General features: G+C 50.2%; 1 protein-coding gene across 1 annotated transcript; it reads right to left on the bottom strand.

Annotated features, from left to right (window-relative positions):
* Positions 1–24,900: 24,900 nt before the first annotated feature.
* On the bottom strand, positions 24,901–133,277 carry LOC111153162 (inositol polyphosphate-5-phosphatase D). The gene is made up of 27 exons (XM_022512016.1): positions 133,014–133,277; positions 117,758–117,821; positions 87,239–87,389; positions 84,919–85,090; positions 81,078–81,218; positions 72,029–72,116; positions 67,723–67,803; positions 67,486–67,557; positions 66,351–66,474; positions 60,921–61,027; positions 58,443–58,545; positions 56,258–56,454; positions 55,673–55,790; positions 52,125–52,221; positions 51,469–51,607; positions 50,093–50,201; positions 49,831–49,919; positions 45,991–46,072; positions 43,027–43,116; positions 40,608–40,721; positions 39,254–39,336; positions 36,633–36,720; positions 34,154–34,303; positions 32,729–32,825; positions 30,994–31,260; positions 26,793–27,393; positions 24,901–25,968 (listed from the first exon to the last, which is right to left on the bottom strand). Exons 1-27 carry the CDS (start codon positions 133,145–133,147, stop codon positions 25,966–25,968), a joined length of 3,561 nt encoding a protein of 1,186 aa, XP_022367724.1. The 5' UTR covers positions 133,148–133,277; the 3' UTR covers positions 24,901–25,965.
* Positions 133,278–142,769: the final 9,492 nt, after the last annotated feature.

The raw sequence follows: 142,769 nt of genomic DNA, 5'->3' as shown, positions 1-142,769 counted from the left end.
TCAAGCAGGCTCCCCGCTGAGCGGGGAGTCTAACACTGGGCTCGACCCCAGGACCCTGAGATCACGACCTGAGCCGAAATCAAGAGTCAGATGCTTAATCGACTGAGCCACCCAGGTGCCCGCAGAATGCTTTTAATGACAAGCAATAGAAGTGCAATTTGAGCTTCCTTAAGGGAGAGGGAGGGGATACACGGATCCAGGTGTCCCGTAGAGCTGGCAGCGGATGGGGAGATGGCTGGACGCCAGGAATCAGAGGAACCAGGATGCAAATCCCATCAGAATGCTCAGCCCTTGGCATCTACTTCCCTCCGTAAGTTGCTGCTTCTTTTTCCTATAGTTTGGCAGCTGGGCTTCTTTTGTTTCTCAGTCTTCCCACCCTGATGGTGAAGACATGGCCCCTGTAAGGGCCTGTCAGTACAGGCAAGCCACTGCTCTGGCACCTCTGAGCCCCGGTTTTAAACTCCTGGGAGAGGAAGCTGTAGGGCTAGCAGATGCCCATGTCTAACGATCTGATGGGGTGAAGGGGCAGCATCGGCCTTCCAGGATGGCTCCCCCTGGCTGGAAGAGAAGAGAATGGTTCTCAGAAGAAGGGAGACATAGGACACAGCTTCTGTTCAGACAGCCCAGCCCCTTCCCTATTCTTTTATGAGCAGATTCTGCCCTCCTGACTACATTCATGGCATTTTCCTGTCCCTCCATGCCGCAAATTAGCCCCAGGAATGAGCACAGAAACCCTTGCCGATCACTGTTCTGCACAGGAACTTTTTTTTTTTTTTTTTAAATAGAAGTTACTCAAATCTTTTTTTTAAAGATTTTATTTATTTATTTGTCAGAGAGAGTGAGCACAGGCAGACAGAGTGGCAGGCAGAGGCAGAGGGAGAAGCAGGTTCCCTGCCGAGCAGGGAGCCCGATGTGGGACTCGATCCCAGGACGCTGGGATCATGACCTGAGCCGAAGGCAGCTGCTTAACCAACTGAGCCACCCAGGTGTCCCTGCACAGGAACTTTTAAACTGGATCTGGGAGAAAGGAGCCTTTTCCTCCTTTGGGTGGGAAGTCTGAGGATATGCATCAGGTTTCATGGGTCGCCATGTGCCCTCCCATGTTTCATGAAAAGTTTAATCTGAAAAGAAAATGGGGCAATCACACAAGGAGAAGAGGAGATGAGAAACTGAGAATCTTGATGGCATTGGAGTCCCTGGTTCCAGCCATTCCTGAAACTAACCCAGTCCTATTCTTTTCCCAGTCTGGTTACTTGAACAAATACATTACTGCATTTCACCAAAGCTGGTTTACACTGTTTTGGTTTTTTGTTGTTGTTGTTTTGTTTTTTGTGGTTTGTTTTTTGTTCTTTTTTTCTTCAGAGAGAGTGAGAGAGACAGAGCACACAAGCAGGGAGGCAGAGGGAGAGGGAGAGAGAAAATCCCAAGCTGGCTCCATGCCCAGTGCAGAGCCTAATTCAAGGCTCGATCTCAGGACCCCAAGATCATGACCGGTGCCCAAATCAAGAATTGAATGCTTAACTGACTGGGCCACCCAGGCGCCCCTACATTGGGTTTTTATTTCCTCTTGCCATCCAAGAACCCTGATTAATACTTCAGACAAGCCCAAGAAAAGACTAGGGCTGTGCGGGCAAAATGGTAGGACCCCCACAGGTGGGCACGAAGTCAGAGTTGTCCCCTTGACAATCTTGACAAACACACTGCTCTTTTCACCAAGCACTTTTGGTGTTAATCAGCACCCCATTTCCAGGCTTTTGGAGAAAATTGTCTTGATCAGAAATCTCCTGAACTGGGGCACCTGGGTGGCTCAGTGGGTTAAAGCCTCCACCTTCGGCTCAGGTCGTGATCCCAGAGTCCTGGGATCAAGCCCCGCATCGGGCTCTCTGCTCAGCGGGGAGCCTGCTTCCCCCTCTCTCTCTGCCTGTCTCTCTGCCTACTTGTGATCTCTGTCTGTCAAATAAATATTTAAAAATCTTTAAAAAAGAAAAAAAAAGAAATCTCCTGAACTTCTGAGAGAGTTCATCTCTGTTCTGAATAATAATATTTGTTGGTGAGAGAAAATGTTCATAACCCAAATGTTACAATTAGAAATATCAGAATAGGGCGCCTGGGTGGCTCAGTTGGTTAAGCAACTGCCTTTTGCTCAGGTCATGATCCTGGAGTCCCGGAATCGAGTCCCACATCAGGCTCCCTGCTCAGCAGGGAGTCTGCTTCTCCTGCTGACCTCTCTCTTCTCATTCTCTGTCTCTCTCTCAAATAAATAAATAAATTCTTTAAAACAACAACAACAACAAAAAAGAAATATCAGAATAGACCTGGAATATGGGAAAATACGGTTGCCTTATGTTAGGTGTATTTTTTCTTCCCCCACAACGGAAAGTGAAGGGACACCGTTTCAAACGGCACCATTGGAGAGACTCACGGGGCATCAACAGCTGAGTAGAGTCCCTCCCCACACTGTCTTCTCATGCAATAAAGCCACAGAGAAAGCAGGCAGCGGTGGAGAAGGGTTCCGGTGAAGGAAATAAGTGAATATTGCATGTCATAAGATATGGACCTTTGCTGAGGTATCAAGTGGACTTTTCATCTTTTAAAAACACCTAAAGTCGAAATAGCAGTCCATTCTGCAAATCCCAGGGCCTGGGAACTGTCTCTGGGAGGCAGATTCTCCAAATAAGGAGGATACAGCCAGGGACACAGTGTCCAGCAGGGACAGAGTGCAGGACTAACCACTCTGTGATGTGTGACTCACATACATGCCAGCATTTTGTCCTGCACCTCTTCTTTCCAATAAGGAAATTTTTCTATCCCATGGTGTGCACGGGACCTCGGGCTCTTAAGCTTTCCCACAGTTAAATTGCAGAGCTCCCACAGTCTTGTCCAAGACTGCACGTGGACACATGGCTTCTCCAATCATCTGGGTAACCCCCGCACCGCCCTTGCTTCCCAGGCAGTGTGGGGCAGAACGATCAAGCTTGGGAAGGCCATGCAGTGTTGTGGAAAATGTTCCATTGTCCTTCTGGCAGGGTCCAGTGATCCCTCCGGCCCGTGCAGAGTCGGCCAGGAGCTGGAGATTCGGAAAGGGCTCCTCTGGTCTTTCCAGCTTGCCTCTGAGATCTCCCATGGGCCTGGACCCTGCCTTAGACCTTGGGCGTGGCACCACGTGGTCACACCCTGGTGGGCAAAGTGGCGAGTAACGGCTCGTCCACAGTCTCTTGTGTCACTCTCTCCCTCTGTCTCTTTCTCTCCCTCTCTCCGTCCAGTTTCTTTAATTCTCTTTACCCCTTTTCTCCCAAAACCCCATCTCCTTGGGATCCAACCTGACCTCCACCTCCGTGAAGGTTGTTTTTCAACCATTCTCAGCTCCATCTCACTTAGGAGTGTGTGTTGAGGCCAGAGTTAGAGACCCCTCTGCTGTGCTTGGGACTGGGGTAACAGGGAAAGATCTCACAGACAGATCTTCGAGTCTTGCTAGGGACTCTCCTATGATTTGTTAAACTCTAAGGGTATCTTTGTCCTTGCAGGTCTATTACAGAAACCCTGCCCCACTCCACACCTGCTACTTTACCCTTCAGTTACCAGTTTGTACACGCAAGAAGGCAAGTTAAGGTATGGTCTGCAGATTTGTAGGCCTGAACGTCAAGGACTAATTTACTTGAGGAATTAGAAGGACAAGCAGCCTTAAGTCAGTGCTCTGGTGTCAACCATACTAGCCTCTTACGGAAGTTAGGAGGATTTCGGCTGCAAGCAACAGAAACCTTAACCTGCAACTTAAACCAGGGATCACCCACCAATCTAGCTCCCCTTCTGTTTTGGTACAGCTTTCAAGGGGAGGAGTTTCGCATTTTTAAACTAAAGAAGGTCCTGGGTGTCTGGCCTTTGAACTCGTGCCTCTCAGCTCCCTTACTGGGGAAGAGTAATAGACTTATGACTCCAGCAGCTGTGCTCCGAATCCACCCGGACATCTGAGCTGTGCATGCCACCCTCGGACATCCCAACCAGTGACGGAGCACCACAGGTGACCTTCTGAGACATGGGAGACTCCTCTTCTGACTTTGCCTCTAGGGTGCTGTCATGGACTGAATGTGCCTTCGGGAATTTCATGTGTTAAAGCCCTACCCACCATTGTGATAGTATTTGGAGGCAGGGCCTTTGGAAGGTCATGAGGGTGGAGCCCTCATGAGCGGGATTAGTGCCCTTTCAGAAGGGACACTTGAGGGTGCACCTGGCTGGCTCAGTCAGAAGAGCATGTGACTCTTGATCTTAAGGTCATGAGTTTGAGCCCCTGGAGTTTGAGGGTATAGCAATTACTTAAATAAAACTTAAAAAAAAAATATATATATATATAAAAAGATGAGACACCTGAGAGATGATCTCTCTCTCCCCATGGCTGTCTGCAAACCCAGAAGAAGGTCCTGGCCAGACATAGAATCTTTAGAACCTTGATCTTGGACTTCTCAGCCTCCAGAGCTACAAGAAATCAATGTCTGCTATTTAAACACAGCCCCCCCCACCCCAGTCTATGGTATCCTGTTATTGCTGCCTGAGCTGATGAAGATAGACACCCCATTGGCCATGAGAGGACCAGCCTTGTCCAGCGTCCCTCCCATCTTCCCTCACAGGCATCCCCTTCAATACATTTCTCATGTCAAGTTCCCCTTGTCATGTGCTGCTCCGGGAACCAGAGGAGGAACCCCAGGACCAGGAGAAGGCTGGGGAAGGAAGGAGCTTCCAACTCTGCTGGAGACATTTGAGGGGTCCTGCCCCTCCCCAAGTCCACTTCTCTTTCCCTATGATAACATCATGGGTCTGGTGGTTAAGATCTTACCACATCACTGGGCCCTTATACCCCTCCACTCTTTGGACCAGCCATGAATGCAGACCCAAGGGGGGGTCTCATTCCATTTCCAGGGGTCTTAATATGGGGAGCTGGAGCTCAAGGTCTGGAGCAGCCATGCCAAGACAAGACGAAGCCAAGGAGGCCAGGAATGGGCCAAAGAGCCTTCTGTGGACAGGGGCAAGGACGAGGTGGGCTGAGGAAGGGTCCAGAGAAAGCAGGGCCCAGGATGGAGCTGCCCCGACAGTCCAGCGTCTGCTCTTCCTCAGCTCATTTCTCTTTTTGTAAGCAGAGAGCCTTGACTAAAATGGAACTTTAGAACTTCAGGTCAGGAAAACCCCTTAGATGTAATTCCATCACAGAGGCTACAAGCAGAAAATGCCCATCCTGTCCTGCTTGCCTTTGCCGGGATCTGAGGAAATGAGCTGCTGTATGTCCTGGAAGAAGCCAGAGTGCTACTCCTGGTCCTAGATGACAGTGAGTGTGTGGGGAGGACTCCTGGCAGAGGGAAAGGGGTCTCTCCAGGCCCTTTCTCAGGCCCTGACTCATGACTGTGGAGTTTAGAGCCCCTCATGCTGCAGTGTGGGATGTCCTCCCTGCCACACCCCACTGTGACCTCTCAGGCAAGACCAAGAGAGCAGGTCTCCTACATGGGGGTAAGTGGGTGGAGCCTTCTCTGCCCCTCCCCACAGCGATCCTGGATTCCCATTTGGGGTGATTTTACAACATCCCTAAGATTGATGCATAGGGATTTGCTTTCCCTTCCGGTGACTAAACAGCACATTTCAGTTCGTTTTTCCAAAGCAAATGAAGTTTGGGTGGATATTTTTTGGGGTAGTAAGGGAAGACCTCTGCTACAGAAGCACCACCTTCAAAAACTGGAAACGGCAAACAACCTGGTAAGCAGGGTTCCTGCTAAAAATTAAAAACAAAAAACCCATAGGGCTGGTTTCAAAAGACCTCCCTTCCTTGAATTTCAGATTATTTTGGTAGGACGGGGTCCTAGTAGAGTTCTAACTCTAGCAGGTCAAAGATGACGAAGATAGCAAAGTCTCTGGAAACAGCTGGCCACACATTTTCCATCAGCTGCCTCTGCTGTACCTTCCACATGCACTGTAGAAAGTTCTTCGTGACCACATCTTTACCAGTTTGGGTAGTACAGTAGAAAAAAAAATTCACTAGATAGATGATCATCGTATGTGACTATTGTTTTACTTAGCATTTCTTTGGTAAAATGGAACATTTTCTCATCTATTTGTGTATTTGTCATCCATTCTCTGGGTAATACATCTGTCTACGTTCTTTGCCCATTTTGTCCAGGCGAGGAGTAAAAAATTTCTTATGTGTTGTTTGCGGGGGGGAAGATGAGGAAGACTTGATTTTTTTTTAATGCTTTTCAGGATTTGTCCCAGTTGCCTTTTTTGTCAAGCAGATAGAATGTAGTTATCAATGACCTGGTCACTCGACTTCTGAGAACATGCGTTAGGAAGCGTCCTCCCAGGAAGTCGTGAAAATGCCTCACTTCCTGTTTGCGAAGCATCATGTGTCTTTGAATGAGAAGTTCTGCTAAGTAAGGGATTATCATGGGGGGGAGGGGTCACAGTTTTCCGAAGCTGAAACTCCTGAGGGGGCATACAGACCAGGTTATTTCAGAAGGGCAAATAAAATTTAAGTCCCCAGCAGAGCAGCTGTGTTGGGTGGGCGGGACACAGAGCACATTGTAATGGCGACTTTATATTCATTTGGATCCCCAAATGGTATCATCCGTGTATTCCTGGAGGTAGGGGTACCCCTCCTGTAGGCCCCAGTGGGTGTAGGCATGTAGAGGGGTCGGGCCTACATGCCTAAAGGATTGGCTGGAGCCCTTGGGGCATCATCTGCTGCTTTAGGCTCTTGACCTCTTTGCTTTGGGTCAGGACCCCTTCGAGACTTAATGAATTCAGTGAGCATTTATTAAATGCCTAATATATGCCAGGCATTATTCTAGGTGCTAAGGCTAGACCAGTGTTTCTATCCTTAAAGAGTTGCCAGTCTCATGGGGAGAGATGAGCCAAAAAGACTGGGCGTACTAAAGAAGTGAATTATGTGCATGTGTGGGCGATGAGAGCTATGGATGAAAGGAAAAAGTGGACCAGAGTGAGGGTGAGGGTGAGGGGGTTTGGGTGCAGTTCACACATCAATAGGGAGGCTGGGATGGACCTCACTGAGAAGCTGAGATTTTTAGCGAAAACCAGAAGGAGATGAGGGAGTTATCTAAGAGGTTATCGGTGGGGGCGGTGCAGGGACGGGGAGCTTTCGGGCAGAAGGTTCGGCTACAACAGGCTCTGTGGCAGGTGCAATTGGAGCTCACCCAATGCTCTGTACCATCTGGGGCACCCAGCCCCTTGTTGTAGTAGGTGTTGGCTCCTAAAGGTTCACACATGTCCCCTTCTCTGGAGGATTGCCCTAGGCCAACCTCCCTTCTTGGAGATGCCTGGGAGGTGGCCAATGACTGACTGATAGTAGGGGGCCCTAACCTTCCTTGCACAGGACTATCTCCATGATGTGGAGTTCGTTCCTTCCCAAACTCCCCGTGGGACAGGCTTAGGCTAGACTTCTTCAAAAACTGCTGTCTGCCTAACTTCTTCCTCTGACTTATCCTGATTCCCTCACCACCTCTCCTGATGCTTCCATAAATCCTTCGCATGAGAATCCCAGTCTCAGGCTCTGCTCCCAGGGAACCCAGCCCAAGGAAGCCCTAAGGCCAGAGCTTGCTTGATATGTCCGAAAACCAGCAGGGAAGCCATTGTGGCTAAAGTAAACCTCCCCAGGAAACGTACAAATACAGACACGTTGGCCCACAACTCTGCCTGAGACGCTACAGAAGCAGATTCAGAGCCATAGCATTCCTTGTGCCCTGCCTGAGGGCCGATAACCCTACACGTTGACTTCTTCATACACCATCCCTTTCTCCAAGAAAGGGTCGGAAGGGTACCTTCTCACACAGAATTTTCTGGCTTCAGTTAGGAAACCTGCCTACTTGCCTCTTTCCAAAGTTGCTTTCCAGGAAAATTACTGACTCCATTTCCTATCAACTGAATTGTGTCCCCCTCAAAATTCATGTGCTGAGTCCCTAATCCCCAGGGATTAAGGGACTGTAAGTGGAGAAGGGCTTTCAGGAGATGATTAAAGTTAAATGTGGTCCTAAGTGTGGGGGCCTTAAACCGGTAGGAATGTCGACCTTCTAAAAAGAAGAAGAGGAGAGAGACCTCTTTCCCTCTCTGCCATGCACGTGAAGACACCCAGAAAACTGTTCTCTGCAAACCAGGAAGTGGGTTCTCACCGGAAACTGAACAGTATGATATTTTCTTATGATAGCCTGAGCAGACCATCAAAACTACAAAACCACCCCCACTGCAAAAGGCAAAAGGAAATTCTAGGGTTAGGTTTGTGAGGATCATGCTTCTGATCCTTTGGGAAACAGTTCCAGCAGCGACTCTGCTCAGCTCCAGGGAGCCAAGCCAGGGGACCCTGGGCCCTTGAGAGAGGGTTTGAAAATCAGAGGCAACACAGGACTCAACCTGTTTGTCTATTTTCACACATAGCCAAAAGATGGAAGCATTGTAAAAGGTCTGGAGATAGAGAGACAGAGGAAAAGTTTTCATAGAATTTTAATCATTTCCTGTGTCACTGCTGTTCTGTGAATGCAGAGAAATCTCCTCTCGCATAGAGAATTAATTCTGAGAGGTAATTAGTTTATTTCTTATGAAAAATGTTTAACCCACCTCCACACATCCTGGCAATACAACAAAACTCCTAATAAGGAGTTGGAAAGAATGCATTTGAAGACTGAAGACATGGCTTGGAGACTCAGTTTTCTACCTTTCTTCTGTGATCTTTGCCAAGTGACCTGCCTTCCCTGAACCTCAGTTCCTTTCTCTATAAAATATGGGTAAGACTCACTCTATGGCATCATGAGGATCAAGCAAAGAACACATATAATAGTACATTTTTATTTGGCCCCAAAGGCATCTAGGATACCCTCTCTGAGCAATCCTTGAGCTAGTAACCTGCTAGATATTCATGAACTTATTCTGTGATTGGACTGTCCTGGGGTCAGGCCAAGAGAAGTCCAAGAGCTGGAAGCATCAAGAGCTGGAAGCATCCAGCCAGGGGAGGAAGCCAAGGTTGGGAGTCCGCCCATCCGGGAAAAATGGACTACTTACTTCACTAGCTATATCAGTATCACCTGGGAAGTTGATTGAAATGCATGTTTCTGTTTTCCTCTCTCCCTTGCTCTAGGGGCTACTGAATCAGATTCTCTATGGGTGGCCCAAGAGTCCACATTTTGAAGGGGTGTCCTCAGGTGTGTACCTCTAAGTTTTGGGGTTTTTTAAAAGATTTTATTTATTTGCCAAAGAGAGAGAGAGAGAGAATGCAAGAAGGGGAAGCAGCAGGCAGAGGGAGAAGCAGGCTCCCTGCTGAGCAGGGAGCCGGATGTGGAACTTGATCCCAGGACCCTAGGATCATGACCTGAGCCGAAGGCAGATCCTTAACCCACTGAGCCACCCAGGCACCCCTATGTACCCCTAAGTTTGAGAAGCATAGTTCTAGTGTTCTAGCAGACCTACTCTGGATTGTACAGTCACTAACAGGTTACTGTAGATTTCGTACCTAAGTTATAAGTGATCATTTTGAATGGCCTGCTTAGAACAGCTTGCAGTATAAATCTGTTCCCCATAATAAGCAGTATTTGTAAGCTATTTATTGACAAAAAAAAATTTGGAGCTTATCCTATATCATCAAGGATAAGTAATTAGGTTATGTAAACGATTCCTCAAGTCATATATTATTACATACTTCTGTCCAATTAGGGTGATTTAAGAGGAACAATTGAAAAACACTTTTTGCATGTATTCATGAAGGTCAATTACATAAAAGATTAGGAAAGACCCACAGTGGTACTTAGAATTGCGGCATAATCAAGACTGTTGCTTTATGAGGTCTGATTTTTGTTTTGCTGTTTGCCGGTCTGATGCCAAGATGCACAACCAATTAAATGGCAACGGGCTGTACTTTGCAATGAACGAGAGCAAAGGTTCACTTAAATTTAGCATTCTGACTTCATTAAAATTTTTTATGCCAGCACATAGAACATGCTGTGAAAACGAAATCACAGAATGACATAAAACAACCCCTCTGTCATCTGGGAGTCTATATTTAGAATCATTTCTAAATGTTTCTGCACCACTGGGACTGTGCAAAAGATTTTCCCTTTCGTGGTGTTATATTATGAACCAGAACCAAAAATTTAAGATGGCTAGTTTTAATATTTTTTGTTAACACCAGATTGTTAGATGGTGTAATGCCAGAGGCAAGAGAGAATGGGTAAAAACCTGTTGTCCATGTGCTGCAGGATGAATAATAATTTCCTGAGTGGAAACAAGGAAACGGAGCCTCGAAAACCATGGAATGTATGAAATCTACTATCTCAGGGCTGAGCTCAGTGAGTGCAGGGACGCAGGGCTGGGCGTCTGACCTGGCACACCTCGTGGATGCTGTGTCCCTGGGTCTTCTGAGCTAGGACTCCCAGAACCCAATTATGTTGAGAAAGGCTCAATCAACAAGCTTCTGGGTACAAATAGTGATAGCTACCATGTATCAGTCATGATCTTTAATTTTCATTCATCATTTCCAAGTGTACCCCTAATGACGGGGAAAGCACTTGCAAATGACGGAGAAGAAAACTGGCCTCAACTAACGGCAAAGTCAGGATTGAAGCCAGCTCTGACCCCAAACCGTTCCCTGCTTTGTTACAGCACGTTGCTTCCTTTGTGCATGACTATGCCCCGCACTTTGAGCAGCATTTTCCCCAGATGTGATGCCTTGACCAGCGGCATCACCTTGGTCTGGAATGTTTGCTGGAATTCAGATTCCCAGGCACCATCCAGACCAAGGGCACCCGGTGCTCTGGCAGGCCCAGGGACATGCATTCTCACAGCTTCTACGGACGATGCTTATCCATAGCCGTTTGAATGTTATTCTTTTCGATGAATCCAGAGGAAGCATGAGATAGAGGAGCTGCCCTTCATGCGTCTACACACCAGCTGGAGAGCGCAGCCCCCGGGGAAACCAAAGCGAAACCTTCCATTTACTTTTGCATCGTTAGCTGCAAATTGTGAAATCCCAGCCTGTCTTCCACCTGGCGCCCAGCGTGCTTTTGAGCCATCCTGCTTTGTGATCAGGTGGTATTTACTTGAGGAATCAAATCCTCATATTAACATAAGCAAAACATAATTAGAAAAATCTGTTATAAAAACCATTCTGCTTTCCAAGCCAAATATAAATTACTTTGGAGTAAGTCATGCCAAGAATCCCACTCCATTAGCTCATGTAATTAACAGCGGCTGTCATGCCAATGACTGTCAATGTCTATTTCTCTTAATTGTTTGCATATGTGGCCCCCCTCCCCATCGTTTACTCCCAGTGTATGTATAGTTTGAAAGAATTGCCATCAAAAGATGATCTAATTCATTTTTGTTATGAGTGTACTGACTTGGCTGCTTTGCCCACTCTCCTGCTCCTCCATTCTCTGCCCTTCTCAGTGCGGCCCTGGTGTGGAAGCTGACCCCTAACAGACACTGCTGTCTCCTGGGCTCCCTTGCCCTCTGGCCTCTGCTTGGTTTGGGTAATGGGAGAACTAGCAGGGGACAAAAGAGAAGGAGACAAAGGAGTTAGGGGTGCCTTTAAGCCATGCCCTTCTCCGCTGTTCCTGGTCCCTTTTATGGTCGCTGTGTTTAGCAGGGGCTCCCCTTCTGCCGCCAAATCTCACTGCCTTGGCTAACAAGGGACCGGGGAGGTGGTGGCTTCTTGCTGTGACTGGTCCCTGGGTGTCTCAACATCCTTCCCTGGTTCTCTGCAGTCTGCCTGTGCCTCTGTAAACAGGGTCTTCATTAAGCTCTCCCCTGGGTGTGCCCTCTCCCAATACATTCAGGGATTCATTCATTCACTGAATTCATACATTCCATGCTTTCATGTACATTCATGGGCTATGTGCATGCAAAGATGTCAAGTCTATCCAGAATACTGGCTCAACTCGCAAATATAATTACTGTGTGAACTCTTGGGTTTATTTTCAAATATATAAACATACCATATATACACACACACATATGTATACAGCTAACCCTTGAACAACACGGGGTTGGAGGTGCCAAACCCCCTCACGCAGTCAGAATTCCACATGTAAGGGCGCCTGGGTGGCTCAGTCAGTTAAGCGTCTGCCTTCAGCTCAGGTCATGATCCCAGGGTCCTGGGATCGAGTTCCCTATCGGGCTCCTTGCTCAGTGGGGAGCCTGCTTCTCCTTCTCCCCCATCCCTCCTCCTCCACTCGCTCTCTGTCTCTCTCTCAAATAAATAAATACATAAAATCTTGAAAAAGAAAAACCATGGGTAACTTTTGGCTCCCCCCAAACTCAACTGTGAATAGCCTATTGTTGAGCAGAAGCCTTACCAACAACATAATCAATTAACACCTATTTTGCATGTTACCTGTATTACATACTGTCTTTCTACAGTAAAGTCAGTTAGAAGGAAATATTTACAAATTGTAAGAAACAGAAAATACGTGTATAGTACTCCACTGCATTTATAAAAAGGAAATCCGTGTTTAAGTGGACCCACGCAGTTCAGGGATCAGCGTGAGAAATAGTAAAGAGTCACAACTGACCCCCTCCCACCTTCCCTGGGCGGGAAGACTTTGTTGGTTCCATTGAGGAAACTGACAATGGATGGAGCCCAGGGAAAGGGAACACATGAGCATCTAAGTGTAACTTGATGTAAAAAGGACTACGGGTGGGGCGCTTAGATGACTCAGTTGGGTGTCTGCCTTCAGCTCAGGTCATGATCCCAGGGTCCTGGGATCTAGTCCTGCATTGGGCTCCTTGCTCAGTGGGGAGCCTGTTTCTCTCTCTACCTGCCGCTTCCCCTGCTTGCGCGTTCTCTCTCTCTCTCTGACAAACAAATAAAACAAAATGTTTAAAAAAAAAAAAAAGGGACTGGAGGTGCCAGAACCAACAGAATGAGGATGACTGGGCATCTGTCTGGGCGGAGGGAACGGGAGGGTAGAGGGGAGAAGGAGGGGGAGGAGGAGAAAAAGGAGGGGGATGGGGTTGAGGAAAGGGTGAGGGAGAAGAAGAGGGGGAGGGAGAGATAAGCAGCAGGATACCCTGATCTTTGGAGAAAACTGGCAAGGAGGATGTTCAGGAAGCTTCCTGGGGCTTACACAGCCCAGTTATAAGCAACATTTCTCTTTAAGGCCACGGGGTTTTAAAACATGTCTGTGAGTTTTTTGACATTTTCCCATCAAAAGGTGGAGTCTAATTCTCTTCTCCTGGAATGGGGACTTATTTCAAACGGAACATAGCACAGTGATTCTGCAGAACTCCAGAAGCTGGGTCATAGGTGTTCCTGCCACCACTGAGGTCCCAGCTGACAGCCAGCATCCACCACCAGGCCTATGAATGGATGCTACTGCACCAGTCCCAGCCCCAGCCTGGCCTTCAAGCTCAGCCAATAGCGGTGATGGAAGTTGGGACAAGCTGTTTCCCACAAGCCCTCCCCAAATTGAGCCAAATGAGTATTGTTGTTTAAAGCCACTCAGTTTTGGGGTGGTTTGTTATGCGGCAATAGATGGCTCGCACGAAAGTTGTTTTGTTTTGCTTTGGGGTTTTTTAAAAAAAGGTTTATTTCTTTATTTGCAGGAGTGGTAAGGGGCAGAAGGAGAGACAGTTTTAAGCAGAGTCCACCCTGAGCACAGAACACAAGAAGGAGCTCAATTTTACAACCCCAAAATCATGACCTTAGCCAAACTGAGAGTCGGACACTTAACCGACTGAGCCACCCCAGCACCCGGGGGCACAGAGCATTTATGGTTAGACTTGTATGGTTTAAGCTGGCCTTTGAGTGGCCCTGCATTTATCAATGACAAGGAGATGGTACCCAGAGATACTAGAATTTTTTTTTCCCTTAATCCTCCAAGGAGCTTTTTGAAAAACCCTTCTTAGGAAGAGTTGTATACGTAACATGACAAGCCCTGGGAGCCTAACACGTAGGAGGTGCTTCAGAAATTTATATTTTGGATGAGCAAATAAGCCAGATGGGGAGTGGGATCCTAGGGGGACATTTCAGTAACCATAGCCATTAAAGGTGGGTTTTGATGCTTCGAACACACTTGTTTGGCTCAGAACCTGGATGAGTGGATGAACGCAAATTTGAGTTGGAGCTCATTTGCTTGGTATACTAGAGAAGGGAGCTGGGAGACATCTCCACGGTGTTATCTATATGTAGGAAGGAGGAGAAAATGGGTTTAAAAGCTAGTAGTGGAATTTTTCAGAGAGAAAACTATCTTTTTGTAGCAGAACATCTTGGAGGATCATGGTTATTTTGAGGAGCTGACCCCCAAGGCATGGGCAGGATGGGCTTTGAAGGAGACGCAGAACCATGTTCTGCCCAGTAGGACAAAGCGAGAAGATCGCAGAGAGTGAGAGCAAGTGTGGGGGTCAGGGGGGTCCCAGAGAAAGTAGATCAGAGAAAAATTGGCTAGGTGACTGAAGAATTACAAGAACAAACATGAATTGTTATTTGTAAGTTGTTGGCTGTGATGTTCTGTGTTGGAGAAATCATTCATTGCCCCGCATTTTCCCTGAAGTCTCTTACATGCGGACTTGTATTGGTGCTGTTTGGTGGAGTGAAAAGATCAGGGCAAGGTCCGGCATGGAACAGAAAACGGTCAAAGGGGCGTCTTGGTGGCTCAGTGGATTAAAGAGTCTGCCTTCAGCTCAGGTCATGATCTCGGGGTCCTGGGATCGAGTCCCGCATTGGGTTCTCTGTTCAGTCGGGAGCCTGCTCCCCCCACCCCCCTCTGCCTGCCTCTCTGCCTGCTTGTGATCTCTGTCTGTCAAATAAATAAACAAAATCTTAAAAAATAAATAAATAAAAAAGAAAAGGTTCAAAGGACCAGACATACAGAGGAAATACGGAGGTGGGACCAAGACCACTGGAAGAAGTTTCCCAAGAATCCCCTTCTTTGGTGGTTCCTCTAGAGCTGACAATACACATCTGTTTAGAGTGAATATTGTCCCACTCCAAGTAAAATGTCTAAAATTTGCAGTTACATTGCTGTTTCCCACCCTCTTCTATCCTTATGATTCGTGGTCATAAGTCCTTCCTCTATATCCTTTACAACCACTGCAATGGAATGTTATAACTATTGTTTTACACAGTCATATTGTTTGTTTGCTTGTTTTTGTCCCTGCTGGGCTTTATCTTAACATATAATGTATTATTTGTTTCAGGGGTACAGGCCAACACAGTCATATTTTAACGAAATTAAGAGAAAAGAAGGGTCTTTCCTACTTCTCCACTTTCAATGCTTTTCATTCCTTCCTAAAGATTTGAGTTTCTACCTATTGTCATAATCCATCAGCCTCAAGAAATTCCCTTAGCATTTTTTGCATGTCTTTATTTCACCTTAATTTTTTTTTAAAGATTTGATTTATTTATTTGAGAAAGAGAGAGAATGAGAGAGAGAGAGAACATGAGAAAGGGGAGGGTCAGAGGGAGAAGCAGACTCCCTGCCAACCAGGGAGCCTGATGTGGGACTCAATCCCGGGACTCCAGGACCATGACCTGAGCTGAAGGCAGTCGCTTAACCAGCTGAGCCACCCAGGTGCCCTTCACCTTAATTGTTGAAGGATCTTTTGACCTGGACTAGAATTCTGAGGTTGGCTTTTTAAAAATGTCTACTTCTCTGCTGAGATTATAGATAGATAGATAGATAATAGATATAGATATATAATACTCCTAAATATATATATTATATATATCTTTTTTTTAAAGATTTTATTTATTTATTTGACAGACAGAGATCACAAGTAAGCAGAGAGGCAGGCAGAGAGAGAGAGAGAGAGAGAGAGGGGGAAACAGGCTTTCTGCCGAGCAGAGAGCCTGATGCAGGGCTCGATCCCAGAACCCTGGGATCATGACCCAAGCTGAAGGCAGAGGCTTTAACCCACTGAGCCACCCAGGCGCCCATATATTATATATATCTTAAGTACATATGTATTTTATAAAGATACTAAATGAAAATATATAATACATAAAGATATATATATTCTTTTTTTTTTTAAGATTTTATTTATTTATTTGACAGAGAGAGATCACAAGCAGGCAGAGAGGCAGGTAGAGAGAGAGGAGGAAGCAGGCTCCCTGCTGAGCAGAGAGCCCGATGCGGGGCTCGATCCCAGGACCCTGAGATCATGACCTGAGCCGAAGGCAGCGGCTTAACCCACTGAGCCACCCAGGCGCCCCAAGATATATATATTCTAAAGTATTTTATATATATATACACAAACACACACACTTTAAGGGTACTTTATATCTATATCTATACACCAAGAGTATTTTTCCTTTTTTTTTTTTTTTTTGAAGATTTTATTTATTTATTTGACACAGAGAGAGACACGGTGAGAGAGGGAACACAAGCAGGGGGAGCGGGGGAGGGAGAAGCAGGCTTCCCGCCAAGCAGGGAGCCCGATGTGGGCCTCGATCCCAGGACTCTGGGATCACGACCTGAGCCGAAGGCAGCTGATTAACTGAGCCACCGAGGCACCCCAAGAGTATTTTTCTTAAGGTTCTGGGGTATGGTTTCCTAGCTACTTTAACATCTTTGCTAATTCTAACATATGGAATGGGATTGGTCTCTGTTGCTTACCTTTTCTTTTGAAATGGGTCACATGTTGCAGATTCCTTTATATAAAGCAATTTTTTTTTTATAATTTTTTTTAAACATTTTATTTATTTATTTGAGAGAAGAGAGAGACAGTGAGAGAGAGCATGAGCGAGGAGAAGGTCAGAGGGAGAAGCAGACTCCCCGTGGAGCTGGGAGCCCGATGCGGGACTCGATCCCAGGACTCCAGGATCATGACCTGAGCTGAAGGCAGTCGCTTAACCAACTGAGCCACCCAGGCGCCCTATATAAAGCAATTTTGAAAAGGGTCCTGAACATTGTGAATGATGTATCCTGGCTATTGTGAGTGATAAATTGTGGCCTCTCAGAATTCTGTTCTGTTTCTCTGAGGAGTAGGAATGTCTGGGCTAGCGAGTTTGTTGAGGGGGCAGGTGGTGTGGGTAAACTCACAGCAAATCCAGTCCCTCCTGAAGTATTGAACAGCTTGCCCAAGGTAATGCAGCTAACAGATGCTGCCTTTAGATACCTTAAGAGGGAAATATAGGGGCACCTGGGTGGCTCAGTGGTTTAAGCCTCTGCCTTCGGCTCAGGTCATGATCTCGGGGTCCTGGGATTGAGCCCCATGTTGGGCTCTCTGCTCAGCGGGGAGGCTTCTTTCACTCTCCTCCTTTCTCTCTCTCTCTCTCTCTCTGCCTGTCTCTCTGCCTACTTGTGATCTCTCTCTGTTAAATAAATAAATATTTTTTTAAAAAAAGAGTGAAATATAACTCTGACAGGGAATATTTACTTCTCTAAATTTTTTTTAAGATTTTATTTATTTTTTTATTTATTTATGAGAGAGAGAGAGAGCATAAGCAGGGGGAGCAGCAGGCTCCCCACCGAACAAGCCCAATGCAGGACTCGATCCCAAGACCTTGGGATCATGACCTGAGCCAAAGGCAGACACTTAACTGACTCAACTACCCAGGCCTCCCACTTCTCTAAATTTTCACCTAAGCTTAAAACTTCTACCCTGGGGCGTCTGGGTGGCTCAGTGGGTTAAGCCTCTGCCTTCGGCTCAGGTTATGATCTCAAGGTCCTGGGATCCAGCCCTGCATTGGGCTCTCTGCTTGGCAGGGAGCCTGCTTCCTCCTCTCTCTCTCTCTGCCTGCCTATCCACCTACTTGTAATCTCTCTCTGTCAAATAAATAAATAAAATCTTAAAACAAAACAAAACAAAAAAACTTCTACCCTGAAACAAGCACTCCCTTAGCTTCAATTTGGTTTTTTCTATTTTGACAGGAAACCAGAACTTACAGACAGGTCCACAATGAGTGTTATTCGTTATTACTGCTTTTTGATTGCTACAGGCTTGTACCTTACAGATTTGAGATACCTTCTACCCGCTGTGGGAGCGCGGTAGTCCTCCTGCTCCTGGTGGAGTCCTCACCTGGGTCCCTGAATAGACGGAGCAGCCTTACCATTGCCAGATAAAATTCAGGACACCCTGTTAAATTTTAACATCAGATTTTAAAAACTCATGCCTTTCTAGTGTAAGTTATTTGAGACAGACTCACTGCAGACATAAGTGAAGACAGAGCAAATGAGAAAAGGCAGGGCTATCTTTTCAGAGCTGATAGTGGTCACTTGCATTTTAGCAAACCCTCAGAGGCAGGCGGAGGAGTGGGGGAGCTTAGGGGGAACACAGGGAGGCTTCAGGGGTGCCCTGATGGGAGCCTGGGGAAGCATGAGGCAGGCTAACTAGAAGTGGGGTGTCCATATGACTGGGTGGGGGGGACATATCTGGCCCTCTCTGGTTGGTCCTAAGTTGGAAGCAGGGACAAAAATTAGGGAAGCTGGGGCACCTGGGTTGCTCAATCATTAAGCATCTGCCTTCGGCCCAGGTCATGATCCCAGGGTCCTGGGATAGAGCCCCACATTGGGCTCTCTGCTCCGCCCTCTCCCACTCCTCCTGCTTGGGTTGCCTCTCTTGCTGTGTCTCTCTCTGTTAAATAAATGAATAAAATCTAAAAAAAAAAAAAATTGGGGAAGCTCTCAGGTATTAGTTAAATCCTGAATGTTTGGGGCTAGTTCTTAGAGTGGTTGGCGTCTGGCTGCCTGGACAGTTGGAGGAAACAGCAGGGTGCCTTCCTGGGCCGGTTGCTGTGGATGAGGGCTTGGTTTCCTGGCAGGCTATGGGTCAGAATTCTCCTTCTATATATGGTCTGACCGCTGTCTGGATCTTCAGTCTCTCATTTTATTACTTGGGACATACTTACACTAAGTGTCTCTTCAGAGATGTTTCTCTAAGCACCCAGGAATGTTAGGCCAAAAGCGCAGAGTAAAAACAGGAGAGACCAGTGGCCGCCTGGGGGCTGGATTCTGGCACTTTGCCCTTGATGCTGACCCTACGGGCTGGTAGAGTGGGCAGGGTGGTGCCCACCCCCGTCATGTCATGCTCTCTCCGGCTGCTGGAGTTGTCTTTGCTGATGGGCCAGAAGAGCAGAGAAATTAACATGCCTGGGTTTGGGCAAGCTGGTGTGTCAGCCCCCAGCTCCCTCTTAAGCCCCAGTTGGCACCAGTGGCTACCTGCTCTTGGAGCATCCTTTATTGGCTTCCTTTTCTTCTCGTCTCAATTCCCAACTTTGTCATGGAGCCTGTTTCTGGGGAGTCCATCTAATAAGACAGTGGAGATTAGCTGACCCCAAATTGAGCTCCCTGGGAGTTTTAAACGTAGGCCATCCTGAGCGAGGGCTAGGACTATGGACCAGGCAGAGACAAGAAGCAGCAGGGTGGTGAGCATGGGGGCTGCCTCTCATGGGGCCCCAGGGCTAACCTGGACGCACATGGGGCTTGTTCCCGAACTGCAGAGGGGCTCGCTTCCTGTTCCGCAAGGAACAGCTGTGAAACTTCCTCTCTTCCCAAGCAGCTTGGTGACAGACCCCATCCCCTGAGGTGACCCCCACCTCTTTGTCCCTTGAAATGGAAGGAGCCTGACTGGCCTGGTGATATTTTTACAGACTTGCAGGGGGAGCCTCCTTCCTGGTTTCCTGCTTTTGGCTGTTGTTGGTAGGTATCACAATCAGCATCCTTATCTTCTTCAAAACGAATAACTATTTCTCAGGGGAAGTGTGCAATGACAGTTTTTCACTTGTGGGGTTGATTTCGCGCCCCCCCCCACTTTTGGCGGGTTGGGGGGTTAGGGGGTGGGGATTCCCAGCATCCAGTGGGCAGAGGTCAGGGTTGTGGCACAGGATGGCCCCACAACAAAGAAGGACTCCAAATGAGCCCCAAACTGCCCTCTGGGCGAGGAGCCTTTGTTTCTTTCTGGTTCCACATGCCTCAGTTCCCCCAGAAGGTAACCTGCAAGTGGGGGCTGGTTCGGGCCAGGGCTGTTCTTGCTTTGTCTGCGTTATCCATGGCCAAAGGGGGCTGGGGAAAGTGGAGGAGGATGGCGGTGGGGGGGGGGAGCGGGGGAGAGAACTTGAGGGGCTGGTGTGGATGGAGCCTGGAGGCCCCCCGCCACTCCTGAGAGTTTCAGGCCACTGTTCTCCTGTCCTGGGTGTCATGGGTGTGGCCCGTGGGACCCATGAGGCCAAAGTCATGTAGGTTGTTAAATCTGGATCCAAGATAGTCCCCAGGACCCCGGGAAGGAAGGAGTCACCTGGAAGAAGGCGTCGTGAGTGTCAAGGACTCAGCAGTTTCCACACAAGTAGACTCTCCAGCTGCGGAAGTTGAATGGAAACATCAACTGTGTGTTTTTTCCGGATCTTCACCGTGGCTTCCACTGACGTTTGTTGAGGGTGTGTTCATGGCCAAGGTTTTATATCCCCTGTGGGTCTTCCAGTCCTCACAAAGACCCCCTAAGGCTCATGCCAATATTCTCCTCTTTTTACAGATGGGGAAACTGAGGCAAAACCAGGTGAAGTGCTTGGCCAAAGTCATATGGTGGGTCAACAGGGCAACTGGGGGCTTATCCCAAGTGGTCTGACCCCAGACCTCAAGATCCACACTGCCACGGTTATGGACTTACTAGATGCTGTCATAAAATGTTTCCCCAGCTAACTCCTAAAGGAGATTCATGACACAGGCCTGTGGTCCACGCACCTTCTTACCCAACGGCCACATAGCCGTTAGCCAGCGTGTATGCCTCTTCTTGAAGCCAGGAGGATTACCTTATTCTTCGGGGGGCCTCACAGCCTGGCATGGAGCCTGGCCCCTTTTGGCCCCATTTCGGCCCTGTGGGCTCTGAGCTGCTCCCCATACTGAATGCGATTTTAAAATAACCGAAGCAAGACAAACCCTTTTTGGGGATACTCTCAAAACTAGACAGGAAAATTCTGTTGACATCCTGTGAACTAAAATATGACTCTACATAATCCCAAGGATGCTCTCTCCTGCCTGCCCCCCTACCCCTTCCCTCTCTTTCCCAGGGTCCCCGCCAGCGCTACCATTGGGAGCACGGCTGTCGCTCCTCCTGGCATCTAGTGGCAGTGCTCACCGCACCCGCCCCCCCCCCCCCCGCAGGCTTGGGCCAGGGAGAGGCAAGAGAGGCACAGAGGGAGGGGCGTGGGAGGGTTACGTTCAAGGTTGCAAGTTCAGATGAGCTCCTGAGGACGAATGCCCCTTACCTTTTGCTCCAGGCGCCTCACTTGTCCTACTGTATTCTTGACCTGCCTAAATACACGAGCAGCACATCACTGTCTGCTTGAGTCCCTGTCCCCCCCCACTGCCCCCTTCCCCGCCGCCCAGTGCCTGCAGAAGGAAGCAGGGGCTGTGAGTCATTTTCCTTGGTTAGGAAAGGAGGAAGAAGCCAACTGGGGAAGAAACAGAAGTGCCGGAGCGGAGTCTTACTTTGGACAGGGCGATCCAGAACTTCCTTGGGGCCCGGGCTGCTGGGTGGTGACCAGGACAGCCGAGAGGCCCCGGATGGAAAGGAGGCTGGCCAGGGCTGCCCTGGGAGCTATGGCCAGCTGTCTGCGCAAAGACTTCCTCGTGTCCCTGAGCCCTGCTCCACCGGCTTAGGCAGTCTGAGTAGCTCTGGTCCATGTAGCTAAAGCAATCCAGCTAGGTCCCTGGCCTCAGCTAATTACCCCCAGCCTCACCTAGTTCCTCTGGCCTCAACTAGTCCCTCCTCCTCCCAAACTCCACACACCCCCTGGCTCAACTAGCCATTCGTTGGCTTCATCTAGCCCAACTGGCCTCAGCCAGATCCCTGTTGGCAAGGCTTTCCCATCCGCACCTGCCCCTCGTTCCTGGCCTTGTTCAGTCATTTTCTGGCCCACAGTTGGGGGGGGTGGGGCGCTTTTTACCCACCACCTTCCAGGACATTCCTACAGTCCCAGAAGGTTCAACTCAGCACCCTCCTTCATCCAGGCCTGGACCTTTTCCCTCCAGCTTTCTCAGGGTGATCTCCCCAGGGCCCTCCCACACCCTCTGGGCTCCCAAAGAAGGGGAGAGACTCCTGCCAATGTTCAGGGAAGCCTACACCAGGCCAGGCCGAGTCTCTGCGAGCTGAGCTCATGAACCTGCTCAACCACACCACCGCACGGAAGGCGTCCTTCTCCCCATTTTAGAGACAAGGAGACCGAGGTTCAGAAAAGCTGAGTGCCCAGTATGAGAGTATATTTTTGGGACATGACAGACAAGATGTTTAACCTCCGTTTCGTCCGACCCCATAACCCAGAATAGGCCAACCCTTCCCCTTGAGGTCCCCCTTAACAAGCGTGCTGGTCCCCAAGGCCCGGCACATGCCATCAACACCTGTGTGTCTGAGGGAAGGACTGAGCTGGGCACACCCGGGGCACAAGTGCTCAGCCAAGCCCCCTGGGACTGGTCTGCAGTGACCTGAGAGAAGGGGTCAGTGTAGACCATCCACCAAATCAGCAAAGAACAGGAAACAACCTGTCAGCTCTGTTCTGGAGCAGCGTGGATTTCCCAAAATGGGACCTTTTTGGGTGGGAGATGTCCTTCTTGGATGGTGGGTGGGGGCGTCTGTGGGAGTGAGACCAGGCATTTGCATTATAAAGGTCTCTTTCCAGTGGAGTGCAGGCTGGGAGCTGCTGTTTGCTGTCTTGCAGGAAGCTTCAAGGCCCTCAGATGGCTGGATCTCCATGGAAATTCGTTTGCAGAGAGAAAGGAGCTATTTTGAGGACAAGTGAAGATGAGAACCTGTGGGCTAGGGTTAGGGAAGGTAGCTGTGGGAGAGAGCTTTTCTGAATGACTCACTAACTTCCCTCCAATAGAGATGGGGGAAAAAATGGCATGGCAAAAAATCCCGGAAACCCAGGAAAAAGAAGGAGCAGCAGGGCTGACCCCTTCCCTGGGGGAATGGAGCTGTGGCAGCACGTGTCCCCGCCCCTGGGCGCCCCCCCACCTACACCCCACGCTGGGCAGTGGGGGAAGCTGCTGGGGATGAACCGCCATTAGGGAACATCCCATCCAGGATTACACCTTCCCATCAGCATAACATCTGCTGTTTTAGCCCATGTTCCTATAACTGTGCAAAGAAGGAAAAAATTAAGGAAAAAACGACTCAGAGGGTGAGGGAATTCCTCTTTGGGGCAGGGGGCACTTCTCTAGGAAAGTGTGTTAATCAATCCGCTGCCTCCTCGTTAGGGAGCCTGGGCAGACTAGCTGAAACAAAACAGAGGAAAATTACCTAAGTGATAAAGAGGTGGGGGTTTCTGGGTCCCCATGTTGTCCCGCCATGGGGTGAGGGGGCTGTTTGGCAGGCCAGGACTGCGAGCACAGCAGACGCAGGGGAGAAAGCTGGCTGGAGTGGTCCCCAAGAGTGCTGGCAGGCTGGGGCCCAGGGAGAAGATGGTCAAGGACGTCGAGGTGGGGAAGGGGGTGTGGGGCTGAGCAGCTGAAAGGACGGTCTGCGGGAAACCCATGGCGGGGCACGACACTTGCTCAGGCAAAGTGTCACCTCAGAGCAAAAGATGATGGGGAGTCCAAGGTGCACCTCACAGTGCTACTCACTTCTGGGAACCCTCCGAAATGGTGGGGAGGGTCCGGACATCTATTCCAGGTGGGGGCCTTAGCTCCAGCTTTATACTCTTCCTGGGAGCGGGCCGCTGCTGGTAGCACCCCCTCCACACCGTCCTGGCAGCCAGTGGGTTCCCCAGGACCCCCAGGTATCATGCCCAGGTCTTCAGCCACGGAGTGATGGTTACTGGGTCGGGGTTTGACCAAAAGGCTGTCTGGGTGTTTCCAACTGTCCTTCCACCCAGCACCTGGCCTAGCGGAGTCAGCTGGCGGGTAGCTGGTGTTTCTGTGAGGAGCAGGGAGTGTGCCTGCGGGGTGTGGGGGGATCCCACCTGAGTACCGTGAGGAGGGGCAGTCGCACCGAGGCCCCTGCTGCAGGGCCGCGAATAGCTTGTTCCGTGGCTGCTAAGAACATAGCTCCCTCGAGCTCTGCCTTGAGTCCAGGCCTGGCGTCCATGAAGCCGAGCAGAAGCTGAGTGGGCTGAGGTGGTGGGGACAGCAGCCCAGGCCAAAGCGCCCTGGAGGTGGGGCCCAGCAGCCCCCACACTGGCCCTCTGGGTGTGGGCTGCTCCTGGGCCCATGGGCAGTACGAGTCGCTCTTGAATGCTGGGGGCTGGAGACCCACAACGTGGGTGTTGTTTACATGTGTTTATTGTCTCCAGAGCAAAGCAGGGAACGCTTTATAAACGCCAGGAGGAACGTGCGCTGAGGACAGCAGGTGGTGATGGTGGCGTGTGTGTGGGAGGGGCGTGATGACATCAGTGGAAGTTGGCTGGCCACACGGTGCCTTAGAGTCCACGAAGCTGTGTGGCCTTTACTGCTGTTCCGGGTCTATGCCAACTCCCTTTTTTTTTTTTTTTTTTTTTAAAGATTTTATTTATTTGGGGCACCTGGGTGGCTCAGTGAGTTAAGCCTCTGCCTGCGGCTCAGGTCATTGTCTCGGGGTCCTGGGATCAAGCCCAGGAGCCTGCCTGCCTGCTTGTGATCTCTCTCTCTGTCAAATAAATGAGTGGAATCCTTAAAAAAAAAAAAAGAAAAGAAAAAAGATTGTATTTATTTGACAGAGAGAGAAAGCAAGAGAGGGAACATAGCAGGGGGAGTGGGAGAGGGAGAAGCAGGCCTCCCACTGAGCAGGGAGCCCGACTTGGGGCTTGGTCCTGAGCCAAGGGCAAACGCTTAACGACTGAGCTACCCAGGCACCACCTATGCCAACTTCTAACTGGCCCTACAAAGTCCCCTCTAGTCAGGGGACCAATCAGCCCATCACCACCATGAACCCCAACAACCTTTTCCTCCCCTGCCTGCCTCTGCAGGCCCAACAGCCTAAGCGTCTGTGGCTGAATGTCAGGAAAAAATGCCACACATCTGGGAGCTGAGTGAGAAAGGCACATTTATTGGTCACGCAGACAGACACACACGGGGATGTGGGGTGCGTACCCATTTTCCTACACTCACACTTCTGGATTTGGTTTCCTATGCTAATTCTGTATGTCAAAAAGCTGCACTGTTCTGAGAGCTGGAACCAAGAGGCCCATCTCCCTGGCAGCCCCGCGGGAGAGCTCAGCTTTCAGGACCGACAGCAGAGACTTTTCTATGAGCACAGTAAGTGTTGGGGGGTGGGGTGGTTGGCTCCAACCGTGGCCTGGTGATGGCTGCCCACCTCGAGGAGGGCCCGGGAGCCTCTAGCATGAGTCAAAGCCGGATCTCTCCCCCGGAGCAGAAGCTGATTTTCCTTCTTCCGACTAAAGAACTGAGAAGACGGGGAGAGAGCCCTTCTCTCTGCACCAGCTCTGCTACAGCCCTGGGGCTTTAGCTAAAGCAGTTGGCGTCACTGAAGCTAGACAAGGCCAGGTTTGTTGTACCCTAAGTTAACCACTCACTCAGCTCCCTAGAGCCCGAGCCCTGTTTCACTCCAGGAAGGCACTGGCCTTCATTTTTAATGCTTTGTCCAAACCTCTCAGGACACACACGTTCTGAACTGGGCGTCCGGAAAGTGGTTTTGGTCGGCTGAAGAAGATCCAGCTTGTGTTTGTAAAGCACTTAACACAGTACCTGGCACGTGGTGAGCGTTCCAGACACATAGCAGTTATTATTATTAATATTATTATTATTATTTTATATCTCCACCTGCGAATCAGCGCTTTAGTTCCGTTCTTCAAAATGATGACCGGAACAAGGCTCATGGGTCCCAAGTACCAAGATCAAGCTAGGGGCCCAGTTTCACTTTCCCTTCCACCCTTAGCACTTGGTGCCAAATTTCGCAGTCAGGGCACTCTGTTGGCCACACAGAAGCTAGGCCCTCTCCTGAAAATTAGGAAGCCCAGCACCGGAAGCTAGGTAGGAGGAGCCAACAGGGGGTCCTAGGAGAAGGTCCGAGTGGCTTCACGCTGTTCCTCTGGGCTCCGGTCTTAGTGGCAGCTCACCAGGGTCTTTACTGTGGGACAAGAACAGAAGACCGTCAGTGCCAAATTCTCCACCAGGCCAGACTGAACTAAAGATGCCCACGTCCCTACACGTCGTGGGCTAGATCAGGCTTCCTTCCACATGGTGGCGAGAAGAGCCAACACACAGTTCTAAGTGCTTTCCATATATTTCAGTACATATGCACATACATCATATGCATATGTGGTAATTAAAGTACATGGGAGAAATAAAATATGCAATGTAAGACATAATAGTTTATATGTAGGTTATAACATAGTAATAATATATAATGAAATTTCATCCTCCCTATAGACCTATGAGGCAGATTCCATGAATAACCCCTTTTACAGATGAGTAAACCGAGGCTCAAGGCACAGAGCCAGGAGGTGGGAGAGCTAGGATTCAAACCCAAGACAGTTTGGCTCCAGTGGGAGTTTGTAAGCACTCTTAGTTTTGCTTAAAAAGATATCTATTTTATAGGAAGGAAGGGGACGGTGCATCTGAAGTCTCTAAAATATTGGGAAAATTTTAAGTATTAATGGTAATGATGATAATGCAAGGTAAATGATCTGGGCTGTTTACTTAGGGTTCCTAAGTTCCCGGAATTCCTAAAGGGCAGACACCGGAGGGCTCAGAGAGTTTACCCCAGCGCCTCATTTAAGTCTTTCAGTGTAAGAGTAGGGCCTTTGGGGACAGACAGGCGTAGGTTCAAATCCTGGGATCTGAACAGGGACCTGGCTGTCGTATCACACGCATGCATGCACCCAGTGCAAGCCCATGGGCCCGCGGGGGTCTCCCGCGCACGCACTCACACGCACGTGGCCCCCAGCGCACCTGCATGGCCGCCCGGCCGAGCGGGGTGTCCTCGGGCCTGTGCTTGCCGTGGTGGGGCAGCTCGGCGTTCTCGCGGTAGTCCCGGCCCTTGGAGTGCTGCAGGTGCAGGACCGCGGGGCTCTTGACCGGGAGGGGCGGCCGCTGCGCCGGCGGGGGCGGGGCCTGCGGGCTCAGTTCCGACCTGGAGGGCTTGATGGGCCTCTTGGCGGGCACCTGGGCGTGGAGGCTGGCGGGGGCCTTGGCTTTCCCCTGGCTCTTGTCCCCGCCCGCTGGCCGGCCCTCGGCAGAGGACGAGCAGGTGAAGGAGCGGAGCCGGGGCGTGGGGCTGAGGAAGGGCGTGGGTGTCGGTTTGCCTGTCCCCTTGGTGCCCTCCGCCTCCTGGGCTTTGGGGAGCAGGATGCTGGGCGACACGATTCCTGGGTCCGGGCAGGGCAGGGCCTCCTTCCTCAGCATTTTAGGCGATTCCTGCTCTTTCCTGGGAAGCGGCTTAGGGAAAGAACTCACGGACCCATACAGCGGGTTCTCAAACATCTCCGGCTTGGTCAGTTGCGCGTCCTCTTGAGGGGAAGGTTCCGCAGAATTCTTGCCCACGTCGCAGGACCTGAGGGTGGCAGAGGGGAGACACGGAGAAGCAGCACATTTGACGAACGGCTGCTTCATCCAGAGGGGGTTTTCTTTTGGGGTGATCAGAACGTGTGGAGCCAGAGGGAGGTGGGGGTTGCCCAACTTTGTGACTGGACCGAGTGCCACCAAACTGTTCGCTTTAAAATGGCTCCTCTTGGGGCGGGGGATGGGCCAGATGGGTGCCGGGTATTAAGGAAGGCACTTGTGTTGAGCAAGTGTTACAGGTAAGGGATGAATCACTAAATGCGACTGCCTGAAACCAATTACACTGTCAACTAACTAGAATTTAAATAAAATTTTGAAGGAAAAAAAGCATCTAACAGTGATTTTCTTGGAGTTTCATATAAGAGACTTCTTTCAATTTTGTTACAGGAATTTCACTTCAACTAAACAAAAATAAAAAATGAGAGGAGCAGGTACTGTGTGGCTGAAATGTTGATGAGCTCACAGGTAAGACCACTTCTTGCCTTGACCGTCTCCACCATAAAAACTGCTGACACCAGAGCACTAGTAAGCAAAGGGGACGTCACTGAAGATTTCACAGGAGAAAGGGGCAAAGGAGCTCACTAACGTGCCCAATACCAAAACCACCTCTTCTGTCCTTGTCAGAGAAGCCTGTCCTCCACAATCCCTGCCCCTCACGGCTGCCAAAGACCTCCTCTCCTGGACTCCCCCCTCCCTGAAGAAGGAATCCGCAGCCTCTGTGTTGTCTCTAGCAAATTCTATCCTGATTCCCAGGAGAACAGAAGCCTGCAGGGGACCAGACCCCCTCAGTGACCATCTGTGCTCTGTGAGGGCTGCAGCTCAAGGAGCCCCACTTAACAGACATGTCAGAGCCCCCCTATGTGTGAGCTGCTGCCCCTGGCACAGGAGGGGGTCACGAAGCAGACAATATCTGTGCTCAGGGGCCCCGTGCTCCCAATTCACATGGTGTTCTTCACACAGTCCTCTCCCTGGAGAGCTCCTGGGGACTGTGCTTTCCTTCCTGTCCTCACACGGACTGGGAAAGAAAAAATGATGGTCGTGCTGAAAATCCGAGGGAGCCTGGAGAGAAATGAGGCAGGACCAGGAAGAAAAGCCCGCGGCGAGCCAACGGGCCTGCCTGACGCCGGCGGCGGCGCAGGATTTCCAGGCTGCGGCTCAGAGGAGCTAAGAGCTGCTTTGTTTATGTGGTTCCGGAATTACTGCTGCTCTGATGCAAGGCGATTTCCTGCTGAGCAGATTATAACCAGGAACGGGAACACGTTTTACTTTCTGGCCAACAGCACAGTCTCCTGGGGGAGTGTTCTGGGTTCTGCTTTCTGCAGAAAAAAGGGAAGCAGGTCCCTGAGGACCCACCGCAGTGTTCGGGCAGTGACGCCTCTTACTGATGGAATGTGCGCTGAAACACTGTTGCAAGTTGCTGACCAGCCAAGGCTAATAGATTCTTCAGGGACTAGGCGTGGGCTCAGGGGACAGAGGCGTGATGTCATCCTCACCCAGGTGCCAGTGAGACGAGAGGACGTGGGTGCGGGGGAGGCGAGCCTCAGGGACATGCCAAAGGGAGCTTGACTGTAGACTTGGGTGTTTTTGCTCATTACTCTTTGGAAAGACCTAGAAGCAGCTATATAACCAGAAATGTTGGGGCCTTTGAACAAAGACTTTGGAAAGCTGTCCCTCCGCCTCAGGCCACCCTCTGCGTCCCTGTCTGGATCCTGAGAGACCTTTGCTATGAATTAGTGTAGGGAGGAAAGTGCAAGAAAGTCCAAGTAGCACTGATTAGAAGTTTCTGATGAAGAGGCAGGAAGTAGGAAAGGAAAATGCATGGCCTGATTCCTGGCAGCCCAGTGAATGAGACCAGAGGATTAGGGGCAGCGCCAGGAAGAGACCCCGCGGTACAAGCATTTTGGTGATTCCCAAGCTCCTTCTCTGGGAAAAGAGCAGGGAGATGGAAGCAAGTTATCTCTTCTGTTTGAGAGGGGAACTTTTGTCGTTCCTAGAGAGGGGAAGTCTGGTGGGGGTGGGGAAACCACACAAAATTTAAAAAGTCCCTGACCACAGGTAACAAGAAACCAAGTCCCAAAGGAGGCCCTGGCTGGGGAATGAGTGTACCAATATCCAGGACAGAGTTAAATTTTTCTGGTAAAATAGCCCCACTTCTCAGATTCCAGAGTCTTCCTTTCTAAGGCTTCGAACCCCACTCTGGGGCCTCTTGCCTAAGAATGTCCCCGTTCTGAAGCTGTCACCTGTGGAACCAGAGGGGACACATTTCCACCCAGTTCCACGCCATGTGCTTGCTGTGTGCAAGTCATTCAGCACAAAGATACACTGACTTTGGGAAGTTACAAACATTTCACTTCAAGAATCTCCTTGTTCTGGGACACCTGGGTGGCTCAGTGGGTTAAGCGTCTGCCTTCAGCTCAGATCATGATCCCAGGGTCCTGGGATCGAGTCCCACATCGGGCTCCTTGCTCAGCAAGAAGCCTGCTTCTCCCTCTGCCTGCCGTTCCCTCTGCTTGTGCTCTGTCTCTCTCTCTCTCAAATAAACAAATAAAATCTTAAAAAAAGAAAAGAAAAGAAAAGGTGCTCTTGTATATACACTCTCTCTCAAATGAATAAATTAAAAAATCTTAAAAAAAGAAAGAAAGAAAGAAAGAATGATGTTTGACAATGCTTCCTTCCCTGGCTCCTCAGACAAGACAGACACAGTGACCTCAGAGGGAAGCAAGTGACCTCACAGGAAGCAAGGTCTGGAGCAGTCCCCCTTCAGTCATTCCAAAGACAGAGACCAAGGAATGACAAAGCTAGTGATACCTGGTCCATCTCCCATCACTGTTCATTGGGACCTGCACTTTTAATTTCCCAGTTACGCGGTGCTTACTGGAAAACTCACAGGGCTCCCTATCTGGCATTTCCATGAGGTGCTCACAGATGGGTTCACTTGGGATGCGGCCCCTGTGAGAAGGGGCTGTGGCATTGGCTGCCCAGCCTACCCCCCCTACCCTCCCTGGCTCCATCCTCCTAGCCCACGCTGCCCTGACTGGTTCTAGGTACAGGTCGACTTTCTCTGGGTTCCTGGCCTTTCCCCAAGTTTCTCGGCCAAACCCCTCCTTCTGCAGGCCAGCTGCTCTCCTGCCCTTCGCACTCCCCCGTGGTGGCCGTGTTTTCTGATTGGCCCCACAAGGAGGGATGGAAGGGTTGTGGATGGGAATAGGAACCTTGCAGCTGAAAAGGCAGAGGAAGGAGGAAATCCCCACCTGTTCCTTGAGAGACTGCATTAAGTTTCACTAGTTACAGAAATGTATTTTCCAATAAATATAGTTTTTATGGGAAGCTGTTTTGTGGCGGGGGGCAGTGGGCAATATCTTTAAAATTTTATGTTTTTTAAAAAGTCTTTCAAACTTATACCAATAGGGTAGGACATGGAGATTCCCTAGGCATTTCTCGAGTGCCTGCTGTGTTCCAGGCCCTGAAGAGGATTCGATGGTCACAGTGGACACACAATCCTACTACCCTCATGTAGCTTCTAGTCTAGAGTCCGTTTCCCCGGTGGTGAAAACCCAGAGAAGGGAGAGGGCTTGATGAAGAGGACACTTACCTTGACTCCTGTGTCCTGGGGCAAGGGACCCGCGTTGCTGTTGAGGACGAAAACTTCTTTGGGGATACGGGTGGCTGGGAGGGTGGCGTTGGGGGGCTGTCTCCCCTCCCGGGCCCCAGGGAAGAGTCCTTGAGTGGCTGGTCATAGCTCCAGGCTGTGGGCTGCTGGTCAGGGGACAGGGACTGCTTCATGTGCCCAAAGGGTACCACCCCAATGTAGTTGGGGTTGATGATTTCACTGATGCTGGAGCTACCGCTTGGAGGGACCCTGGTGGGGAGAGACACCCGAAGTCACACCCCAAAGATCCCTTCCCTCCTCCAGGTCAGCACCATGAGGACAGTGTCCTCTGAGGTCCCTTGGGGCACCCCAGGCCCTCTGCTACTTCTTCACTTTTTGGACAATGGACTGATTGATTCATACAACAGAATAGTTAGTGAGTGTCTAGTAAGCAGCAGGCCTCAGGCTGGAAGGGAATATGGGCGTTACCAAGGCAGGCCTGGTCTCTGTTCTCATGGGATGCTTGATGGATAGAGGTTGGCGAGGCCAGGCTGAGTGGAAGTGGGGCGGGCAGGGCAGGGCTGGGGGTTAAATGAAGGGCTCCATCTGGGATATGTCAGCTTGCACATCTGTGTGAGCATCAGAATGGAGATGGCCATGCAGGCATATGGAAAGGTGAGTGGGAGGTCACAGAAGTCAAGGCTTGAACCTCAAATGTGGGAGGGGGTGGTTCAGCCTAACGCCGTGGAGGGGATGGCCGGTCCTGGAGGTGACAGGAGTTTGGGTGCAAGGGGTGGGGCAGGCATGAGGAAGAGGGCTGGTGGGACAGGTGGTCTGGGGACCCAAAGGAGGGGATGAAGTTGGGCTCTACACCAGTGTTAGGGATTTCGCTTCGGCCAACTGGCACCAGTTGCCCCTGGTGGCCCCTCAGCAGGCAAATTGCCATGGAGCCCGTGACCCCACCATCTGGCTTGATTCTAGGGCTTGGGACCACATCAGTGAGCCAAGGTGACCCTGCTGTTGGGGAATGCTGTCCCCTAGGCATAGAGACTTTAATGTCTGCATTATTTCCAGTGCAGGCTCTGTCAAGAGCAACCTGGGTGCATTTTCCTCAATGATTTTTTTCATTGTAACAGGATGGGGCTCCTTGACCACAGAGTCATGCCTGCTGCTGTCCCTGGTCCCCAGGAGACACGGGAGCCATTCCCTCCCTTCAGCCATTCTCTCCCTTCAGTGTCTTTCTGCTAGGCTGAGGGTGCCTAAGTCAGGGCTTCACCAACTTTGCCTCGGTTTCTCCAGAATCTGACACACATCAAGGGCTCAGCCAATGTCAGTGAACTGTTCTTTTTTTTTTTTTTTTTTTTTTAAAAGAGACAGAGAGAGCAGGGGAGGGGCAGAGGGAGAGAGAGAATCTTAAGCAGACGCCATGTCCAGCACAGAACCCTACGTGGGGCTCCATCTGTCCTCGGGATCATGACCTGAGCCGAAATCAAGAGTCAGATGCTCAACTGACTGAGCCACACCACGCGGGTGCCCCCTGAACTCCTTTCTGACATGGAAGCATCTCCCAGGCCTCGTACAGGCACACCCGCATCCCTGGAGCTGGGCATACTGGGCCTGAGCTTCCATTCCCTCTTTGTACTTGGTTTCTCTGCACTCCATTCACCCTCTCCTGGGTCCTGGGTCCGCAAAACCATGCTAGTTTGCAGGGAAACCCTGGCCGCTCCCCCTGCTCTACCTGTTGGCAGGTTCCCACTGCTTCATGGGGTCGTGGCTGGTGAGGCTCTTCAGGGACTTGGGCCCACTGGATTCATCTCGCTCAGTCTTCACAAAGTCTGCAAAGAAAGAGCCAGGAAAGAGCCCGTGAGGCCTGGTGCCTAGTTTGGGCAGGATGGCAGCCGAAGCTGGACAGTGACGAACGGCTGGCAGGGCCGTGGGCTAAGCAAGATCCTGAGGCCTCACGCTCATTCACTGATTGACTTGTTATGTCTACCGTGGTTGCAAAGGGAGGAGAGCTGGCATGTGTGACCCAGAGTTACCATTTCATGGGACATTTTCAGCTTGTTGGTGTCACAAGCGATAGGCAAATATTTCTTGGTGGATCCGAATAAAACCAAGAGAAGCAGGGGCTCCAGCAGTGCGTTTGATACCAAAGCCCACCCAGTTTAAAGGGAGGGCAAGGAATCTGGAGCGGACTCATCACAGAGCACGAAGCCTGACACGAGGCTTGATCTAATGACAACCCTGAGATCATGACCTAAGCTGCAACCAAGGATGCTTAACCGACTGTGCCCCCCCAGGCGCCCCTCAAGCTGAGAGGTTCTAAGAGATGAGGCATCTACACCTGCCTACTGGGAATCAGCAGGGTCTCCCCTGGGGACAGACAGGAGCTGACTTCCCCAAGGCTGGGATTTCACAGTGGGTAAGGAAACATCTCCAATGAGTATTTATCCCCGAGTGTGGCTGCACCAGTGTCATTTCTGAGAGCCACGACAGACACCTCCTCCCAATGGCTAGCAGAAGGAAGCAGGTGTCGTTTTGCAGGACACAGAAATTTGAGGTCAAGTCGGAAGAGGTGCTGGGGGGCCGGTTGGTGTGTTTGATGTGTGAAACAGCCTAGAAGGCCCAGAAGCCCTGGGAGGCACCATGAGGGCAAGGTGTGTACAAGTATGTACATGTGTGTGAGCTGCACAGCACATGGGCAGGAGGAAGAACAGGGGCCACATGGGAAATTCTGGAAATTCTCAATCTCGGCTGTAGCCAGCGCCTTCGCCTATAGCCTAGAAAGAGCTATTCGGGATCAGGCAGGTTTCCTGTGTCATCTTAGTCCTTCGGTGGAGGCACTAACGGAACGATTAGGCCTAAGAGCCTAATCAAAGATAAGAGAGAGGCCCTGGAACATTCACAAACTTCACATCCTAGCAGATGGAAGGTGACTAGGGTCCGGGAAGGACGATGTGCAGATTGTGGGGTGGTGTGGTTCTACAGGGAAATTCTGGAATCAACCCAGAATTGGGCCAGATCGCCTCTCATAGCCCTTCCGATGGTAGATTTCTGCTCTGAGGCCACAGCAGAGAGAATAGTCAATGGCTGGGCTGAGAGACAACTCATTTCACCCCAGCAGCACTGAAGAGGGAGCTGGGGGGTGGTCATGCCTACTTACCGTACAGCTTCTCCCTCATCTTGCCTTGGGAGGTCTGCAGCTTAATCTCCCCCCGGAAGTGGCCCGTCATCTCTCCATGGTGGGTGAGGGGTGTGTAGATGGGAAGCTGAGTTTCCGTGGCCTCTAACCGTAAAGCGATGCAGCCCTCGCCTGGGGAGGTGGGCACAAGGGTCACGTCAAGAGCCCGCCTTTTCACAGGAGAACCTGCATTCAGCCTGTAAATTTAACTCCCTCACCCCAAGACGATCCTTCGAAACAATGTCCAAGTCAGGGATTATCGTAACCTCTTGGAACAACTTTGGAAAACATTTCAAACCTTACAGTGAAATGAACTACATGTGGATTAGTTGATGTAAAAAAAAAAAAAATTAATCATAGAAAATCCAGCAGAAAAGCAGACTTAACTACTAATCTGATTGCGGGAGGGGAATGATAACTTCCCAGGGTTTGAAGTAATATAAGAAATGGCAAAACAGACTGACAGATAATAAGATAGAAAAGCTTAAAACTTCTGCACAGAGGAAAAAAGGAAAATGGGAGAGACTGACGGCTTCACAAAGAAGGTGTTTTACCTGAAGCCCATGAGGAACGTCTCAAAATCAAATCCCAGCAGATAACTGGGCACGTAACCCAAGCAGGCATTTCACACAAAAACAATTCTAGGTTGATTTCAATACATGGAAACGAATTCAGTCTTCCTAGCCATCCAAAATGCAAATGAAGGCAGCACTCAGGGACTCTCATGGATAGGAAATTAGCTAAAAGTGGATGGAAGATACCCAGCGCCACCAAGGATCTGGGGACCCCTAACCACTTGGACATGGCAAGGTCACCACGGCAGGACACAGCCTTTACGGCAATCAGTTGGATACCGAGTGTCAAGAATCACCAACCTCTTTATACCCTTTGACCTGGCACACATGGGAACTTATCCTCAAGAAACGATCCAAAAGAACTAAAGCTGTAGCTGAAGGAGGATAACAAACGCTCACAAAGATCCATCTCAGCTTTACTGATAACACGAACAGAAACAGCCAGAAGGAAGCCCATGGAATATTAGGGAGCCATTAAATGCTTCCATCATGGAGGCTGTGTGGGAGGAAGATCCTGGAAAATGTGTCTCACCCAACCTGTCTCTCACTGGGTGAGGGAAGCAGAATAGAAAACGGAATCCCTAAGATGGTTATAAATATAGAAATCTACGTATGCCCTTTGTATGAGGAAGTATTAGACCAAAATAAAAATGGTGGCTGTAAGTAGGAGAGGAGACTGTGGGTTGACCTTTTTTCTGTTATTATTAGGATATGCTGTTTATATGAACACGGGGGCAAAAAAAACAGAGGAAGAAGAGAGTTTTTGAACAAGAAAACGGAAACATCCTTCTTGTGTGCCTGTGGTCTGCCACCAAAACTTTAAACACCTTGATTCTACACAGATCTCTTCTCTGCCCGGGCACAAAGGACAGACCCTCCCCAGCCAAGGCCAGTGCAATCCCTAGGTTCTGGCCCCCCCTGCTCAGGCTCAGAGACCCTGTTCCCGGTGCTGACCAGGAGAGGGTGGAGGGCAGGATTCTGGAGCTGGGTTGCCTGGATTCCAGTCCAAGGCCACCTCAGTGGCCATATAACCTTGGCCAGGTCACTTCATTTCCTCACCTGTGCAATGAGTATAGCAACCATACTTGTATCCCAGGGCTTTTGGCAGAGGCTGAACAGTGGGCAGCCAACACACACGGGCACCTTTTGTGTCTACAGCCTCTTCCCATGTCCTGGCTTCCCTGAATCAGCATTAAGCACCTTCAAATTCTTCCACCGAAAACGAACACCCTCCCCGGACCCAGATTCACATTCTTGCCTGTCTTATGCAAGGAGCTGCTCCACCTGGCACCTGCTTCCAGCCACTCTCTGGCCACCTGCTCCTCCCACCCTTGTGTTCTAGTCACACTGAATGTAGGTGGGTAAACCTGACCCTGGGCTGGAGCCAGGGACCAGCTGAATACAATGTCACAGAAGATGATATCTCTCTAGTAGGATGGCTGGTGTCTGCCCAGTAGGGGCCCTGAGCAATGCCAGACAGACCTGGGTTCAAACTACAGCTCAGACAATTACTACTCCCTGTGGCCTTGAGCAAGTCCCTTAACCTCTAAGAGCCTCAGTTTACCCACCTACTGACTGGGAGACTAGTATCTGCTTTACAAGACCTTGTCAGGATCAAATAATCCTCAGTAAAGCACCTGGCCCAGAATCTGACACAGGAAAGACCCAATAAACAAGAGGTTTCGTGGCTGCTGGCTCTTCCTCCCAGAAGCCCGCGGGACAGGAAGGGTGACTGACTAGTATCTGTCCCTCTGGCAACGGGAGAGGAAAGGCACGAGAGCAGGACAGTGGGCTTTCCTCAATGGAGATGCCATCATCTCCCTACATCACAGGCCACCAGCTGAGAGCAGGTGCGGCGCTGACAGAGCCTGTCTGGGGACACTTACCGTAGGATTCGTCGCTGTCAGAAGACTTAATGCTAATCAGGATATGCTGGTCCAGCAGGTACTCGGGGTCAGAGATGATGGGCTTCAGCTGCACAGGGAAGGACGCGGGGTTAGAGCTGCCCGCTGGGGGACGGGAAGGGAGAGGCTGCCAGCCCAGATGAGGGGCGCGCCTGAGCAAACAGGACTGCAGGTGTGCTTAGTAATCAAATTTGAATTTCAGCTTTCCATGTCCAAGATAGTAGGAAGGAACCACACATCCACCCTCCCCAGGATGCAGGGTTCACTTCTTCCCTGTCTCCCTCCAATCATACTGCACCCCAGGAGAGAGCTGGACCCCAAGTGTGCGCCACCCCCACTACTTCCCTCTCCTCCTTTCCCCTCCCTTGCATACCCCAGCTTCATGGGGGCGGGGGCCAGGCTGACAAGAAAGAGGTAATGGGACCAGGAAGTGGGTCCGAATGCACCCCACTCCCCACCCTAGGTGGCACTGCAGGCGGTACACAAGACCTGCCCTCCATCTGGACTGCAGGGGAGCCCCCGGGGTGTCCTGCAGGCTGCTGGAGGGTGGCTCAGCAAATGGCAGGCACAGATCCCGGGTTCCAACCCTGTCCCCCTCCTCCTGCGGCAGCGAGGGACGGCTGGCTCCCAGTTGCCCTGCCGGTCTGGCTCAGGGCATGTTTGTGTCAGGTTTTGCACAGGGGAGAACCCGAACCTCAGCAGTGTAGGGCCGCACCTGTGCAAGCACAGGGAGGAGCTTCATGTGCGCGCTATCGCCTAAGGCTGGTCCTCTCACTGACAGGGATGCTGAGGAGCCTGATGAAGAGGCCATACGCTGTCCCAGGCTGGCCCTTCCTTCCCATCCAGATGCCGAGAGACGCCTTGTGCCAGCCTCTGGGTGCCTTGTTGCCAGACAGGACGGACTCTATCTCCATTCCGAAAGTTCCAGAACAAATGACTGGAAATCACTGTGGGCGCTTGCGGGCACTCTCGGGTTCCTGAGCCACAGCAAACGCTCAGTTCACTGACTTTAGTAATGACTGGCTCAAAGTTAGACCCAGGCTGGGCGCTGCAGAGGCAGGAAAGGCTGCGCTCTCAGGCAGCAACAGGAGCAGGCTGGCGGTTATCAGACCAGAGAAGGTCTGTGAGGGACGCAGTCACCATAGTGGGGGTGAGGGTAGGGGGAAGGGAGCCTTGGTGGGATTAGAGAGGGCACAGAGAGGGCGCCATCAGGAGATGGACGCGTCCCGCACATGAAGCGGGAGTGAGGAGGGGGCCTGGATGCTGAGGAGCCAGGGCTTGTTTCATGTTAACAGCTGGGAGTTGACCAGATAAAGAGGGGGATGCCAGGATCAGACCGGCATTCTAGAACGATCCATCAGGCTTCGGGATGCCTCAGCAAGAAGGCAGGCGGGATGGAGACCCCCTGGGAGAAAGCACTGGGGTGGAAAGGAAGGACAGAGGCAAGAGGAGTAGCAGGTGTAGGTAGCGGTGAGGCTGTGGGTCAGAAGTTCCTTAGAGTCCCCTGAACCAGACTGGGATACATGCACGATGTGGACAGGGAGGCTGCCATCTTTCCCAAGTTGACCCAAGGAGCAAACAAGCCATTTGGTTGCTGCGTGGGGCTGCCGAGAGAGGAGGAACAGAAGGGTTGAGAGGGTGGGTGGGTGAGGCGGGATGTCATCTTGGAGCCCAAAGCCACCAGGTTGCAGGTAACCTAAAAACAGCCCAAGGATGGGGACTTCTGACCTAGGCCCTGGCCTTGTGGAAGACCCGAATTAGAAGTGCTCCCACATTAGGAGACTCTGTGATGTGGGTATCTGCCTTCTCACGTGTGGCCCAAGCCTGGGTTCCAATCAACAGTGCCACTGTGGGTAGCCCAGCCCCCAAAACTGTCCATGTCCCACCCCAGCCTTAGTAGAGGATGGGTCCTTCTACCTGTTTAAGGCCATTTTTAAAGCTCCCCTTGGAGTTCCCCTCTGAGGGAACCTTCCAGGAGAGCCCCTGAGACCCCTGGATACATGACAGATCTGCCTGGCCATGTCCTTTCATCTGCGTACCCTTTCCTTGCTGTGTGACCGAGAAACAAGGTCCTACTCCACTGTGCACCTAGCACGAACACTCGGGGAGGCCCACCGTCAATTCAACATCACAAAAGCTGTTTGGGATCCCAGAGGGGGAACCATTTTTTCTTTTCAGCAAGAAAGATGAATGTGTTCCCACTAAGGTCTGTCTATGTGTTTTCGATTCCACCCCCTACCCTCATGGGGTCATGGACACGTCAAGTTCTTTCTAAGTCCAGTGTTTGGATAGGAGCCAGTGGACTCCCCCTTCTGCCCCTTCACTTGATCCTCCAAGCTGGGGCTGAGCAGGTAAAAGGACACTGCAAGGAGGGGAGGGGTCAGGGTCGCAGAGCCCAGGGCCTGTGTCTGTCACTGCAGCTGTGTGATGGTGAACCAGCCTCTCTGGGATCTGCCTCAGTTTCCTTCTTTGAAAAGTCACATGGTTGGACAAACCCATCTCTAGATCTCTTCCGTGATCCATTATGGGAACCGAAATGCATTTAGGAATATTGGGACCCCTGGGGCCAAGCTCTGCCTGGCTACATCCTGTTCTTGATTTACCTTTGGAAGGGTCTCGCCAAACTTCACCACCAACTCCCCTTCACTTCCTTCTTCATTTTCTCCTTCCTGACTCTTGACGAAACCTGTCAGAGGACAAGAAGGCTGGTTTTCAGAAAACAGAACAAGAGCCAAACAGAAAAGCTTCCTGGGGTCGTCTCCCCCAGACGAGTGGATATAGTCTCACTCTTCTATCTGTAGGGGCCACTCCTGTTTGGGAGTCAGGCTTGCGGGGGACTCTGTTTTGGTGCAGGGGATGGTCATTTGCCAATATGGTTGAATTATTTTTAGGATAATCTAAGAGATTCCCCTCCTTTTCAGCTCTTTTTTTTTGCAACAAACCAGGCAACAAAGAAATCATCACATCACAGGCAAAGAGATTAGGAAACATGACAGCTCGTCCCACGCCACTCAAGATAGCAGCCTTTTGAAATGCTAATTTGAGCTTCCTAATATGCTGTTTCCATAGAAATGTATGCAAATGTCTTGATAGTTTATTAAAAACACCCGCATGAAAATCCATCATTTTTGGAAGTGCCTTGCCCCTGCTTGGTGTCCGGGGCCCTAGAAACTTCATGGAAAAGGTGGGTCTGTTGCCAAGACTGAGCCCAAGCTGGGTGGGAGAAGCCAGGGGAGGGGAGGGGGCAATCCATCTGGATTTCTGGAAGCAGTCATCCCATCACAAAATACCTCCTTGGGTAGCGGTGATTTGGCCCTGCACCCCCACCTCCAGACCATCTCAGCAAAGGGAGCTGGAAACCACACAGATCTCGCCATGGAACAGCTTTAGACAATATGCCTACAAATGTCACCCAGAAAGGGTGTTTGCTAAACACAGTTTGTGCTAACTGCTGCTGGCTGGGAGGAGGCTGTCCATCTCGAGCTCGTTTGGGGACACCCCAGACAAGCTGAGAAAGCTGCCCCATCCTGTAGGAAAGAGCAGAGGACCCCAGGGGAAGAACAGACCCCCCCCCCACTGGCCTCCTCGCGCTCTGGACCTTCACCCAGGATCCTCTGGTTGGGTCAGAGCCCCAGTTGTGGCGGGAGGACCCCCAACTGGGTTACACTCTGCCCTGAGGGGCAAGGAGAGGATCCAGGGGCTCAGTCACCTAGACGGGTCCACACGACAGTGGCTGTCCCTGTCTCTGAGGCTGCAAGGGCAGCATCACGGGCCAAGGGGGGTGCCCCCTGGTAACCGAACCTCTGAGCACTCTCCCCCAGGCCCCCCATAAGCCCATCTGTAAATCCTTCCCAGAGAGATATAGAGAGAGAGAGACGTGGTGCAACGCACTGCCGATGAAAAGGCACTTACAAGAGTCCTGTCTGCCCAGCCAACGGCAGCTCAAGGCCCACTTACTCTCTAAGCAGCTCGAGTGGAACTCCAGGTAGAATTTGGTCTGGGACTTGGTCTTCAGCGTGGCGAAGCACCTGAGAAACTCAATCTGCCCTTGGCTGTCGACAGTGCCGGGGCCTGGAATGGGTGACAAAGGGATTTGGCTCCATGATGTGCCCAGACATGGAGCATTTCCAATCAGCCCTCAACACCAGGCTCCAGGGAAGGCGAGGTCTGGGTGAAGGCAAGGTGGTCCCTGAATCCCACTACCCACCCTGAGCATCCCTGATGATGGGAACGTCCAGGCCGCGGAGAGCTAGGTGGGGAGTGCGAAGTGTTCAGGGAGCCAGGAGCCCGAGTCTCAGCTTTGCTGCTGAACAGCGGGGGCTCTGGCAATGCCCTTAACCTCTGTGCCTCAGTGTCCTCATTTGTTCTGCCTGAGAGAGCTTGTATAAAGGCTCAGTGCCTCAATACCTAAATCTGCCTCGTATCTAAGTTAAGGTAGCAAGGGATACCGGCTCTTCCTTCCTCAGGCCGACTTCCCTCCACTGCTCATTTACCCCCGTTCCCACCCTTGTGTCTGGCCCGTCGTGGGATTCGCTGACAGCATGCATTGGCGAGCATGCTCAGGCTGGCCTTGAGCAAGTTCTGGCCTTCCAGGTAAACTCTGAGCACGCGACAGCCAGGACAGACGTTCCCGTCCTCTCTCCCATCCAGCCTTTCCTTCTTTCCTTTCTTCTCCTTTTTCCCAGCTTTATTGAGGAGGAGCTGGCAAATGTAATTATACATATTTAAAGTGTACAACGTGATGATTTGACACACATGTACACTGTGAAATGCTTACCAAGATCAAGATAATTAACACATCCGTCACCCACATAATTAACTGGGTTTTTTTTGCCTTTTTTTTTTTTTCTTGGTGTGGTGAGAATGCTTAAGATCTGCTCCCAGCAAATCTCAAGTGTATGATATTGTATTACTGTTATTATTACCCAGGGTCATCATATGGACTATTACCTCCACAGAACTGATTCATCTTAGAACTGAAAGTCTGTACCCTTTGACCTACATCTCCCCATTTCCGGCCCCCCTCAGCCCTTGGCAACCGCCATTCTCTCCTGTTTCTATGAAATTGGCAGTTTTTTCCAAGATTCCCCATATAAGTGATATACCATACACCTATGGTATGTTTTCTGTTTGGCTTATTTCACTCAGCTTTCCTCCATTTCCTTAAACCCCACAGCACCTAGGCCGGGTTCCGCTTAGGACGACATTCAACCAACGCTCGATCCAGGTAATGGGTGTTTGTGAGCACTGTCTGGCGCTGAGTCCCAGTGGAGGGTAGGCAAGCCTGATGTGCTGAAGGTCCTCACTGAGGGTGTGATGACATGAGCCACCCCTTTCATGCTGCAGGAGCTCAGAGAAAGGGGAGATGGATGGGAGCCCAGAGAGATAAGGTCCTAGAAAGACAGTGCCCAGAGCTAGCACCAGGTGGTGGAATAGGGGTTATGTGGAGAGGAGAGGTCACACTGCCAGAGTAGACATTAGACCCAACAGCATGGGGAAGAGTGCGCTAGAAGACAGTATTCTAGCCTCCCTTCTAACCCTCAGGGCATGAAAAAACAGCAATATAGGCTTTTCCTGCCTCCACTGCCCACCCCCCACCACTGCCCCTCAACCTTCCTCAATTAGCCTGGACTATCTGCTGAGCACAGAAGTGGGGGATGATCAGAGGAGGTGACAGCATGGCTCCCCAGTCACCTAGATCCAGGCTGGGCATGCCACAGAGAATACCAGGCCCTTGCTGGGACGAGCAGAGCCTGGTGAGCAGGGATGAGCTAGGTTATTTGAAAACATACCTACAAATCTAAGTATTATTTACTCCAGCATTTCCCAGACTCAGCCATCACATCCCATCCTTACAATGTTTACCGTCTGCACCTACCACGCATCCATACTAATACTGACTTAATATTTTCTTTAAATAGACTTTTTGAACTTAAGTAAACATATTTAAGTAAGAAAGTACATCACAAGACTAAGTGGAAAACCAGCCCTGCTCGCCTTACACAGAAGAGGCAAATGTGAAACGTATTACCAATAAATGCGTTACCGATAAAGGTTCATCCATGTCCCACCCAGAACTGCCTTTGGTGGCAGACACACCACACCCTGGACAAACACTCATTTACTCCATTTTAAAGACTGAATTAAAACCGAGGCTTAAAGGCTGACATATTTGCCAAAGAGCCCAAGAACATGCTCTGCTCTGAAATCGTGATAGGACTTAGAGGCGAGGAGGGCCCCTGGATGGAGTGTGGACGTGCCTGGAATGATGAGCCTCCATCTATCGGAGACAATGGCCTGCTGCAACAAGAAGGCGGGAGCCCAAGGCCTCCTGTCTTCATGGAGAACCAAGGGACGGATGCTGCCTGCCACTTACCATTCTTGGAGACAAACTGGGAGGTGACTCCTGCCTCAAAAGTGGCGAAAACAGGGCTGTGGTCACTGGTCATGATGTCACTGGTGCTACCTGGAGGGGAGGGAAGGCATTTCTAAGCAGGGAAGGAGAAACCCTTCTGGTCAAACCATGGATGGCAAACTCATGGCAGAAATCAACCTCTATTGATGGAAGCTTCCAGAAGTTTCACGGTTTTGCACATTCCCCTGACCTTCCACAACCCCGCTTAAGAGTCTCAGTGGAAGTGTGTGGCACTCTCTCCTCCACAGCAAAAATGTGCCTGAGCTAGTTTTTCCTAGAGACACATGGTTTTTAAATAGATCATGGGATGTGAACCATGGACACTTTTCTGGTCTCGGCACTTTGTTGCACTGATAAGCTCATGGCCCAAAGCAGGATAGAAATATAGGTCACCACAATGCCTCCCAGGACTGGGAGAGAGTAGAAGGTGAGAAAGGGTAGACATGGAGTGTAGACACCTCTTTTAAGGACCATGGGGCTTGGAGAGAAGGTAGCAGGGCATATTTGGAGGGTGTATGGAGAAGAACGTTCTAGAGATAATGAGTTCTTATAATAGAGCTTATGATGGAGCCATGTGGTTATAACAGAGCCATGTGAAGACGTCTGGCTGGGTACTCAGGGCTGGAGATTTCTCTGTGTTTGGAGTCACGATGATAGATGGAAGCAGAAAGGATGTCTGCCACAAGGATGTCTGGGCTCCCCAAGGGAGGCACACGGGATGCAAGGCCAGGCCACACTGACCAGTAAGGGCCAAAGAGAAATAGCAGAGGAGACCAAGAAGGCAGTAAGACAATTTAGATCATTTTCTATAAACCTCCTATTGATCAGCAAGAAAAAGATAAACATCCTAGACTTCAACCAATCAAAGGAGACAGGCAGAAAATTCTAAAAGGAATATAGATGGCTAAGAAACATGGGAAAAAATGCTCACTGGCTCATGACCATCAGAGAGACAACTGAAACATCGAGTCAGAATAAAGGAGAACAAGAAGAAGGAGAAAAGTGGGGGTACTGGGGGAGGAGCTGGGGCTGGAGTAGAGGGCCCTCACCCAGAGGTTAAAACAAGGTTAGCCGGGAGAGGAGGGGGAGGACATCCCTTCTCTGAGACAGGAGGGCAAAAGGTAGGAGAGGCACAAACCTAAGTCACGTTTGGATGTGGGCAGGAAGAAGTCAGGGAGGGTCCAGTGGTGCATGAAACAGGAGAGGGCTGGGGTGGAGGGAGTCTACTGAGAATGATGTGGCGATGGAAGAGAGGGAGTTCCGGTGAGAAGTTAACAGGTGGACAAGCAGGGTTTTAAATATGTTCTTAATCAGGGGCGCCTGGGTGGCTCAGTGGGTTAAAGCCTCTGCCTTCGGCTCAGGTCATGATCCCAGTGTCCTCGGATCGAGCCCCGCACTGGGCTCTCTGCTCAGCAGGGAGCGTGCTTCCTCCTCTCTCTCTGCCTGCCTCTCTGCCTACTTGTGATCTCTGTCTATCAAATAAATAAATAAATCTTTTAAAAAAAAATGTTCTTAACCATATTTTATGTCAAACATAAAGCACTAGCACTATGGTGCCTGTGCCCTAAAAACTAGGAGGGCGACAGGGACCTTGATGTAACCTCTGTAACCACAGCTTGTGGTTGTGTGTATGGGAGGGGTGTGACCCCTCCCATAGTGAGTCTGGGCCTAGCTATGTGACTTCCTTTGGCCAACAGGACATTAGCAAATATGAGGCAAGCAGAGACTCAAGAAGCTCTTCCACATATGGGATTTGCAGATGTGGGATCCCTGGGACCCGGAAGAAGCCTGGACTAGTCTGCTAGATGATGAACAACACGGCCAAGTTACTACCATCACCCCTGCTGACAGCAAGCCAACCAGCCGGCCAGCCCCTCATCTCGGGGACGGGGGTGGGGGCTCCTGGCCTGAGTGTCCCCAGTCAACAACAAGCAGAACGGAGATGAACAGACCCAAGTTCGACCCAGAGAACTATAAGATGTCAAGTTTCAGGATTATTTGTTACGCAGCCATAGGTAACTGATACATCCTATTTATGCCAATCACTGTTAAGACCCAAGCTCCTAGTTTACCCTGCTTCCTGAGCTTTGGACATTCATTCCCTTCTTTCCCAAATTTCTTGCTCACCCCCAACTCATTAAACCCTTCCACTGCATCCTCTAGTATTCAGGGAAATACCACTGGCAAAATTCCCTACATTTTCAGCTTTGCCTTCATGTGCCATACCCAGTCCTTCCTGGGAGATATTGCAGCCTCTCGAGGGAGGGCTGATTTTCTGCTCCCTCCCTCCTAGGTGGGTCGAGAGTGGGAGGGTGTGTCCTCCCTGCTCCTCATGCCACTTCCAGAGCAATCTCCCTCTGTTTTCCTAAAAACCTTCACTGGGGAGCTTTTGTGAATGCCAAGTTTTGGTTCAAAAGGCTGTAATGGTACAAGCCAGCATCTTCCCCTGAATCTCTGCAGAACGCCTGCTGCAGAAGGCATCTGGTAGAATCTTCCAGAGATGAGAACTGGCAGGACTCATGGAGTTGCAGGATGTGGGAAAGAAAAGCATCACTGAGAAATGGGATGGTTAGTGGTGGGAGGGATATGGGCCTTTGTAGGTCCTGAAGGCTGTGGCTAGGGGTTTGGGATACCTTTCCGCCTATCTAAAGGTGTGACATTTGTCTTGGGAAGTCACTTCTGGGAGAGAGAGCTCAGGTGCTAGGAGAGTGCACGTGCATGCCTTCCCAGGGCTCTCGTGCTGGTCCCTTCTGAGCAGCAGGAGGCATGCACACAAAAAAAGGAATGGATATCAGTTCAACTTGGTGGGACCATGGTCACCTCCAGGTCACCTGACTGGGATCACTGGGACTTCTCCCATTTTACAGACAAACAGACTGGAGCCCGTTAGTTCCGGGCACCGGAATCTCCCAAACTGCTCCTCACCGTAGGATTGACACACCACGTGCACCAGCGGGTAAGATTTCCAGAGGACTCGGTCACACCAGGAAGGCAGGTTGTACTTCATCTGGAAATCAAAGTCACGAGCTTTGTAAATGCCTGTTAATTCTCTGTATCTAGAAATCAGTGTAAGAAGAGGTTGACTTGTAAACCCTGTCATCCTTAAATTCATGAGCTGTTGGGTCATTAAGAGATTTGCCCCATAGGTGGCCTTCAACCCGTTTCATTTGCCTTAAGTCCTCAGTCCTGAGAGATTGGGTTGAAAGTGCAAGTTGTGGGCTTCACCTGGGTCGGTCTGCCCACCCACCCACCCACCTGCCAATCCACCATCCATCCATCCATCCACCATCCATCCATCCACTATCCATCCACCTACCAGCCCATCCACCATCCATCCATCCATCTATCATCCATCCACCTACCTGCCCATTCACCATCCATCCATCCATCCATCCACCATCCATCCAACCACCATTCATCCACTCATCTGCATATCCACCTATACCTATCCAACCACTCAAACAATATGTATTAAGACAAGCCCTCTCCAGGGGCGCCTGGGTGGCTCAGTGAGTTAAAGCCTCTGTCTTCAGCTCAGGTCATGATCTCAGGGTCCTGGGATCGAGCCCTGCATCGGGCTCTCTGCTCAGCAGGGAGCCTGCTTCCCCACCCCTTCTCTGCCTACTTGTGATCTCTGTCAAATAAATAAATAAAATCTTAAAAAAAAAAAAAAAAAAAAAAAAGACAAGCCCTCTCCGGGCTACAATGGAGAGCAAGATGCTCATTGGGGGTGATAGACAAGGCGAACTAACAATATCCTTTATCCCTTTAAGTTCTAGATCTTTCTCTTCTGCCTATAAATATAAAGGTACTCATTCTAACAGAGCCTACCCCTCCCATCTCCTGCAGTTACTTTTCTCTTTTTCCCAGTTTTCTTTCCAGAATTTCTTTCTACTTTCATTGCCTCTACTTTGGGACCACCCATTTTGTTTTTTAAACTTGAGGTGCAACTTACATATAGTAAAGAGTACTCATTTTAAGTATATAGCTCGAGGAGTTTTGATATTTGTACACGCTCATTTAACCCCAACAGAGAGAGAGAAAACTCTCCCTCACCTCAAAGGTTCCCTCGTGTTCCTGTGTCCATACTACCACCTTGCAGAGGTGAACATGATCGTGCCTAATGCCTCTCCTGACACATTCTGTCTAACCTTGAACTTACAAATGGACTCGCTTGGTATATATTGTTTGAGGTCTGGCTTCTTTCACCCATGTTGTTCCCTGAAGTTCACTCGCCATCCGGCTGTGGTTGTATTCCACTAGACATACACACCGCATTTATCTAGTCTACTGCGGATGTTAGTAGGGCTCTTCCCAGTTTTTGGATGTTGTGCACGAAGCAGCAATAAACATACTCATATCTCCCTTTTGGTGAACACAAGTACTAATGCCTCTGGGGCTCCCCCAAAGTGGAATTCCTGGGTCCCAGGGTAAGCACACACTGTTGCCATCCTGTTTCTCTTAACACTGCAGTTCTCAGCACTGGCTGCCCCAGGAAATTACGGGCGGAGCTTTGCAGATACAGAAACCACGGCCCACCCTGGGTCTCTTGCATCAGAGCCTTGGGGGATGAGGCCCGGACATCCGTATTTCTAGAAAGCTTCTCCTGGCTCACCTGCACACGCTTGGTAAAGAGCCACTCTCATCCACCCTGGGGCTGGATTTCACCCAAGACAATGCAAACGGCCCTTTTAAAGTCCACCCAACCTTCTGGACCACATATCCAGCCCCTCGTGCAGCGCTCACGCACAGGGAACATGTTCTCCTAGACTCACATTCCACACGGGCGACCGCTAATCCTGACGCTGTCTCACCCCCCGCCTCTGTGATGCCCAGCTGCCCAGTTGGTTGGTCTGCCCACTGCCCACGACAGCACTCATGGCCTGCCTCCTTTGTCGCGTCTGCCTCCTCCTCTCACCTCTGAATGGGGATGGCCCCCAAATCTGCCCACAGCCCTCCCCTTTGCCTCTTCCACTCACTTCCTGCCAATGTCACCTACGCCGGGGGGTGTCCGTGTTCTCGGCGCACACGACTCCCAAATCTATGACCCAGCCCTGTTGTCTCTCTCTAGCATCACCTAATATTTTCAATTGCCTTCTGGATGTTTCCTCTGAGGTCTTTCACCCATATTATACAGTAAGTCTGAAGACAAGCTCTACGTTCTGATTTGCGCTTTTGTCCACGGCGATCAGATCTATCAACGCATCCTGCTTTCTTTTGCTTCTGCTTTGTTTGTTCCCAGTTCTGACTCAGGCCCCAGTTTCTCAGCAGGACCCAGCACACGGCCTCCTCAGGGGTCCCCGGCACCCTCCTCACCCTCTCCACAGACGCAGACCCACCTTCTCTGCCTATCACTGCTGTGCTGCCAGCCCCCAGTAGAACTTTCAGTGGCTTCCCTGTTTTCCAGCCAACAGGTCAAAACCTTACCCTGGCATCTAGGGCCTCCTTCCCCTCAGCTCAGCCTCTATGTCCCCTGATACTCGAGTCAACCTGGACATGCTCTCAGTGTCCCCACATATCCCCATGGACCTGCCCAGATAGTGCCAGAGGACCATAGTCATACAGCAGCCTGTGGATGCCCCCCAAGCAGGTGTCTTGCCCTGGAGGTCTCTCAGTCTCCTTCCTCTACAGCAGACCTGGATCTTCTCTCCTCCTCTGTCCGGTTTTCTCTGTTAGTCCCTGCCTTGTTCTGACATCACCCCCTCGTATGGCCTGACTCTTCCTCCTGCACTTCTCCGCTTGCCCTGAGCCCTCAGGCAATGTTCTGAACTGTTTTCCATTTCCTTAGGCCTCCAGCAGCCCCAGAAGCTCATCATTCCACACCTCTAAGCCTCAGGGCTTCCTGAGAGTTCCCTAGAATTTCCTACCTCCGTATCTGTTCCAGCAGTTCTTCCAACTGGAAATGGATCAGCCCCCCTCAGCCCTCATCCTGTCCTCTTATGATAGCCAAGCTGTCCCTCACAGCACCACGAGTGGGCCCTCTTTGAGAAGACTCTCCTGATCTTTCCTTGCCCTAATGGTCATATCCTCATTAGGCTCCTCAGTGCATCTGGAGATCTCATATTCCATCTCTGATTAGTTAGCTGTGTGTTTGTCTCCTTTTTCCTTCTATGAACTCCTTGGGGCTCATCTTTGATCTCCTACCACCTAGGAGAACATCTAGCTCATCACAGGTCATCAGTAAGTACCTGTTGAACAAGAATGAATGAAAGCTTTATTGCAGCTTCCCCCCAAACACTGTTCCTTGGAACCCAAGAAACTTCATAAGGTAATAATTAGTGTTCCATGACTAACTGAGTTTGGCACAGAAATTTCCTTGTGGAGAACCATAATGCTCATAAACCTGTAAAGGCTCTGATAAGTCCTGCAGTCAGGGAGCTTGTTTAATGATGATTTACTTGGCAGATTAGCAAATAGATTTCATCACAGGACTTTAAAAAAAAAAAAAATCTTCAGAACCCAATTAAAGAAATACTTTAAATCCTCGCAGACTCTTAGACTCTCTGGACAGAAGGGAAATCCAGTATCAGAGTCTAGTGTCTGGCAGTGGGCAAGTGTGGTTGCCTACCCTCTCCTTAGAAAAGGTTTTTGCTCAGTGATGCAAATCAACACGTGATCTCTAATCCCCCTTCTTTTTTTCCTGTGGCCTAGTGGATGAAGATGCCCTTCACATCCCGTTCACCCTCATGGGGACAGACGCAAGAGGGGTGATGTGCAGGGGGCTGGAGACAGAGGGCCAAAGTGATGCCTGTGAGGCGAACTCACCCCTGTGGCCTTCTGCTTAGTGTAGGCGTACTTGTCCCGAGTCAGTCTTTCAAAACGGTAGGTGGGTGCAAACGTGATTTCTTCCTCCTCTGAAAACCAAACAAAACGCTGGTTTCTGCTTTGACTCCCCAAGCTTCACATGGGCGACATTTCCTTCTTCTTCAGGCATAGTCCTTCCCCTCTCCACTGAGGATATTCAGGGAAAAAAGGAGACAGCAGTGGCTGGAGGGGGCCCAGGAGCAGAGGGACACACAGTTCTTACCAAAATGCAGGAAGACCTTCTGCTCCTTCCTCTCCATGAGTAGCTGGTCGTGGGACAGGAGGTCTGCATACTGTTGCTGCTTGATCTTCTGGACGATGGCTTCCGCCTCCTGGAGCAAGGACACGGCCAGGCCCCCAGTGAGACCCCCCCACCCCTGCAGACATTCAAGAGGCCCATTACCACCTGCCGGCCCATCACCTGGGACCCGGAGCCCCAGAGGCTGCACCAGACGCTGGTCCCAGGGCTGCCCGGCTGGGGCGTCTTAGCACTCAACTGTTTTATAAGGAAAACCCTGCAAAAGTCATCAAACATCAAACTTATACCTGACAGTACAAGTTTTGGCTGGTCTAGATTTGCAGAGGAACCTTTTACTTTTGCTCTGACCTCTAGTATTATTCTTATGAACACCCCAGAGCAGGTAGCTATTTCTATTATTCTCTGTGGGAACGGAGGCAGCTTGCTGTGAGGCCAGGGAAGGATCTGGAATCCCAGCCCCCTGAATCCGTGGGCATCAGCAGGGAGGTGTCGGTGCCCTGGACCCCGCGGTCTGCCCTCTGCTCTGGAAAATGCCCTTGGCAGACCTCCTGCTGAGGGAACAGCCACCACAGCCCCACAGACTGTGAAAGGTTGGGATTTGTGGGGTCCCTGTCCAGCTCTCTCCCATACACTGCAGGGAGCCTCTAGTGAGGGAGGAAGTGGTGGGGAGGCAGGAGGGGCACAAATGGCCCTAAGCTCTTCCTCGGTCTCTGCATAGCAGCTGAGGCAGCAGGAGTGAGAGGCTGGCTGCTCAGGGAAACAGGAGGGAAGGGGAATGAGAAGGTCTGGGTTCCAGCCCAACTGTCCAGGATCGGCAATTGACCCCAGGCCATCCCTTAGCCTGTGTCCCAGGGTTCTTGCCCCTTGGTTTCTGCCGTCCTCCTTTCTCCCCACGCAGGACGCAGAGTGAAGGTTCTACACACCGGTTAGGGATGTACAACCTGTACAACCACACGGCTCTGCTCCCAGGCCTGTCCACCCTCCCTTCCTGGGAACCCTCTGCTCTCCCTGAGAAAGCAAGGCCATGTCTGTCACATGGGCCTTCGGACTGCTGCTCAGCAGACCATGCCTGGGCACCTGACAACAGCAACAACTTCCTTAGCTGCCCAGGGACCCTCCATCAAGACAGAAAATTGGGCTGGTCTCCTCAAGTACGTGGGGACCAAGTGTGAACAGAGGTTAACTCTAAAGGTAGGGGTTCAACAGAGTGGCATCAGGTCCCAGAGGGGGCACGGTGGCCTCGGCCCGGCTCAGTTTGGGCCCTGTGTCCCCATGTCCTGAGCTAACTTGAGGGAGCCTCTGTCCCATGCAGCCCTTGTCCTGGGTGGGTTGTCCCTTACCCAGGTGGGCAGCTCCACGCGGTAGTTCAGGTCCCCGAGCCAGAAGAGGTGGGTGAAGCGGTGAGTGATGTTGAAAGGGCTCAGCTTCTTGTCCCCCAGAGCCAGAAACCGGAGAATGCTCATGTAGTTCTGGTTTCGCCTATTTCAATGAAGAAGTAGCCACCTAGCATGGGGTGGCTGGTTCCCTACTCCGCTACCGTGGTGGGAAGGCAAAGGGAGCCAGCGGCGGGGAGAGGGGGTGGTGGAGATGTAACTCTGGGCCCCTGACACTGCAGCAGACTCCTTCTGTGTGCAGGTGGTGCAAAGGGACTTTCAGGTGGAAATGAGAGCACAGGACAGGGGCCCCCAGAGCTTCCATTCAGCAGGGAACTGGCATCACGGTTATTCTAGAAAGAGGTCTTCGTGACCAGGTGCAAGGGACTTTCATCCGTGAGCATGCCTGGAAGAGGTCTTTCCCTTTAGAAATCATCTAGCAGATCGATGACATAAGAAAGCGTGTGTCCCGTCCTCCCAACAAGATTCACCCACATGAGCGGTGGCTCTTGTGCCATAGGTGCGGATAAAGTCGTGGCTGCACGTGGCTGTGGCATTTGGGGAGGTGAGGTATCTCTGGGCAGACGAACCTGTTAATGCTCTCGGGCAGGGAGCTGCATTACCTGAGTTTCTTCTCACTTCCGGAAGTCAAGTGGCTGTTAACAAATCCCAAGGAGGTTCCGTTGAACATAAACGACACCCCCACGGCTCCCTTGTTCCCTAAAGGGAGAGGGGAGGCAAGAAGTGAGCACAACATGGGGCACCTGGGTGGCTCAGTGGGTTAAGCCTCTGCCTTTGGCTCAGGTCATGATCTCAGGGTCCTGGGATCAAGCCTACATCGGGCTCTCTGCTCAGCGGGGAGCCTGCTTCCCCCGCCCCCCTCTCTGCCTCTGCCTCTCTGCCTACTTGTGATCTCTCTCTCTCTGTCAAATAAATAAATAAAGTCTTTAAAAAAAAAAAAAAAAGAAAGAAATGAGCACAACAGGCAACCTTGGCCGGGGGGGGGAATCAAGGTGGAGCACAGTTATTCCTTAAGAGGAGATCGAGAGAAGCTCAACAGCTTCATCTGGAGTGAGACTCAGCAGTGGCAGGGACTCGGGGGGTGGGGGACATTCCTCCAGGACCAGAAGAAAATGGGGTAAATGGCCTGCATCCTTGGGAGTCCTCCACGGGGGAAGGATGGAGGCTGCTGGTCTAAGTCATCCTGTTGTCCCCCTCTTGGGGTCTCATCAGTTACCCCACAGGCCAAGCAGGCAAGACCACCAAAAGCAGCTAGAAGCCTGGGGAAGATTTAGACGAGGGAGCCCAGGGCTGGGTGGGCTAATGTCCCACCAGCTAACCGGGCTCCCGGTGGGACCAAAACCCCCACTGAGACCACCTCTCAGATTCTGAGTTCCAACCTATTCTAGACTAGTGGTTCTCCAAGTGTGTTCCCCAAACAGCCACAGCAGCACCTGGGAACGGTTGGGAGGGCAAGTTCTCAGGCCCTACCCTGGACCTGCCGAATCAGAAATTCTGGAGGCGGGGCCCAGGAATGTGGGTGACACAAGCCCTCCAGGTCAGGGGTAGGCAAACGCTGGCCCGATGCCAGCTGAAGATGATTTTTACATTTTTAAATAGTTGGGGGAAAAAAATCAAAAGAAGGTTTTGTGATACATTACAACGGTATGAAATTCAAATAGGAGCCCATAAATAACATTTTATTGGATCACAGCTACGCCCAGAGTTAAGTAGTTGCAAGAGAGGCTGCACGACCTGTAGAGCCTGAACTATTTCCTGGCTGGCCTTCTAGAGGCAAAATTTGGCAAGCCCTGCTCGAGGACATTCTGACACACACAGAAGTCTGAAAGCCTGCTCTGGTCCACAGCTTGAGCATATGCACTGGGCACTTGAAATGTGGCCGGTCCAAACAGAGGAGGGCTCTAAGCATACAGATGCACCAGAGTTATGCCTCAGTAAGGAAAACAGAACATAAAATAGTTAAAAATTTTTATAGTGAACACCTACTGAAACTGTAATCTTGAATGAATGATGTTTGATTAAATGTTAGGAAGGGACCTCAAAGATTATCCATTTTCCCTCCTCGGTCATCCACCCTCCCTCCTCAGGACTAGGGCCCCTAGCAATGATGGGTGGTCCTGCTCCCCTGTCCTGGGGCAGGGGGAGGGGGCCTCACTTTCTGGCTTTCTCCCCATCCTACAATATGACCTCAGTTTAAATCCCTGCCCACCACTTGGCCACTGGGCCTGGGACAAGTTAAGGAACATCACTGATGCCTCCAGCATCTTTCTATGAGTGGGGCCAATAATGGTCCTTGCCCTCCCACCCCCACAGGGCATTTCTAGTAAATGGGATAATCTCACAGAGCATTTAGCTCTCAGTGGTGCACATGTATGTTCTCAAGGTCTTGGCTCTTCTAGGGATAATGTCCACCAGCATGAGCCAACCAGCGTTCACTGGGCTCTGTCCCATGTTAACCATGGCTGGGAGCCATTTGGAGGGGGAAGAGGGCAGCCCCAGGGTGGGGGGAAGGGAGGAGCAGGTACATGGGATGTGAGTGGGCTGCTGTCTGCATAGTCCCTTGTTCAGTGCCTAGCACCGTGCGGGGGCTTTCGGGGGGGGGGCGAGGACACATGGTCAGCTTGGTCACAATGTCACGATGAATGAAAGCTGGGGGAGCAGCCAGAGGTGAGGTCTGGCTGTGGGGTGGTCTGTCTTGTACCGGGAGGTCTGAGTATCTTCCATGCTGTTGGCAAGGGGCTGGTAGCAGGCAGGCGGGCAGCCAGGCGGGCAGCAGCAAGGACAGAGAGAGGTTCCTGGGGAGCAGAAGGGGGTGGGCTTTGACAGGGCAGCTCCCGAGACAGGAAGGAAGGGGGCAAGTGGGTGTGGACGTGGGCAGTTTGCGGTTTGTCAGCAGAAAAGCCGAGAGAGTTCTTCACATTTGACTGCAGCAATTCTTCTGTTTCCTGTTGTCTTGGGGACTCTGTCCTATCCCTGACTCCAACCACCAGAAACCACTGGCCTCGCCGTCAACCCCGCCCACGGCCTGCGTGGTGCACCTGCCCACACACACTCAAGCCTCTCACACGTGCTCAGAGACTCACACACGTACTCACAGACAGACCTGCACTCACACACTCACATATATGCTCACAGACACCTGCACATGCACTCAGACTCACATATACGCTCAGACCTGCACACATTCTCACACACATACATGCTCAGAGACCTGCACATGCACTCAGACTCACACATGTGCTCAGACAGACCTGCACACCACTCATAGACCCACACGTGCTCACAGACCAGCACACGCACTCACACGTGCGGTCAGACATACCTGCACATGCACTCACACACATACCCACACACGTGCTCACAGGCCTGCACACACACTCACACATGCCCTTAGACAGACCTGCACACACACTCACACACAGACTTACACACGTGCTCAGACAGACCTGAACACACGCTCACACAGATGTACATGTACTCAGACTCGAACACAGACTCTCATGTGCACTCAGATGCAGAGCCACATGAGCACTCACGCCCAGACAGGCTTACACAGAGACCTGCATGTATACAGACACACATACTTGGATTTGCATATGCAGACTCACACACACACTCACAGAGTCACACATACAGACACACAAGCATTTCCACCCACACCCACACAGGCTCACACTCAAGGCACTCCAGCCGTCCTCTGCTCTGAGTTCAATTCTCAGAGGTGCCATGATGGGTCCCCCAGCTCCCCGCTAATGCTAGGATTTCCTCATCCAACCTGAGTTGCTCTCTTTCTACACCAGGGTTCCCACGGGCCAGATGGAGCCCCCACCTGTGTCTGTAAGCAAAGCTTTCTGGAACACAGCCACTCGCATTCCCGTTCATGCTCTCTGAAGTTCCTTTTGTGTCGTGGCACGTGGCCCACAAGCTTAGAATATTTACTCTGTGGCCCTTTACAGAGTGTCTGTCAACTCCTGTCCCAGGTCCTTGATTCTCCCAGTGGGGGCCTGTGGGCCAGCAGCGCTGGTGTGGACCCTGGGTGGGTTGAGGCTGGGGGAGCCCAACATCTGGGTCACCCAGGACTGAGGGGAGCCCAGGAAGTGAAACCCAGTGACGTCACAGTGCACAGGAGAGTAGCCCCCTCCCTGCTCACCCAGTGTGTTGGCGATGCCTGTCTTCACGTTGTCAGTGCAGATGTGACTGATACGGTTCTCATGCTCCGGCTTGGCCAGCACCACAATTCGGATATTCCAGAGGGTGTGGATGGCAATCTGGTGGGGTTGACGACACAGTCACCCTTGGCCAGGGCACAGTGCTTGACCACAGGGCAAGAGATCCCCCCTGCAACTCTGACCCCCAAGATGGAGGACCCCATTTGTAATCCCTAAACCAGGGGAGCTTCTAAGGATACCCCGCAGATGAAACAAAGTATCTTAAAGATAAGAGCCAGGACAGGCCACATTTCAATGAAGTAAGGGTGATCTACAAGCAGGGGCAAGGACAGTGATTTTCAGCAACGGCCACAGACCCCCATCAATTTCAGAAGCCCCAGGCGTTCCCCTCCAGCCCTGGAAGGTAGTGGTGGTGGTGCTAGGGAATGACCACAGAGCACCCTGGGCCTCTGTGGAAGGTGAGAGCTCACAGGCTGAGCCCACCCTTGCCCCTGAGATGCTCCTGGCCAGCCTCACAGAGCCCACTGTCCCCGGGGTCCCACCCAGCGCCCTGGCCAGCTGCTCACTGTTTTAAAAGTCATGCTGGTGATTTCCTGCAGGGAGTGTTTGAGTATCTCCAGCCACTCCTTCTCTCCCAGGGGGTCCTCCTGGGTGCCGATCACATAGATGTCATGGGGGATGTAATCCGCAGAGTCATCCCGTGTCTTTCCCTGCCCCTTGGAGAGAAACCAGGACGTGATCTTCTTGGGAGGGGGGGCGTTACCTTCAACAGCAAAACCCAACACGAAGTGAGTCAAAGGTACATCAGGAGAATTCAAAACACAGGTGGGGGTAAAGCGTGTGGGGCAGGAGGGCCACCCCGTCACAGAAAATCATTCAGGCCACCCCATGAAATGCCAGAGATGGAGAATTAGGTACTATTATTCCCAGGATGTCAGGAAGGGTCAGAGCACAGTTAAGTTTCTCTTTAAAGAGAACGTGAAGTTTCAGAGACTTGAAATACCCGAAGATTCCATACAGTGACTTGAACTAGCTGTGTGAGACCAAACACCATCCTAGCCTTTGCGGCTAATTGAGTGACTGAGACCCTCCTCCAGGAGTTTACAGCCCGTTGGCAAGGACGGCCCAGCAGGCTGACAGGTTTGGGAGACAACGGGGCTTCCTTGCAAAACAGAGAGATCTCAGCCGCAAACTGAGAGCCAAAGAGACAGGAGGAGTGTGGACACCTCCTCCATTTTCATTTCAAAAAATGAGTCAAAGCAGCTTAGTGAAGATAGAGTGAAGGATTTACTTCACCTCGGAACACCCCTTCAAGGTTGAGTAAACCTCTCCCCCAGAGAGAAAACCACCTTGGCCAAGAATCCAAGTAACCTGACGGCGGCCGCTCTGCTTCCCGCTATGGTTCACAGTGGGAGCGAACGCCCTAGGGGCTGGTGGTCTCTGCTTGGGGAGACTGTCCCAGCCACCCAGACAGCACCTTCCACAATGTCTTCTGTGTGAAGGGTGTCCCCTCCAGGATGGACTTCACTAGGTCCAGCCAACTCTAAGACCCCCATACTCACAGTGGGAAAAACAAGGGCAGTGTACCCCCGGGCATGAACCCCTGAGAGTGACAGCTGATAAAATCAGGTGGCCAGCAAGAAACACGAGAGGACAGAACAGGATACAGGACCCCAAGAACACCTGAGCGTGAGTGCCTGGGGAGGGCTGGTGGCTTGCGGAATCGGGCTCAGGTGCTCTGGTTGACTCTCCACAAGTAGCAAATTACGTTCTCACTTCCAGACCACTCCTTGCCCCGCCTTGAAGGGCTGCTGCTCCCCCTCTGCCTTGCTGCCAGCTGGCTATCTGCTCTGGGGGAGGGTGGGTGGGCCTGACTCTGCTCTGGACAGTGTGAGGTCAGAGGGACACCCAGTTAAAGTCAAGTTTCGGATAAACAACACACAACTATTAGAAAAGGTATGTCCCGTGCTGTATCCGTTGAACTAAAATTCAAATGAACTAGACATCCTGTATCTACTTACTTTTTTTCTAGTTGAATACTTCCATGAAATAATTATTTAGTATAATTTATATGTAGTATGATATATCTGGTATGTAAATATATATTAGTATATAAGTATACAGTATACGGTTGGTCCAATATATATTTGGTGTATATTTAGTACTTATTTCTAGCTGAATTGTTACACTATTTGCTACAACTTATATTCAGTACATTTATTAGCATAATACAGATCAGTATATAAATACATGTAGTATATATTTAGCATTATCATTTCTAGCTAGATACCAATCCTCAAAAAACTTTGCTGTTTACATGAAATTCAAATGTAATTGGGCATCATCTCTCTCTCTTTCTCTCTCAATACATCTGGCAACCCCACCCAAGGAGGGAGTTCTTTCTTCCAGGCCTGAGGCCCCTTGGAGACCTGCCTAAGGCTGGAAGGTACCCAACAGCCTCTTCACCTATATATCCAGACTATACCTAGAACTTTCCAGTTTAGACAGGCAAAGTAACCCAGCCCAGCTGCTACTGGGGTATGAGAATCCCAGAGCTCACTTCTCTTAATCATTGTCTCAGCAAAAGTATAGAATTCCCTAGAAAGGAGGCTGTGTAGATACGTTGGGAGGGGGGTGTTGGGAGGAAGACAGACACCCCCACCCACCCATTTGCAGATGTCGGAGGCAGCAAAGCAGAACCCAAGAGGTAGTGGTGGGAGGGAGTCAGGGGTGGGGCACATATGGACCTACCCATGTTCCAGGTGCCAATGAAGATGGTGATCATATCTGGCTCCGGCTGCTCCGAATGTTTATTCTTCATCTGCTGGAGAAGCTGGCAGAAGCCTTCTCTCTTCTAGGGATTGAAGGGCAGACAGACTCAGAAAGGCTTCTGCCTCCCTGCACATTACACTCTCAAAGGGCTTGGTCAGCTTCAAGAAAACTGAGAGCAGCGCAAATCAGTACGAACTTGCAGGAGCGCAATCTGGAAAGAGGGTCCGAAGTCTTAAGGAAGTGGCTTCTTTTTGACCTTGCCACTCTTCTGCAAGGATCTGAGGCTAAGAACCACCAGAAACCACACAAAGGCCCAACCATATTCATGGGGACTGTTGCATGCACTTCAATACTGAAAAATCTAGAAACAGCCTTAATGTCCAGTCCTAGGAAGCAAGTTAATAATCGTAGCACAGGTCATCCACGTGCTGGAATATTGCAGGGTTCACAAGTTTTGATTCAGAAATACCTTCTCAACAAGGACAGATGCCCAAACTATATTGTTAGGAGCAGAAAGCCAGTTGACAAAACAGTATAAATAGCATTATTGCTTTTTTATTAAAAACACAAACAAGGGGTGCACCTGGGTGGCTCAGTCAGTTAAGTGTCTGACTTTGGCTCAGGTCATGATCTTGGGGTCCTGGGATTGAGCCCCATGTTGGGCGCCCTGCTCAGCATGGAGTCTGCTTCTTCCTCTCCCTCTACCCTTCCCCTCCACTCATGCTCCCTCGCTCTCTCTCAACTAAATAAAATCTTGAAAACAAAACAAAACAAAACAAAAAACCCAATTTTTGTTTATTTGTATTTGTTACTTTTTCACCAATGAGAATAGATTACTTATTTAACTAAAGAAAATTTAGATCAAAGAAACCAAAAAGAAGAGAATACAGGGGGGTGCCTGGGTGGCTCAGGGGGTTAAGCCTCTGCCTTCGGCTCAGGTCATGATCTCAGGGTCCTGGGATCGAGCCCTGCATCACGCTCTCTGCTCAGCAGGGAGCCTGCTTCCCCCCTCCTCCCTCTGCCTTCCTCTCTGTCTACTTGTGCACTCTCTCTCTGTCAAATAAATAAAAAATAAAATCTTAAAATTAAAAAAAAAAAGAAGAGAATACATGAAGGCTGTTAGTCTCCTGAATGGTCTTCACTGGGTTGTCCTGGCTACCCGGGCATATGGGGCGGGGAGATGGGGGCTGAAGCAGAGCAGCCCTCTCTGAGATGACGGTCAAGGGCAGACTGACCGAACAAGCACCCACACATTTTAGGTTGTACCGTATGAAATTAACAGTTTTGCATCTACAGAGATGGCAATTTCATAGGCTTCAACCTAAAAACTGCAAACCTCAGTTAATCAATCCCTTCTGAAGAAACCTGCTCACAAAGATGTTACAATGACTCACTACTGACACCTGGATGGCTCAAAATGCAGTGCCTCAGTTTACTGCTGTGTCTCAATCTTTCTGAGCTGGTAGCAATGGGCAGAATTGGTTTTTGGATCTATGTCCATGTACCCAGAATGATGTCTGGCCAGAGGTTCCTTCTCTCCACCTCCCCCACCACCTGTCTGGCCCCAGCATCTTTGTTTCTCCCAGGCCCTTCTCTGTCATTCCTCCGAGTCCTGCCCACCCACACCCCTGGCCAGTTCTGGGCACCGCCTGGCCTCCTGCTGGCCTCCCAACAGCCTCCATTCCCCCACCCCTACCATATCATCCATGGTACAGGTGAAAGAAGGAAGGTTCTGGCACTTGATGGGGGCTGTCCCTGTAAGTCTGAGCTTGGAGCCCTTGTCCCTCAGCCTTGCCATGGAACCATGCCTGGCCAGCTAACACCTGATGTGATGAGAGCCCCTTGTGCACTTCTGGTGTGAGCCATTTATTAAAGGATAAAGAGTAAGGCCAAGATGGAGGGTCTTGGGCCCTGGTTGGGATGTCAGAGGGGAGTGATCAGATCACAGAGAACATAGCCTCTGGCTATACAGAGACTCAGTGCAATGTCCAAAGACCCCGAGTATTTCCATTGGCCCACACCACCTCCTGCTTCAAGAGCCACTCCTGGTGGGGCATCTCACTCCTGCAGAGTGGGGCAAAAGGTAGCCATGGAAGGAGTGCTGGCTGGTATTCAGATTTAAATCTGAGGTGCCCCAGAGGGCTTGTGTCCAGCCCAGAGAGGCTAAAAAGTCTTCCAGTGGGGATCAGGGCTGGATAAGACACAAGTGATAAAGGATGGACCTTCTCGGGGGCAGACTATGTGGCAGAGGTGGCAGAGGATGGAACCGCAGCTGTTCAAATCCCCACTGACCCGGAACGTGTCCCCTAACTTCCCTGAGACTGGTTTTCCCAGGTGGGAAATGGATGGTGAGAATTGAGCAAGACAATGGTACAGATTCCTAGGCACAAGCAAGCCTCCAAAGACATGTGTCCCTCACTCCTCTCCTGACCCATTTAAGTAGTTTTCCTCACTTACTTTGGAGTCAGCAAAAACATATTCTTTCCGCAGGGTCTTCTCCTTCTCTGTTTCCACCAAAATCACCAACTTGTTCAGGAACTTCTGAGACTTGATGAGCTGTAGGACTTAAGAGCAATGAAAGTTCATTTACTCATTCATCGACTTATCACCCAATATGTAGTCTATGCTATATTCTGGCACCTGATCAACAATCCTGACTTCCCATCCCCAGAAGACCCAATTTGTGCTGAGTATCCTAGATCCCTTTGTTCCTGGCTGTATTTCCAGAGAAGGGCTCATGCTTGGGAACAGTCGTGCCTGGAACAAGCAAGAGGTAGCCTGGCCAGAGCAGTGTGAATTTCATCTTCCTCTCTCTCTCCCTTACTTTCTTTCTCTCCTCCTCCCCCCTACCTCCATTGCTTCCTTCTTTTGCTTTGCTTTTAGTTCATATCTAAGTCAAAATTGTTTATTTCTATCAACAATCAAGACTTGGGCTGTTTTACAAGATTTTTTTTTTTTTTTACAAACAATAGTATCGCCCCAGTTCCACCTCTCTCCAATGTCCTTCTACCTACAGGCAATTACGTTTAACTCCTATCTCCCCTCTCATCATCCTCTCCTCCTACCAATATATAATTTCAATCCCTCCATCACCTTCCAGTAATAGTATCATTTTGGTCAGGTAAATATTATGGAAATGCTACTGACAGATAAGCCTCAATTGCTTCTCTTTTCCTACACAACTTTCATTTTTTCCTGGAGTGAAAAATTGCCATGCTTTTACATTGGTCCTAACTATCTTAGTTCATAACTCTTTTCTGTGTAATCAAGCACTTTCATCAGTTTTACCATCCAGAGCCTCTGGGTCCTCTCTTCTCTGGACTGGTGACCTTTAGGTCTCATGCACAGCCATTACCTTATGGCCTTCCCTCTTCTTCATTCAGGAATTCTCCTCTCTCGTACTGGATCCAATTTCTCAGATATCATGTCTTCTTTCTTGTTTAATGCCCACATTTTGGTAAAGGAACATCTCTAGTAGTTTTCCAAGAAAGGGAAATGGATAACAAATTCTGGAGGCCTTGCAGGCCTGAAAACCCTACCCATACACCTCACTGACAGTTTGAAAGAATTTTCCTCAGGACCCTTCCTTAGGAAAACTTGCCCCATCTCTACTTTTTGGCATTGCTGCTGAGAAGTTCGATGTCATTTTGATCTACCTGTCTGCATAAGAGTTAACCTGGAAAGCCTGACTGTCATCCTTGGAAAAGATGCTTGTAAGGTGGTTGTTGGTTAGCATCTGGGAATTGGATTTGGGGAGGGTCCCCAGCATCTCCTGAACTGGTAAGAGCAGCTCAATATCTCTAAAACTGTCTATATAAACAGTGTGGTTTATGTTGAACACCCACTTTCCTCCTGCAAGTCTGGAATTTCAGTATGTGCCATGCAGAGAGTCCCTATGTGACCAGTCCCCATGAAGAATGCTGGGTGCCAACTCTCTGAGCTTCCCTGGTAGACAACATTTTGCATGTGCTGTCACAGCTCACTGGGGGAGCAATTAGGCATGCCCTGTGTGACTGCACTGGGAGAGGTCTCCTGGAAGCCTGTGCTTGATTTCCCCATGGAATTCCTCCCATGGGCCTTTTCTTTTTGCTGGTTTTGCTTCGCATCCTTTCACTGTAATACATCATAGCTGCATGACTTTATGCCAAGTCCTGGGAGTTCTTGGTGAATCGCAGAAATAGTCTTGGGGAGCCCTGACAGTCTGTAATCTAGCTTTTGAAGATCTTAGGATCTTTTCTTTGACTCCAGTGTTGTAACTTTCCAGTGTTGTGTGTGCCTCACAGTGGAACAATTTTCTTCCGTCGTGCTGGGCACTTTGTGGGCCAGTTTCAACTTGGAAACTGGTGTTGGTTCTGAGTTTCTCTCATTGTTTCCATTTTCTCTTACTGCCTTATTTTGGTATTGGATGTCTTAGACTGGTCTAATTTTAAATAATCTCTTCTCTCCTATTTTCCCTCTCTTTATCCTTTTGTTGTACCATCTGGAACCCTTCCTCAACTTTATCTTGTCTCCCTTCCATTCTGTTTTTATTTTTAAAAAATTTCTGCTGTAATGTTTTAATTTCCCCTTCCCTACCTTCTTCTTCCCCTTTCTTCCTTCCTCCTTCTTCATTTTTATTTTGTTCTCTGAATGCTCCTTTTAAAATAGCATTCTGTTCTTGTTTTATGGTCCACTTTCTTTTAACCTGCATAATTTGCTCCCTCTAATTTTTTTTGTCTGTTTCTTTTTTTGCCTTGAGCCTCACTACCCCTCCCAGGCTTCCCTTCAATGTCCAGTGATCCTTGGCTATGTGTTCCAACGGTGACAGTGGGGGTCTGTCGAGCGAGGCTTCAGCCAATGGGTGGTCTCATGGGCTGACTCACAGGGAAACCCCTGGGCTGGTCACATGCTCCAGAGAAGACTTTTCCAACCTCCCGCATGCAGGGTGTAGGCCTGGCTGGCAGCATCCTAGCTGGGCAGTGATGAAGGTTATGGTATGAACCTTCAGAAGTAACCGTTATTTAGTCCTGTTTCCAGTGGGTTCCTCTGCCCTTACCAGGCCTGGTGTCCCCCCAGCCCTTTACCTTCTCCAGAAAACTAACATCCTTGAGTCTAATGAGTGAGGGGAAGTAGAGGGCAGGCTGTGAGGAGTGAGAAAGATCTGGTGGGTCTCTTTTAAAACAGATTTTTATCCAATCCTGATGTTTATAATCTCACCTTCGCCACCTCCAGGGGCCCCTGACAGTATCAATTCCTGTACCCTTTGTGGGTTCTGTGGTATGAGTCAGGTGTCTCAATTTTTCCTACTACATGCTTAACATTGGGCCTTTTGGGTTCCTTTAAGTTGGTTATCATTATCCATCTGCTTTTCAGCACCCAGAATTTTGATGCCATCTCACTCTCTTGGTTCCTGTGAGTTTTGCTTTTAGGAGGGGAACTGACAAGTGTGTATGTTCAACCGCCATCTTGACTGGAAATCTTACCCAAGGGAAATTGCGAGCGTCCTCTGTGCTCAGTAATCCCATCAGCCTTGTCAGCAGCAGTGAATAACCCATGGTGTGATTCCTACTGCTGCGAACCAGGATGCCCTGAGACTCTCCCTAGTCTGCTACTATGAGGCCATGTCTCCTTCCTTCTGAACTTCTGTTTTTTTCCTTGACCCCCATTTGTAGGATTGTGAGGCTGCTTCCAAGATGTGCTATCATGCTCGGTGAGGGTTAGTATTCTATCAGGGCTGGTTAGGGGCCCACTGGCCCCCACACCCAGCTAAATAAAACTAGAAGCTCTTTGTGGCTCTTTTTTTGGCAGGATCTGGGCATCCACGCTTCTCTTCCTAAGGGCTTGTGAGCCCCCACTATACAGTGTATCTTGACTTGAGCTGGGGTCTCTCAGGGCACCTCTTCTCCAGCTTGGCTCTTTCACCCATCCCTGATCTGATGGCAACTTTCACACTGTCCAAAATTCCACAAAGGAATATTTACCCTCCAGGGGGTCAACCCATCATCATTGCTGTCCATTCCACAGAACATCTCCAACTTTTACTTTGGCATTCCGGGCCCTGTCCACATCTGGGACCCCATGCCCTGCTGCTCCTCCCTTTAGGGCCACAAGGGACATGGGATTTCCCTAACAACTCTGCTCCAGCACAGGCCATTCTCAGTCCCAGGGCCCTCCCCTAGTTTATGCTTGGTGAACTCCTATTCACCCTTCAAAGCCCTAGACAGAGCCATCTGTGGTGTGAAGCCTCCCTACACACCCCACAACAGAGCTAATCAATCCTCCTTCCGGGCCAACCTCCCATCTGACACACAGTCTAATACATGCTCACAGGTCAACTTCTACAACACTGCACCTCTGGGGGGCTCTAACTTAGGGCTGGTCCATGGAAAATACTCCAAAGAGAAAATGTCTATTGAATTAAATTGGCAAGGGTTCACAGTGCTTCCCAGTACCCAGGAGGGATTTCTTGCAGTTCAGAAACCTTGAGCTGGTTAGAGCAGTCAGGCGCTCTGGTACTCTCTCTCCTCATCCTCGGCTTTGGTTTCCTCTTCTACCCCTTTCAGCTGTAACTCATTCTGTGTGTGACAGGTGAGAGGAAAGCGTGGCTCTAAGTGGATCACTCTCAACACACTATCTCTTGTCCCAATGCGGCAGTGGATGAGGCAGCCGTCTCAACACTGACCTCAACTATACATCAACAGGACAGCTGGTCACTCTCCAGGGTCTATGGACTTCATTCCCTGGTCCCTCCTCGCTGCTCTGTGCTGCCTTACCTTGGAAGGATCATTACAGCGATGATGGTGTTTAATTGAGCACTTACTACCTACTGTGAAGTTTATCTATTTAAGACTCAGGGCTGCCATGACAAGAGTCATCAAGACCCTTTTGTCAAGAGTACACTGAGCATGAGACATCTGGGCTCTAGACCAGGGTCACAAGCGGCCAAGCTGGGATATGAGGCTAGACTCTTTTAACTGCCTCCCTGAGCTATCTACGCTCTTCCCCTCCCTGCATGGGGCTGGTCCCCAGACTCCCTCTCCACCTGCTGCCCTGAGAGCATCCCTCGGACTCTGGGGGCCACCGCCCAGATGGGACTTGGCAACAAGAGGCTGCAAGATGGGCCAGGCCCTTGGGGCGTAGACCTCCAGTCCCTGGCCTCTGCCTGGGCACTCTGCCAGGGGTCAGTGCTGCGGCGGGACATAGAGGGGGTGCTCTCATATGCACTAGCTCATCTACTTCTCACGACAAGCCTAGGAGAAATCCATTATGATGATGATATGATTCCCATTTCACAGATGAGGAAAATGAGGCCCAGAGAGCTTAAGTAACCAGGCCAACATGATCTTGCCAGCCAGTGGCAGAGCCTACGTCTGAACTGGGCAGCCCAGCCGCTAGGGCTACCTGCACGCTTATCCCTGTCTTGTGAGGCCCCAAGCTGGCACTGAGTATCTGGTCTCCCTTCCCGCCCCTCTGGAGGTCCAGCCATACTGGACATTATTTGTAGGGCTCAGCTGTCAAGCCAGTAGCTGCCATCTGAATAGACAGCCCAGGTCTGGCGTTCCTGACGGGGTGAGGCTGGGGCATATGAATCCGGGGACTGTGGGGGTCTCCTAGTGGGGAGGCATGTAGTCACAGAGAAGAGCCCCCCAGGGCCACGCCTTTAAGCTCACTTCCCCAGGGTCTGGTGGAAGGAGGCGAAACGTATGGGAAGGCCTCAAGAAGGAGGGGTGTGTGAGGTGCGCCTCAGAGCTGGCTCGGGGTTTCACAGACAGGGTGAGGGGAGGTGGTGAGAGCCTAGTGCAGGGGTGGGTGTGGCTGGCAGGACTCCTCCTCCGGCTGTTCTGTGACAAGCCGGTCCACGAGGAGCAGCACAGCAGGATGAGAGCGCCATGGTGGCAGGGGTCTTACTCTTGTTGTGGGGGTAGAACTTGTCCTCGGAACCGTCCTTGCCCTTCTTCATTATCAGCTTCCCAGACTCAACATCGACTTTGAGCTGCAGTTTCTGAGGGATCCCCAGAGACTCCGACTTGACCTGCAAGGAAGAGCGGGGTGGGGAGATGTGGTCATCCTCGCTGTGGGCGGGCTCCGGGGTCCAGCCCAGGAGTCCCCTGCCTGTGTGGCCGGGCGGCCTCTGGCCAGTCCAGCCCTGGCATCCCAGGTGGTGCCATCGGACTTCAACCTCTGAGCATCCCTCGCCCCAGAGCCCAAGTCCACGTTTCTACAGGCAGCCCCCCCAGAACCACAAAACCGTGTGAAAGACCGCGGCTATGCCTAGTACGCCCATCACCTGTTCTGCCAACAGGTTTGGTGCAGGGAGCAGGTGAACTGCTGGAGAATAAGTCAGTCTCGCCTCCATGTGACAACACTCATTCATCTGATGTGCCATCGACTTCCCAGAAAGGATGTTAGTAACAGATTTCGGCTCCTGGGCATTGTTACAACTAACAACTGAACATTTACTGATAATAATTAGGAAAAAGACAATTGTCTAGCAGGCACACTCAGAAGCTGGGGACATAAATATAGAATTATCATCAGGGCCAGAAAGGCCTTTGGGTGGGGGGCATCTTGTCCTGTGTTTCTGAATGTGGGACCAGGGCTAGGCTGCCTACCTACACCAGGATCTCTGTGGATTATTAAGAAAAACAAATTTCTGGGCCTGAGCTAGGAGGTTCTAACTCCGTCACTCTCGGGGAATTCATGGGAATTATATATTTTTCCTACTTCTCCCTTGAGGCACTACTTTGCAGCTAGTTTCAGTGCGGGGGGGGTGAGGGGGTGCTGTCTGATGTCACTCACTGGGCCCATTTGGAGAAGGACACAGTATGTAGCGTCTTGGGCTGAGAAGCCCTTCTCTGGGGAGCCTCTCCTGAAGGTTGCACAGACCTGTCTGGGTGCCCATTCTCCACAGGTGGTTCTGCCAGCCACCACCCTCAGTGTTGGGCTCCTTGCCCTTGGACAGCTGAGCCAAGATCTGTCCTCCCACAGGGACAAGAATGGTCCCCAGCCTACAACTGTGGAATACAAGGACACAGCCACTTACCTCAAAGGTGACTGGAGGGATGAGGGAACGCCGGTGGGGAGACTCAGCTCCTTCGTGCAGCAAGGCCTTGACCTGTGGATGTAAACACACAGGGCCCTTCAGGCGGGGAGGGGCAGGGAAGGCAGATTCCTTTGGAGGACAGGGTCAAAGGGAGCCTACAGCCTGTACACTTGGGCATTATCTAAGCAAAGAGAGGGCCAAAAAGAAGCCAAGAGAAGCTGCAGGATCCCCCAGTACCTTATCTTCAATGGAGGACAGTAGACTTGTCAGTTGGCTGAGCTTGGCCACCATGTTGACTGGATTGGCCTCACCGGGCATCTGGGGAAAAGGACAAGGAAGGACAGCAGTCACAGAGTGTCAGCCATGGACAGGTGCTCTGGTGGGCCCTTTCCACACTCCAGCTCACTTCGCCCTCTCCGTACTATGATAATTCCCCTTTGCAGACAAGGAAATCAGAGCTATCTATAATCACCTCTAGATTATAATGGCCAAAAGCAAACCTTCATTTCATCTCCCCTCTTAAACCTGCTTCTCCAACTGCCATACCTCATCCACTCAGGTGCTTAAACAAAATTCTAGGATTGGCCTTGATCATGACCTTTGCTCCCCCTTACCTCAATTCCAGTGCTGCTTCTCCTCTACTTCTAAAATACAGCCGTCTCACTGCTGGAACCCACCACTGGGAGAAAATTATCCATGCTCCTTGCCCTGCCCTCTAAGACTCTGTATGATAACCCGTCATCCCCAGCCACTCCCATCCTCATCTCTGACCTACCTGTGGCCTTGACCTTACACTCCCTGAGGAATTCCTAGAGACACGGAGGTCACCTGGGGAGACCACACTAGCAAAAGTAGCCATGAGGGCATCTCTATCAAACCATCCTGCTTTGTTTCTTATCAGTCACCTTGGTCATGCATTTGCTCATTGTGCCTTCCCTGCTGGAACATGAGCCCTGTGAGAACTGGGACTGTTCTCTGAGGAGAACAGACTGAGGATGGGGTTCAGGGGTGTGACCTGGGTGCTCGGAACAGCGCCTGGCCAAGAAGGTGCTCAGTCAAGTTCAACCCATACAGGAGTCCCAGAGAGCCGAAGTTACTCGTCTGAGGACACATTGCTGGTGAACGGCAGAGCAGGACTTGAATCGGTGACTGTCTGGAGACCCAGTCCACAGTCTCAAGCATTTATTCCCGGAACCAATATTTACAAAGCATCTATTCTGTGCCAGGTGAGTGGTCACACATGTGGAACTAAGGACACCATCCCTGCCTTTCAGAAGTTAGAGGATAAAATCAGACACGTGTATGGAACAGAATGAAGGTTATCGCCAACCCTGTGAAGTCCCTTTACCCCAGCCCTTGCTTAGAAAGTCAGCCAGGCTACACTCGCTTCTGACCTCAAATTTCCACGCCTTCCCCCCACCACGTGAAAGTACTACGGGCACCAGCCCCACCGGCTACCACGGACCACCCCCAACCACCACCCATCACCCCTCGCAACTGTCCTAGCTTTGTCAACACTTCAAACACATTAGATTTGCCAACACTTTCTCCGATTATTTTGGTTTTGCCCTGCTGCTCAACAAAGCTCACAATTGGCTGTGCTTATTATCATCGCTTATCATCCAGGAGTGAAAAGCCTCGAGGTATGGAAAGGAAGGAGATATGGAATGGAGGGAGAGACACGGGTTGGGGGGATGGGGGGTGGAACAGACTGGCTGGTCAGTGGTGGGGCAATTCAGGATTCCTTTGCTTTGGGTGGTTTTTCTCATAAAGAATTGAAGAGATCACAGATTCAACCTCTTCTTTTCCCTCTCAGACACTTGGATTAGTGACCCACTTGCGACCTGGGGCAGTCACCCTACAGTTCCAGGCTGGTACCGTGCCCTCTCCTCTGAGTCTGTGTCTTATTATTAACCAAGTGTAAATGAAGTTATTGACAAACAGGGAGCCTGTTCTTGAAACAAAAGTTATTAGCATGATGGTTAAGCTTTGCCTGCCAGCCTGTCTCCCGGTGGGAAGAACATACAGAACAGGATGTGTTCCTCCATGACGCCAAGCATGTTTTAAATGCATCCATTCATCTAATCCTCTTGGGAACGGATTATTCTAATCCTTGCTTCTCGGAGGGGAAACTGAGTCAGAGTGTTGCGTCAACATGTCTAAGGTCACACAGCTACTGTAGACCTGAGACCTGAATATAAATGTAGCCCTAGGTTCTCAGCTGATGGCAACTTTGCCCACCAGAGGGCATGTGACAATGTCTGGAGACATTTCGGGTTGTCACAGCTGAGGGGATGCTAGTGGCATCTAGCCAGTAGAGACAAGGAAGTGTTAACATGCTACGACGCACAGGATAGTCCCCCACAACCAAGAATAATCTGGCCCCAAATGTCACTCAGGTCAAGGCTGAGGACATAATTCACAGCTTAGCCTAGAAGTGAGCGAACTGGCCTGAATGTATGATACCTGGGAGTTCCCATAACCGGTCCAGTTATTTTACTTTGGTTTTTAGTCGCCCTTTGAAAGGGAGGATGTGGGTTCCAAGGTTAACGACTCTTTCTCACATGGGGCAAAGCCATGTCTCCCAGCCCTTGAGGTCCGCAGTCATGGTTGAAAACGTTGCATTTGCCCCTCCCATCAGTTCTCAAATTCCACACGGGGGCCCGGGGGCCCCAGCCTGTGTCGCCGACCAGAGAGGACGGGCCACATGTCAGTGGAGTTAAGGCAGTCAATTGTCTCATACAAGCGATTTCACTCACTCTTTCACAGAACCCTGCGGTGGCAGACACGCTCTGCCCATTCCAGAGATGCGGAAAACAAGCACCAGTGGGGGGTGGGGCCATTACTGCACTCAGCTGTTTCTCATCTCGGGGACAGTGTTCCTTCCTCAACCTCAAGCAGCCTTCCCACTTCTTCTTCTATCTGGGAATTTCTGAAGGCATCAAGAATGACCTCTCTGCGTTTTTTTTATGAGTCAGGGTCTCATAAGGGAGAGTGGGAACGAGAACCCTTTCTCTCCATCCATGTCTGATGCCACCCTCCATCTCGTCCCTGCTCGGTCTTGTCACTGAAAGTAAACACCAGCTGGCGGGTTCGCTTAACTCTCTGGGGGCCTCACCCTCTTCTGATCTGTTTCAAAGATGTGGGTGTGTGGTCTTCTGTTCAAACTATTTAAATGTTACTGTCTGGCAGCGCCCCTGATTTGCCTAGATTTGCTTTTACTTTCCCAGAAATTAACGTCTCATCGTTCACTTCAAGGAAAGCAAAATTACCTTTCCAATTTCTGGGTGAATTTTTAAGTTCACAATAGCACATAGACCATTTCTCAGTTAAAAAACCTCTAGCAAACAGTCTGGTCAAGCCTGAAGTCCCTCTCGGCCTAGCCTCTTCTCCCTCATCCTAAACCTCCACGTGGTGACCAGAGGAGCCCTTTGGGTTCCAATCTTTCTGGTCCGATTTCCACACATGTATCATTTATCGACTGTTCTGCCCTTTGCTTTTTTCTGCCCCCCAGTATGCCTTGGGGAATCTGTCCACATCAGTGTGCCCACCTTAGAACAGAATTCTGTGGCATATTTTAACCAACTCCACATTTGAGTGGTTTCCAAGGTTTTTTTGTGTTTTTAGAGATAAAGCCACAAGAAACATCTCTGCCCTGTAGACAGCTGCGTACATATAGAACTGCTTGCTTGAAGGATGTGTGCGTTTAACATTACCACTGCAGGTGGACAAATGGCCTTTTAGAAAATCCCCCTTTTTTAATCCACTCCCAGCCACAGAGCAGAGTGGTGACCCTATGTGAGTCCCTGACCCCAGAACCCGAGTCATAACGTTGAACTTCTTTTCATGTATATATATTGGTCATTCCTATCCCTCTTCAGTAACACAGCCTTTCTTTATAACCTCTCCGCATTTTAAAACTTGGGTTTTTCCTTCATTATTTGGAGGAGGTTTTGTTGTTGTTAACATCTTAATCCTTTGTCCCTTATATCTGTTGCAAGTACTCTCTCTGGAGATACTGCTTTTGCCTTTTTTTACCTCTCCTGATGACAACCTTTGGATGCACACAGCTTTGCTCAGTGGATGACTTGGCCTTGGCCCCTGCCAGACTGTGAGCCTGTTGGGGGAGGGGCAGGGAGCACTTTCGCCCTGCTCTTTTTGGGGCAAGAGGTGGGATCAAGCATTTAGGCACCTCACGTTCTTCTTTCCCAATAGTTTCCCATGAGCAGTAATTTTTAAAAAAGGCCCTTCCCGGCTTCCCTATTTAGCACCTACTAGTTTCTGCTGATGGGTGCGTAATTTGAATTTTTTTTTTTCCTTAAATCAAAATCAGGCAGCGGGGAAATGCCTTACCGGAGGAACAGAGTTTTGAGACTCCCAGCCCCCCTCCCATGTTCTGGTGGTCTAGCCAACTCCAGGCAGGAGAGCACAGAAGAGGCGGGGGCTCCCTTCTGAGCCCTCGGTACTCCTGCTACCTTACCCCCCACCCCTCACCCCCACCCCCGGTTTATCAGTCTCGTCTTTTCAACCCCGAAGCCTTTACCTGAGGCCGTGGACGAAGGCCAGGGGAGAGCTGCTGGTCAAACAACCTTTGCAGAGACTCCAAGGAGGGGAGGGTCCGGAGGACTTCGCTGGGAGCAGGGGACAAGGTGAAGGTCAAGGATTAGTCAGGACCCAGATGAGGCATCGCAGGCTTTAAGCTGGAGGCACGGTCACACCCGATCTGGCAAAGGCAGAGATCCTCCCCAGAAGGACAAGCCCAGGCAAAGATCCCAGGCCTGCCAGTGCTGGCCCACCCCCCCCCCCGCCCCCCAACCCAGCCCCCCACTTCTTCCCGTTCCCCACCCCGGGCCGAACTGGAGTCGTGATGCGTAGACCTGATTTACCTCTGGTTAGCCAGACTCGGATCCTGCAGGTAACTGGAATCTAGAGTCACGAAACTACTTTGAAATCACTGAGTAAGCCATGGTTCCTGACCTTCGGTGTTTATAAGAATCGCAAACACTTCGGAGTGTTAAAAATGCAAATTTCTGGGCCCCAACCAGATTTGGTCTGGAATCTGCATTTTAAATGCGTGCCCCAGGGGCTTCCTGTGCCTGTGGTCTGAGCATTCTGGTTCAAATCCCCTGCTCACTACTGAGATGGACACCTGGAGAGATTTTTCAATGTCTAATTCATCCACGACTCCTACACCAGAGCTACCCATTCTTTGTTCCCTTCAGTCTTTCTCTATTGTTTTCACATTGGTTTATGCTAGACAGCAGACAATTTTGAGTTCTATTTCTCACTTAGGATTTCACCCAAAACTTCATGTCTTTACCTGTTTAACATTCTGTCGGTTTCCAAATATTCTATCAAGAAAATGTGCCAAAATGAATTGCTAGATATCTGGGTTATTTTGAGATCTTGGTGATTACAAATAAAGACTGCTCTGAACAGATTGTCCCTACAGCTTTTCTTATTTTCAATTACAATTTTATGATGAGTGATGGTGTCCAATCACGGGCCTCAGGTACTGTTTGAGCCTGCTCATTCGAGGTAATGTCTGCCTTCTTTCTATGATCTTCTCTCTTTTAGTGGGTTTAACAGTGCATTTCAGTATTGATACATTGACAGAATGTCTTTAATTTATTGTCTTTAAACATTTTTCTACATGGTTGGTTTCTACTATATTTCTCTTTGTATAAACTGCTAGTGTCCTTTGTCACTGTCCTGTTGGAAATTTTGTTAGAATTTTTAGACTTTGGTATAAACTCAGCACACCGCTTTGCTTTATATTTAATCTAGATGTTGTAAGGATTTTTTTTCCCATTCTGTTACTGTCATCCTAGGCAGGCTGGATCTCATTGTAAAATACCTGGTACCTTTTTATTGTTCAATTTTTCATCTTTTCCTTGGTAATTCTTTGCTTACCTTTGTTAAGAATGTATCATCAGCAATTATTTGCTCATTTTAAGTTGGTTTCTCACTTGCTTTTTTAGAGTTATATATGGGTTTTTCTTGTTGGTATTATACATTCATTCTTAATTTCTCATCTAGAATTTTTTTTTATGTATATGTAGTGGAATTAAGTTCATCTTTCTCTGTCTTGCTATTCAATCCCACTCAACAGTGCTCACTCTTTTTTCCATCATTCCCTTGGGCTAGTCCATTGCATAAGCTCTTCTTGAATATGGAAGAATGTGTTTTTAGGCTCTATACCATTCATTTAACGAAAAATCCAGAGCTCCCAGCATGCACCAGGCAACGTCACTGATTTCAGATTTAGGATGTCTCACAGCTTGGGGGGTGGGGGGATGGTGTTACAGCCTTCCGACTTTGAAGGAGGTCACACGTGGCTTTCCTTTGGGGACCAAGGATGGGGGACAGGGAGCTGACTTGCGGGGCAGGGGGAGTGTGGGGCAGACTGGGTTCTGGGTTTCCCCACCCCCGCCGCCAGAGCTCCAGCATCGGTGCACAGTGACACCCTCTTTAAACTGTCATTGTCAGAAAAGAATTCTGGGTTAAAAACAAAAAACCAAAAAATTCCAAGGCACGAATTCAGAATACACTTTAACATCAAATAGATCTCCCTCACTGTTCTCCTTTTTCAAAATGTTATCCTAAAAACACAAATAGACGTACAGAAGCTGAATCCTTAGGGCTTTCTAACAGTGACGCTGGCTTTCCTTGTATTTTTAAGCTTCGTAAACATTTGAGAAAACTGACTGGCTCCCAGAAAGATTTGTCTGTGGACGTGGAAACCATGATCAGGGTCCCTGGAAAACCTGTCCAGTATCAGGTCATCAGCTCAAAGGAAGCCAGGGGACCAAGACTGAGAAGGCTGTGGTCCTGGGGTAGGTCATACCCCAGAGACAGCTCGTTAGGGGCTCAGACCCACTGTCCCAGCCTTCCCAGAGTGAGCATCTCGTCTCTGCCCTATTCTTAGCAAGTTGGCTCATTTCCCCAAGCTTCCCATTCAGTATCCAGCCAGAACATCCAGCACGCCCCAACCCAGAACTCCAGACTCAGAAGGACTGCTCTGACTAGATGTGGTTTTCTTAACTTTTGCCTTCTCTATTCTTTGCTTCCTTTTCTCATCTTTCTTTGGCAAAAAATTTCCACACAGTGTGAAATTAGGTGATAAAGGGCATCTCTTTTTCTTTTGTTCAAATGTTTAATGGAATGACTGTATTGTTTCCCTACCAGGTGTAACTGGTTTTACATTGACATCTCCTACATTAGTAAGAAGGTATCCTTCTACCCTTTTTTTTTTTTAAGGTTTTTTAAAAATTAGAAATGACTTTTTTGGGGAGGCCCATGGATGACTCGGTCAGTTAAGCATCTGACTCTTGATCTTGATCTTGACTCAAGTCATGATCTCAGGGTGTGGGATAGAGCCCCGGCTCAGGCTCTGCGCTCAGTGGGGAGTCTGCTGGAGATTCTCCCTTTCCCTCTTCCCCTCCCTCCCTTCTCGAAAAAAACAAAAATGACTTCTTTTTTCTTTTTAAATCACACATCTGTTAGGATGCCTATGGAAATGATTCTTTCATCTTTTTTTTTTTTAAGATTTTTAAAATTTATTTATTTGACAGACAGAGATCATAAGTAGGCAGAGAGGCAGGCAGAGAGAGAGGAGGAAGCAGGCTCCCCGCTGAGCAGAGAGCCCGATGCGGGGCTCAATCTCAGGACCCTGAGATCAAGACCTGACTGAAGGCAGAAGCTTTAACCCACTGAGCCACACAGGTGCCCCAATTCTTTCATCTTTTAATCTACTAAATTATGGTGTTTTCTTTACATTGACTCTTCTTTGCAGTGAGTTCTTAGATAAAGCCTCTATTTTTCTTTCTTTTTTAAGAATGCTCCATGCCCAAGGTGGAGCCCAACACGAGGCTTTAACTCAGGACCCTGAGATCAAGCCCTGAGCGAAGATGAAGAATCAGACACTTATGGGGGACGCCTGGGTGGCTCAGTGGGTTAAAGCCTCTGCCTTCGGCTCAGGTCATGATCCCAGGGTCCTGGGATCAAGCCCTGCATTGGGCTCTCTGCTCAGCAGGGAGCCTGCTTCTCCCCCCAACTCTCTCTCCCTGCCTCTCTGCCTACTTGTGATCTCTGTCTGTCAAATAAATAAATAAATAAATAATCTTAAAAAAAAAAAAGAGTCAGACATTTATGGAACCATGGGGTGGTTAAGTGGGTTAAGTATCTGTCTTTGGATCAGGTCACGATCCTGCGGTCCTGGGATCAAGCCCTGAACGGGGCTCCCTACTCAGCAGGAAGACTCTTTCCCCTTCTCCCACTCCTCCTGCCTGTGTCTGTCAAATAAATAAATACAATCTTAAAAATAAGTAAACTAAAATTGTAATTGACTTTTTTCCTATTTCTGGTTTTATTTTTACCATCCCAACCCTCCCTCCCTGGCTCTTTTCCTTGCCAGTTGTTGTTATTGTTTATTTGCTCAACAGAGATTTCTTAAAGACTCTGTTCTGTTCACTGCTGTATCTCCAGCCCCTGGAATAGCATGGGGCGGCATGAATCCAGCACACGATCTTGGTGTGTGAACACGGAATAAACAAAATGTTTCGGATACTGTGCTGGATGTGGGAACTATCAAGGCAATGAGGACACAGCCCATGATACCGTCAAGAGACTCACAGTCTGGATTTAGGTCGTGTGTTTGACTCATTATTGTCCTCCCTTTTCCATATTGGAGCATCTCAGGCTATGGCTTTTCCTCCAAATCATGCTTTGGCTGCATTACAGAGTTCTGACAGACAGAGGTTTGATTACTCTGTGCCCCCCCCCCCCCCGCCCTCCCAAACTACCCACGTAGGCTCTCCTTGTGTCGGTTCCTCCTTTAATTCAGCTGCTATTTAGGAGGCGGTCTAAAAGCATCCAGGTGGTCGGGTGGTTGTGGCTAGTGTTCTTATTTGTTTCTATTTTCGTCACATCGTGTTCTGGGCACATAGAAATGAACACTTTCACTTTGGGTGTATTCATATCCAGCTGCTCAGGAACCTGCTGGTTTCTTCTTTTGAAAATCACCAGCACTCTAAGATTTCAGGGGAAAAAAATTCTCGGATCCTCATTCAAGTAAACCCCTGTGATTAGAACACTTCCACAATTTTTTTTTTTTTAATCTGCAAAGACTTGATGTGCTCCTGAGTGACACCCAGGTTCATTTAATTCCAGGTCCGTTGTCTTCTCCTTGGAGATACCTCCTTTGGAATTTATATCATCAGGCCGTGGGAATAACATTAAGTATTGTAATTTTTGAAAGAAATGGTGCTGTTTGTAATTATTTACTTTCTGAAGTCATCTTCCCTTGTGTTTTAGAAACTTCATCGGAAGAGATTTAGATGGTGCTATTTGGTTATTCTGCTAATTGGATCTTTATAAGTCTTCTCAGTACCTGGATTTAGGTCCTTTACAAGTCTGGGGAACTGTTTTCTTATCTATATTTCCCAACAATTCCGCATCATTTTTTCCCCTGTTTTCTTGAGAGCCCACCTGCCAGATCTTAGTTGAATCTCTATGCCCTCTTTCCAAAAACTATCTATTTTTTTTTTAGTGATACACATTCTTCACCTGTGCTTAGTTAGCTCTCCAGTGTCTTCTATAGATACCTCTCTGACATTCTGCTCTGTTTTGTGATTTAATTTTCAGATTTGATTTGAAAGCTATGGTTTGGTTTTTATGGCCTCCAATGAAGCAGTTATAATGCCAGTGAAGTATTTTTGTTTTGAGTTTATTCACCTATTAAAATCTTAACCAAGGGGCGCCTGGGTGGCTCAGTCGGTTAAGCGTCTGACTTTTGGCTTCAGCTCAGGTCATGATCTCAGGGGTCATGAAATCGAGCCTTGCACTGCCTCTGTGCTGGGTGGGGAGCCTGTTTGGGATTCTCTCTCTCCCTCGGCCCCCCATCCCTGTTGCACATGAGAGCACTGTCGGGAAAAAAATAAACTTAACCCCATTCTCATTAATAGATAAAGTATTCTCTTCCACACTTGGACATTTTACTTTAGAATTCCACCTAGGGTTCTTCTCATTTCTCCATTTCAAGGGTTACCAAATACTTCCAGACTCTGGGGACTTTGTTCTCTCTTTTTTTTTCTCTTGAAAATTCTCTGTCTGGTTCTAGAAAATACAACTCAGGTCCCAAATCTTGGTTAAGCCTTTGTGCTGCAGACATTCAGACACACACAACTGGCATGACATTTGACAGGGGAGGCTCTTGAACTGTTTCTCACCCCTCGGTTCTCTGTGACCTTCCCAACTGGGGACATTCTTGTTGGGCCAGGTGGTCTGAGTGGATGGACCCAGTCACCTCTTCCAGCTCCTCCTCCTGCACCCCACGTCAAAATGTCCAGCCTGGACCCCATCTCCTTTCGCTTTCCCCCTGTGGTGACCTCACCCCACTTGTCTCTCGGCTTGAAGTGCCAACTGCAGGCTGATGAGTCCCAAATGGAGACCCAGGCCTGAGGTCTTGGGGGCGCAAAAGTTCTAGCATAACTTCGCTGTTGGTGGTTCAGCTGCTGGGTTGCCTCAGAGCTCAGACGAAGACCTCCCCCAGCTCCACGCCCTCCCCCTCAACCTCTTATTTTTTAGTAACTGGCATCATCACCCACTCGGCTGCTTTCACCAAAACCCAGGGTTCCTCTTCCCCAGACCCTATATCCACACAGGCAGCGAGTATGGCCACTCGACCACCCACACATATGCCAGGTCACACCACTCTCAGCGCCTGCATGCCCACACGCCCTTGGGTCATCACATTTAACTAAGATCTATCAGCCACTCTCCTGTGCCAGGCATTGTCCTCAACCCCGGGACTCAGCAGGAAGCAGAACAGACACAGATCCCTGCCTTTCCTGCTCACGAACTGCCCACATGTCACAACTCCCAAGTTCAGAACTGCTCTCCCTGCATTGGGTCAGCCTCCTGAAATCCATGCTCCACTGCCAGCTTGGATCATGGCACAATTGTCTAAAATCTCTAGAGTCTTGTGAGGTATACATGTGGTGGCTCCTGCTTGACATTGCCAGATAAAACATGGGACACCTAGCTGAATTTGAATTTCAGATAAAGATGGATCATCTACTAGTATAAGTATATCCCAGCTGCACATGGGATATACTCATCCTAAAAAAACTTTTTGTGATTTATCTAAAACTCAGACTGAACTAAAATTCATCCTGGGTCTGGCCCACTCTATGCCTGCCTCTCCCCAGCCTCTGCTCCTAACACTTTCCTTCCCTCATTATGCTCCAGCCACACAGACTTTCTCTTCTTCGCAGGCTGGCCTCATTCCTGCTTCAGGACCTTTCTTCTTGACATCTGTCTGCTACAGTGCTGGATGGCTAGCTCCCCCTTGTCCCCAGGGTCCCAGCTCCAACACCACCTCAGAGAGGCCTCCTTAACCCACAGAGACACTGGGAACCTCCCACCCAATGTCTCTGTCACTTGAGCCTGTTTTATTTTGTCATAATGTTTGTTAAAATTATCTTTATTTACAGACAATCTACTGTTGTGCCCTTCACTAAGACATCTGCTCCAACAAGGTCTAAAAGAACAGAAATCTTGTGCATTGTGTTCACGACTATATCCTAGTACCCAGCACAGAGTTCAGAGGAGGCATACCTATTTGTTAAGTAAATAACTGAAGGAATGAGTGAATGAACTGAACCCCTGTTCCAAACAAAGTAGTTTGAAAACAACAAGTTCATGGTTAAGGATTGGGAGACAGAACTGCCTCTATGTCAGATTTTCTAAAATTCCAGTCCCTAGTTAACCAAGTCTCCAAGCCCGGCTATGCTTTTGCCTATAAGGGTGAGGACAGACAGGTGTGCAGGGGACATTACAGTGTCCCTAATTCTAGCTAGAAGTTAACTCTCCCATAAATAGAGATGTGGAAGAGCAACAAGACAAAGGAAGCTTTTCCCCAGAGCACAGAGAAGTAGGCCACTGGGGAAGCTGCTGTGTGCATAAAATAAGGTGTCCCGATCCAGTAGCACAGGTGGGGGGATGCAGAAGTACCCTGTGAGTGGAGGAGGCCAGTGGAGAGACCAGGAGAGATATTTCCTCCCAAACAAGGAAGCAGCAAAAACAGGACGTCCATCAGAACACAAACAGCTCATTCTGTCTTCATGAAACTGTGTCTCTTAAAAAGAAAGTGCCATGTGTGTGTGTTTTCCCTCGTGATACATGATTTATAACAACAGCATCAAATGGGAAAATAGCTCTCCAAGGAAATCTCTAAAAATGATGGCTCCAGGTCCAATTGGCTGAGACAGTGTGAGCTGAAAGCCAATTCACTGAAATGAGACCTGACTGGCCAATTCGATGAGTGCTCCATTTACCAAGGAAATTATTTGTTACATTTACCAAATGTACGGATTGTGCTTTTAAAGGAGGAAAGTTCAATTGGATTACTGATGATGAAAGATTTGTTTTTGCGTATTAACTAAGCCAAAATGGATACGGCCGCAGAGAAACTGACAAGAGAGTTCTGAGGCTGCTGTACATTAATAATAAAATACAAAACTTTATATAGTCTGAGAGAGTCTCACCCACAGAAAATGCTATTTTTCCAACCAAAATGTTGACCCTTCATTTATGATGGGATTCTTTCGGCTCCTTAGGATTTCTCTCAGATGCCTTTTGAATGGGGTTTTCTATTTCCAAGCATTTTTTAAAAAAATATCCTTTATTATTTATTTATTTATTTATATTTTTAAAGATTTTGTTTATTTGAGAAAGAGAGAGACACAGCGAGAAAGAGAAAGAGAGAAACACAGTGAGGGATCACAAACAAGGGAAGTGAGAGAGGGAGAGGCAGACTCCCCACTGAGCAGGTAGCCTGATGCTGGGCTCAATCCCAGGACCCTGAGATCGTGACCTAAGCCGAAGGCAGACAGTTAACCGACTGAGCCACCCAGGCGCCCATTTTTCAAGCATTTCCAATAGCCTTCTGTCAGTTCTTCGGATAGCACTGCAGCCTTAATTTTGCCCTTTTTACAATTAAAATGTAAATAAACTTGAAGTTAATCTTAGCTTTCAATAAGGTAAAACGAAAAATTCTAAAAATCTAAAAGACATCGGAACTTCTACCAATTGGTCATTCAGTAAATTCGGTGTCGGAAATCGAAAGTTTGGGTGCATTAGCTTGCTCTACCAAACTGCCATCACCGGCATCAGCCTCCCAGGCAGAACGTCGGCTGCCTTCAATTTATTTCCTCTGGGAGCGCTCATGGACTTGTCCAATGTACCAGCTGCAGCAAGAAGGCAGACTTACTGCTGGATCTTGAGCAAGTGTAAAAGGGCCAGCCGTGTCCTCCTACTCACCCCCTCCCACAGCAACTGGCCTCAAATTAACTTTAGTTAAAAAAAAAAAAAGAAAGAAAGCCACAGCTCGAATACCATGAAAACAAAACCTTGCAACCACCACAAAGATTTCTAACCCTGCCAACTGCCCAATTATTCTGAGGACATCAGAGGCATCTGGAGAGCCAGGCAGAGGGCAGGGGTCACTCTAATGAGCTGCTTCTCTCGTTGGGGACCGTGCCCCCAACCCCCCACATCCCCGGGAGCTGCCTGACCCACAGAGCCATTACCCATAAAGCTCCTTGCACAGGAGCGTGGTCAGTTTCTTCAGATGAGGGAGGCTGCTAGAGCCCGTCTTCACAAAGTCAGAATCCAGGGCGAGCTGAGTGCTTAAATAATCTTGGATGGCTTTAAGATGCTCTTCTGGAAGTCTGAAAATAAAAGAAAGAGAAACATGCCTCTTCTGTGCCTTTGGCCACAAACACCAACCGTGAAAGAGGAAATTTTCATTGTCAGTGTCTCTGGCTGAGACACTGTCCTTCAGGAGAACATGGGCACGCTCCCAGATGGCACCCCTGGTCTCACCGAGGGCTAGAGAATCAGTCCGAGCAAGGTTAAATAAAGGATGGGGGAGGGAGGATGCCTCTTCACCCACCCATAAAGGCTTTTTCCCAAGCCCATACTTGGAAGGAAGGGATACTGGCTAGAAATGCTTATCTTTTTTTTAAAGATTTTATTTATTTATTTGACAGACAGAGATCACAAGTAGGCAGAGAGGCAGGTAGAGAGAGAGGGGGAAACAAGCTCCTTGCTGAGCAGGGAGCCCAATGTGGGGCTCTATCCCAAGACCCTGGGATCATGACCTGAGCCGAAGGCAGAGGCTTTAACCCACTGAGCCACCCAGGCGACCCTAGAAATGCTTATCCTTTATGAAGGAGACAAAGCAACTTGAGAAACGGTCAGCAGACTTGTTTCCCTACCTCATTTACTTCTAAAGACAGCATCAGGGGGCCGAGGGATGCTTAGTGGAGAGATGGCAAATGGCTCTAGGTCACATACCAACTCCAAAGTCATGGCCGAAGGCCACCTGGAGCTCTGTGCTGAGGACGTTCTGAGCTGTCCTGGGGTCCATGGGGAAGTCTGTGTGGTGGGTGATGGGCTGGGAATATGGTAGTGGGCCCAGGTGCCCTGTCCTCCCTCTTGGGGCTCTGGCCCAGCCCCTTCGGTTCCTGGGTGGGTGAGGCACACACAGGCAGGGCAAGCTCACTGCACACAGTGGCCCCCGGGGAGGCAGAGCCCAAGCTGGATGGCACTAGGGCTATCTCGGAGGTCTGATGGTCCCTCTACGTTCTCTTGCCCAGCACCATTGTTTGTTCCAGGTAACTGTGAGTGAGTCTTTGTTCCTGTAGTGACTGCAGTCAGAGTCACAGCAACTATTTCCTGGGCATAACCCTACACTTACTCTGCCTAGCACCTCGTGCCCATTTCCCCTTGGGTCCCCAAACCAACGTTAGGACACAGCTGTTATGATCCTTCCTATTTTACAGACGAGCAAACTGAGGAGAAGGTTGTAGATCTACCTGGGTGAAAAAACTATTACAAGCTTTAAAAATCTTTGCTCTAGCCTTGACATTTAATCAAGCTGGAGCTGGAGGACACGGGTTTTCCCCCTAGAGGATCTCTGAAAGAATGAAAAGCTCCTGCTCTCCAGACTGGAAGGGCCATTGGCCATTTTGACTTCTTTAGACTGAAAACGATTTACATGCCCATCGCCTTCCTAAAACTGAATGTTAATCTACATTCATTCTGGGTTTTGATGGTCTAAAAATCCAGTTTCTGCCCAAGTCTATTTCTGAAAAGGACAAAGTCGCTCCCATGGTATTAACATATGTATTTTAACAGTTCTAATGACTATTGACTCTTAAATCTGAGACCACGAGTGCTTGCTGCAGGAAGCTGTCTTTGTTAAGACGTTCATTGTAGGAGAGCGGTGACATAAAGATGTGAACTCTGTTCATCAGAGAAGTTTGATTTCCTCCAGCAATCTTGCCATAACTATTAACTACAACCTAACTGATTAGATGTAATCAACTTGCACAAAAGACCGGGCAGGTTATCTTACAATTAAGAAGAATAATCTAGGGGCCCCTGGGTGGCTTAGTCAGTTAAGCATTTGCCTTCAGCTCAGATCATGATCCCAGGGTCCTGGGATGGACAACTCCCCCCCGCCCCCCCCAAGCTTCCTGCTCAGTGGGGAGTCTGCTTCTCCCTCTGCCCCTCCCCACTTGTGCAAGTGCACGCACATTCTCTTTTGTCTCTCTCTCTCTCTCTCTCACTTGCTTACTCTCTCTCTTCAAACACAAGGCAGAATCTGGGTTTGTCAGGACCCAGAGGAGCACTGAGGACAAGCACTGTGTCGCTGCTACCCTTATCCCCTGTCACCATGCTCCATTTACTTATGCCAAGCTCTTGCCAGAGGTTTTAGGAGGTTTCCACTGCTGTATATGACATGAGGAGCCGGAACAGGGAGAGCACACAAGCCCCCAATTGCCCCTGCCCCTCTCATGAGGCTGCACAGAGGCTTGGCTGCCTATCTCGTCCTGCCCCCACTGAGCCTGGAGGCCCCAGAGAACCCCCGTCCCTAGAGAGGAGGGATGGAGGGGAGGCAGAAGGAGGCGTCAGATCGGGGCACCAACTGAGCGTCCTTGCTTATTTCCTTTGCTCACGCTCTAGAGCACCTACCCCTGGAGAGAGGTGGAAACTCAAGGGAACTCAACAATGGGAAGAGTTGAATAAGGGGTTGTTATTTACATATGTCTATAGGGTAATCATGGCAACACACCCATGTCATCAAAACATTGGCTACTTAGCTATTTGATAAATAACCCAAGTATTGCAAGGAGTGTGCATAGAAAAGGACCTGGTGGGCCTAGAGAAGAATCAAAGGATATTCAAAGAGGAATTATAAAAACAGCAGGTATCTTAGCAACCAGCTGGCTTGTGTGTACTTTCAGGCATTTCCTTTGCATTTTGCCAAACTGGATGGTAGGAGAGAAGCCCTAAGCTGGAGATGTTGCATTAACCACCCCCACCAACCCGTTAGGATATTCTTGGTGGGGGGTGGGGTGGGGGGGTTGCTTTTTCTCACAAAGAAACAACAACAAAAAAACTTTTTAAATTTTTAATGCACGGAAGTCACCGCATACTAACTTATTAAGTCATGCAACACACATCGGGAGGGGGCCTACTCCGTGCCAGGCAATGTGCGGGGCGTGGGGACACAGCCCTGCTCACGGAGCTCCCTTCCGGTTGCAGCCATCCCCCTGCCCCATCTCGCTTTCAGGGCCTGTGGTGTGCAAGGCAACTAACACCCCTTCCAGGTGACAGTCCCATGCGCCCCTCTTGGGCCTGATCGGAGAGAAACAGGAGTACACAGCAAGAAGCTGCCAGACCCCCCGGGCATGGACCAGCAGGAGCCAGGGTGGGCCTACCTACGGGAGGAGATCCGGAGAGTTCCGGATCAGAGCGAGGAAAACCTAAAGTAGCAGAATGACTGCGTCTCCCATGAAAAAAGGAGCGTGTTGCGGTGTAGACAATAGTCTATACTACACACGGAAATACTGCTCCGGCCTATTTCTGGTGACAAGGAAGGTGGCTCCCCTGGCAGAGATCCCAGAGCAGGACAGGGCTGAGTGGCAGGTCCAGGCTATAGTGTAAACCCCTCCTGGCCTCGGGCCATCTGCCTCAGTAGACCCCATGGCAGTAGAGCTATCCGTAATGGGGAAGGATGACATATGGAGTTCTCAGCAAGCCCCAGGAAGGGGATCCCAGCAGAGGCCCCTTAGCCCCGAAGCAGGGCCACATCTCTGCAGCTGAGAACTCTAGGTCATTCCAGAACCAGCTCCTGCCAGGCAGAGCAGTTGAGCCGAGCACCCTGTGCCCAGGCAGCAGAGGAGTGACCCAGGCCTCCTCAGAGCTAACGTTGGGAGCCCGGGGGCAGGTGGGCAGGTGCTCCAGGACAAGCTGTCCTAGCAAGGAGGTGGCACCCTGGGGAGCGAGCACAGAGGGAGCTGCCCAGGGGCTGTGGCACCGAAGGTCAGCCTTGGAGAGGCCCGCCAGGTGGGAACTCACCCACTGGTGTCCATGCTCTGCAGCCGCTGGAACAGTGTTTCCGAAAGGCTTGGCTTGCTGACCTCGGTGGCTCTCACATTCTCGCTGGAGAGAGGGACGTCTTTGGCCTCACATGGCCCAGCAAATAAAGGGATGTTCCTTGGTGGCAGCTCGGGTGGAGACAGGACACCTTCTACCCAAGGGAAGAGCAATGATGCCATTTGGTCTAAGCACTAGCTTCTCTCAGAATCCCCCACCTACCGAGGGCTCCCTGGTGGAGGGACCCCTCCCCGACCTGCGAGGTCCATCCAGGCCACTGTGCCCAGTCACAGACCCCGTCTGTGCCTGCGCTGTCCCTCACGTCTGCTTTCCTTGACCAGATGGGAAGCCGGCTGATGGCAGGAACCTCGTCTTAGTGGTCTTTGGCCCTGGGGTTTTGTTTGTCCCATGGAGGTGCTCAGAAAACACGGGCCAGCTGGGCTATTGGCCTTGGACAGGTGGAGCCAGTGGCCCCAGAAGGATGTCCAGATTTCAGGCTGGTGCAGGGGCCCTGGAGGGGGCAGAGGCCCAGTTCCTGAGATGGGGGAGCAAGGGTGGGGAGCAGGCAGGCCGCAGGCACGCTGCTCCCCTCTCTCCCACCCTGACCTCCCTTTCCTCTGCTTTCCCTCCAGCCTCTGCTGTTCCTTCTCTCCCTCCCAGACCTAGGAGACAAATAAAGGAAAGTGAGGGGTCCCCCCTTCACGCAGAGAACTGAGATAGAAAACAACTTGAATTCGGCCCTGGAGAAGGGACTCCTGCCCACTTGCCTTCAGACTTCTGTCCTGCACACATGACCAGTGGCAAGGGTGCAGAGCCTCTTGGGTCCACAACCTCCTGCCCCAGCCTCTTGCCACCCCAAATGGCCATGCCAGGGCCCCCACCACAGGGCCGCCTGGGGACATCCTCTTTAGAGGACAAGCTCTTCACGTCCCCCCTGGCCTGAGGTTCTTGCGATGGTGTGAGTGTGTTTTGAGACCTGTGGGGGCCGGCAGTGCCTTGAGAAGACATGAGCCAAATCAGACCCCTTGGACCAAGGGGCAGGGTGGGGGTGACAGTCAAACTGGTCGAGTTAAAGCCGACAGCAGCACCTCCTTTGGGAAGTGGAGCCAGTAGTCACAAGACTGGGCTTCTCTTCCTGGCCCTTAGGGAAAGTTCGGGGGCTTTCTCCAGATGCCTTCCAGAAAGGCAGCATAGCCAGGCCAGCAGGGGTGAGGGAGGGGAGGGCATCTCTGCAGGACAGCTTCTTGGCTCCAAGACCAAGGCTTGGGCACCTGGGGACAGCTGGGGGACAGGTGGCCACAGCACAGAGCCAGTGAGCGACCCAGGCCCCCACGGCCACACATCAGCTCTGGCTATTTCGGAGCAGGGATGAGAAGAGGCAGGGGCTGCTTGGGTCCCTCTCAGCCTCCACGGAGCTGTGGTCCTTTTGAATCTCTCTGCCTGGCCCTCACGTCCTCCACACAGAAGCCGGGCCCTCAGCGTTCGCCCTCTGCCCAAGCAGCCACTGGGCTTCGCATCCACTCAGAAGGGGTCTCTGGGAAGGCGGGAGGAAGGTACACCGGGCTGGAGCGGCCCGCAAGGAAGGGAAGGGCAGGCACCAGCCCACGAGGACCTCGGCGTGTCTGGGGGCGACCCTGGAGCAGGGGACCTGTTTCCAGGCCCTGGAATTTAGGAAAAACCCTGACCAGGTGAGGGGCTCAGTTACATATCTCAGGGTTTCTGTTAGGAAGGGAACTTCTGAGGGGAGAAGGCCGCCATCCAGGGGGGTCCGGCTACCGTGCTCTCCTCTGCTGGCCTCTTGTTTAGTTGCTCTGTGGCCCCCACTGTTTAAGGAGAGGCTTGACCCTCATATATTTTCTAGGGGCCTCTCTTCCCCTTCCAGTTAGGTACAAGCATTTCCTCCTTCATTCTCTTTACAGCGAAACGCAGCTGATGACTTTGGTGAGGACATAGCCGCATTTATTGAGCGCTTCTTGTGTGCGAGGCTCTGGGCTCTACATTCGGTGCCTCCCGGGACGAAACCTTGAGAGGTAGGTATTGTGTTTAGTGTCTCTTTAAGAGAAGTCTGTGATTCAGAGGGGTGAAGCAATTTACCTAAGGTCACACAGCTAAGAAGCTAGGGAACAGGAAGTCCGACCCAGGTCTGTCTGACCCCAGAGCCGGCTTTCTTGGTCACCATGTCACCCTCTCTCCCTCTGATAATCAGACCCACTTAATCTACAAGCACTTGTGCTGAAACACCGCAGGACTCCCCTCCCCAACCCCGTGCCCCCCTCCTGCCTTCCCTTCCATCTCTTCCTACCCGTCTCCTCCTCTGGCTCGTCACCGGCTTCCTCCTCCTCCAGGGGCACGGGGTACTGCAGGTGGGTCACCAGCCCCATGTTTTCTTTCTTGTAGAACTCGATGAGCTGGTCCAGCTTGGTGAAGAACCTCATGGGGACCCCTTCGGATGCCTGAGGACAGAACCCCAGACTGAAGTACATTTCAACTGGCTGGGACATCACCTAACCACAGAGGCCATCTGCAGCAGAGACCAACAAAGCTGAGAGAGTGACCTTGATCCAGAAAAAGCCCTGGGCTCCTACGCAGTGTCTGTCCACCACACCCACACCCTCCCGTCCTGTAGCCAGCAGCCCAAGGCCAGTCTGCAAAAGGCACAAACAGTTTTAAAAATTCTTTCCCTTTCTTTCTTTCTTTCTTTTTTTTTTTTTTTAAAAACTCTTATTTTATTTTTACTTATTTAAAGATTTTTATTTGTTTATTTGAGATAGAGCAAGAGAGTGCATGCAGGCACAGGCAGGAGCAGCAGTAGAGGGAGAGGGAAAAGCCGACTCCCTGCTGAGCAGAGAGCCTGATGCGGGGATCGATCCCAGGACCCTGAGATCATGACCTGAGCAGAAGGCAGAGGCTTTAACCCACTGAGCCACCCAGGCACCCCCTCTTTTTTTTTTTTTTTTAAGATTTTATTCATTTACTTGAGAGAGAGAGCACGCACAAGCGGTGGGGAGGGGTAGCAGGAGAGCGAAAAGCAGATTCCCTGCTGAGCAGGGAGCCCAATGTGATGTGGGACGCCATCCAGGGCCCTGGGCTGAAGGCAGACACTTCAGACGCCTAACTGACTAAGCCACCCAGGCTCCCCTCCAGCAAGAAATTCAAGGTGGGTCCTGGCAGCCAGCCCCACCTCACTGGGGCTCCACCCACTGAGGCCCTGCCCAATGGAGACCCCGCCCACACCAGGGGGGTATCAAGCTGCAGGGCAGGTTGGGAGAACTGCAAGGACGAGACTCCCCTCACAGATGATGTACCCTCCAGCTCTTAACCCAACATGCTCCAGAGCCCTGTCTGTCCTCCCTGTCCAGTACCTCGCCTGCTTCTCCTTGTGTTCCCTGTCTCAAGGAATGATACCATCATCTCCCTACTGGCCTTCGCAGAAACCCAGGAGCATCTTGGATCCCCTTGGAGGGATCCCTCTGGCACAGAGGGCAAAGTGGACAGTGTGGCAGGTGTTCTGCCTCACAGAAGAGGCTGAGTGGGGTGGCAGCCCTGGGTGGAGGAGGAAGTTGTAGCTGGGCTCCAGGGAGGAGCAGTGAGCCTGGGGCAGCTAGATAGGAGAAAAGGATCAGGCTGTTGGTGGGTACAGGGATGGGACAAAAGGACCCCCCCTCCTGGGTAGGGCTTCCCTGGCCTCCGAGGCCAGCGGTCCTGGTCCTCCCACTAAATGCCTGATTGACCTGCATTATCATCACAGCCATCTCATCAATGGCAGTTGTACAATTTTATTTTTTCTTGTTTTTTTTAAAGGGATATCTACACCCCACTTGGGGCTCGAACTCACAACACCAAGATCAAGAATCTCATGCTCTACCAACTAAGCCAGCTAGGTGCCCTGGCAGTCATATAATTTTAAAACGAGTTGAGAAGGTGCCATCATTAGAGCTGGAAGCCAGAAGTCCAACTGCTCCCCTGGGGGCTGCCAGGTGCCTTCTTGCTGAAGGGGCTGGGACGATCACATGTGGGAAAGAAGGCCAACAGGCAAAGAGGATGGGGGTTGGACAGTCCACCAGGTTGGTGAACACACAGGGTCTGGGTTTAGTGTGGCTATACCGTCCTGACTTGCCCACCTTCAAGTCAGACACCTGTTGCTCCAGTGTGGTTAGGACTGACGTGAGAGGCTAGGATAGTGCCTTGATCTGGGGGTCTTCAGGGCTCCAGGTAAGTGGGACTGGGACAGCAAAAGAGGCAGGATGACCCAGGCTGGGACAGACCCAGACATGTGCAAAAGGACCAGGATTCAGACCTGTCCCTGAGCCCCTGTTCCTGGTGGTTAACCCCAAGTTGTAGCGAGGATGCATTTGCCTTCGGAGAGTCCACCTGACTTTCACCTTGACACAGGGCTCTCCGCTTGGCCTCTCTGTCTCTCCAAGTGTGTTTGTGTGTGCATACTCACAGCACACATGTAAATCTCTACATGAGGCTACATATGTGTGTTTGACTCTGTGGTTTAAGCTATTAGGTAAATGTATAGAGTTTAACAACTTTTTAAAAAAAATTCTTTCCAATAAATTCCCTGTTGTCACAAAGCCCCATGTTAAGCAATCTCTTTCAAGTATTATTGAACCAGAAATATTTGAGCAGCAGCGGCCAGGCCTTTTAAAAAGTAACCAGAATAGGTTCAAACCCAAAAGTGAGGAGAATAACAAAAATAATTTGACATGACCCAAGATCGATGAATTTGATTGCATTAAAGCAGCTGTGATAAGTATCATCTTTGTCAACGAATTTATAGCTCATGGATGACAAGCCATTAGGCATATGGGAAAAGGATATGAAACCATCGAAGAAAGTCAAAGTGAAACAGCTCATGTGTGGGTCTGAAAGAGAGTTCCCAGCCGGGAATGTGTGTTTGAGGCAGCCCATGGGATGTGGGAATTTAAGATACACAGAAACTAAGACCCACGTTATTACATGTGACCTGAAAGGCTAAAACAGAACTAGGACATGCCATTCGGTGTGGACACCTTTTATTTCGGAGATGTTGAGTGTGAAAAAAGCAGCATCTTGGACTTGATGAAATATGCGGTGTCTTAAGCTTGCAGAGGAACAGGACCCCTGACCATGAATCTAATCCCTACAGATCCAGCAAGCTAGGAGGTGGGTCGGGGGTACCTGGGAGTCAGCAGCAGGTGCTGGGCACTGTTGGTGAGACAAAGCTGCTGGACCCTGTTTGTGCTTGGACTGTTCACAGAGGCCAGGGAATCAGGGCCTGGACAACCAAGGTTGCTTCTAGGGTCCCCAGGTCCCAGGAAGGTAGATGGTGAGGGCTGAGTCCAAACCTCAAGAATGGTGGGGCAGCCTGTCTTGGGGGAACAGGCGGGCAAGCCAGTGCCATGGCCAGCTACTGAAAGGCACTGCTTGGGGAGGAGTGCCTTCCTGAACCTCCCCCACTGCTCACAAGAGGGCCGCACCCAGGAAATGATGGGCCACTCTCCAGAAGGCAGGGTCTACATGTGTAGGTCCCACCTGGAATGAAGACTCACTGTACACACGGGGCTCAACAGGCAGCATGAACAGAAGCAAAGGAAATGCGGAAGGCAGGGTACCAATTAGACAAACTTAGGGTCTCTTTGACCCTAACTTTGAGGAGCTCTTCTCATCAGTATTTGCTCTTGGAACTAAGATTTGAAGGGGTTTGCAGAGATGCCTTTAAGAGCTTATGTTCAAAGCACATTCTAGAATAGAAACAGGAAGAGTAAAAGGTCAGGGTGCCCAGGGTTATATAAGTTCTTGAGGTGGCCTAGGCATGGGGTAGAGTGAGGGGGTGACGGGGTAAAGGAGTGAGAGGGTGATGGGGTAAGCAGTGTTTGGACGGGCAGGGAGAGGTCCCACCCGGCCAGGAGAGAAAGGAGAAGCCCGGCGGTGGTGTTCTCATTCCTAAGCTAGACCAAGAAAGGCTCTCTGTTAAGGTGGGGTGGCCAAAGGGGCAGGGTGGGGGGCCAGCAAGGGTGTAGGGCTGCTCAAAGGGCAGCCACACTTGGGGGAGACCTCACAAACCCGGCCAAGTCAATGCTAGGAGTAGGGTTTGGGTGTCGGGGCTTCCAAGGAAATGGGGCCTTGACCGTGGCCAGCAAGAACTCCGAGGGCCTTTGGGGTAGGTGTCTGGTCAAGCCCACGTCCACATTACTATGTACCCTGTGGTCAGGGGCCAGGTCTGCTTAGTGCTTTACCCCCGAACGGGGCTGTAGGGTATGACAATTGGAGGGTCTCAGCAAGTGTGACTGGATGGACTCATGGGGAGTCAGTATGGGAGTCAGGGGAGATGGTCAGAGAGGACCCTATGTAGGTCTGGGACAGGTGATGCAAAGAAATGGTGTGGATGGGTACTGGCAGCCGGGGACTACCCTTCCCATGACCCTGGACCCCAGCCCTCACGGTGCCTTTTGAACAACTTCCAAATGCAAAATGTTGACAAGAAGATTGTTGTATGTATCAGTCAGGTCCTGGCAGGAGCCAGATGTCATGTTACACCAGGGGATCTGGGGATCACGTCATGAACAGGGTGTAGGGATACCAGTAAGAGGGGAGCAGCATTCCAGAACCAGCAGCAGCAGAGAGTTACCAGCCTGGGAGCAGCACAGCAGAAGGGCAGACCCTGGAACCCCAGGAGGGCTGTCTGGCAGGAGCTGGGGCCTTCTGTGGCTGCTGGGAGGGGGAACTGGCCACGCTTCCGGGGAAGGGGGGCTGCCCTTCATCCTTAACTGTTGGGGCCTCCAGACATTGTTCCTCATTCCGTGGCCACTGCCTTCCTGAAGAGATTCATCAAGTCATTTTGAAACAGAGAAACCCTGCAGCCCCACGTTACACTTGCACCGTGAACGTGAGCCCCATGCACTTAGAGACCCCACCCACGGTAGGGCCTGCGGACAGCTGGATTTCTGCTCTGCAGCTACTCTCCGACCATCAGGAATGAGCTCCTCTCTTTAGCGGATACCTAAAGCACATCACAGACAGCTCGGTTTTAAAAAAGCAAGGAGCAGCATTTCCTCTGTTAAGTCTGCCTGTCGACTTACGATACATGGGCCCAGAACAATTGGCCTTTTGGGATTTGTGGAATCGACATGAAATTAGGTTCGTCACCAAAAGTCACACAGAAAAAACATGGTAGGGCTTAGTTCAGATTGTGAAACAAGAGACCTTTCTCTTCTCCTATCTGCATCAAGATCTCCAGGTGTATGGAAAGGTTAAGGCGCTTTCCAGCACTAGCATTTCCACAAAGCCTTTCCCCACCACTCCCAGGGGTGCCTGCCTTCCCACAAGTTTCCAAGTCCCAGAAGGAAAGGGATCCTGCTTGGCTTTGCCTCATACAGTCCTTGAAGCCCCTTCAAGGGCAGTGACTTGCCCCACCACCGCTCTGGGAGACGTGGACAGTACATAGGCCTCACATCAGAAGAATTGAAGGAAGGGCCCTTTCTCTCTATCATGTGGCACCTGCGTTCACCCAGGGACAGAACTCCTGGGGAAGGTCAGAGTGAGGGAAGACGGCTGGCCCCAGTCCCAGACCCAGGGCTCCAGAAGATACCACCACCAAGGTCTTCACGACAAAGGGCAGCTGAGCATCTGGTCTGTTAGAGGCTCAGGGCTGTGCGCTCTGAGAAATGGGGGTGTTTCCAGAAATAGCTGTGACTTTCAGACACCCTGCAGAGGAAGGGCGAGCAGGGCAAGGAGGCCAGAGCACTGGACAGACTCAACTTTCCCAGGGGGCTGCTCTAACTTCAGCACTGTCTGGGATCTAAATGGGGAACTGAAAGAGGTCTATGCACAGGAGGTCAGCGGGGGTGGGGAGGGTGGCGAGGGAGAGCTGAGCGGGAGCTGAGGGGGTTAGGCAGGAGGCTGCTGCTGTAAGGCACCCTGTCCTCAAGCTTCCGCCAGCCTGTGTTTGAAATGAACAAGTATATACAATCATGGTGGACATTTTACAAATGATGAAAAAGTATTAAGCAGTGGAAAACAAAAACAAAAACTAAACCATGCTCATTATTCCACTGTGGCAAAGCATTTCAAGTAAGTTCGATGAGGAAGTCACTAGAAGGTCTGAAGCAGGGTGAACACGGCATTTGGGGGCCATGAAGAAATAGCCAGGAGGGCCTTAGGGTGGCCGGTGTCACTGTTTCCATCTTTCTGGGGAGAGTGGAGGGGTATCTGAGAGCTTAGAAGTGGGGGTGGGGGCAGAAAGAGATTCTGCCCAGGCCTCTGAGCGCCCCCAGACCCGGGACTCCCATATAACCACCGAGGCACCGTGTTGATGGAACAGGGTCAGGGGTGATGTCCGGGCCCAGGCTCTGTGTTCTAGAACCTCACCTCCCAGCCCCAGAGGACTGATGCCCCCTGTCCTGTCCTCTGCACACTGCCGCGGGGACCCACCTCCTTCTGGCCCTGCCTCGGCCCTCCCCTCTCCCTGCCAGCCCCTGAAATGCTTTCCTCGGCTCCCCTTCTGCCCTCGGGTGGTTCTCAATCCTTTCCACCTTCTCCCTCCAAAACCTCTTTCTAAGAATTGCAGACCTCAACTTGGATGAAGAAGGGAGAAGGGGAGAGGCCAGCTCATGGGTCTCTTGGGCCTCTGGGGACTTGCAGAGTTGGGATTTTGCTCTAAAGGTGACTTGGAACCATTGAAGGCATTTCAAAGTGCGTATGCACGTGCGGCGTGTGTGTGTGTGTGTGTGTGTGTGTGTGTGTGTGTGTGTGACTTAATCAGACATGTATTTTTGGAAATATCACTTTGGCTGTGTGCAGGTCAGGACAGAAGTGGGGGTTGCTGGCAACCCAACTCTGCACTGGAGAGGTGCAGTGGAGGGAGAGGGGCCAGAGCTGGACTGAAGAGTCAGGGAGGGGCCGAGGGAGGACACCCCAGACCTTTGGTTTTAGCAAAGTGGTTAATGAGAGAAACAGTAGGGACAGGCAGGTTTGGAAAGTGCTTTGGAGGCCAGCTTGAGATCTAGAAATCCTTCTTCAACTATATGGCCTAGGAGAGACCCCAGGATGTGTCTGCATAAAAGCCCATCAGTCTCCCCCTATTCTTCCCTCCCCTTCTCCTCTTCTCTTCAAAACCTGTATATTGGGGGCGCCTGGGTGGCTCAGTGGGTTAAACCTCTGCCTTCGGCTCAGGTCATGATCTCGGGGTCCTGGGATCGAGCCCCACATTGGGCTCTCTGTTCAGCGGGGAGCCTGCTTCTCCCGCTCTCTCTGCCTACTTGTGATCTCTCTCTCTCTGTCAAATAAGTAAATAAAATCTTTAAAAAAAAAAAAACAAAACCTGTTTATTGGTTCGCTTCCTTTCCCTGCTCATCCTCTGAAGGTCATGGGGCTCTGGGGGCAGGGGCCAAGGAGGTGATCAGCAGGCAGAAGATGCAGGTGGGAACTTAGAAGGAGGCCTAACCCAGGGGCCCAGGGGCAGCAGAGCAGGAGACTGGCTAGATCCAGGAAAACATGCAAATGCAGAGAAACAGGAGCCAGGCTTCATCCTGGGAATGCAGTCAGGCTAGAATGAACTGTCCATAGTATCCTATTGGATGGGGACAGATCAGAGGGCACTCGAGGTACATTCACCTGTACCCAGGTAAATATGGATGCATGTATGAGCGTGCATGTCTGTTCCCCACACGTGTCCTTGCTCTGTCCACTGACAGGAGCCTGGGAGCCAAAACAGATGCCCGGGTTGCCACAAGCACACTCAGAGCTCAGGTCTCGGTTGCTAAAAGCCACTTAGCTAAAAAGACCCAGGTTCCTGGGAGAGAAGGCTGATTCCAAGACCTGGCAGGAAAGGGATCTGGTCGGCCTAGAGCATCCATTGGCTGGGAAAGAAAGGAAATGCTCAGAAAATGATGACGATTATATGAGCACCATTTGAGCACCAAGATGAATAATAACAATAATTATAATTCACAGAGTAAACGAGCAGCTGATGAGTCCATCCTGATGTGAACACATGAGAAGGGAACGCTCTCCCTCACAGGAGAACGCCAACTGATAACCGTCAAAGGAATGATGGACGTCGTCGCCGGCCACTCAGCGTCACGGCAAGGAGGGACTCAGGCGAGTGTGGACAGACGCTAAAGATGCGGACACCAGTGGGAGCAATGTGGAGAAGCGGGGTGTCTGTGCATCTCAAAATGTCCCCCCACAAAACAGTCATTTTAAAGGCAAAGATAGGAACTATGCAACCTCATATTAACTTACCCTTATCTACACGGTGGCTACACAGAAACACTTTTTTGAGTTATCCCCAATAATTAAAAAGTTTCAAAAATTAGTTTATGCAACCTAGCCCATTTAATTAAAACACACACAGACACACAAGCATACACACTCCAAGGAGAGAGGCTTCTAAGGCATCTTGCCTAAGAGTGTCAGGTTTTTAAATTTTTTTTTTTTTGTTTTTTGTTTTTGTTTATTTGACAGAGAGCTAGAGAGAGAGCACAAGTAAGCAGAGCAGCAGGGAGAGGGGGAAAGAGAGAAGCAGGCTCTCCGCTGAGCAGGGAGCCCAATGTGGGGCTCGATCCCAGGACCCTGGAATCATGACCCAAGCCAAAGGCAGCCGCTTAACCAACTGAGCCACCCGGGCGCCCCGAGAGTGTCAGGTTTTTTAAAAAGTGGTATAGAAACGTTCCTGCTCTAGAGATGCCTGGGTGGCTCAGTCAGTTAAGCGACTGCCTTCAGTTCGGGTCATGATCCCAGGGTCCTGTGATCAAGTTCTGTGTCAGGCTCCTTGCTCAGTGGGGAGCCGGCTTCTCCCTCTGCCTGCTGTTTCCTCTGCTTGTGCTCTCTTGCTCTCTCTGACAAATAAATAAATAAACTTAAAAAAAAAAAAAGTTCCTGGTCTCTATGCTTCTGTTGGTTTCTGTACAAAGACTACATCTTGGAAACATCTTTGATGCTCAGATAACTGTAATGATACTAACGGACCAAGAATAGAAAGACAACCACAGAGGGTCACGCGGCACAAGTGGATGGAGGAGGCAGAGGCGGGGAAGATTGGCTCGAAGTGGTGAGGACACAGCACCCCACGGTGCACCCTGTGTCAGGGGCAGGCAAGGGGTCCCTCTGAGGAGGGGGCTTCTGGAACCTCTCTGGCTCTTCCTAGGTGATGCCCCACTCCCCAAATGGAAGACACTGAACTGGGCCAGGTATGTTGTGTCTGCTGTCCCATGTACAGTAGATTGAGCATCACAGGTGGGTGCTACTGCTCCATTTTACAGCTGAGAAAACAGAGTCTCAGGTGGTGAGCAACACGGTCTGAAGAGCAGCACCCACAGGAAAACTTGAAGATGGGAGGTGGTAGGTGGGACCCAAGGACTTTCTAGCTAGACAGGAGGGAGGACACCAGACACGGGGAGCTGCCAGCTCAGGGTGGAACCAGGTGGTTAGCGATTCTCCGATTCTTGGGCAGGCTTCAGCCTCCAGCGGCTCGGTGGGTGGGATGGATGGTGTGAAACCCGGCGCGCGGGAGGAGCTCGAATCTCAAATCCCGAATCTCCCGGTGGCAGCAGGCCTGCCCTCCGAGCTGCAGTGGGTGGGGATGGGGGTGGGGAGGCTGGCGTCTCTTATCCGTGGCCACAGTCCTGTCTCCACTGGCCTGCCCCTGCCGCAGGGTCCCCCAAATCACATGTTTGAGGGTGCAGGAAGCATGAAAGCCAACACCAGGGTTCAGGGTCTCACATGAGATGCAGAAGGCAATAATGTGGCAGCTACGAGAGGAGGCATGAAGCTCCAAGGAAGAAAAGTGGGGACTGCCAAGCCTGCCCCAGCCCCACACCCACCAGCTGTAGCCCGCGAGACGTCAGTGCTCCCAGCTCACGTGCTTGTGCCATGCCTCACCCCCAGCTCCCTGGCAAGCACCAGGCTGCCCACTGGGCCAGGTCGGCCTGGAACGCATTGTAGGGTGGTGGGGGGGCGGTGCTCTGTCTTACTCCCAGCCAGCAGGCTGGGATCTCCCATCTACCTTGTTCTAACCAGTCCCCCCTTCCTGAAGCTGGGTTCTTTGGCTTTTCTCTTGCCTTGTTTTGGGCAGACTTCCCAGAACGACTTGGCGTGGATTCTGCTCACCGCCAGTCTGCACTTACTTCTAAATCCTTGATGCTCAGAGCCAACATCTCCGTTTCTCAACCCATGCCCCTTCCCTGGGCTTGTACCCCTCCACCCGTCCAGTTCCCCGGTCCTGCCCCTCTGGCTCCTCCTGCCTCCTGCTCTCTCCTGCCGGGGAAAACTCAGATGCCAGATCAACATCCCACCCCCCTACGCCCTCACCCCCACGCTTTATCACTTGTGAGCTGGGATCCCCACTGGGATCTGAGATCGTGAGGTCGCAAATCTCTGCCTTTCACTCTCAGCTATCTGTGCAGTGGGAGCGCACCCCGAGCCCTCCTCACAGACTTGAATGGCTTAGAGAGTGCTTTGAACCTCTCACATCAAAGCAGCTGCAAGCTAGAGGGCAGAGAAACTGACACCTCGAGCTGGTACTGAAATGACAGCTCTAGATGCGCCCTCTGAGGTCTCTCCTGGTGCCACCACCGCAGGAGCCAGGGCGCGGGCAGTGAGAGTGCTCCATCTGCCAGCTCGTGGTCTGGGTGTTCGGATCGTGGCATCCCCATCCGGGGACCGCAAGCCCGAAGTGAAGGCCCTGGGACAGGATGGGTCCCTTGTCGGCAGTGACAGCTGACAGCTAGACACACGGCACCACACCCGGCATCTCAGTGAGGCTGTCAGGGAAAGCTTTCCCGCTTTCTCCGAGAGCTCACATAAATAGAAGCCTGGGCTTCAGCCTTGGTGGGGAAGGAGGACTGTTCCCTGCTCTCGGGTTCACAGCCACACCCTCATCACGGTGCCTCACGACATCTTGCACTAGCGTGTGAAGAATTTACTTCTTTGCCCACTGACATTGGGTTTGGCAACACAACTTGCTTTGGCCAATGTAACGTGGGCAAAAGTGCCAGTTTTAAGCTCAGGGCTTAATGGACAATGTGGGGTTCTGCTCACCCCTCCTGGGTCCTGCAATCTGCCATGAGCTTTGCTGCTGAAGACTTGACCCTGCAACCTCACCTAATTCTCCTCGAGCCCTGGAGTTGCCTCCCTCTACAGAGATTCAGGAGAGATGGGGGAGAGCTCTACATTCCCGTGCCCACCAGAGGTGCCAACGTGTGCCTGGAGTGCGTGTGCAAAAGCCCAACTCTTCGCCTCCAAGCGGGACAAACCGTGAGGTGTAACTCATGCTCCAGAGCTCCTCGGAGGATCAGGCTAGGTCTGAGACTTTGCCTGGCCCGCACCTCTGCTTGGCTGGCCCATCTCTGGCCTGCGTCTCCCAGCCCCGTACAGGTTTCTCCTGCGAGCTTTTCTTGAGTGAGTTGCTGGTACTCAAGGTCAAGGTCTGCTTCTGGAAGATCTTGACCTGTGATGCTCAACTGCCCTAAACCGGTCCTCGTTCATCTTGAGCCTTCCCTCAACAGCTGATCCAAGAATTCTCCTTCAAGCCCTCTACCCAAGTCCCTTACCAACAGCAAAGAATTTGGATCTCTACCCCCCCATCCCCCACTTAATGGAGGAGCTGATCAGACTGGAAGCCCTTCGCTTCCTCTTCCTCCCACAAACACGGCCACCCATGAGGACAACCACACCTGTCTCTGCTTCCTCCCTCCTCTCTTCCCTCGGGCTCAGCACAGTCTCGGTGCGTAAGCTGCTCCACTTTCTGCACAGACAAGTCCAAAACCCACTCAGGCAATTGGGCCTCTGGTCCTGTGCGTCCCTGAGCCAGCTAGACAAAATGCCCTAACGAACATACTCAGAAACTCAGCATTCTGGCGACAAAATGCATCGCATATTATCTGAGTGCTGAGAATGAAGGCAGGAAAGAACAATATGTTTCGAGCACCCAAACAACTTTCCTTGAGCTTCTGTTGGTCTTCCCATTTTACAGAGGAAGAAACTGAGGCTCAAAAGGGCCAAATGCCTTGCCCTGTAAGTGGCACCACAAGATCTGAGCCATGTCTCGGGTCCCTTACGTGAGGTTCTAGGCTCTTGGGACTCCGAAAGGGGACTGTCCTCCGATTTTTCTGCCTGTGTGTTCTGGGACCTTTGGTAGGAGGCAAGTCTGTTTTGAACTCCATCCAAAAGACCTTATTTACTAGTGGATATTATATATCTATAAGCCCTCTCTCCCTCCACTCCTCCTTCAACATCTGTGTTATATAAAGAATCAAGGAGACCATGTTGCCATTCTGGAGAACATCAGACACAATTCAGGCAAAGTGTATGTGTGCTGTCTATGAGACAGCATTTTCACACCCGCACATATGCCCTCAGATTCACACGGGGCCACCTATTCACATGACCATCACAGCTTCGAGGTGGCGGAGATCTGAGTGTGCCCATCACTGGGAGAGTAGAGAGGCAAAGTGCAGTCAAGGTACACAAAGGGTGTCACACAGCAACCAGAAGCAAAGACTTCATGTGTAAGATGCAATACGGAAGGATCTTAAAAAGATCCTTTGGTGAAGAAAGTAGAAAATACACAGAGAGCTGTGATATCATTTCAGTGAATTAAAATTGCACAAGGACAACAATGTACATTTGGTAAGAACACACTCAAATAAAAAGACACCCACCCAGGGGTTGTCCTATTCAAGGAAGGGTATACAAGTGCATAAAGGGCAAGAAGGGACCAAAGCAGTGGGTAAGACAATACTGTATAGTGAGAATGCACTGCGGTTTTGATTATGGAGCCTGAGAGCAAAAGATGGGTTCTTCCCTGTGTTGTGGCCTTTCTGATTTGACCTGAATTAATTACCCAAATCTCCTGTGTCGCAGTTTTTCTCTTGGTCAAGTGGAGAGGAAGAAGTGGCAAGGGGAAGTAACTGTTAGTTAGAAAGCAAAGGGGCCTGTAAGTAAAAAGCACAAAATCTGGAGCCTGATGCAAGTGAAGCAGACATGATGGGAGGCACTAGGGAGAGGTGGGGACTGTGGCACATTGGAAAAATGTCCTTTTGATGGGATCAGCTTCACTTATATCCAATTCTATCCCCATGGGGTAACACAGGCTTAAAGTTGCCCGAACTTCAGAATATTCAAGGGAAGGTAAAAATCCAGACTCTTGAATGAAATCTCAGATTTTTTAGTGCTTGCAAATCATTTTTAAAAACACCCTGCATCAGCTACAAATTCAAATCTTAGCTCCACCACCAAATAGTTGTATGGCCTGGGATATGGCATTTAACTTTCCAATCTAAGCCAATTTCCTTGGCCATAAATGAAGATTCTAAGATCTCCTCGGCCAGGCATTGAAATGAGCCAAGCCCAGGGCATGGCTCTGTCAGTAAGAGCCCTTATCATCACGGAAAACCTGCTGTGTTGAATATGCTAATATATTATCAGCTCCTATTTTCCAGGTGGGTAAACTGAAGCTCAGAGGAGTAGAAAATTAAGTAGAACAGTCAGGTAGGGGGAAAAAAATCTTCCCCAAATGTGATTTGAAAAAAAGGAATGGGTAAAACTGATAAATAAAGTTTTGGGGATTAAAAGGGCTCTACGTAAAGCAGAAGTGCTTAGTAATCTGGCTGACCTCTTTCAAGCCATAGGAGTCTCTAATAAGGATGTCCACTGTCACAGAGGTGCTCAGACCTCATGGGGCAGTAACAGGTGCATATTTGTAATACACAGGCCAGGGGTGTGCTGCTGCTGCTGGCTCACGACAGCTGTGCTAACTCATCCTGGCTCAAAACCCAGTTCTTCCGGAACCCCAGGAGCTGGTTATTCAATGTGGCCACTGTGGTGGGAGTCCTGGTGAGAGGTATTTACACCACAGGAATTGGCAAACACTGCAAACCAGGGTGTTGCTTTCTCCCCTGGAGAACTCGGCATCAAATGTTTGCCACTGCATGGGGTGCAGCAACACTTACAACTTTGGCAAAATCCTCCCTTTCATTCTGAGAGGCCTCATGTACACGCTTGCCTTTCCCACCGCACAGCGAGATGTAGCGAAGAATGAGCCCTCTGGTGCCCCCTTTCTGGGGGTGAGAGGCTTATCGCAGTAGACAGTAGGGGATGGGTGGTTCGGGGTAAACACCCTGCTCTGTAGAGGAACTGAAAGTCACCGTTTGCAGGCTCCTGCTGCTCTATGACGGAAGCACCCTTACACCATGGCCCGAAGCCCCAGACAAAAAAGGGGAATGCAGCCGTACTTGTTTCAACAGAATCCGAGCCTTCCCCAGGGGAGGAAGAGCACTCTGTGTGGGGACTTGACCATGGGAGGGCAGAGTAGAGGGGACAGCCAGATGCCTGCGGGCAGGCCAGGCGGGCTGTGATTTTCACAGTGGGTCAGGTGGCTTCTTCTGTCATTGACATTTTAGTGAGCTTTGTGTCCATTCCAGGCAAGCTTCTAGATCAGATGACTAACAGCATGGTTTGTAAGAGGTACCGAAGCAAGTGGCGATCCTGGGAACTAGCAGGAGTTCATCGGGAAAAGACCAAGTCGGGTGAACCTGGTTTTCTTATTTCATGTACCCAGAAGGCCTATATATGGTTGCTAGCCTATGAATTAGATCACTTGCATCTGATAGCGATCACAGCGCTGCCACCTGCGGAGGCCAGCTGGGTAGTGTAAGCAAGTGGGACGGGCTGGGACTGAGGCAGGAGGAGGAGACGGGGACTTCGTCCCATCAAAGGGAAATACCACACCTTCCGAAAGGGGGATGCTTACCCTGGGATGACGTAGGTCTAAGCTGATTAGGTCTTTAAATTTTTCAAGGGACACTAAGAAATTCAGAACACTTTATAAAGTCTAGGAATTTCTAAAAATGCTCTTAGCTGGTTCGTAATTTTTAAAAACATATGTCAGCCAAAAAGAACACAAAATCCAACACGGGGTGGGGTTGTGTACCAGTTTGTGATCTTTGCTATAAAATATATAGTTTCAATAAAGCATTTTTTCATATTCACCCATGATTTTTTTTTGGTGGAGATCTGCACGGAGGAATATGGGTGAGGAGGGGAGTAGGCCACCGATGGTCAACCTGGATGTGGCCTCTGGTGCTACTGGGCTCTCCCTCTCATTTACACCAGTGATTCAAATTAGGACCCAGGAGGTGATCTCACCCATGTGTGGCTACCTCTAAGCTAGCAGGAGTCTGGCTCAATTATGCTGGGTGTTGGACGCAAGTGGGTGGAAGCAGAGGTCTGTGAGGTGGGGCAGTGGGTGAGTCAGGTGGAGGGCCCATTGGGCACTGGCCACCTGGTTTTACCCAACTGCCTGTCTACTCTGCCACTCCAGTTTCGGCCTTGTTTGGTGGATACCCTTCTCCCGGCATTCCTTGTCTTTGATTTGCATGCTCAGAAATCAGAAGCAAGACAACAGCAACCACTATGGCCCCGCCATGGACATCCCTGTGGGTGCCCACCATCAGGGGACACCCAAAATGGCTCCCATCCCCTGCAATCGGTCCTCTCCAAAAGAAGAGATGCATCTACATTACTTGCAGACAAGACAGTGTACTCCAATCATGTGGACTCTCTAAAGGCCAAAGAATACATTAAAGAAACAGTGAAAACTCATGAGATAATTCAGAAACAGAGATGAGAACAGTCCCCAAGCACCATGACTTCCCCAGACATCAACAGAGCCCAATCAGAAAATGCCCTGGAAAAGACAGATTCTTCCTGCCAAGGTAACTAACCTCCATCACATGTAAGAATGTAAGATATAAGAACCATACTGAGAAAATATAAAAGACAGCATAAAACAGACATCAAAGGAAATCTAAGAGATGCCTGGGTGGCTCAGTCGGTTAAGCATCTGTCTTCAGCTCAGGTCATGATCTTGTGGTCTTGGCTCCCTGCTCAGCCTTGCCTACCACTCCCCCTGCTTGTGCATATGCTCTCTCTCTAACAAATATATAAATAAAAATCTTAAAAAATATATATATATACATATATATATATATATAAAAGGAAATCTGAACAAACAAAAGGGATGCTATGCTCCCAAATGGAAGGACCTGATAGGGCAAGGTTGTGACTTCTTTTCTAATGAATCCATATATTCAATGTAATTACACACAAGCTCCAACAGATTTTTTTTTTTAAAGATTTTATTTATTTATTTGACAGAGCTCACAGGTAGGCAGAGAGGCAGGCAGAGAGAGAGAGAGAAAGGGAAGCAGGCTCCCTGCTAAGCAGAGAGCCTGATGTGGGGCTCGATCCCAAGACCCTGGGATCATGACCTGAGCCGAAGGCAGAGGATTTAACCCACTGAGCCACACACGTGCCCCTCCAACAGATTTTTTAAAAGAACTTTGCAAGCTGATTACAGAATGGTTCTAGGAAAGAAAATGCATGAAAACCCCCAAGGAATGAAGAGACAAGTGAGCAATGGAACTTAGTCCATCAGATGGGAACACACATGACAAAGCCAGGTAGTAAGGATTTAGTGTGTGATAAGGTGGTCGTTGTGAAGGATGTTTTAACATACGGTGTGGCTTTCCATTGGGAGGACGGGCGTATAGTTCCTATTTTATAACAAATGTAAAACATAAAGAGATAAAAGCTTATCATGAAAGTGTTAGGAAAAAAATAACATCTTTCCTGGATAAATAATATTGAGAATAATTCATAAAACCTAGAATCCATAAATGAAAATATTTGACTACATAAACACTGTTAAAATTCCACATGACAAACGAACCATAAACAAAGCTTTAAAACATGACAGGTCAGGAGAAAATATTTACATAACTAACTAATTCCCCAAAATTAACATGCAAAACACATAAAGAGCTTTTTTTTTTTTAAACCAGAAAGATTCTTTCTAAAGGGAAAAAACTAGCAAAGACTGTAAATAGGCAAGTCACAGGAAAACAAATACAAAAGACCAGTGAACATAGGAAAAAATGTTTATCATGAAGGCAATGTAAAATAAAATACTGAGATTGCATGTTTTGCCCACTGCGTGGTGAAAATTCGAGACCCTGACGATGTCTAGTATTGAGAGGATGTGGGGACATGGTTGGTGGGCCCCAAGTGACATCGGGTGGGAGGGCCACTTGGAAGGGGTTTTCGGATGAAGAGGCTGTATGTAGGCTGAGAACATATGTTCCTTCACCCTACTAATACCGTCTTGAATAGAACTTGCAGCATGTGTCACAGAGGCCTTGCACAAGCCCGCTGATTGCGGTGTTGGTTTTTTGTGCTAAGGCAGACACCTTAGGCTCAGGTCATGATCCCCGGGTCCTGCTCCATGCGGAGCCTGCTTTTCCCTTTCCTCCCTGCTGGTGTTCTCTGTTTCTTTCTTTTTCTCTCTCAAATAAAGATATAAAATCTTAAAAAAAAAAAAAAAGAAGAAGAAGAAGAACAGGAAAGAAACAGACAGGAAAATAAGAAAGAAAGGGAACGGGGGGAGAGAACAGGAACAACTTTCTACATGGGTCTTGACGCCCAGGGAAAGGGGCATAAGGAACGAAAGGTAATTAAAAAAAAAAAAAAACAATCAACAACTAACTTCAAAATTATTATTCTATGTGTCTGGGGTTTTATATTGGGATGATCACAATGTCTGGAAACTCCACAGAGATAGTGGTCACACAATACTGTGAACCTATGAGATGTCCCAGAATTCCTCATTTGCAAACGGTTCATTTTGTGTTACACACAACCCGCCATGGCTCCCCACTGCCCGCGGAACAGTCTCCAAATTCCCCAGCCCAGCGTCTAGCCCTTCCTCAGTCAGGTCTCAGACTTCCTTTCCCCAGTCTCTGCGGGGACTCCTGTGAGGCACCCGCAGCTACCGCATTTCTGAGCCCCAGATTTTCTGAGACAATCCCATTTCCCATCACAATAATTTTAAAATAAAGGCAAGAAGTGAAATATTTAAGAGGAAAATAATTATTACGGAAGTGACACCTCAGCCATGGTTAAAACAATTAAAAACACTCAGACTAGCTTCAACCCAAGTACTTGTCCACGTTTGGCCAGTGGCCACCTCATCCCCAGAGCTAGAGAATCTCTTGGGCTCTACCAGCGAGGGCACCAGCACACCACCTGTTTCTAGAGCCCAGGGAGCAGCACAGGGCAAACGGGGTAGAGGCAGAAGAAACACCTGTGAGACCATTCTTTGGCCAAAGGGGGTGCGGTCGGAAGCCTTTTCAGGACGGATAGCAGTAGGGAGATCCGGATGATGGCGTGAGGACTCTGAGCCACAATGCTACTATTAACATTATCATTCCTCTCTGTTCCCAGGCAACATTTCCAATAAAATTCATTTTTCACATGAAAAAAATTGAGCTATAACTGACATAAGATCATATTAGCTTCTTGGGTACAACATAATGACTCAAGTTAGATAGGCATATATTGCAAAACAATCCCCACGACTTGTCTTGTTAATTTCATCAACATGCAGTTACAAAGTATTTTTTCTTCCAATCAGAGCTTTTTGCCATCTACCCACTCTTTGAGCAACTTTCAAATACATAACGCCCAATCGTTAATTACAGCTAGCGTGTTGTACATTACACGCCCAGGACTTACTGATTTTCTAAGTGGATGTCTGTACCTTCCGACCCCTTTCACTTTTACAGGGAACCACTGCGCGCTGAAAATCGTGCCGTTTGTCCTAAGTTGACTGGACTTGATGCCGCCCGTTGTCAAATTTTTGCAAACCTCTCCCCCGGATATCAGAGTCGACTTTCAAAAGAATGCTTTCGTGAGTGCTCCAAGGACTTCCCACAAAGTCTTTAAGACTATTTTTGAACTGGCAAGTACGGTACAGGTTCTAAAGTTAAATTTTAGAGAAACCTATTTACATGGACAGTTTCCCCAGAAGCAAGGCTGTGTTCGGTGGCTGGGGATTTTATCTGTGCTGAGTATTTTTGGTTTGAACATCCTCACCCCCACTTACTATTTTGCTAAGAGAAAAAGCAGAGATAATAAATACTGACCTGCAAGAAACCCTCTTAAGGCAAAAAAAAAAAAAAAAAAAAAAAGGGAGAGAGAGAGAGAGAGAGAGAGAGAGAGAGGAAAAGAAAAGAAAGAAGAGAAGAGTTAGCCAGATGAGTGAGGGAGGAAGTGGGCATGGCCGGGCTGTGTGAGCTGTGGGGCCTCACGCTCGCTGCTCTCAGATGGAGAGGCCACTTATTTTCTCATCTCTCTCAGGCCCTGTGATTTATCTTTCTCCTTCCTTCGTGACCATTTGCACCATTGGGGTGGAAGTGTGTTCACGCCTCCCAGCAGGAATACATCCTTTAGGTGGGAAGCGTGGGATTGGGCTGAGGGATGCAGAGGGCTGGAGTGGGCGTGGGGACCCAGGGGGAGGGTGGTGAGCCGGGCATGCCCTCTGTATCCTGGCTCCTTCTGGCTCAAGACGGAAGGGAGGGGAGATGGGGGGGCAGGGGGTTGATGCTGGGAGCCCCTAAGTCCTCTTCCACCTCCAGGATTGAGCAGTTGCCTCCAGAATCACCATTTCCTTCTGCTACATGCAAAGAAGGAAGCCCATCTTCTCCTTCTCTATGTCCATTTCCCCTTTTTCTCTCGCCCCAAGCAAAGGTTCTGTATTTAACAAAGCTGCACACTTGGAACTCCTCGCCGTGAAGAATGTAACCATGTGGTTTTTGGTGCTCTTTGGAGATAGATGGTGTCCTTAATGGTGAAAGCTTATCCATACTAAAAACCTGTACCAATCATTATCTTTCAAAACCCTTCATGGCTTCGCTGGATCAGGGGCATTCTCTACCTCCCCTTTGCTGGGAGCTTGGGAGGGATATTTTTATCCTTAATTACACAGTCCTGAGATGATCTTCTTTCTAGCTTGCTTCATTTCTCTTTGTGAAACTCTTGAGGTACTTGTTGGGAGACAGAAATGACAGCTGGCAGACAAGTTCCACATCCTCAGCCTGGAGAGGAGCTGCCTCGGGGAGGTGCAGCCTGGGGCAGCTCCCTGACTGACTCTGCTGCTCGCCCCCACACTCCCCTGCCACCTTCCCTTAGCCCCAGACCCAGTTCCTGCTGCTCTGCTGCAGAGTCCAAAATGGCTGCTCCCCTCTCCTAAACCTTGGTCAATGTCATTGTCATGGAAGGCATCGTAAAATTTTAGAGCACAGAGGCCTCTGGAGGTCTCCATTGCACTCCCCTCCTTGTAGAGATAAAGAAATGGAGGCCTTTCCTCCCCCACTCATATTACAAATTTACCCCTTCGTTCAACCATTTAGCAAATGTTTATTGAGAAGCTCCCGTGGGCCACGTGCTCTCCTAAGAGCTGCAGACACAGCCGTGAGCAAGAAGGACAAGGTCTTAACTCCCCTGGGTTTCACATCCTCACAGTGGAGACAGAGGACAAATGAGCGAGTTAATAAATAACAGATAGTCACTGTGGTGGGCAGAACCCCCTCCAAGAAGTCTACAGCCTGATCCCTGAATCCCAGAGGTATGTTTACGGCATGGCAGGGCGTGGTGGGGGGAGGTTTAAGATGTAGAAGGAATTAAGGTCACCAATGTACTGACCTTGAAATAGGGATAGTGTTCTGAATTATTCAGGTGGGCCCAATCAAATCCTGAGGGTCCTCATAAGGGAAAGAAGGGAGTCAGAACCAGAGATGTGGAAAGGGGAGAAAACCATTCCTGGCTCTGAAGGTGGAAAAACGGGCTATGAGCCAAAAGGCAAAGACCGATTTCCCTCCAAGTCTCCAGAAAGGACCATAGTCCTGCCAACCACCTTGATGTTAGCCCAGTGAGACCCATTTCAGACTACCAACCCCTCAAACCGTAAGATAATACATTTGTGGGTTTTTAAAAAGATTTTATTTTAAACTAATCTCTACCCCCAATGTGGGGCTCAAACTTGCAATGCTGAGATCAAGAGTCACATGCTCAACCAACTGAGCCAGCTGGGTGCCTCACATCTGGGTGATTTTTAAATCACTACATTTGCAGTAATTTGTTACAGCAGCAAAAGAAAACTAATATATTGCTGACAGTGGTAAGAGCTATGAATAATGAATAAAAATAATAAATAAAACAGGGTCATAGCGGAATGACTGTCAGGGCAGGGGATGGCTTTAGAGAGGGAGACCTGGGAGTAACTTTGGGGCAGTTAGCTATGTGATAATCTAGGGGTTAGAGTCCCAGGCAGAGGGCAGGGCAAGTGCAAAGATCCCGGGGCAGGGAGGAGTTTGGTGTTGGTAGGAGTGACTATCTCCTTGATGCCTTCTCACAAAGGGAGAGCTATTCTGTTGTCTGGTTTCCAGAGCAGTCAACAGTTTTTCTTGCAGACTTCTGAGTAACCTTGAAATCCACTTGTTGTGAATATCTGGTTTCCCTCTTTAAAGCCTGGGACTATGTCCTTGTGTCCTGTTCTTGTCCCAGTATGAGGTACTATGGCCTCTTTCCAGGATCTTAAGAGTGGATATTTACCAGAGATATTGGATTGTGGAAAACATAGTTCTTCATTTCAAAACTTCAGAACCTTTTCTCCCCAAGTCACGAAAGAGAGTAAATACGGTGGAGAGACGGGCAGGCGCTCTGATGGCCATCTGCCCCCTAGGGACTCTTCACTTGGACTGTCAAGAGCAGCTATAATGAAGGGACTCTGAGAACTTCCTACCCTCTAATGGTGAATCTCTTTGTAAAAATGACTAGTGGTGGGGCACCTGGGTCCTGGGATCGAGCCCCACATCGGGCTTCCTGCTCAGCAGAGAGCCTGTTTCTTCTCCCTCTCCCTCTGCCTGCCTCTCTGCCTACTTGTGCTCTCTATCTCCCTCTAAGTAAATAAATAAAATGTTTAAAAAAATAAAACTTAAAAAAAATGACTAATGAAGAAATTAGGATTTTTCTATCTCAAGCCAAGTCCAATTGTTAATGAATGGTTATGAATTCTCTGCCCTATGTCAGGCTCTAGAGGAGAGGCAGAAGCAAAAGAGTTCTCGTTCGTGTTCCCAAGGCACCCACAGCTCATGGGGGTGGAGAGATAGGGGGAGACAGACACAGAGCTAAGGGTCACCCACATGGGAAGGGCATGGTAGGGGGAGGAGGGGAAGTGCTAGGGGAGCACAGAAGAGGGAGTGATGATTTTTTGGAGGGATTGGTTGGGTCATTCATTTCCTCCCACTTGAGGGGAACTCCTTTTGCTATGGAAATACCTGAAACACCTCTACTTCTAGATATACAAATCTGGGGCCCAAGAGATAATCTTTTTTTTTTTTTTTTAAGATTTTATTTATTTATTTGACAGAAAGAGATCACAAGTAGGCAGAGAGGCAGGCAGATATAGAGAGAGGAAGAAGCAGGCTCCCTGCCGAGCAGAGAGCCTGATGCGGGACTTGATCCCAGGACCCTGAGATCATGACCTGAGCTGAAGGCAGAGGCTTAACCCACTGAGCCACCCAGGCGCCCACCAAGAGATAATCTTGACAATTGCTTGTCATCAGTCTCTAAACTGAACGTCTATCCCATAAGGGCAAGGACACAGTACAAGGTTGACTAACTATTGTACCCCCAGTGCCCCAACCAAAATATGCTGAATGAACAAGCAGATGAACACATGGGGAATCTCTGAGCTAAGTCATTCTAGAATGACAAGTCATTAGGGACTATGGTCAGGAGATAGGGCTCTAGCGCTGACTGGACTTGGCTTGAGAGTAGGGTCATCCTGAGCTTCATTCGAGAAGGTTATAGATTCAAATGCCATACCACTCACAGCCAGTTCCATTGTGAGGGTCAACCTTAGGTGGCCAGGAAAGCCAAAGTCAGTAGCCAAACATGGCGGCAGCAGCAGGCTCAATCTGGCCTTCCAGGCAGATGCCCGGGTTGCAGAGCACCTTGGTGACTAAGAGCCAAGCCAAGGAGAGGTAGGGTGGCCTGGCCCTTAAGCCAGAGCATGGCAGATCAAATAACATCTCTATCCCACCACTGACTAGTTGTATGAACCCAGCAAACAATGTTAGCCCCTTAGTTTCCTTGTATTTCGGATGGGAATAATGGTAATGATACTCCTTTCTAGGATTCGGTTAAAGGACATAGATCAAGTGGCTGGCTCCAAGAAGGGCTCAAGAAATGGGGGCAATGGTGAGAAAGGATGAGAAGGTAGGGCCCAGGGGGAGTAAGGGGACCCTCCCTTGGATCCATCCCGTATCCCCAAGTCTCTCTCTTCCTGCTGCCTCATGGGACCCCAGGCACCAGCCCCTGCCCTGACCCCCTCCTTCTGTCTTCCCACTTCTCCAAAGCTGCGCTGACATAAGCCCAATGAGCAGACACAGGACCATCACAGTTCTTGAATCAGTTCCCCATCCAGAGAGGACAGAGAAGCCCAGACTCAGCACCTCCTTCTCCTCTCTGCTCCTGGGCTGTAATCTGGCCAATCAGGATGCCTGGCCGCTCATTCTCCTTTCCCAGCCCCCTAGACTGTCTTGTTCCAATCCCAGGACTCCTAAGTCTGTTTTGTGCCTCCAAGTGTGCGGACTTTCGGCCTCCCCTGCACCTGGCACCCCCAACCCTTGGCAGGCCTCGGCTTCTGCCTGGGTGTTGCTGAGCTAACTGGCCTCCGCACTTCTCTCCCCCGTTCCATGTCATTGCAAAACGGTCATTTACTAAGCCACATGTATGTCCAGCACTGAGCCGTGTGCTCCACAGAAACCATCTCCTTCCATCCCAGAAACACGCCTACGAGAGGACTGCCTTTACCCCAAAATTTCAGAAGAGGAAACGGAGGTTCGTCAGAATAGGACCTGGAGGAAGCCCCTGCTGCAGGAAGTAGGAAAACACCGAGAGAAGTATCTCAGGTCCTCATAAGCATAAAGAAGGCAAGGCCTGTAAGAGCCAGGAGTGAAAACCCACGAGAAGAGAACGGAAAAGACCAACAGACAACAGGGCCAGTGAAAGAGGGAGACCAGCCAGGTCAGGCAGGCTTGGAGCAGAATGAAAAACTCAGCGGTGAAATTCAAATCCACATGGGAGGGGGTGAGAGCAAAGCGGAGACCGGGCAGTAGGGGACCCTGCCTGGAATGTGGAGGAAACTGGCCAAGGCATGACCAGCAAGGGTGAGGAGTCAACAAACAGATCAGGCACGTCCCGTGGACACCCACTGGAGGGCAGCTAAGTGTGGCAAGAGTAAAACAAGTCACGACTGTTGAAGAAACGTGCAGCTCTTTCTACATGCTTACGGGTGGCAGGGGACACCAGCCGTTTGAGAAATAGTTACCAAGTGGCCCCCCCATGCCAGGGACCATTCTAGGACAGACAATAAATAAATCAAGGAAAGCAGGCGGTTACAAGTGTCACAGGGAAGATACAGCAGGATATGGGGATGGGGGCGGATAGACATTTTTATGGAGTCATCAGGGAAGGCCTCTGGGGGGAGGCATATTTTCTTAGAGGAAAGAATCCCTTCTGTTGGGTGACTTTAAGTGGCCTTTTGCGTATTTGAAAGCTAGACCCAGAACATCACCTTGAAAGGCAATCCCAAACAAAGAGGTTAAACCATCAATAGGAAGCAAGTAATGGAGGTGCCTTCCCAGGCAGAAATGGCTGGTGTTTGGACTTTCTTGGTTACAGTGGGACAAAGGGACACTGAACTCCAGGATGTCTGGCACAGAGATGCAGCACAAGGAATGTTGTGGGGGGGGGGGGGCAGGGGAAGGGAGCGAGTGGGTCCAGCAACACGGCGCAGGCCGCAGTTTCAGAGAAGGAAGAGTCAGAGACCACAGGGGTCTGATCACGGCTTGGGGGCGCTGGAGGCAGTGAAACTTGATGTTAAAGTTTTCATTTTCTGCTTTGAAATTCCCTAGGACAACCCAAACCTCTGCATGCTGGGACACTTTTAGTTGCAGGTGACAGAAAACCCCAAATCAGTTACTTGAACAAAAACGAATGCTCTCACAAACAGGAAGACAAGAGGCACGGTGGCGATCACATGGGCTGATTCTGTCCAGTTCATGCAGAGGCATCCTTGGGGACGCGGGTTCATGGCACCTGTCTGCTCTGCCCTCCGCATACTGGCCTCCCTCCCCAGCTGTCTCCCCTTTGGCTTGCGAGATGGGAGCGGTAGCCCCAGCTGTTCCACACTATGACAGCTTCCAAAGGTAGAAAAGGGACCATTTCATCCTTGTATCTCTTTCTAAGACAAATAAACTTTTCCCAGAAGCCCCACACGGAGCTTTCCTTCACATCTCCTTGGTTATAATTACATCCTAGTCTCATGCCCAAGCCCACCCCCCAAGCGGTGTGGGCCCCCTGTGAGCTCTGCTTTGGTAGCTAAGAGGAAATGGGTCCACTGGTGGAGGGGGAGGCAAGGAGCAAGGCAGACCAGCAGGCTTGAAGCAAGGACCAGCAGGGACAAGGTGCACGGGTACGGGGTGCGGAGGGGAGGGCAGAGAAAGCAGAGACAGTCATCTGGAGGTTCCATTGTCAAAGAAATAAAATAATGACAAATAAAAGTGGGAAGAGCTGGATTAAACATGTACTCCAGGACCGAACAGAAGAGCAGTCTGAGCCGAAAGAAGACCCACATTTGGAGACAGAACGGGCTGAACACATTTTCAGGAACTACCGACAAAAGGAAAATGACAAGGGTAGGAAAAAAACTCCCACCAGCTTCAAAGCAGGAAAAGAAAAGGAAAAAAAAAACAAAACAACCTGGTTCCGTATATGAGAACCAACACCAGGCTGGCCTTGGGTTTTTGTATTTGGGGCTGGTTGTAATAGCGCGCTTCTGAAGGCAGCAGAGCGACGCCTCTGGAGAGTCTGGGGGAAACAACAGCAACAAAAAACTTGGTCCTCAACAATTTTTATCTCCACCAAGTTCCATTTTGAAGACAAAGGCAACTGGGGATGTTTGGAGCTGCCCGTGTTCAACAGCAGATACAAATAAAAAAATAAAATTAATTTTAAAAATATGCAGGCTTCTAGGGGTGCCTGGGTGGCTCAGTGGGTTAAGCCTCTGCCTTCTGCTCGGGTCATGATCTCAGGGTCCTGGGATCGAGCCCCGCATCAGGCTCTCTGCTCAGCAGGGAGTCTGCTTCCTCCTCTCTCTCTCTGCCTGCCTCTCTGCCTAGCTGTGATCTCTCTGTCAAATAAATAAATAAAATCTTAAAAACAAATAAAAAATAAAAAATATGCAGGCTTCTAGATCATGGCCATTGGGGTGTGAAGGGACTGCTGGGTCCCCGCAGTCCCCGCCCAGCCCAGCGCCCTCTGCATGGCCATGGCTGAGCCCGTCTTGCAGGGTGGGTGGCCCTGCGTGTCTCCTGTCGCCTGCACCTTCGCGGCTCCGTCCCGTTGTGCAATGTCAGGAAGTGTGTGTGAGAGCCACATCCTTCGCCCGGGCGGCTCTGACGGAATCTTTACTTCACTGGGTGACCACTCAGAACAATAACAGCTGACACCCTCTTCCTGAACTTAATAACAATGGCTCAGCCCTTTACCCTCCAGGACCCTTATGACAACGGCTTTTAGAAAGTTGTTTTGTTTACTGTCTCCAAAAGCCACACTTGCCCTGGTGACACAGCCACAGCCACTGTCAGACACCAGGAACTGAGTCATGAGCCTCTCGCCCAGGCTGCTGGAGCCTCTGGGCCTTTCCTCTAAATGGGGGGAAAAAGACTGAAAGAGTCTGCGAGGCGGTTTCGAACTCCCTCTCCACCTCAACGTGCTGGAAAGCTTGTGCGTGTTCCTGTCTTAAACACTCAGTATCCTGGATGCAGTCTCAACCATGAGAAAAAGACAGGAAGTTCACGGCGAGCCCTGACATGATGGTCCAGGGGCAGCTTTTATTTTCGGCTTTGTACTTCTTGGTAGGAAGGATGTCAGAAAGAGAGCAAGGGTTGAGGGGTTGTAGGAATACAGCCGAAAGGTCCTATTGACGTGGGTTTGGGGGCAGTCCCTTCTGTGACGTGTCTGAAGGATGCTGTTCGCGAGTCTCCTGCCAGAGTCCACTCCTACCCTTCACACTGGTCCTTACTCTCCCAGGGAGGAGGGCCATTTCGAAAGGCCCAGAAGCCTTACAGACTCCGGAGGAGAGTCACTTCTCTTTCCAAGTCAGAAAAGGAGTTTATAAGAAATGCAACTCTGAGCATGGGAAACTCAGGCCTGAGGGGTGGAGCGGACCTGTCTGCCCCTGGCTGCCCACCCCCGAGGACCAGAAGGTTCTCAGGATTGGGGGGCCAGAAAAGCTGTTGACCCACCAGCCCCATGATAATTCTGCAGGCTCCTGAGGTAACTGAGGCAGAGAAATCCACAGCCCAAGGGGCAGAGCTGAGAGAGACTGATGACCACAGCAACTGCCCCCTTCTCACCACCCCTAGGCACTGCCTAGAACCTTTTAGAATACTGCCCCCACCATCACCCACCTCTATCCCTCCCTCTTCTCTCCTTCCTCTTTCTCTTCTCATTCATTTCTCTTTCCTTCTTTCCTTTCTCTCCGTTGTCTTCCTCCCCCTCCCTCCATCTCTTTGTCCTCCATTTGTCCTTCCCTCCCTCACCTGAGCAGGAGGTAGGACTGACTTATGCGGGTCAGCAGATGTGGTTGCTTTATTTGACATCTGTTTCCTCCCAGTGAAGAAAGACGACAGTGGTGGAGGGGGTGGTGGGTCCCCCCTGCCAGTCACTCACCCGGGTGGGTGTTTTATACGTCGTCGTAGGCTTTCCTGCCTTTGTTCCAGGTACCTCACTGATCAACTGCAAGGGCCAGAGGTCACTTTTGATCAGAGGCCATTGACAACCGTGGGAAGGAAAGGAGGCCTCTCTCCCTGAGAGGTGACACCTCCCTGCTTCTGTACCCTCCTAGGGTAGAGTCCACCCTTCCCAGGGGTCCAACACACAACCAGGTCTGGACACACTTTCTGGGGTGGAGACCTGGGGGTGAGCTCCGCCTTCTGCAGGCCTCAGCTACCTTAATACTCACAGCAGGGGAGGGGAATGAAGCTACAGCCTTCCCTCCCCCTCTCTGATTTCCACGAAGTCTGAGAAAGGTGGAGAGAGAGCAAGGCCCTGAAGGGTCAGGATCGCTCCTCTTCCTGACCCAAATGGGGCGGTCATGCACCATGACACACAGACCCACCGCCTGAGGTCCTTCTGTGACGATCGGAGGTGGGGTGGCCCTTTGGTTTTGTCCAAAAAGACAGAAGCCCCAGCAAGAAGAGTGGAGGGAACTCAAGTAAGAAAGCGACTCAAGCCGCTGGTGCTTTCTTTGGACAAGTTTTTCAAGCCAGATTCTTATTTTAGGGGCCCCACACTGGTGGCAGTAGGCAGGCTCAGGTGTAAGGAATGAGTTATTTAGAAACCGTGGCTCGACTCAGAAAAGAGTATGAGGTTTTGCCTCGACATGAAAAGAGGAACCAGGGTTAAAAATAAGCAAGAGTGGGTCAGGACTGAGAGCCGGTCAGATCTCTGATTTCACCTCCTTGCACACGAGCCTCAGCGTGCTCCTCGGGAGCCTTCTACTTCTGTGATCTCAGGAAGGTGTCGTGTTTTTACGGGAAGGTGTATCCTTCGGAGGGGAAGCTTCCACAGACTGCCTAGGCCCCACAGATCCCTGCACCCTGGTCCCCCAAGAGGTCACAGGCCCAGGGCTGGCCCAGCCCACCGGTCCAGCAGGGCCCCAGCTTTTCGATGAAGACTGCCTGCCCATCGCCCTGGTTGAGCGTGGCCTCAGGTCACCAGCTCTGTCTTCCTGCTCTGACTGTGGGGGCGGGCAGCGGCTCGGGCACCTGGCTGACACGCCAGCCTGTGGCCCCTGAGTGGCCCATGCAGAGAAAGCTGTTGGTGGCTGAGCCACCCAGATCCCCTCTGGGGACTGGTAACTGAGAAGGACACCTGTCTTGGGGAGAAGAACAGACGGGCAAAGGGGGGCTGAGGCATGCCGGGGCACACTTGGGGGGCCTCTGATCCCAAGCCAGGCCTTCTCCCTCACAGGCTGCCCACTCCTTACAGAGGTCAGCCAAAGCAAGGCTCCGTTCTTTGATACCCCGAAAGCCTGATGAGGCCCCAGATTCTGAAACCACCTCGGGACAGGGAGCAACTCCCAGGAACGCACAGCCATGGTGACAAGGACATGAAGGTGAGAGGGGCACAGGCCAGACTCAGTCAGTGCCTGTTTGCAGGCCGTGGGTACAGCCATGCGTACAAGAAGCCACAGAGTTATGTCTTTTCCAGCTCAAGGCCTAGTCATACTTGAAGTCGTCTTCACTTTGAAGGAATAGAAGAAACCACAAGGGGAAAAAAGATCAAAAGCATTGACCAACTTTTAACTTAAGAGAGTTGAGACTCCTTTCAGCAAACCGCCTGTCAAGGGTGCCAACCCGGCCAGGAAAGCTCACAGCGTCCTAGACTCACAAAACACCGCGGAGGCTGTGGGGGCCACTGCCTGCTCCACACAGGATTCCCCTCCGGAGAGACCACCGTGCCCACGACAAGCAGCTGCCAAGGACCTGAGAGGACAGTCTGATGCTCGGGGCGCCGCCATTTTTCCCTGGTGACAGGGCTGAGACATGTGGGCGCCCCAGACGCACTAGAAACATCCAAATGGATATTCTTCAGATCCCGGTGCAGACACCCACTGGGAAGGATGAAGCAGCCCAGAGCGACTCAGCCTGACCTCTATCGGGTGTGGCGACACCAAATGAGCCCAAACTGGCATCTCCCAGAAGCCCCTGCCTCAAAGAGCCCCAGCTGCCCAGGCAGTCAGCTTTGAAAGCCCCAGGGTTGGTTTAAGCACCCCCTTAGGGTCTCATTCTCTGACTTAGTGGCTCACTGAAGCAATTCCTTTGGCCCCTGTCTTCTTCCCAGAGGTGTTCTACTCCACAGGCCTTCTCCTCCTTGACGCGTTTCCAATGACAAGTGTCCCCAACATCTTTCTGTTGTCCTGCCCTCAACGGCATCCTAGCTCTGGCCAAAATGAGTCGTTCCCTTCACATTTTGGAATCCGTGATCATGCCCCACCTCTCTTCCACTTGGATTTTCTTTTCAGCTAAACCCCACAGGCCCTGTGGCTGTCCTCCATGACATGGCATCCGAACCCTGGTCCATCCCTGCTCTTTGCTGGGCACGTGGGTGCATGCTTTTTTTTTTTGGTGCCTCTGACCATGGTCTGGAGAATGGAGCATGACTCCTCTGCCCCCACCCTGAGGACATCTCCTTTGTTCTGACACCATCCCCCACCCTTAATGCAGCCAGATAATAATAGCTCCCTGGGCCTCCACACCACTCAGTCTTCTTGCATTGTGGTCACACAGAGCCCGTGACGTTTGTCATGCAAACTATGGGGGGTGGGGGTGGGCTTTTCAGACTCAGCCTTGGAAAGACTTGCTGCAGCTGATTCTTTGTTAACGTTTAATAGCAAGTTTTACACACTTGGACTCTACACCATGCCACCAGGTGCCACAAGCATCAGTCAGCCTTTGGCAGAACAGCTGTCTACAAATGGAAAGCACTGTTTTGTGTTGACCCATTGGGCGATCATCTAGGCCCTCAGACAAAACTGGTCTGTTCTCCTAGAAGTTCCTCTCCTCTCCTCTCCCTCCTGGACCACCGACCCTTACTCAGTTGAGCTCACTGAAGAAAATAAGCAACAAGCTACAGTCCCTTTCCATTGTCTCCAGGCGCCCTTCCCCAATGGAGACTGGGGTCTCCGCTTACCCACCAAGCCACCCCCACCCGCAGATTTCTGGGGAGAAAGAGGCTTAGCCGGGCCCTCATGTCCGTGTGTTTGGGGCACATCCTTTCTTTTCTGTGTTCTTTGTCTCTGTCCCTTTCTCTGCCAATACCAGCTCTACTCAGGGCCAGATGTCCAGGTTGACAAAGGGCTTACCTGGACAGTGAATTTATCATCTTCATTGGGCAGAATCCTGTACGTGTAAACACAATTCCGGTATCTGAAATAGACCAAAGGCTTCGTTAGATCCCATGTGAGGGAATCCATTTCTCTGGGAACTGAAAGGACAGTAATCCCTGACATGGCTCGAAGAAGCTGGGCATGACTCTGAACTTTGAAGCTGACCATTCCGATGTGGAGATCAGCCGTGACATCAAGCAGCCCCAGTCTGAGGACCCTTCCCTCTGCCCCCTGCCCACCACTCAAGGAGCTCCAGGAAAAGCCATGTGGGGTCTTCTGGACATGATTTACATGGGCACTTGACAGCTGTGTGGTCTGATTTAAAGGAATCTACCCTCAAGACATAACTTCAAGAGTATTTAGCCCCTCCAGGGTGTCTGACGCTTGACTCAACATTTGTATGTGTTCTTTAACTAGATTTTATTTTATTTTATTATTATTATTTTTCAATGTGGAGCTTGAACTCATGACCCTGAGATCAAGACCTGAGCTGAGATCAAGAGTAAGCTGCTTAACCAACTAAGCTACCCAGGCGTTCCTCTTTAACTAGTATTTAAAATTATACACTAGTTAGGGGCACTTGGGTGGCTCAGTCGTTGAAGCATCTGTCTTCATCTCAAGTCATGATCCCAGGGTCCTGGGATGGAGCCCCGCCTACTTGTGATCTCTCTCTCTCTCTGTCAAATAAATAAATAAATCTTTAAAAAAAGAGAGAGAAAAGAAAAAGAAATGTCTCCTCCCCCTTCTGTTGAGCCCTGCTTCTTCGATTTACTACTCCTTTTTGTAAATCATCCCAGAACTCTTAAATGTACACTCAAACTTATATATATACATATCTTTTTAAGTGCACATAATACCACCATATATATGTTGTTCTGACATTTGCTTTTCCCACCAAAAAACATATTTTACAGGTCTCTCCAACTCACATCCCACCATGTGGTTGTACGATCATTTATTTCACCGGCCCATGATGATGGTTGGGTAATTACTTTTAGCTTTTTACTCTCCTAAATGGTGTTGCAGTGAGCCTCTTAGCACCTACACCTCGTGGGATGGCTGAAGTCACGGATTCAGCCTCCCCATCAGTGTGATGGGGACCCTAACAACCCCAGCCATCTGTTGCTGCATCCACTGAGTGAGTTAACGTGGGAGGAGCATTTAGATAGTGCCTGGAACATGCCAGACCCTGCACGTGCTGACATTTACTAGTGGCTGTGGGGAGATCACCACCAGGAGAAGAGCCGCACGAAAGACGTGGGCTTTGTGTTTTGAGAGAGACTGACAGGACTGATGATCGCCGCCCTGCAAGGCTGTCTGTGTCACTTTTCTCTCCCACTAACCGGATATGTCTGTTTCCCCACGCCCTGCCAACAGGCTGCTATCAGACATGTTAATCTTTGCAAATCTGAGAGGTTAAAGAAAAATGAGTACTCACTTTAATCTGCCTTTCTTTATGAGAAAAGTTGACTGTGTTCCCATGTTTCACTATTCGTCTTTCTTTTTCTGAGAATTTCTTTTCATGTGTTTGGCTTACTCTTTTTTTTTTTTTTAAATCATATTTTGCTTATTTATCTGTAAGACTTCGATACAAGCCGCAATATATTTTGGAATTATTTATTGTTGACGGTGTTTATGGATTTTTTTTTTTTTTTTTTTTTTAGGCTGTGTAGAGATTTAACGATTTTATGTGGTCAAGTTATACAATCTTTTTTTGGCTTTTGAACCAATGGATGTTTCAAGAAAGTTTTGGAGAATATTTTGGGTAATTTCGCTTCCACTTGGCTTTTCATTTCTCGCAGGGAAGTTTCTTTTTCTGTCTTTGTCTCGTCTCTGAATGCTCATCACTGTGTACCCTGTCCTGTGTCCAGAGCCCGAGCGGAAGCCACTACTGGCTTATTTCAGAGTCAGCAAGGATGACTCTCTAGGGCACTGTCACCTCACCTCCTGGAGATGTCCCAGAAATGGTGAACCACCCCAGACCCCCATTCCCCCTTCCCCCCTAGCCTCAGCCCCCTTTGCAGAGCCCTGGGGTAGCCCCACCCTGCCAGGCCCTTATCTTTCACTGCTTGTTCTCAGGACACTTCCACTGGTAGATATGCAAATGAGACCAGGCCCAGAACAGTCTTTGTTGGCTGAGGGCAAATAAGGGGAGCAGGCCCCAAACATCAGCCTTTCAACAAAAAGAAGAGGGTCACCAGGAGAGGGGCAGAGACAGCTGCACACGACAGGAAGGCCCTTTAGTTAATCAAGTGTGGCAGACAAGCCCTTCTGGCTTTTTCAGAGAAGTTCTAGGAACACTGAAATGAGAAGGGGTCCCAGTTCCATGTGACTCAGACAGATCAGAACTCAAAAGTGAGTACAATAGGAAGAGAGGACACTCCCCCTTACACAGTGACATCTCAGCAGCCACCACACATGGGGCTGGACACGCTGTCCCTGCAGCTGGGTCAGTTCAGTCTGGGAGGGAAAATGTACAGCGTCACCACGCCAGCCCCGCCCCGCCCACAGGAGATGGGCTGTTCCAGACTGCATGAGGGGGAAAGGGGGCTCTGCAGGCAGGTGGGGGGGTCCCCAGCCCTCCCCCACCACCTCAGCAGCTGCACTTCACTCTGGTCCCAGACGCATAAACATGTACAAATACACACACATACACACAGAGAACACGCATGTATACATGTACATACGGGTGCATACACACAGATGTGTGACCTACATGTGTACACACAGACGCACAGTCTTACACGTGGCATGTTTAGTGAAGGTTCCACGACGAAATCCTCTTTGACAGCAGCTGCCCTACACGTAATCCAGATGGCGCACTACGACGGTCTCGTCCAGCCCTTCCCAGCTCTTTGTGGGGATTTAGTAACAATTTAGGGGGCTAACCCCTTAGGTCCTCGGTTGCTACTCCTTCCAAGGACTGGGTTGCCTTTCAGGGCAACCGTGTCAGGAAGAGCCCCCCCGGAGACCCAGATACGTGGGACGTTGTTCCACTCTCAGGTGAAGTGGGGCTGAGAGCAAATTTCCCACATGACTGAACAGCTGTCCGTGAAAACAGGTGTCCACCCTGTCCTAAGTGGGAAGATGCTTCCTCTGAGCAGCACATTTCTAGAACAATCTTAATATGGTTTGGGAAGGTCTACTTGAGCACAAGAGGGCAAGCCAATGGAAGCAGAAAGAAACACTGTGGCATTTTTATTCTCTTGGATAAATATGACTATTTCTACATGACTACTCCGGGCCAAGTGAACACTGACAAGCGGGCCCAGAAACATCTTCTACCATGGTGAGACTCATGGGGGGTGGGGGTAGGAGGGGACAGAGAAATCAAACTCTAAAATTCAAGAACCTGGGGCACCTGGGTGGCTCAGTGGGTTAAGCCTCTGTCTTTGGCTCAGGTCATGATCCCAGGGTCCTGGAATCGAGCCCCACATCGGGCTCTCTGCTCAGAAGGGAGCCTGCTTCCCCCTTTCTCTCTGCCTGCCTCTCTGCCTACTTGTGATCTCTCTCTGTCAAATAAATAAATAAAATCTTTTAAAAATTTTTGAAAAATAAAAAATAAAGTTCAAGAACCTCATTAGCATCTCTGTCTCGCTCTGTCAATCGTCTTAGTGTGCTCTATAATTGTTTTTAAACCTGTTTGTAATTCTTATTATATATCAGTTCTAATTTCTGGTGTTGTTTGTACATATTTTTTTTCTTGCTTAAATGTTGTAGACTTCTGGACAAGATGGGGTGGGGGAACAAGGGGTGGAAACCCTGCATTCAAAAAGCCACTTGGACTGATAAAGAGACAAGGGAAAATGTATGTCAGCCCTAGGAACCAAGGGTGTTCACTACTTACCACCAAAACCTCAAAGAATCCAGCCAAAGAGAGTCAGAAAATGAATTATAAGAGGCCATTAGTTCAGAAGAGAGAAGGTGAGAGGAGGCCAGGTGGCCAAGTGAAAGGTGGAGGGGAGGCAGCCAGAGTGCTGCTGGGGGTCTGTTGAGTACCCTGCCCCAGCAGCTGGGAGTCCAGCACATTGTTCCTTGTATGAGACCCCTGGGAGGAAGCCCACCTATCTGTGAGCCACACCACCCCTCATCACTTACCTCCATCAGCTGGATCTCAGATTGGGGCTCCCACCCCCATCCCTGCTGGTCTTTTATGTCTCTGGGAAGAGGATTTGGGCAGAAACCCACTCTGTTCTCCAAAAGAATCTGTTCCAACTTTTCCCAACAGTTCTTTGTCAGAAAAGAAAAATCGCCAGACCTATGAAAACATTGCACCACTCGAAAGAAGGGCATCATTTTGCCAAGGACTCAAAGGTGTTCCTTCCATGTTTCATAGAATCACTACACAAAGAATAAAAGACATTTTGGCGAAATCTGACTTGAGAACTCAGTCCACCATTGCATCTCCGGCTCGGGAAGATCAATAGTAAAGTCTGAGCAGCGTGAGACGAGAAAAAGCGATCAGATGGGAAAATCCAGGAGTTCACGAGTCAGCACGAAACACCACAACCAAGGCGATAAACAGCAGCTCACGTCCTGGAGAATGCTAACAAAGAAGAAAAACTCAAGAAAGTCAGTACAGCAAGAAAAGACAGGGAGGGAACAAGAGAAATAGAGAAGACAGAGCTCTGTCCTCAAACATAACGTAAGTAGAGGTTTCTGAAAGCACAGATAATTTTTTAAATAAAAATTAAAAAACAGGTACTGAATCTAAGAGTGTATGACTTGAAAAGCAGAAAATTAAGTGGCCAACCCTCGGGCAAATTGAATAAAGGAAAGAAAAAAATGTTCACCTTCTTCCTACCCGCCATCTAGACTGGGTCCATCCTTTTCCACCTGCCCTGTGTCTGGGAGATGGACCCGTGTGGACTGCCTCACGCAGGTCTGGCACAGGCAGAGTGAGAGGAGCACCTGAGGGAGGCATTTGGTCCCCTGACCCCACCCTGCCTCCAGCAGAAGGCCTGGTGACAGCCTGTCCCCTGGCTCTTTAGGTATGGGAATGGGTTCCCAAGGTTGCTAGCTCCAGGCTGTGCTGCCTTCCCTGTCAACCCTCTGGATTAAGCCATCTCTTCCCTGCTAGGAGCCCAGCCAACACAAAGAGGAAACAAAATCAAAAAGAGAAAAAGAAGAAAGAACAGTAATAAAAGAGAAATCTGAAAATTACAGAAAACTATGCACAACTGTGTGTTAGAAAACTCAAAAAGCTCAACAAATGGACTGTTTTCTGAAAAATAAAGATAACTTACTGAAAGTGAAACAAGAGATAGAAAACAAGAATCAATCAACACCAAAGAAGAAACTGAAGCAAATATTTGAAAATGATCTCTGGGGACGCCTGGCTGGCTCAGTCGGTGGACCATGCAACTCTTGATCTTGGGGTTGTGAGTTAGAGCCCCATGTTGGGTGTGGAGATTGCTTAAAAATTAAGTAAAAATAAATAAATAAAAATGGTCTCTGTAAGTGGCTCTGAGGAAAAGCACCTCTGCCAAACTTTTTTTTAATATTTCAAAAAAATCAGATAATAATGATGCCACATAAATGTCTCCATATTTTATCATTTCCATGGCTCTTAAACCTTTTTTTTTTAAGATTTTATTTATTTATTTGACAGAGATCACAAGTAGGCAAAGAGTAAGGCAGAGAGAGAGGGAAGCAGGCTCCCTGCTGAGCAGAGAGCCCGATGTGGGGCTCGATGTGGGGCTCGATCCCAGGACCCTGTGATCATGACCTGAGCCGAAGGCAGAGGCTTTAACCCATTGAGCCACCCAGGCGCCCCCATGGCTCTTAAACCTTAACTTGCCCAAAATCATATAAATCAATATCACCTACGAGCATATATACAAAAATTCTAAATAAAATTCACAGTACCAAAAATAATATAATCAAGAACAGAACAGTTCATTTTAATTCTGCAAAAGAGGTTAATGTTAGGGAGTTTATAAATTTAAGCTATTATGCCAGTAAATGAAATAAGGGAAACAACATAATCATCTCAATAGATATTAAAAAGGCATTCGATCAAATTAAATACTTATTCATTCAAAACTTTATAAAACTAGGAAAAGATGGGTCCTTGTTTGACATGACAAAGAGCGAAAATTAACTTTTATCAAGCGCTAACTTCGTGTGGATATTATATCAAGTCCTTCCCAGGCAGTGTCATGTTTGACTCTCACAGAACCTCCTGAGGTACATCTATTCTCTTCCCAATATCCTCCACGGCAATGTTTTAGAAATACTGGCCAATGTAATAAACTATGAAACCTTAATCAGAGTTATAAGTATCTGGAAAGTAGACCACAGAATGATCACAATTTATATATAACATGATGGTCTCTCAAGAAAATCCAAGAGAAGCAAATGAAAAACAGTTTGAAATAATGAGGAGTAAGTAAAATGATAGAATAAAAGTTAAATTTATAAAAACCTATAAATCTCCTGTATGTTATCTGTTACCACAAAAGGGTAACTGGAGAAGAAAAGGTTTCATTTACAAAAGTAACAAAATTATAAAGTAATCAGACGTAATCCTAACGAGAAATAGAAAGGACCTATAGAAAGAAAACTACAAGATTTTAAAGAAGGGAAGGTGTACTTATCATTAAGACTAATGCTAAAATATTCCTGGGATGTCTGGGTGGCTCAGTCGGTTAAGTGTCTGCCTTTGGCTGAGCTCATGATCCCAGGGTCCTGGGATCGAGTCCCAAATCGGGCTCTTTGCTCAGCAGGGAGCCTGCTTCTCCCTCTGCTGCTCTCCCTGCTTGTGCTCTCTCTCTCTGATACATAACTAAATAAATAAATGACTAATACTAAAAAGTTCCTTTCCACAAGTTATATTATGGATTTCCTGCCATTGCAATTGAAGTCCCAACTGTATTTTTTCCAACTTGACAAAATTCCTAGCTGGTTCACCCGGAAGAACACTCAAAAACAACAGATAAGAAAATCCTAAAATAAACTTATAAAATTGCGGTGATGTATTTGGCATAAGAAAACCAGACATACGTGGAAAAGGGTAAACAGGCAAGAAAGAGATATGTAATACTTAATATACAGGGAAAGAGGACTCAGAAAAGGCATAAATCATTCAGTCAAAGTTTCTGAGAAAGATGATTGGTTACTAAAAAAATACACATATACCTTTGTCTTACACCATTCATTGAATCACTGATTTAATTCCAGAGAGATTAAAGTGTTCAATGTAAAATAAATAAATAAAATAAAATAAAATCCAAAAAAAGCCTATCATTCCTCCATCTGTTTTTGCCAAGTACCTTGCATGTGATATACACATTTGTTCAATCCACCCGCCGCCACTACTATGTAGCCACTCTCAGCCCTGCTTTTCAGATGAGGAAACCAAGGTCCCATAGAATTGCTGGGGGCTGGACAGGCACAGTCATCCTTAGCCCGAGTCTATCAAGTTCCACAGACCCTGTCCTAACTCTCCCACTTCCCAACGAGGACAAAAAAAAAAAAAAACCAAACAAACAAAACAAAATAGCCGTGCACAGACTCTTCACATTGAAAAGCAAAGGAGAAAAAATTCACAAAGGAAAAAGACTGATAGACTTCATGAAAATTTACAATTTCTGAATGTCAAAGAAATCATAAAGTTTAAAGGCAAACCCACAGTGCAAATATTTGCAACAAAAGTGATCTAAGGGACAGCTGGGTGGCTCCGTCGTTAAGCTTCTGCCTTTGGCTCAGGTCATGATCTCAGGGTCTTGGGATGGAGCTCCACGTCCAGCTCCCTGTTCAGCCTGCTTCTCCCTCTCCCCCTACCCCTGCTTGTGTTCCCTCTCTGGTTGTCTCTCTCTATCAAATAAATAAATAAAATCTTTAAAAAAAAAAGTGATCTAAGGTCTTCATGCAAACAGATACCAGAAAAACCACAGCTTCATAAGAAAAATGGCAAACAGAATGCACAGCTCATTCACCAAAGATGAATTATGAAGGTCAACAGTCCTACCAAACAAGTTTACTGGGACTGCCATCAAGAAATGCAAAGAAAAAGGAACAGAAATGAAACACCTTTCACCTTGCAACTTAATACTTTTTTAAAAATTTCTTTTCAGCGTAACAGTATTCATTGTTTTTGCGCCACACCCAGTGCTCCATGCAATCCGTGCCCTCCCTAATACCCACCACCTGGTTCCCCCCACCCCCCCCCCCCCCCCCCCCGCCCCTTCAAAACCCTCAGATTGTTTTTAAATGCAGATATTTTTAAGTGCAAATATTCAGTCCAGGAGACTGGAATGAGGTGAGCACCCCTCATACTGCCGGCCAGAACACAAAATGGAACAAAATTTCTGGAAAGTGATTTGTCCTTCTGTATCAAGAGACTAAAAAACTTTTCAGCAATTTGATCCGGTAATTCCACCGATGGGAATCTATAACCAGAAATGTCACATCTGCACTGAGACCTTCATCACCATCATGTTTATAACAACAAAACGCTGCTGGTAACTTAAATGTCTGACAATACAAGACTTGCTTCAGAAATTGCAGCACATCATGTAATAGAATTTTGGCACCCGTTAAGTATGATATTTAGGGAAAAGAACTTTAACTAACCAGGAAATGTTAGCGTTGCTAAAAAACACAAACCAAAATGACACGGTTAGAGCTAAATATATAGTACAGAGATTTATCTCTCTCTGGAGAAAGAGGAATGCAGAGAGAGTGAGAATATACACCCACAAATTAACAGTATTTATGTTGGTCTCTCAGCAATTGGGTGATTATTTTCCTCCTTTACACTTTGTACTCTTCATATATTATACTTAATGCTGTATTTTTTTTTAAAGATTTTATTTATTTATTTATTTGACAAACAGAGATCACAAGCAGGCAGAGAGGCAGGCAGAGAGAGAGAGGAGGAAGTAGGCTCCCTGCTGAGCAGAGAGCCCCATGCGGGGCTCGATCCCAGGACCCGGGGATCATGCCCTGAGCCAAAAGCAGAGGCTTTAACCTACTGAGCCACCCTGACACCCCCTTAATGCTATATATATTTTTTAAGTTACTTGAAAGGGACACGGCAGTGCTTATCAGCAGATCTAGTTCTATGTGGCCTCTGACGCCAGCAATGGCCTCACAAGCTGTCTCCTCTCCGGAGGCCTGGAGCCTGGCTGGCAAGTGAGGAGGCTGGACCAGCGGACTGTTTTGGAGCCAGCCCTACCTGGGGTTATTTTTAAAAAGTAGCTGAACCCAAATTGTTTGGGTGCTGGTACTTATTAAAACTATGTTTTTTTGTTTTTTTGTTTGTTTGTTTTTTATTTTTATTTTTATTTTATTTTTTTAAAGATTTTTGTTTATTTGACAGAGGGAGACACAGGGAGAGAGGGAACACAAGCAGGGAGAGTGGAGAGGGAGAAGCAGGCCTCCCGCTGAGCAGGTGTGGGGCTCGATCCCAGGACCCTGGGATCATGACCTGAGCTGAAGGCAGATCTTAACAACTGAGTCACCCAGGCACCCCAATATGAAGTTTTTCTAATTAATGGGCAAAGGGGGTGTGACGTGAGCATGGGAGAAAGGAAAGATCTGGTCCCCAGAACTGCGGGCTTGTTCTCCCCACTTCCCCCGGGACAAGGCCTGCTGCAGCTACCAGCACTGATCTCCACCTTGTCCATAAGCTGGGCTCCCTCTTCAGAGCCTTAGGACTTCTGTCCCCTCAGGATCTCCCACCTAAATGGAAACTAGTTAATCACTCTTAAGATGGCTGCCATTCCTTCTTGACTTTCTCTTCAATCTACCTGGTGCTTCTTCCTGGCATCCGTGCCCCACACCCCTCTCTCCCTCAGGCTTCTGGGCACTCAACCCTGGCCCCAGTGGCCACTGGACACTCATGCACCATTCACGTGTTCTTCCTGCCTTATCTCTTTGAGCGCTTCCTCCGAGGAGGCCCCACATGACAGCTCACTGTCTCCCAGAGGCTCTTACAGGCCTCTAGGAAGTTCTTGAAGTGACATGCAGGCCCGAGCTCTCCTCTTTCCTTCTGCTGTGGAATTTTCTTCACAGACGGCCCATTCTCCCCTGCATCTGAGATGTCACTACTCACTCTATCACTTGTACGAAATAATAGCCCGTGGATGCTTATTGCGTGCCTGGCCTTGGGTCACACGCGTTGCCCACATTCTCCCGTTTTACCCTCCCAATAATCCAATGACAACAACAGATAGACAGATAACCCGATCTTTTTAAAAGGGCAGAGGACCTGAATACATATTTCTCCAAATAAGATAGAGAAATAGCCAAGTGACATGAAAAGAAACTCAACATCATTGGTCATTACGGAAACACAACTCAAAAGTCACAACAAGGGGCCCCTTCACACCCACCCTGGGATGGTTATTACCAAAAAGACAATGACAAAGCTGGGTAAAGATGCAGGAGCATCAGAACCCTCACACACAGCTGACAGGGACAGAAAATGGAGCCGCTTCTGTGGAAGCAGGGTGACAATCCCACAAAAAGCTAGAATTACCCATAGGACCCAGCAATTCCACCCGAGACCACCGAAAACACGTGTTCATGTAAAAACTTGCACATGAATGTTCACAGCAGCATTGTTCACAACAGCCCCCAAAATGGAAACAACCCACATGTCCATCAACTGATGCATGGACATGTACAGTGTGGTCTATCCACACAACGATTATTTAGCCATAAAAAGGAACACTCAGGCTGCCCCACAGGTGAAATTAAAAGCATTGTGCTGGGTGAAAACAGCCGGACAGAGGGGGCCACATATTATATATGATTCCGTTTATAACCCAAGGACTGGGCATGTCACCAGCGACAATGCAGGGTGGGGACAGGGAGGTTAGTGTCTCACGAATAGAACTCACACCAGATATGGCCAACCACAGAGGGCCTCCCCCTAAGGACGGTGTCCCAGGGCAGGGATTTGGGCAAGAAGGGTGGGCCTCCCCTCACTCCATCGCTGGGACAAGCAGGAAGGCCTGGTCAGGGGCACCAGTGCCATTTCTCCACCATACTTGGGCTCACACTTCAGGAGAGGGGACCACTCAAAGAAGAAGCACCAGGGTCTGTGCTCATGTGAATGTAACCTGTCAGGTAGGCCAGCTTGCAAAACACACGAAAGCCAGAGCCTGTTTTGATTCCAGAATGCTGGGTACGGGCCCAGAAAGCCTGAAGACACTTGACTTTACCAGGTTCTTCTGAGTCACTTCAAATAGAAGATGCCAGTGACCCATTCAACACACAGGCCTTCACAGGCACACCCCTCCTGCCTGCCTTGAACCTGGAGAGAAGACTGAAAAGAGTAGCCCTTGGACAAGCTCTTATGTAAAGGGGATTTCAAGAGCCCGTGATCCTTTAGCTCTGGCTGCTGGCGACTGTCTGGGCCAGCATTTGTCCTCACTTTCTGTCAACACCAGGTGTGAAAACCAATAGTTCTTTGCATGGCACAAAAATAAGCAATGAGCAGTGCAAACCTGACTCAAACCTTGGAAGGGGATTGGAGGAAGGGGGGTTATGCCATGCATTCTCACCACAGGATATGGCTTTACGCCTCTCCTGGGCATCAATGCCCTCCCACAACCCTTCTCTGTGCCTCCCCTTTCCAGGCCTCCCTGACCCCACGCACACCCAGGTTGGCTGGCTCCCCTCCTTTTCTCCCTCCTGAGAACGGCCTGAGTTCAAGTCCTGACCCTGCCCATTATCAGTCCTATAAACATGACAGGCCACCTAACCTCTCTGGGTCTCAGCTTCCTCATCTGTAAAGTGGGGATGATGAGAGTCCTTCCTCCAAAGGCCATCAGGGACAGTGAGTTAATCCACGTAAAGAACCTAGAATAGGGAGCCAGGCACACAGTAAGCCTTCAGGAGTCTTTTGGGTTATTTTTAGACAGAAGAGGTGAGCAACCCCCTTCTGTTAGGGGAACAAGGCTTAAGGCTTACTCTACCTCAGTGGCCCTATCACATTCCGGTGTCCCAACAAGAAGAATGCCTTCTCTGAGGGAACTTTTGGTGGCTCAGTGTCCTTCTAGTGCTTCTTTATCCTTGGGGCTGTGTTGACGAGGCCTCAGTCAAGGCTGCCTGGTACACTGTCCCTGGGAATGCAACTGTGGCTGTGCCTGGGCACCTCGGGGGGGCAGAGGGTTGTGTCCTGAGGAAACCAAAACCACTTCCCTGCCCCGGCTGCCTCGACAGGGTGCTGGTTCCTGACCCAAAGGCTGCTCACACCTGCTCTTCCCCCAGGAGGAAAACCAACCCTTTCTAGTGCACTGTGGTGGGAAGGCCACCCAACTGGGCTTGTGGTGTTCCCAATGATGTTGGGCCATCGTTCTAGTTCTGCCTGTGCGGCCTGAGCAAGAGGAGGCTGACCCTGCTGACTCCAGGCCCCTTCCCTGGAGGGATACCCCTACCCCCGTATCCCCAAAGGTATATCTCTTTTCTGCAGCATAAGCACCTGAAGGTAACACTGTCCCCATGCGGATGGGCCACCCTGGCAGGAGAGGAGGGCGTGAGCTTGATACCCCTTCATGTCCCCATCCCAGATGGGTCGGACGCCCCCCTAGGTGCCCCGTGGCTGCTTTGAGTCGGGTTAGGGCAGGCTGATGTGGGCCCCATCTGGACAAGCCCGCTGTCCCTGTTTTCAAGCCCCTTGTCACAAGATGGCAGAGCTAGACTCAAACCACGTGGCCAGCTGCCTGGGGTCTTCCCCCTCCATCCAGCTCTCTGTGCTCAAGAAGGGCCTCTGGGGTCTCCCTCCAGCAGGGCTCTCTGAGCTGTGGAGGAAAGGGCTGAGCTTTCCTGCCCAGGGGCAGGTGGTAGGGCTGACCTCTGGGGAGGAAATGTGGGTTTGCAAGGCCTGGGGTGATGGTGCGCTCTTGTCAACGTGGGCGGCCCTGAATTGCAGCCTTGTCTTTCGGCATCTCCCTCCCCCCTCCCTCATTTCATTTAAATAGTCAAATCCTGTTCTCTTTCCTGGGCACCAAGGCCGCTGGGGAGAAGGTGTATGCAGTTCCTGGTGCTCCCGACACAGCAGCTTAGCTTCCCTGCTGTCCCCTCACTCACTGGCAGGCAGTGGGGAGAGGCTCCAGCCACTGGGCACAAGCAGAAGGAGGTCTTGGCATGCCCGGCCAGGAGGCCTTTTCCTCTGGATGTTTCTAGAGAGGGAGGGCAAGCTCCTGGTGGCTTCCTTCTGCAGGCCTGGCTCCCCGGGATCCCTGCGCTCCTAGCTGACTTCCAGACAGACAGCACTTGGGAAACAGAGAAAAGCCCAGCTGCTTTTCACCCTGTCAGGGTTCCCAGCACTAGGAGGAATCCAAGTGCTGGGGTCTGGACCTAAAAGGGCTTTGAGGATGGGAGCTTGATGAGAAGAGCAGACATCTGTGGGCACCACGGGCACTGTCCCTAAGAAAGAGACCTTGTATCTTTGCTGCAGCTCTGAGAGTAATTCAGTGCGGATGGGCAGAGGGGAGGAGAGAGGGAGGAAGGAATACAGAAAACTAGGCCCAGAGCCCAGCCTGCCACCAGCCAGCAGGGCAATGGAGCCAAAGGCCTCCCCTTTCAGAGCTCCTTCCACTCACTCGCAGTCTGGGGCCAAGGGACAAGAGGTTCGCAAGGGCCTCTAGGCCCAGCCCTAGCTCTGGCTTGCCAGCGTGGAGTCAGAGACCGTGTCTGTAACCTGGGCACAACCTGAGCACCCTGCCAGAGCACCCTGACCAAAGGGCCGCTGGGAGGGTCCTGGAAACTCTCAGTGGGAGGCTCAGCCCACAGCCAACACCCAATAGCTTGAGCCTTCCACGAAGGTCCACAGGGCAAGAGAGAGCCATGGGGGCTCAGTGGAGTCAGTGTGGAGTGTTCCCATCCTTTCCAAGGCCCCACTGGCAGGTGCCCACAGAGGCAGTGCCTGCGGGGAAGTCCTGGGTCCCTTCCCCTGAGTGCAAAAGTGGGGGGTGGTAGGGGAAGTTGGCCTTGGGAGGTGAGCCTCTGGTGCAGTCAGCATTTGAAACCACTGGCCAGCTGCATCCTTGTCAGCACCCTGGCTTCTCTTGCTGTCCCCTGGAACCCTATGCTCACACTCGGCCTGACAGCATTAGGAGCAGGGCAGCAAGGGTCCAGTTACCTGGGTGCATGCAGCCTCTGGGGGCAGATGGCCCTGGCTTTGACTGTCATCAGTCTCTGAGCCCATCAGAGCCTCAGTTTCCTCATCTGTAAAGGGGACTGACAGGGGGCCTACAGTTCAGGTTGCCATGAGGATGAAATGGGGTAACACCAAGACAAACGCTTACACTCAATGCTCAAAACAGGTCTGCGGTCAGTGACTGACTTCCCATCCTGCCTGTTCTGAGGGAACTTTCTGCAAGTCCATGGATACTACCTGAGAGGAGCAGGGGCACAACCTATCCCCAACAGTGCCTCGAGGGATGGTGAGATGACAGGCCTGCAAGCATGAGGGCCTTTTTCAGACATGGGTCAAATGAGGGTGTTTTAAAAAGGAACCTTCAGCAAGTGGCTGTTTCCTCCGTTGTTAAGACAACTGGAGGTTTCAGCAATATCCCAGAGCTGGAAGTGGGGTGAAGTGGGGGTGTGGGGGGGGGGGGGTTGACGGGGGCCAAGGGGCCAAAACTGGCTGGGGACACAGCCCAGGGCTGAGGACACAGCCCAGGGCTGGAGGGTGGAGAGAAGATGTTCTCCCTGTCAGTGATGGTGACTTCCTCTGCTCTCAGGGCCCCGAACACAACTTTTGGGTGAACTGAGAGCTCTTTCTGGAGTGAACCCATCCCATATTCTGACTCCCCGAACAACAACTTCCTCCAGGGACCCAAAGCCTAGGTTCCAGAAAGGTCCTCTCTTGCCACATCTGTTCTTCCACGAGGGTTTCCAGGCTGGGCATCTTAGACCAACACCTGAGCTGACCAAGCTGCTTTCAAACACAGGCACCCGCTTCGGATCCCTAAGCTTCCGCCTGCCTCCCAGAACCTGGAGACCCCCGGCCCGGCCCCTGGCACCACCGCCCCTGGATAGCGGGCAAGGGTGACCAGGTCCCCGGTGGTCCTAGGGAGCTCCTGGGGCAAAAAACCTGAGCTCCAAGGCCCAGCAGGGCCCACAGTGGGCCTTAGCTGGACCCACCAACAAATCTGGGCAACAGGCAAGACAGGTACACGCATCCTGTGCCATGAAGACAACTTGTCCCCGCGTGGGCGCGAGGCCCCAGCCGGCCTCCCCTCCCCGGCCAGGGCGGGCGCCGCGCACTTACAGCACACACAGCGCGTAGGCCCGGGAGATGGACTCGCTGGCGCGCACGAGGAAGCTCCCGTCCTTGCCCGTCCTGGACAGCAGCTCCTCGGCCTTGGAGCGGGTGATGTTGCCGTGGTTCCAGCAGGGGACCATGGCGGGCACGGGCCTCCCGGGGCCAGGCCGGTGGCCACCGCAGGACCGACGCGCCACTAAGGGTCGCCGAGGCCCCTGCACTGGGACCTGGAGCCGCCGTCTGTCTGTCCCCTCTCGGCTGCCCTGCTGCTGCCACCAGCTCCCTGACCGACTTCCTGTTTCAGGAGCTCAGCGGGGGAAAGGAAGCCAGCGGCCACGGAGAACTTCCTCATTGCGGAGACCAGCCGGGGAGGCCGCGCTGCTCCTTCCCACCCCGCCCACCCGCCTGCCGCCCCTCCCCACCGAGGCCTGGGTTGGGGGGCAGCTGCTCTGGGGTGGGGAGGCCCACGGCTGGCTTCTGAAGAAGGGTGGCCTACCAGGTGTGGACCGGCCAAAACAGTGGCCACCAGCGGCCTAGCCTGCTGTTCACGTGGGAGGGCCACGCCCGGGCTAGATCCCTCCGCCTTCAGGCCTACACTGCCCCAGAGCTGCTTCGCCGACCCCGGCGTGCGCACCCGGAACCTGGCAAAACTGAGGGGTGGGAGCACGGTGGAGCCCCAGCCCCACGTGAGAGACTCAGGGCACCACGCAGCCCTGGGTGCTGGGAGGACCTTCGATGACACCACCGAAGGGCTCCAAGGGCCCAGGTGACAGCTCTGTGACAACCTTAACCCTCGTCCCCAGGGGACTGTGGGTGTGAAGGAGCCCTGCTCTCTAGGGCCGCCCTGCTTAGTGACACAAGAAGGGTGTAGAGGGCCCGAAACATGGACGTTGCACAGGGTGAACACAGGCTGGGTTTTCACCTCTGGATCTTTCCAAGATGCTGGGGAAATCACACTTCGCTATGGGCTGGCCACCTGGCCAAGGATAAGCAACGGGCCTTCCAGCGTCCTTTACCTCAGCGGAGTGGGCGTGGCCGGCAAGACTGTGGCTCTTCCCAGTCTGGGTGTGACTGCATGTGCCCATGGCTCAAAGGAGAGCTGACTCCCAGGGGCCACCACCCTAGACCAGCACGTCCTGGGGGTTCCAAACCGGACACCCAGTCCTGGGGTGCACTCAGTTCTTGGGTCAAGCCCTCCAAGGGCCACTGTGACCTATTGCACAAGGTGTGCTGCCCCCCAATCCCACACCCAGACCTTGCCAAGACCTGACAGGAGACCTCCTTCCACAGGCCGGAACTCAGGGAGCCTCCATCCGAAACCCATAGCTCTACATCCGCATCTGAGCTGCAGGAGCTGCCAGACTTCTCTCTGTCAGCCCGTTTCCTCTTTTCTACCTTGAGGAAAGTAGCTCCTAAGGGAGCTCACCTGCGCTGCAGCGCCCCCAGCACCTCCCCTTGCATGGACATACTCCCGTGTAGCAGGTGTTTCTGAACAACCACACTCTGATTCTGAGGCCCAGAGTGTGCCCCCTGGGCTCCAGGTGAAGTTCCTTCTGGAAACTCCAGCCCAGTGACCTCCCCAGTTCTCTCTCCCACCTCCCCAAGTCACTCTGAGCTTCCTCTCCCCTAACCACTGCCCCTCCCCCGCTCCTTCCACTGGACCAGTGACTCAACTCCCAAATCCTCAGAACACCGGAAGTGTAGGAAGCGAGGGTCCTCTGGGCAGGCCCTGAGCTAGTCATGGGGAAATGATGGGGACAAGAGCTAGCCTCCACTCTCTGGCCTTCCAGAAGTCAGCAGATGGATCCTCTCATCACCCACTTAGCACCAGTCTTGCCTCCCTGCTAACCTCTGCCAGCCTCCTCATTGGTCTCAGTCTCGAAGCCCCCTGGTCTCTCTAAAGCCCATCAGGAGGACCCATCTGCAATCCTGGCCCCTCAGGACTTCGACAATTCATCCATCACAAATGGAAGACTGATTCTTCTGTTTATAACTATCTTCTTGCCACACTCTCCAGCTTCCCGCCTTCCCTCTCTCAGGCCTCTAGCCCCACCAAGTCCTGCCTCTCAGCAGAATTGGGTGACCACTGGGACTGCCCTTATCCTTTGACTCCACTGTGATTTCCCTTGGACACATACATGACACATATGTTTCCCTAATTTTTAGGGCCCATCCCATCTCTACTTCCACCCAACCCAGTTGCCTGAGCCATCTGACATGGTCAGCTTCCTGGTCCCCCATCCTTTTGCTCCCCATGTTTGAAAAACTGCAATACTTTTTTTTAAAGATTTGATTTATTTAAGAGAGAGAACACATGGGGCAGAAGGAAAGGGAGAGAGAGTCCTAAGCAGACTCCACACTGAGAACAGAGCCCTCCAAAGGGCTCCATCTCACAACCCTGAGATCAAGACACATGCGGAAATCAAGAGTGGGGATGTTTAACTGACTGAGCCCTCTGTCGGGGGAGGCTTGGAAAATGGCAACATTTGGATCAGGACTGCCCTTATGGTGGGTGGATGGGGCCTGGGTAAATATTTTTTGCAGGGACCATGTCTATATACACAATGTACTAAAAATTTATGTTATAAAATCGTGGACCCATGTGGGGTATAGTGATTTATCAATGAAGATTGAGAATAATGGCTAGAGAAGTGGTGATTTTGTATACCTTTTGTATCCAGCCAGGGCACTGGAAGAGTCTCTGTGATGTCCAGGCTCTTGCTTCCTGTCCAGATCCCATTTTTTATTGTCTTGTGTTCACGGAAGCCCTTTGCTGGACCCCAGGGCTCCCCACAGCCCACCAGCCTGGGCCAGTAGAGAGGTGTCACCCACTGACTCCTGCTGGAGAATGAGGGAGAGCAAGTGTTTATGCATAGAGTCTCCAAAGGCAAAGGGAGTTGTGATAGTCAATATTCGGTGCAACTTGGTGAGGCCATAGTACATAGATATTTGGCCAAACATTATTCTAGTTGTCTCTGTGAAGATATTTTTAGATGAGATGAGTATTTACTTATTTTTATATTTTATATTTTTTTATGTTACACTAGTCACCATACAGTACTTCATTCGTTTTTGATATAGTGCTCCATGATTCATTGTTTGTGTGTAACACCCAGTGTTCATTGCAGTACATGCCCTCCTTAATACCCATCACCAGGCTCACTCATCCCCCCACTCCCTGAGATTAGTATTTAAATCAATAACTCTGGGGGTGCCTGGGTGGCTTAGTCTGTTAAGCTCAGGTCATGCTCTCAGGGTCCTGGGATAGAGCCCTGCATTGGGCTCCTTGTTCAGAGAGAGGCTTGCTTCTCCTTCTCTTGCTCCCCCTACTTGTGCTCTCTTTCTCTCAAATAAATAAATAAAAATCTTAAAAAAAAAAATTTAAATCAGTAAACTCTGAGTAAAGCAGATTACTCTCCATATTGCCAGTGGGCCTTGTATAATCAGTTGAAGGACTTACTAGAAAAGACCGAGGTGCCCCAAGAGGAGGGAATTCTGTCAGCAGACTGTCTTTGGCTTGAACTACAGCCTCAACTCTTCCCTGGGTCTCCAGCCTGCCTGTCCACTCTGCAGATTCTGGACTTATCAGTTTCCATAATCATACAAGACAATTCCTTACAAAATAAATCTGTCTCATTTATGTACACACTCACGTACACACATCCTGTCAGCACTGTAGCTCTGGAGAACCCTTACTAATACAGAAGGAAGTGTTTCAAATCTGCTCACTAGCTGGTATCATCAGAAGTAAATGTCCCCTCCACCAAACCTGATAAAAAGGCATCTTGGGCTGAAGAAGGGGAGGGAGTGCCCTCAGAGTGCCCACAAAGGACCCGGCTAGGACCAGGAGACCTGAGCTTCCTGTCATCGAGCAGCACTGCTCCCAATGTCAGGGGTCCCAGGGCAGGTGAGTTGCTCCCCCATCTCCTCTGTCCTGAGAATTTACCCAGCCCGCATTGACCCCTCCCAAATCAAAGGTCAAGGACCTCAATAATGTTATTGAGAGGGGGGAAGGGGCTCACTCTCTGACCAGAGTGTAAGTAGCCCACCCAGTGGAGATCTCCTGAGATGTGGAACACCTCCAGACATAGCGAGGATCATCATACCCCTGACCCTCCACCAGGAAGGAAGGGTCCAGTCCCTCCTGCTTCAGCCCTCTCTCTCCCAGCCTCACCCCCATAATTTTCAAGGGCTGTCAGGACGCCTGGCTGCACTGCCTGCCTTCTCACAGTGAGTCCCGGCTTCCCTTCTGCTGTGGCAGCTTCAGGTTGCCTTTCTAGATCCTCTCTCCAGACCCCTGCAGACACGAATTCGGCTCAGCAGTCCTGAGTGCTGGGCCAGGTTTCTCACCCTGGGTGTAAGCCTCCCGGAGCCTGGCGCGCCGTGAAGGGTGGGAAGGCAGGGTCCCTGTTCACAGTGCGCACACACTCTTTCCCCTGCAATCCCTGGTTTCAGAGCTGGAGCTCACACACAGGGGAGCGAGACCCGATCCGAGCCCCAGCTGGGACCCGAGATCCAGCATCCAATCCTCGTTTGTGTCTCTGGGAAGGGGGTAGTACTATCTCTGCTGAAGAGTGTCTGTGAGGTTCCTAAGTGTCTGGTGTAACGTGAGGGCTCTCGGATGAGGAGGATGAGGAGGGCCACGGTGGCCCTCCTGACTGATGCCTGGACGACAGAATCTGGGTGGGACTCCAGCCAGCAGCCACTGTCAGTGACCCTGGCCATTGTTTTAACAACCCTGGTCTCAAAGATGACAGGATTCTATAAAAGTGCTCTTCACCTACAACTAAAAATAACCTAAAATGGGTCAGATTCAGAGCCCGTGACTCCCCACCACCAGGGGGAGCCTCCAATTCTTGCCTCCGGCCCTGAGTTTCTGGGTGACCCTGCGCAGCGGTTGTCAATTTCCAAGAGCCCCGCCTCTCCTGTTCCCATAGTAACAAGGCCATCAGGGATGGGGGCGATTTCCCAAGGCCTCCCCTACCCCGCCCCCCCCAACCAGGGCTGACCGAGTCCATAATTGTGCTCAAGGATTTCCTTCAGATACCAAAGGCCTGGCAGCTGCAGTTCTCCCCTTGTCAGGAAATCAAATAGACCTGAAGTGCGACCGGGAGAATGGGGCTTGATTTGGGGAAAAACTGGGTAAGGGAGAAAATCACATCCACAAAAATAACTTGTGTCTTTCGCCAAGATTGTTAAGGACACAGGAACATATTCAAAATAAAAACACCAGGAAACCAATTTGAGGCTACAGTATGAATCCAACTACAGAAAAAACAAAAAACAAAAAAACAAAACCAAAAAATGTTATCTTGGGAAATCACCGCATACGAAGGCTAGTGAGTTAGGTAGCTTATGCACGAGCAATCTTTTTCCTCCTTCTACTTTCCCAGATTTCCTTTGGGACCACATACTACTTTTCTGTAATAAAAATTAAATAAAAAGACAACTCGGGTTTCAGAAGGCATGGGTGAAATCCTTTGGGAAGCCTTGGCTTTTTGTGGAGAGCTCGTGGCCTCCCAGGAGATAACCTCCTCCAACACACAGCCCTCTGGATTCATAAGGAAGAGATGGACTTTTTTTTTTTTTTTCTTTAATCCTTTCTTTTTAAGTAAAAAAAATAATACACGCCCATAGTAAAAATTCACAGGAAAGTAAGTGTTCCTACCAGCCCAGACCCCCAGCCCCAATGCTCCATGGCCAGCAACTTCATATTCTTGCAACACTATCTATGCTTGTGCAAGCATAATTTTGCAAGGCCTCATTTTTTTTAAAAAAACCCTGTTGTGCAGCTTACTTTTTTTACTTCATAGTATTTCTGAACATCTCATGGAGCTTTTGTGTATCTACCGCATTCTTTTAAAAGCCAGAATACTATTACACCCCATTAAAGTATCATGCATTGTACCAATCTCCTACTAGTGGACCCTGAGATTGTTTCCAACGTTTGCTCCTACAAAGCAGAGTCAGGGTATCTGCCAGACAGGTCCCTAGAAGGGCGACTAGGGTCCAAAGGCTGTGCACATTTTTTGTTTGGGTTCATGATGCCATACTGTCTTCTAAAGAGGTCGCACCAATTGGCATACCTACGGTGCCTGGGAATTGGGTCTTTATATTTCCTCCAGCCCAGAGAGGCAATTCTGATGTCCCATTTAAGAAAGTGACATGGAGGGGCATCTGGGTGGCTCAGTGGTTAAGCCTCTGCCTTCGGCTCGGGTCATGATCTCAGGGTCCTGGGATCGAGCCCCACGTCGGGTTCTCTGCTCGGCGGGGAGCCTGCTTCCCCCTCTCTCTCTGCCTGCCTCTCTGCCTACTTGTGATCTCTCTCACTCTGTCAAATAAATAAATAAAATCTTTAAAAAAAAAAAAAGAAAGAAAGTGACATGGATCCTACTTAGGAAATCGCTTTTTAACAACAGTCCTTGATGACTTGTGTTTCAAAAGGCTTCTTGATTTTCTTTCTTTCTTTTTTTTTTTTTTAATTTTATTTATTTATTTGACAGACAGAGATCACAAGTAGGCAGAGAGGCAGGCAGAGAGAGAGGAAGGGAAGCAGGCTCCCTGCAGAGCAGAGAGCCCGATGTGGGACTCGATCCCAGGACCCTGGGATCATGACCTGAGCCGAAGGCAGCGGCTTAACCCACTGAGCCACCCAGGCGCCCCAAGGCTTCTTGATTTTCATTACAAGATTCATTAAAAAACGAACTTTCCCTTTGCATTTACAATACAATTGGAATTTTTAGAAACTCGTATGCTCCCTTTCCCAGAAAGCTGCCTGGGTGTGTTTCTTGCAATGAACATGAACGTGTGAAGTGCTGGCCCACGGCCTTGGAGGCCCCCATGGCTTTGCATCTTTGTGGCACCAAGCCACACCTTGTGTGTAAAGCAAAGTACCCCAGTGATCTCGGTCAGGTAACCACGTGGCCGTGGCAAACACCCCTTTCTGGTTCTCTGCCCCCAGAGACAGACCTGCCAGACTCTGGAGCCAGCAACTCTGGGGCTCTGCGCCAAGACATGGGCCTGCCCCGGTCAGCCTGCTGAGGCCACTCGGCTGCCACTGACACGTGCTGGGGAGGCCACTGCCGCCGCTGGGCCACCTCCAGCCTCTGAGCTGACCCCACGCACTTCCCAACCCTCCCTTGGCTTGGCCTGTTACTGCTTTCATTTCCTAAGTGCATTTTCTGCCAACAGCCACCAGCTCTCTGCGGCAATTACACGTCAATTCCTTCCCAGCCTCTAGCTCTGTTCCTCTTCCTCTTTGCTTCCACAGCCCTCAGTTCTCTTAACGAACACTCCAGAACAAACAGCAAAACCATGCTGTTGGTTCCAGCTGCAACCCCATCAGGATCTTCTGCCCGCTGTCCTCTTGTGGACTACCTCCTGGGTGGCCGTCCCTGGGTGCGGGGAAGCTGTGAGTTCTGCTGACTAGATCCCTGCTGGCCAATGGGCTCCCCAGGCTGCGTGAAGGTCACCTCTGAAATGCCCCCCACCCCAACATTGTCCTCCCCCGTGGCCTCCCCTCTCTGCGGGACTGAGCCAACCTCCAGGCTGCTGAAGCACAGTCTTCTTCTGACCCTCCTGCCCAGTGTCATGCCTCCTCTTGGGTTGGCCCCCCTTGGGAGGCACAGTTTTGCCTGCTCTTTGCTCAGAGTGTTTTCCCATCACAACCAGCCCCTCTCCTATCCCCTCATTTGAGCATCATCTCCCTGCGCCGTCCAGGACGCAGCATCTGGCCCCCTGGGTGGCTCAGCTGCCACAACAAAATAGCACAGACTCGGGGGCTTCGACAATAGACATTTTCTCACAGCTCTGCAGGCTGGAAGCCCAAGATCAGGGGGTCAGGGTGTCCAGTTCTACCGAGGACCTTCTCCCTGGCTTCTCCCTGCCTGCGCCGATGGCTGCCTTTTTGCTGCCTCCTTTGTGGTTCTTCTTCTTACCTGTAGGCAGCACAGAAGGCAGATGGTGGGGGAGAGCTTTTTCTCCCTCTTCCTCTTCTTATAAGGCTATCAACCCTAGAGGATTAGGACCCCATCCTTAGGAACTCACTTAACCTTAATTACCTCCTAAAAAACCCATCTCCAAATACAGTCACCGGGGGTTAGGGCTTCAACAGGTGACCCTGGAGAGGAAGCAGTGCAGTCCATAGCAGTCCGTGCTAAATATTGCTAAGTCATAGCAGAAGCTCACATCCACCTCTCAGCTGGTCTGTGTGAGACACTGGCTAACCTATTGGCATGAATTGCTTCATTCAATCCTCACAAGGCCCCATGGGCGTCTTATTACTATTTCCATCTTACTGGCAGAGGATCAAGAACGAGAGATGTTCAAGCAAGAATTCATCTTCAAGTTAGAGGCAGATCTGAGACTGCGGCTCATCTCCACTTGACCCCAGAACTGCTGAGCATGCGACACACTTTGAGTTAGATGAGACCAGAATTCTGCGCTGGACTCTGACATGCTCAGGCCAGAATCTCTGCCCCGTTCTCTGGATTGCTCCCCTGCTTCTCTCTGGAAGCGTCTTGGGCCCCCATTGTTGGGAATGGCACAGATGAAGGAGTAGCTGGGTTCCAGGCACGGGTGCTGGTCCCCTGCCCACAAGAGTTTCAGAATTCGACCCAGTTGCTGGTGGAACAGAGGATGGTTCTTACCTGACCCTCCGTGTTTCCTGTTGTAAAATCAAGGAGGGTGTATGACCACGTGGATGCCGTACGGGGACCTCTGCTGCTTGTTTAAAGCTGTCACCCTGCAAATCCCTTCCCACCAGGAGGTCCTCTTTCTCCTTGCAGCGGTGACCTGGTTGATCTCCCAAATCCGTGATTTCAATCTCTGGTTTGCGATCTAGACTGCAAAGAACGTCCAGGCTCATCTTCTTAAAGCCTTGGTTTGGTTTTTGGCTTTGCCACTTCCCTACCGAAAATCTTCAAATGGCTCTTGGCTGCCCCTAGGACAAAGCCCCAGATCCTGTACTTGCAAAGACTGTAATCTGGTCACCAGATGAGCCTGCCGCCCTCCTTCTTCCCTTGGCAGGAGCGCTCCTTTCTCCACATCTGGAGGGGCATCTACTCCCACATCTGCCCACTGGAGTGGCCCCTCTTGGAATGTGCACACCCCAAATCTTGACCTCTGGATCTAGCTCTGTCCCTTGGACCACCACCTCCCTGCCTTCCTTCAGTCGGAAGCAGCCCCTCCTTCCCTTCCCCACCTTCACACTCACAGCCCCCATCACCGGCTCTCTCCACCCTTGACTCCTCTTCCCACCCCCGCCCCCCGTAAACCTCCAGCCAGGCTCCTCCTTTGGGTGGGGTGCTGACCTTCCCCAGAGAACCCCCCACCAGGCCGCTGAGGCTGGGCAGGCCAACTGCTCCCAACCTGCACGGCAGCCAGGCTCTTGTAGACACGCCCTCTACCTCACCGGGCCGGCTGCACTGGCCCTGTGGGCCTTCTTCACCTCCCCAAGCTCCTCAAAGCAGCTCACCCAGAAGCCAGAAGCCATCAAAAAATAAACCCCTCCCTCTTCTACCCACTAACAGTAGACGGGCCTCCTAGGTCACGCTCAAATGCATCTATGTCGGCCTCTATCCCCTCTGTTCTTCTGGGTTCCCAAATCAACTCGCTGGGACGGCTCCTGAAACCACCCCGACCCACCTGGATTTTCTCCCTCTCCTCCCCATCACTCCACAAGGAAGCTTAAGATTTTTCCATCTTAAAAATAAAATCAACACCTACCCTTCCTGCCAAGGTTTCCCAACCTTGGCTGTGCCT

This window comes from Enhydra lutris, unplaced genomic scaffold (genome assembly GCF_002288905.1).
Source record: "Enhydra lutris kenyoni isolate GAN:26980312 unplaced genomic scaffold, ASM228890v2 scaffoldscaffold1, whole genome shotgun sequence".
NCBI classification, from domain to species: Eukaryota; Metazoa; Chordata; class Mammalia; order Carnivora; family Mustelidae; genus Enhydra; species Enhydra lutris.
Note: the sequence above shows the minus strand (reverse complement) of the source record. Positions and strands in the feature narration are given on the sequence as shown.

Excerpts from the sequence above, each read along its gene's own strand:
- LOC111153162 (XM_022512016.1), bottom strand. The coding sequence starts at position 133,147 with ATGGTCCCCTGCTGGAACCACGGCAACATCACCCGCTCCAAGGCCGAG. Across the intron at positions 49,920-50,092 it reads GAAGGTCTTCCTGCATTTTG|AGGAGGAAGAAATCACGTTT; the intron begins GTAAGAACTGTG and ends TTTGGTTTTCAG. Across the intron at positions 46,073-49,830 it reads CTAAGCAGAAGGCCACAGGG|ATGAAGTACAACCTGCCTTC; the intron begins GTGAGTTCGCCT and ends TTTGATTTCCAG.